General features: G+C 40.1%; 1 protein-coding gene across 1 annotated transcript; it reads right to left on the bottom strand.

Annotated features, from left to right (window-relative positions):
• Positions 1-46,639: 46,639 nt before the first annotated feature.
• Positions 46,640-116,920, bottom strand: LOC130679258 (uncharacterized). The gene is made up of 4 exons (XM_057487881.1): positions 116,709-116,920; positions 96,619-96,972; positions 64,995-65,099; positions 46,640-48,598 (listed from the first exon to the last, which is right to left on the bottom strand). The coding sequence occupies exons 1-4, from the start codon at positions 116,918-116,920 to the stop codon at positions 48,301-48,303; spliced, it is 969 nt and encodes a 322-aa protein (XP_057343864.1). The 3' UTR covers positions 46,640-48,300.
• Between the last annotated feature and the right edge of the window lie 27,259 nt (positions 116,921-144,179).

The raw sequence follows: 144,179 nt of genomic DNA, 5'->3' as shown, positions 1-144,179 counted from the left end.
TTGACTCTACCCTGCATCATGTATCCTCTCATCCTTCAGCACCTGAGTGAGCTTATTATCATCATAAGGCAGAATTCCAAAAGAGGGAGTGAAAGCATGGAGGGTCTCTGGAAGCCTAGGTTTGGAACTGGCACACTGTTACATTTACCACATTTTATTGGCCAAAACAAGTAGCAGGCCAGTCGGGATCCAAGGGTGGAGAAATAGACTTAACTTCTTGATCCAATGAGCTGTAAAGTTGTATTGCAAATGGCATGGATTCAAGGAGCTCATTAATTATACCCATCAGTGCAATTAGCCTACCATACCAGAAGTCAACTTATTATAAAGCTACAGATAGTAACTAATTCAGTATGCTCTTGGTGTAGATATAAACAGAATAATGATAAAGTATTATGATCCAAAAGGGACTTGTATAATACTAACATATCATGACAGAGGTAGCAGCAAAGATTATCTATGGGGGAAATGATAGACTATTCAACAAATGGTGCTATGACCATATGCTATCTAATGGGGTAAAATGGATCGTTACCTCACATCATATACAAAAATCGACTCCAAGTTTATTAAAGATATAAATGTAAGAAGCAAAACTTTAGAACTTTTAGAAGAAAAGAGGAGAGTATCTCTGCAACTTGAGTGTTGAGAAAGATTTCTTAAACAAACACAGAAAGTTCAAATCATAATAAAAATGTAGATAACTTTGCTTATATTATAATTTATAACTAATATGCAAAGAAACCTCCAAAAAGTGAAAAGTAAATCCCTAGCCTTCGGGAAGATATTTACAAAGCAAAAAGTTGAGTAAAGATTAGTATTGAGAACTAATAAAGAACTTACAAAGTCTGAGAAAAAGATAAACAAATCAGTAGAAAAAAATAAATGAAAATTAATATGCAAAGGAAGAGGCAATTCACAGAGGAGGTAACCTGAATGGCCAATCAGCGTGTAATAAAACCAGTGATCGCATTAGTAAATGGCCAAGTGCAAATTAAAACTATAATTAAATATTTCTAACCATTAATTTGGCATGGATGATGTAGTCTGAAAACAAGAGTTAATGTGGAGCCACTGGAACTCTCATACACAGTGAGTAGGAATTGAACTCAGCATAACTACTCTAGATACCAACTTAGCAATACATATTTTGTAAAACCAAACATGCATATACACAACAACCCAACTCTTCTACATATGTGCTAAAGAAAGCTTCTCATACTTTTCTCACTTCAGGCATGAGACTATTTATTGCAGGATTATTTGTAATAGTAAAATGGGAAAAAAATAAGAGGATGCACAAATATATATCGGCATATTCTTACAATGGAACACCATGTTATAGTAAAAGTGAATGAACTAGAGGTAATATATTAACATGGAAAAAGTTCACACACATAATGCTGAAGAAAAACGCAAGTTGCAGGAAGGTATATACAATGATACCAAGTTTAAAGACATGTTAAACCACGTCATATTGTTTAAGAATGCATACATATGTAATAAAAGCATAAAGCTGTGCATGTGAATAATATTTAAGAAATTCAGGATAGTAGTGGTAGCTACCTCTAGAGAGCAGGTGAGGTTATAAAGAAGAGAATTTCATGGGAAAGTTACACAGGAGGTCCCAACTGTATGCATACTGCTACATTTCTTAAGCTGGGTGATGTTAACATGAGTGTTTTTTATATTATTCTCCATATACTATTTGTATGCCCAGTATTTAACTTACAAAATTAGTAATATTTGAGAGTCTTGCTATGAAAGAGAGAAAGAGGTGATGGGATTGGACAAAGAACTTAACTAACATAAGGATGTTAACTGCTATGTAGACTCATCTATAGGCCTCTTTGCTCCAGCTGCTCTCTCTGGCCCACAGAACTTGTTCTGTAACATTAGAGATAAACAGCAGCAAAAAGATTCCATAATTAAATAAGTTTGAATAGTGCTGGGTTAAACCAAGTGAAATAGAGTTCTTTTCTGCAAAATTTGTCAGAGTATTTAAAATGCTGAGGGATGCCATGAATCTCTGAGTAGGAAATAGAGTAAGCAGCCTTTCTCCCAGTTGGGTAACCCTGGAACCATTTCTTCATGCAGCATGTCAGGCTGACAGGTTTCCATGAAATACATTTTTGGAAATGTACCCCTGAAAGTTTCATTTTCCTGCCCTCTGCTTCTATCCCCATGTCTCAGTCTGCCCAGAAATTCCAGTTCCTTTTCAATAATTGTGTCCTTGTCATTTCATTTCTGCTGCTCTGCAGCTCTCCCATGCCTTTGTCTCCCTTTCCTGGCATTGTGGAAACAACACTCAATTTGAAATCCTGGCCCCAGCGCTTTTTAGCTGGGGTACCCTGGTTTCGGTGCCTTAGTTTCTATCTACAAAACAGAGGGAATAATAAAATCCCTACCCTTAAGAGCTGTGAGAATTGAGTTCATGCATATAAGATGCTTGATCTTTTTTCGAACTTGTTAAGTGTTGACTGTTATTTGTATTATGGGGGAGAATAATCATTTAGTCTCTTAAGAGACTACTTGGGTAGAGACAATGTTAGTTACTAGGGCTGCCATAACAGCATCGCAAACTGAGTAGCTTAAACAACAAAAAACTATTGTCTCCCAGTTTTGGAGCCTCCCTCCTAGTTTCTGGGCACTGTCTTGGCACTCCTTGGATCTGCTGCATCACCCTGACCCCGTCTTCATCCTCATATGGTGTTCTCCACCTGGGCATGTCTCTGTATTTCCCCCTTTGAGAAGGACACCAGTCATAGGGGATCAGGGGCCCACCCTGCTCCAGGCTGACTTCATCTTAACTAATGCCATTTGCAAGGATCCTTTTTCCAAATGTGGTTACATTCAGAGACAGTGGAGGTTAGGAATTCGACATATGAATTTTTCGGGGGACACAATTCAACCCCCAACAAAGACCAATTAAAAACTTCTATGAAAGTGTGCTGCATTCTTGTTACAAAATGTACAATTCTGTGTTTATCACAAATTCTACATTGTACAGCACCTAGTAACCTACTTCACTGCACACACAGCCAGAACTTGGCATGGCATAGCTTAGACAGTTTTGGGGGACGATGTTAACAGAGCTCCTCCAGGGACTCTTTAAAGTGAATGCCCTGTTCACTTATAAATCTATGCCCAGTAATTGATTGCTTTATCTCTGCTGACAGAGAAGATTCTGTTAAGAGTTATTAGATACGTAGGGTTTGTGTATAACAGGAGCTATAGCACTATACAGAGAAATTAAATAATTCTTGGAGTCAGGGACTTGAGGAAATTTCCCACATTAGCTGGGCTGTTCCATGCTTAAACTGAACAGAGAATCCAGCTTTTCTTATGTGCAGGATTGCATTATGCCCACTGGTCCTAAATACATGTGCCTTCTTAATGGACTACTCAAAATATTTTTCCCCAAGAAGATTCAGGATGACATTGGTCACCTTGAAGCTAGAAAGGCTGTTCAAGTCAAAATGACCTTATTAAACTGAGGCAGCACAGCATGATGGCAAATAGCATGAATTCTGAAGTCTAACTATCTGGGTTTCTGTCTCAGATCTGACTGTAAGATCTTGGGCAAGAGCCTTCAACGTCCTTCATCAAATAAGCAAATAACCACACTCACCTGACAGGGCTGGTATGAAGATTAAATGAGATGATCCATGAAATAGAACAGGGTCTGGAACATAGACTGTGTTCAATAAATGTTAGTGGCCATTACTCTCAATGTTATCACATAACCTTAGAAAAATCCCCTTGAGATAACCTTTCCCTTTTAAAATGTGAAAAGTAAAAATAATACCAACCAACACAACCACTTTCATTTTGGTATATTAACTTACAGTTCCTAGACACTGGGAGTGTGAATATAATCTTGTATTGTTCTATATTAACGTAAGCAGTTTCTGTGTTCTTACACAGTTGCTCTAAATGGCTTTACGAGACTCAATTGCATTGATACACCAAATATTACCTAATAGTTCTCCTATGGTTTAATATTTAGAGTTTTTGTTTTGTTATTTTAGGTACCACTGACTAATATCACTTTATGCAAACCAATGAATTTTTTCTCATTAGGACAAATTAACCAGGACAGTCTCCCTGAAACCTCAGCCTAAAGGTCTTTGCTTCAGTTTAACCATCCATATCGTTTTGACTTAAATTACCATCCTCACAATCTATGCCTCTGCCTCTCTGTTCCCTAAGCTCTGGTTATGAAAAAGCCAAACCAGCATTCCTGTTTCTTATTCTTCCTCTGCAGTTTCTAGGCTTCCTGTACTGTTCCTTGCTGTGTCATGTCACCCCAGACCTGCTCATCCTTCTCCCACCCTCTTCAAGGAGCTCACATCCTCTTCCAGGGACATAGAACAGGAGGAACACAAACAAGATCAGGGTCATCTGGCAAACTCTGTGCTCGCTTTCTAGGACTGGGCATGTTCTCGGAGCCCAAAAGGGAAACAATATGATTCCTTCTAAAGCATTTTTCCTCCTGTTCTTTGCCAAAGTTCTACTCATCTTTCAACAACCAACTCAAATTCATCAAACTCTAGGCATAGCTCATTGCTCCATCTTTACTGCTCCCAGAGCACTTGCTACATATCTTGGTATTCTTGGTAATTTATAGTGATTGTACCTTGTAGATGCTCAAAAATGCTTCAAAACAGGGATTGCACATTGTAGATGAGAAGTCAGTTGTGGATGGATCTGTGTATGAGAAGTTAAAGAAAAGGCTTAAGTTGCCAATTTTGACAGGATTGGATAGGAGGACAGTGGTGGTGAAGAACAAGGACTTTGGAATAGACCTTGATTTGAATATTAATACAGTATGCTAACTGGGAAACTTGGGAAATGTAAGCCAACCTCTGAGTCTCAGTCTCCTCACCTGCAAAATAGGATGATTTCTGTCAGCAACTTTCCTGAAGGATTAAGAGGTGGATTAAATGGGTTAATAGATATAAAGCACATAAGCACATGGTTTAAGTGTAGCAAAAAAATTGGCCCAAAGTATTGCTCCCGCCAGTGGATTTTGTCCCTGGACCCCAGACTCCCACCTCTTAAAATATAAATAGAAGCAGCACCATTAGCTTACCAGGAGGACTGAGTAACGAGTGTTTTCAGTGAGTTTCTGGCATTAGTATCAGTGGGTATATTCTGCTCTGGTCTCACACTCACTCTTGTTTCTTGCTCCCTCTTAGGGGATGCTCATTTAACTAAGGCTGCTAACTGCATGCTTATCTGGCCCTGCTCCAACTCTGGTCCATCCCCAGGCCTTTAACACAGCTGCTTTGTTGCCTGAGATCCATCTCATTTTTTTTGTCTTTTCTTTGAGCTTAAGGTTTTTTCTGCACAGTCCCTTTCGGGGTGTGAATTCAATGTGCCATCTGGAAGGATCGACCTATCAAGTCACCAACAACCATAACTCATTGATCATAACCAATAACTTCAACTAATCTAATAAAACATTATTGGCCCCAAAGAAAGAGTCCTCACCAAGTAGAACTGTTATGAACAGAGGAGGAGGAAGCACAGGGGAGAAAATAGAGATGTGGACGGCCTTCCCTAAATGTAGTCCTGAACAGCAAGAGGGTGTAGACTATGGGCATCTCTCAGGAAAGGAAGGGTATGTACAAATGGGGGAAGGGAAGACAGAGGAAGAATGGTAATCACTTCAGGTTTTGCCAGGCATCAACCTTCCTGTGCCCAGCAACACTCATTTGCTAGGTTGGTGAATGGGCTGCAGGTTCGGAGGAAAGCCAAAGTCACAGGGTCAGATCAAGGTCGCAGGCCTTGGTAGCATGGGCCAGTGCCTGCTAGTGACATGCATTGTTATTACGGGCTATCTGACCATCCAAAGGCAAGTGAGGTATGCTCACTGGCCCTAGGGAAGGCTCTTTAAAAACTCAAAGCTTTGCATTTGATTAAGAACCATCAGATAAAGAGGGAGTATTAACGTGTAGAAGGCTGCTAAGGGATAAAACTGAAGCAATGCCAAAGAATTTAATCTAAAAGCAGACACAAAATAAAATCATAACTCTGCTTGGCCCAGATGCCTGAAGCATCTTGAAAGGCAGCATAATTCTGCACCTGAATAATGTTAATCTTGAGTTTGAAAAGAGAGTGAATATAGACAATTCTGAGACTGCTGAAAATCACTTCTTATTACACTTAGGTACTTTAGTAAATCAAACATTTATTAGGAAATTACAAAGTAGACAACATAGTACAAGAAAATAATGATGAAAACAACAGCTAATCTTTACAGCTGACACAAGGCTCTCATATGACAGAGGACACTCATGTTACATGTGTGCAACATGGTACATGGCACAATTTTCTCCTTTAAGGAGCTTACATTCCAGTAACAAAAGAAAGGCATGTACACAATACATTATATAATACACGTTGGATGATGGTAAGAACTATAAGAAAGGTAATAAATTATGATTGTCAGGGAGTAGGCTGCATAAAGGAAGTATAATTTAAAATATACTTTGAACTTTTGATAGGTGGAGGTGTGAGACAGGCACAAAGAAAACATCATGTACAAGGGCAGGAAGTGGAAATTTGCAGCATGTGTTCGAAGAACGGTAGGGAATTCAGGAAGAGTAGGTTGTGGCGGACATCTGTTACTTTTTCTTACTCAATCCCTTCTCTGCATTATGGAAACTCTTCCTTTTGGGGAAACCCATGTACTCTTAAAATCTGCAGACCAACCCGCTCTGCAGAGTCTGTGATCATCACTTGACCCATCATTACCTTCCATTTCCCTGGATGTAGTAATTGCTTCAAAATAGGTACATGACATAAGTTATCCAATGTCCCAAGACTAAATTCTAAGAATTTCTTGGAATTTTAAGAGTCTCTTTCCATGAGAGTGGTAGCTGTAAAGGAGGATGAAAACTTGAACTTTCTAATGGTCCCTCTGAGGAGAGTGCCTGCCCTAGAGAAAGGTCACCTCATTTACACACGTTGGATCCTGTCATGTCTAAAGAAATCTCTCATTTGACTTTTCAGATAGAGAAGACAGCACATTCCCTATTCGTTTACCCAGTTTACATGGTTTTTCACCTGTAACCACAAGAATCATAGTGCATAGCTGAGGACAGATCAGAGAGATCTTTGAGTGTCCTTGACTTCATTCTCTGGTCAACAATATGTCACAGGATGTTTCAGAAAGTGATGGATTTTTGCAATTCCATACCCAAAACAGTGTTTTGAGGAAGTGTTGTAGACAGGGAAACTAGGTAAGCCACTTTTACAAAGGCAGAAAGCCAGGAGTAAGAATTGTTGGCTTTTCTGAATTCTCTTTGTAAGTCCTACAGAATCATCATTGCCACCTTCTCCGAAACCTAGTTTCCTAAGCATTTTTGTAAGCACCTGCGTATGCATTACCTCACTTGATACTCATGCCAACCCTATGAGAAAGGTCCAGTTATTATGATTTAACATGACACCAACTCTACGAGGATGGTCTGGCTATTATTGCCACTCTGCGGAATATAAAATTGAGGCATGAGGAGGTTAACAAATCCCCACTGATCCAAAACTAACCACACGGCAAAACTAGGATTTGGACTTTGGAAGTCAGGTTCTAGAGCCTGTCCTCAAAGAAGACAACTGTCCACACCATGAAGTCTCGCCTGCCACAAATTCTCCTCTCTAGTGGCCTGTCCTCTCCTCCTGCTAGCCTCAAGGTCCATATTTAGAATCACTTCTTTGACCTAGAAAAGGAAGCTGCAGGTGTTGTTTCTAGAATGCCATCAAACTGTTACTTGAGTAGGAGAACAGGATGCTGGCCTTTACCCATTAAAACATCAACAGAGTCTTAAAGGGCACGGGTAAGTTTTGAAGAACAAAATGTGTGGATGAGTTCAGATATTGGGGCACTACCTGAGGAAATGTCAAGTTTCTCTGGTGTTAGCAGAAGGTCTTCTGGTGTGCAGGTGAAGAAAGAGGGGCCATGCAGAAAGTCTTTGCCTCCTCACAAAAATCCTCTCGCTAAAAATGCTGATTTCTGTGAAAATTCCCCAAAGCACATTCCTGCAAAGCCAGGCTCACATCCGTAACTGGCCCTGGCCTGCATTATTTCAATCCGTCCCTGGCTACAAGGAGATGAAGCTATGCCTCCCAAGTACTGCCACTGTCAAGTATTTCTCTCTGCCAGACTTTCCCACGGCCCCAGACGGTCTAGTTCTTCCTCCCTTGTCATTTCCTAAGGGGGTGGAAGAGAGGAAAGAGTTAGAAAAGAGGCAAGAAGCACAGAATTTGCCAATCCCAGCCCTGGTCCTCACACAACACGTCAAGCAGGGCTGGTCTCAAAGAGACCACAGGTTGGTGATTGGTTGAGACTCAGCCCCATGCCAGTGCCCCCATGCCTGCCCACCTTCCCTCCCACCTCAGGTTACCAGGTGCTCTCACTGCCTTGATCTATGTGATGGAGCACCCATGGAAGGCATGCCCTTCTGGGTCACCGGGGTGATGGCATTGAAGGGAGCACTGGGGGTAGAATTCAAAGGAGGAGGCAGCAAGCTTCTGGCATCATCCATTTATTCACTTGTTAAACAAACATTTATTCAGAACCTATAATACACTAGGGGCTTTTCTTGATGCTGGGGATAGATGGTGAACCACTGTCTTCGTGCAATTTTATTCTGGCGGGGAAGACAAGCGACAAACTAAGCCATGAATATACAAGCTAGTGTTAGATGGCAAAAGGTGCTATGAAGAAAAAAAGTCTGGATATAGGTAGTTAGAGAGTTTAGACTTATAATTTAGGAAGAGTTGTCAGGGAAGCCCACACTGATAAGGGGGCAAAAAACGTGACTGGGGGCCAAGTGAAAGTCAGAGGGAAGATCATAGCAGGCTGAAGCAAAGGGAGAGGCAGAACCGTTTTCCTGGTGAAGCAGACGCCTGCAGCCGGAGCCCGGTGACCAAGCAGTCACTGGGGATAAAGCTACAGAGGGAGCCAGGGGTACGTGAGAACTTGGTCGTGTATTCTCAGGGTGATAGGAAGCCCTTGAGGATTTTGCCTACAAGGGTGGTATGATGTGCTTCCAGGGGTGCTTGAGGTGCAAAGAATGTAGGAAGGCAAGTGAGGAGGCAGGAAGACCAGTTGGGAGGCTCTGCGGAGGTCCAGGTGAGAGATGAAGGTGGCCTCGGCCAGGGTGATGATGGTAGAGGTGGGGAGAAGTCAAGTTGGAGATACATTTTGAGTTAGAGCCTCAAATCTCATTCTGTGGTTGTGCAGTGGAAACCTCTGGTGGCTGTGTTATTTGCCTTGGCTCACCTCTGCCTTCAGCCATGGCTGCGATAGTTCCCAGGAGCTCCCTCTCACCTGCGGCTACTTCTCCAGGACCGGAGGAGCCCTTTTGGCCTGGAAGCGGCCCACACGGAGTGCAGCCTGGGGGCATTATTACACCAGAGCAACCTCAACTAACAGGGGACTGGAGTCATATAAATGCTCCAGCCACTTGTCTTTCAAGTGGAAGATTGTAGAACACATTCCATATACTTCTCAGAAGTCAAGCCTGCATTAGTGACATTGAACATGTCCCTCCACATTAAATTGTTCTCTATTCCTCGGTTTTCCTGCTCTCTCACTCCTGCATCCTAGGATCACCTCCAAAATAAGTTACTTTGACTCAGTTTCTTGCTTCCGTCTCTGCTTTGGGGAAACTCACACTAATATAGGGAACTTGCCCACTCCAACCATCACTCACCTGCTACTAAGCCCTGGTGCTCAGCAGTCCTAGTTTTCTCTCCAGGCCCTAGGCTCTTGAGGGAAACATCCAGGATATTCAATCTTGTAGACTGGTTTCTAATCTTCTTCCTTAGGGTCTCTGATGTTTACAACCAGAAACAGCTTTTTCTCAACTTCTCCAAAACATCTGTCATCCATCCCCATTCAAAGGTCAACATCTACAGTCCAGCTCATAGAAATTCAACTGAAAAAAACTGCACATTATAGGGAAAAACAATCAGGGACTTTTCCAGTTAAGAGAATACGGGATACTATAAAGAAGACACAGTCTCATATACATAAGTGACTTTGTAATGTTCCTGAATGGACACATTGCCAAGTTTATAAATGATAAAAGGACAAGGATATGGCTGAGTAATAATTCGACAGAGAGATAATATGCTTAAATGAGACTTGGCAAGAATCACTTAAAGTGCTTTGGCTGGTAGGTTCTGAATGTTCTTTATTAGAAATGACTATAGATTAAAGAGATATGAGACAAGTGAGTAATGCAAAGCAGAAGAAATCCTTAAATCAAAATAGCCATTTTAATAACTATGCTTTAAATAAATTCCCCCTCTGAAATCTTCTAATGTTTAACAGTTGCAAATAAATATGACACCAGGAGAAGCTAATGAAAAAGTTTAATAATGTAGGAAACAAAAGAGCAAAAAGGAAACTGAAACAACCCATTTTCAGTCCCCACAGGATTTCAAGTTCTCTCCTTTTGCCCTCCTGCTCATGTTGTAGCCTAACACCCTGTGGGCTGGGCAACCTCCTGGCTAAGAACTAGGGTGCCAGCCAGACTGGGTTAGAATCTCACCTCTGTCATGTTTCATCTTTGTGTGTCTAGGCAAGTAACTTAACCTTCTAAGCCTCAGTGTTCATGTCTGTACCGTGGTACTAAACCAACTGATAGTGTTGTTGCAAGAATTAATTGGGCTAATACGTTTCCAGGCAATGTGCCCAGGCAGGTTTACCAGCTGACGTCAGTTTAGATCAGTCACTACCAATGCTCCAATTAGTTGATAAACTTTGAAAATCATTCCTGACTTGGCTTGTGCATTATTCAGCCACAAAGAATCCACAGGATGTAAACGTTTACATAAGAAATCAGTATGGCAACACATATCAAAGGCCCTTAAACTGGTAATAATTTATCCCACTCCTGGGAATTTATTAAAAACACAACAAGCTGAAGACCCACCACTACTTGCAGAGGTGTGATCTATGAAGGCAAAACACTATGAGCAGTGTCAAAATCCAACAACAGGAAAAAGTTAAAGTTGTTGTCATTCTTTTCTTCAGTGAAAATTATATACTAGTAAAATTATAATTATGAAAAACAGAAACCCATAGAAATGTGGAGTGCTTATAATATAATGTTCAGTCAAAAATGGTAGCAGAGAAAATTATGAATACATTCTGATATAATCTGTACGTTACATGTGGACAGGAATGACAGAATTTGCAAGAATAACTGTGGCATTACTAATTTACTTTCTTTTTTCAAAACCATTTAGTATGTTTGTTACAATATTTTAACAATTAAGGCTGGGGGTGAGTGAAAAAAGTGGCCCTCCCTTCCTCAAACCACAAGCTCAGAGACAAGGAATAATACATATAAAGCATGGGCCAGAGTTCTCTTTGTCCCAGATACATCATTAATCATGGGGAGCTTTTATGCAAATTAGGAAAAGGATACCCTCTCCAAAAATTGCAGTCATTTTTGTATCAAGCTCTGTTCAGAGCTTTACCATCCTCCATTGAAGGCTGAGGAAACAAGGTTCTTCTAGGAATATGTTGGCAGGATTGCCAAAGGGAAAACTACTGTAGACCCTGAGAGTTATTATTTTAGGTAGTTCGCAGATGAGAATTAGAACAATGGCAGCTGAATAAAGAAATCTGAGTGGTATAGAAGCCGAATTGTATGTATAATAGGAACTAGAACTCTTTCCCCTTGATACCAGCAAGGTGTGTACTTTCTAAGCATTCCTCTTCTGCCTTCTGAAGATTATATTTAGACCAAGCCAAGAAAAATATTACATCCAAGTTCCCACAAAAAACTTGAGATGTGAGTCCCAGATGTAGAAGAAAGTGAGTTTGCCAAACCAAACATCTACACCTTTTTCAGAGGCAGCCCCATTCTGGGCCTCTGGTGAGGGACGAAGATGTGTTCCCACGGTGCTGTGGGAGGCAGAGATTGGGAGTTTGGGTCCATCACAGCTGAGGCCCTGGCTCATGCCTTTCATTTCCATATGCATCACAGGGGCAGAGGAGGGACCCCAGGCACCCCACAAGATGGGTTGTGTCCTTCAAAGGAGACTGAAAATGCATGAGAAGTTCAGGAGCACATAAAACAGTTCTATAAAAAGAGAGCTTTTACAATCAGCTCCTGCAGTCAGGACCGAGATTTTAGAGCCATGCTCCCCAAATGCTCCAACAGTAGGGCCATTCCTGTGTACTGACTCTTCAGTTGTTCCTGCCCCTGGTGAAGAATAAGGGAGAAAGTTCTTCCTCCCTGTCTTGCCAATGGGTTTCAGCCCCAGGCAAGTTCGCTATGGATTCAGTGTGACCAAAGAAAATGACAGCAAAACATTCTTGGGGTGAAAGGGTTATACCCAACTTTATTTCCAGGTGGCAGGTCAGTCCCTAGAATCCCATTCACTCAGAGTGAGTCTGCATGCAGCAAGTCGGTCTCTGCCTCTGGGCCCCTCTGTCCTCACAGCCGTCCTCTGGGCCACTCTGCCTGCACAGTGGTCCTGCGCAGCCATCCTCCAGGCCTCTCTGCACAGTCCTCCAGCACAGCCATCCTCTGGACCTCTGTCCTAGGCACTGCCACCCCTCCAGCCTCTCCTCTGCTCTCCTGCAGCCTTGCAGCCTTGCCGCCATGTCTCACCCAGAGCACTGGGTGGAGCTCTTTTTATAGAGTCAACAGCCATATAGTGCCCACAGGTGTGCAGTGAGCTAGTCAACCAGGGCCAGGTGAGAATCCTGGCCACAGGAACTCTCATTTTATCCACACTCCCTACCTTGGCTCCTTTACATCCTGGCCATGTCACACTTTGCTGGCAGGTTTGCCTGAACACATGCACCTGCATGAGAGGTTTGCATGAAGTTGCTGTGGGCCTGAGGCAAACATGCAATGTCCACGGGTTCAGCACAGATCCCTATGTCTCAAATGTCCTTCTTACATCTCCTGCTGGAGTGTATGACCCCTACTGAACCTGAAGGTGTGATTTCTCTTGGGTGACCCAGAGTTCATGCCTGGCAAAGCCCCTTGAGCCCCAAAGCAGGGCGCTGCAGCCCTGGGGAGTGGCTGCCTTCACCAGGGAGCAGCTTTCAGAAACCAGCAATTCCAGATCCTGCAGACTTCCCTCTGGCCTGCACACCTGCAGTGTGGTCCCTGGTGGCACAGTATGCACTAACAGGGAGGGCCTCTCCTGCCTGGACAGTCCTGCCAAACCTACCCAGTGCCCCAAACAGAGGGGATGGCATCAAGGGCTGGGCTGTGTGATAGGACAGCAGCTATAGGACACATCTCCCAAACCTGGTGAGTCCGTTGTCTTGGTAACACATACTTTACATTTTCTGGATTAATTCCACCTTCATGTTACAGTGTGGTAAACAGAAGGAAGTCATCAGGAAGATGTTAATATCAATGTCACTGTGCGCATCACTCTACCCCAGAGCAACAGCAGCCTGTTCAGATGCCTAAGGATATCGAGAAATTGGTGGGGAGGTGCCAGAGACAGAAGCCTAGCGGTTCCTTTTCCTGGTTGTGCAGCAGGCAGCTTACTGTCTTGGCAGCTCTCCAGCTCTGCTGCCTTTGTTGAGGGCTGTAGGTACACAGACTCTACGCTGCCTGCTCATTCAGAGCACGTTTGCACTCTGCTTTGAAGGGGACAGCCATAAACAAAGCACTCGTGGGGAGTCCAGGGCAGGTGCCATCATGATCACAGCGCTGTCTCTCAAGGAGGGAACCATATTCTGAGACGTGCTTGTGGCTGGTGGTTTGACTTTGAATCTGTCAGCTACCTGGCCAAAAGGTTTTATTCTGCATAACCCCCAACTATGGCAGAGCCAAATGAGCCTGTTTCAAAATGGAAAGGACTCCCTGCCCCTCTGATAAGCAGCTGGAGAAGGTACGCCAGTGATGGTTTGGGGAAGCTGTATTGTTCTATTCCTCTTGCCTTCTACTTCCTCTGCCTGGGAGAACATCCCCCATCCTCACAGCCAAGTCCAACTCTCCCCATAAGACTGAGATCATATCCCTTCACTTAATATATGTGGCTTAAGCACCCACTTTGTATGCTGTTACTGAACTACCAGTTTCCTAGGGAAGATGACAATTACAGGAGTGATGTGTGTACAGCTGGAGGATGTGACTGCTACAAGAGGAACTTCATTTGGGCGGGGGTGTGGGGTCACAGAAGGAGGTCACCTCTTCCCCAAATTCTTTCTGGCTTTCCCCAGGCTCCTTTACTGCTGCACTCTCAAGTCTCCTCGAGGGCACATACCCCATCAGCTCCCTGCACGGTATTTCTCCATGATGCCTCCCCCCAACGCCACCATCCCTGCCATTTCAGTAAGAGGTCTTTAAGTTCATGGATTGTCTATTAATCAGTTACCTGGGAAATGCTCAGTGATTGAAATAAATAAATCTCCATGAAAGCAACTGTTGTCTACCTGACCCCAAGTATGATCAATGAACCTTTTAAAATCTCTGGGCAATCTCAAAAGTGACAGCATAGTTTGTTATTTGGAATGGAAGCATGCAAATGAGCACGGCCAAGCAGAAGCTGAATGAGGCAGCTCGTGCAGGGGCCAGTGAGTGGAGGCAATGAGGTGAGTGAAAGAAAGTGGTGAGCAGCTGCTAAATCAGAGGGTAAGCCAGCTAGGATGGACACCAGCCTAAAGGCAAATTTCACCCAAGTATTCCTGGATCCTTGACATCTGATCTACTAGAAATGTATGGAAGTTATGCCAGACATGCCAGAAAGACATTTTAAATCTTATTAACCTCTTTGTACAGAACTCAAAATGCTACATCTTGATAGTAATTAGCCAACCTACTACAATAATAAAATGATCACTTGAGAATGCCCTAAAACAGGGCTTCTCAGATGTGAATGTGTGTTCGTTACCGGAGTATCTTGTTAAAACTCAGATTTTGACAGAGTAGTGGGGTGAGGCAGAGATTCTGTACTTCAAATAAGTTTTCAGGTTCTATTGGTCCACAGGCCTCACTTTGAGTAGCCAGTTCTAAAAGATCAGAAAGAGTAAGTTGTAATTTTGACAAAACATACTTCTATTCTTCTTTTTGCATTTTTAATCCTTACTGAAATGTTTCTAATTATAGAATGAATAGACAGTCATTATGGTGGGTTTGGAAACTATAAAATGTATATTGAAAAAATAAATCACCTTCAATCTCATCATCCAGAGATAACCTGCATAAACAGGATATTTTTTTATCAAAGAATAGTTCACATACATACACTGTATTTGTTTCAGATGTACAATATAGTGACTCTGCATTCGTATAATACATCATGAAATAATCACCACAATAAGTCATTGTCATCTGCCACCATATGAAGTTGTTACAATATTATTGACCATATTCCCTATGCTGTACATTACATCCCCATGTCTTATTTATTTTATAACTGGAAGACCATACCTCTTAGTCAGTGTCACATATTTCACCCATCCACCCCACCCCATCTTCCCTCTGGTAACCATCAGTTTGTTCTCTGTATCTCTGAGTCTGTTTCTGTTTTGTTTTATTTGTTCATTTGCTTTGTTTTTTAGATTCTGCAAAGAAATGAAGTCAAATACCATTTGTCTTTGTCTGGTTTATTTCACTTAGTATAATACCCTTTAGGTCCATCCATGTTGTCACAAATGGCAAGATTTCATTCTTTTTTATGGCTGAGTAATAGTTCATTGTATATATGTATGTACCACCTCTTCTTTATCCATTTGTCTATTGATGGACACTCCAGTTGCTTCCATATCTTGGCTATTGCAAAAAATGCTACAATTAACATAGGGGAGCATATGTCTTTTTTAATTCAAGCTTTCATTTTCTTTGGATAAATACCTATAAATGGGATTGCTGGATCATATGGCATCCTATTTTTAATTTTTGGAGGAATTTTCATACTGTTTCCATAGCGGCTGCAACATTTTACATCCCCATTAACAGTGCATGAGGGTTCCCTTTTCTCCACATCCTCACCAACACTTGTTATTTCTTGTCTTAGTGATGACAGCCATTCTAACAGGTGTGAGGTGCTATCTCACTGTGGCTTTGATTTGGGCATTTATTTCCCTGATGATCAGCGATGCGGAGCATCCTTTCATGTGTCCGTTGGCCATTTGTACATCTTTCGAAAAATGTCTGTCCAGGTCCAAATATACGTGAGTTCTTTTTGATGTTAACCCCTTATCAGATAAATCATCTGTGAATATCTTCTCTCATTCAGTAGGTTGCTTTTTTATGTTGTTGATGATTTTCTTCACTGTGCAAAACCTATTTGGTTTTATGTAGTCTCATTTTTTTTATGGATTCCTTCTAATCTTTTCTTGTTGTTTTTACATCATACCATAAATATTTTTATCTTGATTTTTTTTGTCTTTTTAAATTATGGACATTTCACATACTATGTTATTTGAAAACATATTTTATATCAGGAAGCCAATCAGTGAACATTTCACTAAGGGTACAGCAGTTGAAGAGTCTCTGCCCTTGTTTATTAGTGAGAGAAAACAATCTGGTATACAATCTGATAATAAATAAGATTGAATAGATAAAACTCTCATTTTTAAATGACTGCATTACGTTCCGTTGTATAGCTGATCTTAATATTGTTACCCAATCTTTCCTTAAGATATCTAGGTTATTTCCTTTCTTTTGCTATTTTTTACACATATGTATAATAATATATGTGTATAATATTTTGTTATATATAATGTGTGGACTATGTGGAAATCTTCGTGGCTCAATTTTCACACATACTCGTCATTTCCTTCAGATAAATTCCTGTAAGTGGAATTTCTGAGTCATTGAATGTGTACAATTTTTTAAGCTTTTGATACATGTTGCCAAGTGGAACCCCAGCAATGTTGTACAATACACACTCCTACCAGCAATTCAGAGGGTGTCTCAAATGCTGCACCACATCTTTTCCAGTATTAGTTGTGTTTATATTTTTCAAGATATTTTTGCATAACTTCCTTTTATATTTATGAGGTTAAGCATTTTCACATGTATATAAGCCATTTGATCTACTATTTTGTGAAGCGTCTTATTTCCTTTGCCCATTTTGCCTTTGAAGTTTTGTCTTTTTCCCCTTAGAGTAACTGCTCTCTATATATTGAAGATATTAACCCTTTGCTATACATTTTGCAAGTACTTTTCTGGTTTCTTGTTTGTCTTTTCATTTTGTTTCTGTTTTTTAAGCCCTGTGTTACTGAGAAGTATATTGTTTAATCTCCAGTTGTTAGAGGATCTTCCAGCTACTGATTTCTAGTTCAATTTCACTGTAGTCTGAGAGCAGGCATTGCATGATTTGTGTTCTTTTACATTTGTTAGGGTGTATTTTATGGCCCAGAATGTCATCTGTCCTGAATGTTCCATATGAGCTTGAGAGGAATGTGCATTCAGCAGACGTTGGATGAAGCAGTCTGTAGATGTCCTTTCTGTCCTGCCGATTGATGGTGGTGTTGAGTTCCATTAAGTCCCTACTGATTTTCTGTCCATTTCTGATAGAGGGGTGTTGAAGTCTTCAACTCTGATAGGGGCTTCATCAGTCTCTCCTTGCAGTTCCATCAGGATTTGCTTCACATAGTTTGACACTTGTGTTAAAAGGCACATACATATTAACGATGATTGTTTCTTGAAGAATTGACTCCTTTATCACTGTGTAATGTCCTTCTTGATTACTGATAACTTTCCTTGCTTTGAAATCTGCTCTTGGAAATCAACACAGCTACTCCTGCTTTCCTTTGATTAGTGTCCGCATGGTATGTTTTCCTCCATCCACATACTTTTAATATATACGTGACTTTATATTTAAAGTCTTTATATCTCTTATAGAAACATTTAGCTGACTTGTTTTTTGATCCACCCTGACAATCTCTGTCTTTTAATTGGTGCATTTAATTGGTGATGTTCAAAGTGATTATTGATACAGTTGGACTAGTATCTGCCATATTTGTTACAATTTTCTACTTGGTCCCTGTTCTTTGTTCCTATTTTTGTTTTTACTCTTTTTCTGCCTTTTGTGGTTTTAATTATTTTATTTGATTCCATTTTTTCTCCTTTCTTAGGATATCAATTGTTCTTACATTTCTACCTTTTTCAGTGGTTGTCTTAGAATTTGTAATATATACTTACAACTAATCCCAATCCACTTTCAAGTAACACTATATTACTTTATAGTGTTACTTGTAATACCGGTAGTGTACTGTCATAACAAAGCAATTCTGGTATTGTACTTGTAATAACAAAACAATCCTAATTCCTCGCTCCTGTCCTGCATATCTTTGTGGTCATTTGCTTCACTTATAAATATAAGTATGCAGAAGTATATATATATATATAATTAGACACACTGTTGCTATTATTATTTGGAACAGTTACGTTAGATCAATTAAGAATAAGAGAAACAACTGTTTTTGTTTTACCTTCACTTAGTCCTCCTTTGATGTTCTTCCTGTCTTTAGGTGGATCTGAGTTTCTGACCTTTATTATTTCCCTTCTCTGGACAACTTTTAACATTTATTGCAAAGCAGGTCTACTTGTGAGAAATTCCCTCAATTTTTCTTTGGGAAAGTATTTCTCCTTTATTTTTGAAGGATAATTGCACAGGATACAGAATTCTAAGTGACATTCTTTCTCTTAAAACTAAACATTTCCCTCCACTCTCTGCTTGCCTGAATGGTTTCTGAGCAGATGACAGATATAATTCTTACCTTTGTTCCTCTCACACATAAGGTGGTGCTTTTCTCTGGCTTCCTTCAAGGTGTTTTCTTCATGTTTGATTTTCTGTAGTTGGAAAAGGATATGCCTAAGGGCTGGGTGGTGTTGTTTTGGACATATTGTTTGGTGTTCTGTGGGCTTTTTGGGTGTGGTTTGGTGTCTGCCCTTAATTCAGAGTGATTGTCAGTCAGTGTTATTCTGAATGTTTCTGCTCCTCTCTCCTCGTTGAGGTATTTCCATTATGCATGTGTTACACCTTTTGTTGTTGTCCCACAGTCCTTGGACATTCTGTTGTGGTTTTTTTCCATCTTTATTCTCCTTGCTTTTCAGTTTTGAAGGTGTCTGTTGACAAACTCAAGCAGCGATTCCACAGATACATCCAGGCTAGTAACAAGCTCGTCAAAGGCACCTTCATTTCGGTCACAGTGTTTTCCATCTCTAGCATTTCTTCTCAGTTCTTTCTCAGGAGCTCCATTTCTCTGCTTACCTCACCCATCTGTGCTTGCATGCTGTCTGCGTTAGAGCTCCTAGCATATTAATCAGAGCTGTTTAAAGTTCCCTGTCTGATAATTCCCACATCCCTGCCATGTCTGGTTCTGAGGCTTGCTCTGTCTCTTCCAATGGTGTTTTTTGCCAGTGGTATGCCCTGTAATATTTCCCCTGGTAGCTGGACGTGATAGACTGGGTACATTGAGCTGCTGTATATAAGCCTTTGGCCATGTGGCTGTGAGGTGGGGTGGGGCGGGGAAGCATTCTGGAGTCCTAGGATTAGGTCTCGGTCTCTCAGCGAGCCTGTGCCTCTGGACTGTGACCTTCCAAAGCGCCTCTCAGCTTTTTTGCCCCTCAGGTGGGCAGGATGGTTAGATTGGGCTGGAGCTGGTATTTCCCTCCCCCCATGTCAGGTAGCTCCAGAAATACACTCAGCAGGTTAGGCTCTGGTTGATGAGTCTCCCCTGAGGGCAGGCCTTGTGAAGAAGAACAGAGCATGCTGACTTGTTTCAAAATGGCTCTGTGCATCTAGGCAAGTGCCTCCCCTTCCTCTCGCTCTGCTGGAGGCAAGTGAGGTTTTTCTCCCGTGTTTACTGTGAGAGCCTGGCCAAGTTTCTGGAGGTTAATCTCACAAAACTGTGGGGTCCTCCTGGAGTTTTTAACTGTCAGGGTTGTCCATGCTGAGCTGCCGGCAATTCATCAGCTGCAGTGTAGAAGTTCTTACTTCAGCACTAGTTTCCATGGCCCTTCTGCTCATGGTTCTTTGCTCGGTAAGTCGTGACTCCCTGAGTTAGTCTGTCTTGTTTCTTGAATCTTGGGGCACAAGTAAGTCAAAGCTATTAATCTTGTCCATTGTGAATTTTTTTGTTTTTATATTTCAAATAGCCTTGCCCACAAAAGATGAGAAAAATATGGGTATGTTTCTAGTTTTGTAAAACATCTTATATGTATGTGGGAAGGTTAGAAGGCAGTGTTGTAAGGATATTTCCCTCTTCTATGGTGCAGTAGGCTCCTCACCAGGAAACTGGGGACGGAAGCACTGAAGGCTAACATCTTCCAGGATAGTAATATGAGTTGAGAGGTCAGCTCCCTTTGTGCCATTAGCATGCACACTACGACTCAGGAAGGATTTGATAGGTCTTGGTATGTAGATCAGAACAATACACCCAAAGATGTCCACATCTTAATTCCTGAAATTGTAAATGTTACAGGGACTTCCATGGCAAAGGGACTTTGCAGATGTGATTAAAGATCTTGACAGAGGGAGATTATCCTAGTGGACTCAAAATATTCACACAGGTCTTTCTAAGAGGGAGACAGAAGGGCCAGAATCAGAGAAGGCAATGAACCATGTAAACACAGGTCAGAGAAAGAGAAATTTGAAAACACCATGCTGCTGACTTTCAAGACAGAGGAGGGGGTCATAAGCCAAGGAACACAGGTGGCCTCTGGGAGCTGGAGAAGTCTAGGAAATGAGTCCTCCCTGGAGCCCCCGAAGGAATGCAGCCCTGCTGACACCTTGATACTAGGACTCTGGCCTCCAGAGCTGTAAGATAAAATCTGTGTTGTTTAACCCACTGAGCCTGTACTAATTTGTTACAGCCACAGTAGGAAACCAATACAGGTTTGTCAGAATACAAATCAAGTACAAGCTGAGCCCCTGCAGCAGTTCCTGACTATTGATTCCCAGCCTGTGTCCAATCCCACTGGCTACTGCCAGGGCATAGGGTCACCATCAGGGCATGGTCTCAGACCACAGAGGTCAAACCCAGAAAGAGCTGGTTGGAGTGACTTGCCTAAAAGTAAAAATGTGGGAACTTGAGGATTTTGGTTCTTCTCTCTTGATTAGCCTAGAACATTCCTATTGAGTCATCAGAGTTTCTCATCTGATTAGTTTCTAATAGGGACAAAAATCACACTAACTTTTAGGCATATTGTGAGGATTCAATGACTTTACATACATGTGTGACCCTGAGGCATTGCCTCACATGTAAAAGCCTTCAGTAGACATTAGCTGTTATTTGTATCAGTGTTCTCCAGAGAAATAGAATCAGTAGGGTATGGGTGTGTATTGTATATAGAGAGATTTATTTTAAGGGATGGGCTGACACCATTGTGGGGCTAGCAAATCTGAAATCTTCAGGGAGGCCAACAGGCTGGAAACCCAAGGAAGAACTGAACTTGCAGTCTTGCGTTCAAAGGCAGAACTTCTCCCTGAGGGTCATCTGTCTTTTCCTCTTAAGGCCTTTCAGTGATTGTATGAGGCCCACCTACATTATGGGGAGTGACCTGCTTTACTCAAAGTCAGATGACTTAAGTATTAATCATATCTGTAAAGTGTCTTCATAGCAGCATTTTAACTCTGGTGGGGGGAAATCCTGGGGCAAAATACCTTTGAAACCAAACTCAGTCAAAGGGAGAAATAAAGTGGGAGAAACCTGTTTATTGTTTACCAACAGTCATCCACTTCTGCTCACTTGTGTCTCTCATGATCCGGCTGTAGAAAAAGGGACCCCAGCCAACGTCTCCAGTCCAGATATGCCCTGGCTTCTCCTTGTAATTGCCTATTGATATGGAGTTGGACTACTTCTCACGAGCCCTTGGAAAGACCTATTGATACAGAGATGCACTAAGGCCAGGTGAGAGATTCTGGAAATATTACAGTTTCACCCACAAGCATCTAAACTAGTGTTGGACCAAACATCTCAGAACTGTAGCCTAGCCAAGGTGATACACCAAAGTAACTGTCTCACTGTTATTTCCTATATTGTACTGGCTAAAACTTCCAAGAAAACAAAATAGTAACAGTGTGCAACTAAAAAGCCTGATGTGAACACGGGACTTCCTCCCCCTACCTTTGGTAAAGGAAAGAGCTTTATTGCAAGACAGCCAAGCAAGGAGATGGGAGGCTAGCTCAAATCTTCCTGCTCAGTAGCAAGAGAGGCTTTTTAAGGAGCATGAGGGTGTGGGATTGGATGAGGGCTGGGAAATTCCTACTCAGGTTTCTCCATCCCACAGTGATGGTCACATCCTCTGATAATCAGTTACATGCTGATTTGGGACATGTTTTCTGTTGTTGATGGCCAGTTCCCTTTTATGTCTGGGTTGCAACAACTAATGGCACCCTCTACTCCCAAGTCCTCTGTCCCCAAGTCCCTGAGGGGATATTTTTAGTTCCATTGTCTGGGGAATTTTTTTCTAGAACATCTAAAAGGTCAATGATTGGGCAAATGAATCTATCCTGAGCATGCTCTAGATGGCTCCATCAGTTTCACCAGTACCTAGTGGGTTTCTGTGGAAGATCTGAGGGAGGCTTGGAAGCACCTTGCTGTTCTCTGGAAAATAAGAACTGCCTGTGACTATTACCCTGTAAGGCCCAGCTTCAGCTGGACAGCCTTACTCTATTTCCAGTTCCAAAGGGAATGCTCGGTCTTAAGTATCTCTATTAAGGACTATCAAAGAATTATTCTCTAGCCCCACTTTGGTATATTTTTAGACATAAATGGGTGCCATCTGCTAAGATATTTTTCTCTTTTGACTTACTGAGATGTTTTATTTATAGACTTCCTATTAGAAAACAATTCCTTGCATTCCTTGCAAACTTGGTCAGATTATCATCATCTTTTCAAATGCTGCTGAATTTAATTTCTTTGTATTTCAGTTCAATTTTAATTGGTATTCCTAAGTCAGTGTCAGCTGTGTCTGAAGGGTGTCATTTGTAATTGGGGAATCGGGTCTGGTTTTGTGATGCTTAAATTTGGTTTTAGAGTTTTAGTATTGCTTATTCATAAGAGTGAATTAGTAAATATTCTGTGTTTGTACCATGTAGCAATTCTTGAAGCATGAGACTAAACATGTTCTTATTGGCAAGATATACAAACTGTCTCATCACAGAAGTAACTGGTGACTCCTTCCCTTAAATTTCCTTCCATCAGCTCAATGTTAACACTATATCAATTCAATATTATGCCACAAAAAATACATACATTTCCCTCACAGAAGTGGTCTTTCTGTTTACTCTGACTTTTGAGCCTCCTAACTACTTTCTCTAAGGCTCTGTAAACCTCTGCCTTCATTTTTTTATTTTTCCTTAGTAGAAATTGCCAACTGTTAAGAGGGGCCATTGTCTAAACCCAGGTCTCTGAGTCATCCTGCTTCAGGAATCAACCCTATATTCTTTGAGAAATCCTAGCTTTCCTCTTTAAAAGCATCATTGTCTGGGGCTTCTTCCATAGGGAGGCCAGCCAAGGCCAATTTGGTTTATACTTGCATGTGGTTTCCTACAAAACAAACTCAAACAAAAGTGCAAAATATGTGTGGCCACTCCTGGCTGAAGAAAAAAATGTCAAGGTTTGGCCTGGGGGGTCTTAGTGAGGACAGGGCAGAGCTCACAGTTTTGCTTCCAGGGCCTGAGCTGCCACTTTGAGCTCTGAGTGGCTTCTCCTTAGGAAAGAGGCCAGCACTGAGGGCAGTAAGCTCTGAAGCAGAGCTTGAAATCCTGCCCTACCACCCTGCGTGCTGCCCCTCTGCAGCAGATGGCCGATGATCTGGGCGGTCCCCAGAATCAAGGGAGGCTGAGAGCCAAGTGCAACATTGGTCCAATACTCACCGAAGCCACATTTAACTTTCATCATGCTTTCTGGTGATGGGATTTTTAAATTAGTTACACAACTGAAAATTATTTTCATAAGCCAGCATCATTCAGAGTTCTGGGTACGCTAGTGATCCACAGATGTCAATAGATGTTTCAAGAGGAGGGGAAAAAAAAACAAGTTTTTCAAATGAATCTGGGAAAGGCTTGGTTAAATAAAATTCAAAGGATTTCTTTACAATCCCACAGAGCCTTTGGTATATTGATGTCCTTCGTGACCTCAAACTTTTTTTCACAATATCCATATTAACAGTTACGAGTTACACTGTTGTTGAGTAGAATGTATTTTGTGGACCATTATCTGAAGTAATCCGTCATTATCACCTACACTTACTGAGTCCTTTCTAGGCACTGAGTACAGTGTTGAGGATTTTACATGCTGTATCTCAGTCCCTGCAACATCTCTAGGAGGTGTGCATTGTCTTCATTGCCAGGGACTATACCGTGTGTATTGCTGCATTTGCTCCCATTTCAGGATCCTATCTTGTGTACGCAGCCTTGTGCTGCCTCTATAGCTTCCACATTTCTCAGTCTAGTACCCAGCCATCCACCTGAACAGTTCTATACAGCCTTCTATACATAAAGATGAGAAGTTTACAATATGATTTTGCATATCAAAGGAGAATGGGCAAATAGCAGAACTAACCTAGAGTGACCATCTTACTCAGCGAGAAGCATGACAGCGTGTTTTATGGGAAGCATGCCCAGTTCAAAAATTTCCCATCTCAAGAAATCCCAGAATGAAAATCGCCAGACCTAGAAGATGTAGTTGGATGAACCCTACTCCTGTTACCTCCTCTCTTAAGGTGTCCCTTCATCCTCTCCATGCAAAAAGGTTAGGACTTTTCCACACCTATGAGTTAGCTATTTTACATAAAAACCACCCCCAATGCAAGGCTCAAAATAACCACTTGTTATATGTTAGGAGTCTCCAGGTTGGCTGGGGAACTCTGCTTTGGGCTCCACTGATTTGAGCTGGGCCAGTGCCAGCGTCTGCAGTCGTCAGGAGGCCGGCTGGTCTAGGATGGCCTGAGCTGGACGGCTCACCTCTGCGCCACGTGGCCTCTCATCCTCCAGCAGGCTGCTCTGGGTTTGTTCTCATGGTAATTGCAGGGGTTGAAGAGAGGAAAGAAAGTGACCCCCACCATGTAAGCACTTTAGAAGTCTCTGGCTGTGGCACATTTGCTACCATTCCATTGACTAAGGTAAATTTCATGATAAACTCAGGGTTAGAATTGGAGGGAACAGCACAATTATGGGGGAAAGATTATGTAGGTACTCTCAAGCATCAAAAACATCCCTTGACTTGAATTTGAATCATATGGTGAATAGAATTTAATACAGGCTAGGTTAGAGCTAAAAAGAACCATACTAAACCAGGCTCTTCAGTGACTCCCAATTCCAGATCTCACCCAAAACCCAGTTCAGAATATTGGAAGCCCTTTGTACAAATTTCATCAACTAAAAGAATGCAGTACTGAAAGAGACCAGGATATGCCTCTCCCAAAATATACCACTTTGGCATAAGAATTATTTTAAGCTGAAGACATTTAAAATTCAATAGATGCAGAAAGAAGGCTTCTTGGAGCTTTCCTTAATATGGCTAAAAGCAGACATTTCTGGGAAACCAGGCTACCATAAATTCCCTTTTTGGAGTGAGTCTGTTTCCAGAAGAGAAAACAAGAGCAAGCCTACCATAAATCCCCTCTCTAGGGCAGTTTTATGGCCCTGAAGGAGACGGAAAAGGCCACTCATACCTGTAAAAGCAAACATCACAAACTTTCTGATCTTACTTGTTTTCTTTCTTTCTTTCTTTTTTTTTTTTTAGGAGCAAGGTACAGGCTTTTATTTAGAGATACAGTAAAAGGACAGAGCTCCCAGCTCACACCAGGAGGGGACAAGAGAGTCCCACTTACTTGTTTTCTTAAAACTCATTTGTCTTTCCTTTAAAAAAACAAAAACACAAACAAAACCTGTTCAACCTTCCCAAAGGAGTCTTTTCTTCCCTCTCTCTTCCCTTACTGTTAGATAAATAAGCCCCAAATCCTAAACTCCTTTAACACACCAATGAGCACTCCTGAGCACGTCTGCCCTGTATGTGTAAATAAACTTTTTCTCCTGTTAATCTGTCTTTTGTCCATATAATTTTCAGAACTCAGTCAATATAAGAGAGTAGAAGAAATGCTTCCTCCTACCATACAGGAACCATCTCTAGGAACTACCCAGGTCAGGAGTCATGCTCTAAGAATACCCTTACTATATAAGCCGTTTGAGTTGGAGTCTTGTTCCTTACAGCCAATAGCATCCATCTGAGTTGCCTATTGAAAAAATAAAGAGATATCAAAGAAATAAGACAAAATGTACATTTGGGGGAAGAGGTCAGGGCAGGAGATAGAGATTTGGAGATCATTGGTATATAGATGTTATTTAAAACTGCCTGTCTGGATGAAGTCACATTGGAAGGAATGCAATAGGAGCAGAGAAGAGGTTCCCTGGGTGCAGTTTTAATATTTAGAGGCTGAGCAAGGGAAAAGAAGACATCAAAGGAGATTCAAAGTAACCAGTAAAGTAGGAGGAAAATAAGAGAATGTGGTATTATAGAAGCCCAAAGGGGAAAGAAAGGATGTCAAGAGAAGAAGAGTAGATTCTCTCGGATACTTCTAGAAGTTCCGCTCTAAAGCTCTTTCCCCTGAGGAGCTTCATCTGTTCCAGAACCAGCACCCTTGCCCTCTATGCTCCAAGTTTCTTGAACTTTCTTTTCCTGTGCTACATCTCCAGGCCATGCTCTCCTTGCTCTGTGGCTTCGCCTACATGGCACCCTCCGGCCTCCCTCCATCTCCCCTCTCTGTTTCCTGCTGCTCATCCTGGTCTCAGCTAAGACATGGCTTCTCCAGATCTGGCTGAGGGGACCTTCCCACATTATTCAAAGAACTCTGCACTTCTCCCATTGTATCTGTCTGTTTGGGCTGCCGTAACAGAATACTATAGACTGACGAGCTTAAACACATTTATTGTCTCACAGTTCCAGAGGATAGAAGCCCGACATCAAAGTGCTACCACAGCTGGTTTCCGGTGAGGATTCTCCCCTTACCTTACAGTCGGCTGCCTTCTCACTGCATCTTCCCCTGCCTCCTCTCTGTGTATGTGTGCAGAGAGAGTGTTCTGGTGTCCCTTCTTATAAGGACACCTGTCCTATGGGATTATGGCCCAACCCTAAATGACCTTCTTTAACGTTAATCACCTTTTTAAATGTCCTTTTTTGAATGCCCTGTCACACTGTGGGTGAGGGCTTCAATATGAACATCTTAGAGTGTGATTCTTGACCTGGGTAGCTTATAGCCATGGTAGTTTATCAGAGGAAAAAGCATTTCCTCTACCCTCTTGGACTGGGTAACTGAGTCCTATAATTATACTGACAAAAGACAGATTTAGGGAGAAAAAGTTTATTTACATGACCATTCCGTCCATAGCGTTCATCAGAGCACTTACTGGTTGATAACTTCTCTATTCCCTATGTGACTAAATTCTGTGAGGTCAACCCCAGCAGTGTATGTACTTTTATTTTTCATTCAGCACAGGGCAGAGTGCCTCGAGGTGCTGCAAAAACATTTATGGACTAGATAACTGAGACACTGAATGCTGGTCCACCTCTGCTCTGCCATCTGGCCAACCCACATAGTTAGCCAAGGCAGTACCCTAAATGGGATTTCTCCAGGATTGTCCCATTTTCAATGGTCAGTGAAATCTCGCCCATTTAAAATAAATGGAGGGAAGCTTAGAATAAGTTATTGAGAAATCACAGAATTTTAAAGGAAGCTTTGGTACTTTCAAGCAGCCCCTAAAAAGTATCTGCTGTACCTGAACCCCTGCCTTGGAATTTGCTCACTAATTGTTTGCCTTCACAGAAATGATGTTAAAGTTGTTTAAAATGTGATGAAAACCCTTTCTTTAGTAAATGAAGCAATCAACCTTCAGGGTGTATATTATCCCTTTGTTTAGTAAATTTTACTTGCTACATACAGATAGGGCAAAAGTCAATTTTATTCTGGCCTCCAGAAAAATATAAGCTCCTGTTCAGGATTCTGAAGACCCCCACATTCTATGAAAGATAAAAGTGGATGAGAAAAGGGAGCTATGGAGGGGCTCAGAGTTGCATTCTTTCAAAACTCTGTCTTTTGCTATATAATATCAAAGCAGTGAGTTTGATTAATACCTATTAGGACCCTATCTTTAGAAACAGGAAGTCAGCAGTGACATGTATATTCTTTTCCTTCCTCTCTTGAAGATTACACACACATTTTTTTAAAGATACAAAAATGATTTAGAAATATAGAGAGAAATCTCCTTTTTTTAGGCATTTCATTTCTGTTTTTTCCTAAACTCTAAAATGTGTTAAGGGGAAAAAAATCTATGTTAGCTTTCCAACTGTTCATTTGTGTCAACCCTTCAGGGGTGCCTAACCTGTTTTTCTTAAATAGAGGGTGATAGTTAAAGGCTGTCTCTGGGATATAAATGTCTGGTTGCTGCATTTCAAGCAATAGGATAAAGAGGAGGAGGTCAGCTCCCTGAGAATTCCAGCTTTCTCTCTGTGGGGCTGGATTAGGACTCTTACCCTGGGGTTGCCCCAGTGAGGCCTGTGACCCGGGACAAGCTGATGCAGCCTGTACTGACAGTAACACGTGAACAGATACACCCAGGCCTGGTCCTCCTCCCAAGCCCAGGCGGCATCAAGTGGAAAAATTATTTTAAGAGGCAGACAATACCTCTGGCTTCAAGAATCATTGCAAACAGCCAATTTCTTAAATAAGTGTATCATGTAACAGGGAAGGGTCAGATGCTGGGAAAGACCTATTAAACTTGGATAATTATTTAAGCACAGCCCCAAACCAACAATACTTTGACTCCTTTGGCCCTCGACATAAATGCAAATGTGTGGATATTTCTGTTATATCAGTGAGTTCTTGTGATGTTATACATAGGAAGAAGTATGGCCTAGAGATTGGCAGACATTGCCTTGAATCAGCAACACCCAAAAGGGAAGAGGACAGTGGGCATGTGTGCCAGGGGCTCATGTGGCCTCTTTCTTTGATAGATTGGTAATGGTCCCCAGAGGATAACTCCTGGCAAAGGTCACCTCATAACAAATTTGTCTCTTTGGCTACCAGGCAATTCTCTAAAGTAGCTGAAGCCTGCAGGCTCTGAGTTATAAAAAGAGGCTTTAATTTTATCACAATACAGGGTTTGAAGGTAGGCATGATGCCATGTGTGAAATGAGAGAAGGCTTTGGAGGATGCAGTGGGAAGGGTCATGTATACCGGTGAAGGCTGTATCTTAAATGCTTGTCCATTCTTGGCAAGGTCCACGCTGGCCACATAAAAGGATTATGGGCCTCTGTCCAACAGAGTCTGCAATGACAAGACGTACTCTCTGGTCCAGGCTACAACCCACTAACAAAATTGCCTTTCCTTGCCCTGCATAATGGGATAAGGAAGACCTCAGCCCTCCTCAGGCGCCCCGGGGCTGGCAGAAGAGCATCTATGCGCACATGTGCATGCACACACCAGCCTTCCGAGTGCGCCGCCCTGGTAAGAACAGCAATACTTGCTCTCCTCTAGCCCGGGACCTTCCCTTCCTTCTCACTGGGTCCACAGATGAGGAGCTTATTAAGTTTATTTTGATTTTGCTCAGAGTATTTTGATTTATCAGCTATGGAGAGGAGCCTGCTCAGTTAGCATCCCCTTCTGAACTAGGAGATTAGTGTTTAGCTAAAGTGTATTCATCAATGTCTCTCGGACTGACTTTCATATTTTCGCTGATTTTGGCCTCAATTTTTTCATCTGTAGAGTGGGATTACAATGATCTACTCACAGAATTATTAGGCTTGAAAGAGAGGATATGATAGTGCTATGTAAAGTAGACAGAAAAAAGGAACAGCCATTAAGAAGATCCATTGCTGGCTAAATTTATTCATATAGCTATAAAAATGGGATTCTAGGATCATGCATTCTTAGCCATTTTCTCACTGTGTGAACTTTAGCAAGTTAACTTCTTAGAGCCTTAATTTTCTTACCTATTAGATGAGGCAAACAATATCTATTCTCATGAAGCTGTTGCAAGAATTAAAAACATACTCTTACACTGAGCACAGTGCCTGATACATAGTGTGTGCCTTTAAAATAGTAGTTATGGCTGTTGTGTTAGCCTGGAAGACACTTAGAAAAATGAAACAGTTCTTTGTTCCCTGGCTAAAGTGCTCTTTCCCACTTCAGAATTGAATCCTGACCTCAGTTACAGTTGTGAGTGTGCAGGGGTGTGGCTAATGAGACCGATGTCAGGGGAGTGCAAATAAATATTTCATGGACTGTGCTTAGAACACTTTGCTTAATTTATCGAAGGGTTAGTATCCCTTCCTACACTGAAAAAGCAAAGGCACAAAGAAACTTAAAAAACAAAGAAAGCAAGCCAAAACAACTAATTAAGCTTCTTGGCACACAGTTTGCTAAGTTTTCTATCAATTTAGCCAGAGGTTGGGGTCTTTATTGAACTGATAGGAGAATGGAAAACATTATATCTTAGGCCTACCAAATAATAAACTGTAACTTTCAACCTTGAAATCTGGTACAGGAAAAAAATATTCTAAAGCCTGTCAATAAATAAGATAGCTTTCAGAGACATGGTATGGTCTGTTGAGAGAGCAAAAGAAAAAAAAATCAGAAAGAAGTGCCCAAGATAAAGGGGAATAGGCTTCCATAAGGTAAAAATTCCACCTGAACACCTGGGGAAGACAGGCATGCCATACATTCGCAACCATAAGCTCATGTGAGGGTACCTTTTCTTGTCACTCTCCTCACAGAAGGAACCTGAGACGGAGCACCCACACAGGTACCTCGATAAAAAGAGTGATGTCCATTTTTTCTGTCACTAAGTGCCCAAAAGAAACTCATGGGTCCTGAAAGGAGAGTCAGTTGCGGCTGGGCTGGCACTGGATTCAGTTATATCCTCCAGAGGGAAAAAGGGCCAGTTTTGAGGTGGAATAGCAGAAACCCAGGAGGCAGGAGTTAGAGTTGCAATAGACTAAAAAAAATCTCTGTGTGTCTTACCCATTCCCTATGGACAGAGTCTCTTTTTCTCTCATACCCACCACAAGGTGACATCCACTCACTCTTGCCAGGACAGTCCTACTTGCGTGACATTTTTGTGAGCACAGGTAGCATGACACTGAGGGACAAAACGTACTGATCAGTTGGTCATCAGCTGTAATTTGTCTAGGGCTGGGGTGCTGCAAAGCTTTGTCCAGGAACCCAGGGGATCTAACGGCCAGTTCAGGGGTTTCTACTTTAACAGTCCTGAACAGAGCTTTCTTACTTGTCACTTTGCAAGCAAGCACATGGAGAAGACCAGAAACACTGAGAGACGCAAACAGATCTCCCCTCCCACGCCAACCCGGGTTGCTCTGAATCCTGTGTACAGAATAGCTTGGAGACCACGTGCAAGTCTGAAAGTGGTGTGAGATCACATCACATACGGGATGCTCCCAGCGGGTTCTGAAAGTGGGAGCAGGGAGACAGATCATGTATTTGCCATCCTTGAGCCACAGTCCTATTAAATAGACACACAAAATAATCACAAATGTGTAACACAAGTACTGTCACCTAAGAACCAGTAACACCTGCACCATGTTGGTCTTTGTGTATCAGCTGCTCCTTGAAACATGTCCTTGCCCTGCCTCCAAAAAGATATTGCCTGTAGGACTTTCTCATGCTTCTGCATGAGTTTGAGTGTCTGCACGTACTGGCTTGGGTGGTGTAGCCGTTGCTGCTATAATTTTCCATCTTTCTCTGAGTATTTGTATTTGCATAAACTTGCCTGAATTATACTGCTGGGCTGAAGAAATATCTTTGGCTGGTTAGGAAAATTAGCAACTCTGTTTTAGTATCTCACACTTTGTGCTTAATATCTTTCATTTAGGTTCACGTGGCTCGACTTACTTGCTCAACCCTCACCCAGTGAGGTCTGCTAATGCAAGTCCCTACCTGTGCTCCTTTTTGCATCCATTTCTCAAGGTAGTAATTTTTCCTCAGCACTTGCTCCCTTGAAGTACGTCTACAGTCTTTCGGTCCTTAAGACCACGAGCTGCACAAACAACGGCTTGGTCAAAGACCTCACCGTTCAGAGAGCGTTGGCCCAGACGCCGTAAGCACGGCCGCCCCTCTACCCTCAGGACCTCTCTGTGCGTCATCGCTCCTGTGGAGCCTCCCAGCAGGGCTTCCCCGTGAACGTCCCAAAAGACTAGCGGCTAGGCAGACAACCAATAAGTCCTTAAGAAACTGACCCACTTCACAAACCCTTTCCTTCCTGATTATAACTGCTACCTCTGCAGAAAAGCCCCTTTGAGACTTCAAGTCCTTTGTCTCCCTCTGGGTAGATAGCAGAGAGCAGCTTCAATCACCTGTGAGGAGGCAAAGAGGAGACGAGGGATCTGACAGCGATGGAAATACTTCCTCTGGTGCCCAAACCGTGCCCTCTCCCCATCAGCTGTGCCTGTCCACGCTGTCAGGGGCCAACCCCAGGCTGCCCCTCGGGCACAGGAGGCCCAGAAGCAGCACAAACCCTTCTTCACGGCGGGGAGCTTGTTAGCTTGAAGGGGGACAAGTAAAAGTAAAGTCATTTTGTGACAATGACCTGTTCCAATTATAGGTCTGGCTGCTTAAATACATCCCTTCACACTTTCTGCATGTCTTGTTTTACTTATAAAAACTGACAGTAAACGTATGATGGTCCCATCACTGCCACCAAAATAAATAAATGATTTGTGGAAATTCATGAACACAGAATAGATTATCAGGTAAAAACTTAAGAGTACACTTGGAAGCTGTCAGGGAGGGGAGCTCCTAGTTACTCACGTAACATTCAGATTGATAAACCATTATAAGAACTGAAGAGAGAGATGGGTGACTAATCTGGCTCAGGGAAAAAGGAAGATGTATTTCTTACATTAAATGGATTTGCCTTCCGGTCTTCATGTGGGAAAAATAGTATTTTGCTTTTCTATCATTTTTCAGCCTCTTACGACAAGTACAGTCTCAAATTCCCATGATTGGATTAAACCACTATAAATAGACCTCAGAAAATCTACTCTTTTAGACCCTGGCATTTAGATTCAGGAATTTCCCCTCTCCTTACTGATATTTAAAAAAAAGAAAAAGTCTCTGCTATGCTTTTTTGGTCTGTGAGTTAGTTTCTCTTTCACTTGATTTCTATGCCAAGTGACGAAAAGTCTGCAGGAGGAGGAAGGAGGCAGGACTGTAAAGTTCATTAATGAGATCAGAAGCCCTGGGGTAAATGCCTGTGCGAGATCCTCAGAGCCAGTCAGTAATTTCAGGCACCAGCAGGCAGCAAACATAAATCTGATAATCTTGAGAAAATCCTATTCTAACAACGAGTCGATTTCAGTTCATTTACAGTGTGTTTAGTTGGAGCTCAATCCTATATCTTATTCAAACACAAATAAATATGTAATGCTTACCACACCTCTAAGAGATGGGCTCACGTAGCTCCTGCCCCCTCAGAGGAGGTGGCTGTGGACTTGTTGGAAAGACAACTTGCCTTAAATTATGCTGATGGCTGCTTGGACACATTGTTCATATGGGAAAGAATAAAATAAAAACACCAGCTCATCGTAACCTGGTTTTAATGGGCTTCAATCCGACTTGAAGGGGAGAGTGGGATCCACAAGAGCTACAGCTGTTAGACCACAATCCATACCCTGGAACTTGAATTTTAATAAAGGGGGCTTCGCCATTTCTCTAAATTGGCAGTGAACATTATTTTTCCTTTTTAGGGATTAAGTTTTTAACTGCTGCCATTTAGTCTAATGGCAATTTAGTCTGTGCTGCAATCTTAGCCTAAGAAACTCTGAAGTTGACATTCACACTATGTGCAGAGATAGAATCCCGTCCCATGATTCCTATATCCAAGATCTCAGTGAGAGCATTTAATACTTCTCATTGGCACTAATTTGTTGCTATTTAAAGCTTAAGCTAAATCAATAGTTGTCAGTAGTTGTATGCTGGATTGTAAACTCCCTGCAGGCAAAATATCATTCACAGTGTACAAGCTAGAGGTGTTTGTTTTTGATGAGGATGATGACTGGGATGTCTTCACTGGCTTACCAGTTACTCCTAGCAAAAGCTTTAAAAGAATTGCCATGATACGATTTTTAATTTCCAGAGGACTTAACTGTTTCTTAATTTCAACAAATAATAGCAGAAAAACCATCAAAGCCAGAGAATGGGACAAGCCCTGGATTCAGCAATAAAGACAGGAAGGTATTTCATGGGGACGATACAAGCGATTCCCACTAGAGCCAAAGATGGATATGAAGAATGCATTAAGTGGAGTTGTGTAATGAAGCTAAATGCCAGGCTAAGCTGTGGGGTGGAGTATAAAAATTCTCTTTTGTGTCTGAAATGAAGGTAAGTCTAGGGTGAGAATGTACATCAAGTTGTGTTCTTCTTTAGAGTACTCCAGGATTGGGAAAGAAGTGTGGATGCAGATGCAGAAGGCAGAAAACTAGACCCTCTGGCCCCAAACAGCCTCAGAAGTGTTGTTGGAACACTAGGGCTCTGTAAAGTCCATGGAACTTTAAGCATTGATGTCATTGCTTCCAAGGTCTACTCATGTCACAGCTGGGGCCACAAGGGACTGCGCATGCTCTAAATACAAAAGGGCTGCCCTCTGACTGGCATATTCAGATCAGGTCCACCCCAGGCCCACTGGTAGCATAGCAGGCAGTGGAAGTCGATAAGCCTCTGAATTTAGATCTTTTTATCTCCAGTCTGTCCTTTAATCCCAAGTGACTTGAAGAAACTGCGTAGTAGATTCTCTTGGCAAGTTTTGCTGAACAGAAAGCATAAGCCAAGCAAAATAAACAATGGCCTCCCTCTTAGGAACCTTTCTTTGTTTTTAAGTATTGACTTCAAAGACTCCAAAGTAACCTTTTCTCACTCCGAATCCTCCTCCAACCACAGTGGTTGCCTGTCTACAGAAATAACCCAGAAGCAGTGGTTGGGAAATGAATAAGATGCCTGCCATTATAGGGTGGTGCTCACTCACTCCCCATAGTTCGGGAAGCCTTGGTTACTCAAAAGTTCTTATGTATCTTGTGGATTGTATTTCTGTCCCCAGTAATAGCTTTCAAGACCCTCTACTTTGTCCCTAAGTAATGAAGAGTCATTATCCCACGCTCATGCCCATCACCATCACTGGGGTCTGCTTTGAAGTCTTGGTACCTCATCCCAGTGACAGCATTTTAGGGATTAAACATTCTCAAATTTACTTAGAAATGTCACTTTTACCAGGCACTCAAAAAGCTTGTCAAGGAGGTCTAACCTTTAACAAATGCAGTCACCTTTGCCTAGGAAACGAACAAGAAATAATACTCCTACAGCTAAAACATCAACTGGAAATTTTTTTTCTTAACTAGAAAAATCTTGTCTATAACACATAACATAAGGCATTTAACTACCTTAGAATATTTCTAAAAAGAATGTGTTAATGCTAGAATGGTTATAAATATTGTGCAATCCCTTCATTTCTTGGAGAAACTGAGGCACAAAGAGGCTAAGTGACTTGCTCAAGGAAATTATACTCCAAAATTCCTCTTATAATATTAATAAAAACAGAAACTCGAATCCCTACCTACACTTTATCAACAAGCCTGTTACTATTGTCTGACTCTTGTCACAGTGTGGAAACCACCCTGCAATCCAGACCTTTCTGCTGAGGATGCTGTTCCTCTCCTTAATTTAGGTCTGACGGTTGGTGGAGTGGGTAGAGACTGCCCATGCAGTGGTCACAATGGGGGGATTTTCCTGCTGTATAAAGAGAACTTGTAGACCTAAGAAGGATTCCTCCCAGATCAAGCTTTCCTGGAAAATTCCACTTTAATCCATAATCAGAAAGAAAAACTGGAGGCAGGCCCAGTCTGCAAGTATAGCAGTCTTCACCACTTCTCAGCTTGCTCACCCTGCATCTGGAAGGAGATAGCGTAGAGTCAGCTAACAGACTTAGTCTTGCTTAAAACAGCTCCTGTTTCAGCCATTGTGATTTCCTGATTCTTCCAGGACTTGGGGAGGGCGTCAGGGAGGAGAAAAGAGACTGAAGTGTCAGGCAAGAAATTATTCTGGGGACACTGACCACATGGAGAAGAAAGCAGGGGACCACCCCCACCACCCAACTCCCAGAGCCCCACAGGAGCTCTCTGGCTTCCTCATTTAATATCCTCCACCCAAAGAAATTCCCGCAGAGGCACCACACCCCCAATTATCTCTGTTTTCCTTGCATTTCCAACAACTACACAGAAGTAAGAAAAGGCTTTCATTGCAAGTGTGGAAGATAAGATCTTGAAATATTAATCGTTGTGTTTTCTTTCTTCCCAGCATTTTCTGACCTTCCCCCTAGTAGGCAGAAGTATGTACTCTGCTGGCAGAAGCATTAGCGTTGTTATGTCTGGAAGACTGAAAGAAAGGAAAGGTTATTGTTCAGAATTTTTATTTCCATTCAAGGCAGATCAGAGAGTTTATGTTAAAACAAATGCTTGCAGGTGGCTAATGGCAGGAGGCCTCCTGTCAAGAGCATGCATCCCTCCTCACCTCCCTGGTTATCCACTGGGTGGGACCCTGGGACCCTCCCATCTTCCTATGACATGTTCCCACACATCACCCCAGGTGATCCTCCTATGACCTGGGAAATTGCTGAGCCCGTCTGAACTGCCCAAGGTGGAAGGCCCTTTGTCCATAGGCCAACAACACTTAAAAAGCTGGAGTCTTTGACCTCCAGAAAGTGGTGGAATAAAGGAAAAGACCTAGCAGTAGTATGTGAGTGGACTTGGGGTTGGCATGGGTAATTTGCCCCATAACACAGCAAACAATGGTGTTTCTCAACAAGGTATTTTGAGACAAGAGAATAAGGATAATACATTTCCCCAAATACTCTATACTTTCTCAAATATATCTATTCTTTATGATAGATCCTATTTTAAGCAAATATAGGAAACTACATTTTCAACAGGAATTTGAAAGTTCCCCCAAGTAAAATAAAAACCTACCCAGATGGTTTAAGACCCAGCTCCTAAATAGGCTGATGTACAAGGAATGGTCTCCTGGGTCACCCAAATAAAAGCATAAGAACCAAAACTGATTCTTTAAGGAGTCCAGTCAAAGACCAGCAGCCCTGGGTCTTAACTTCCTCTTCAGGGCATGGAGGTCCTGCCAGCTTGTCTCCCACAGGGAGCTGGCGCTGTCACCCCTTCCCAGGTCCCCCTTTCAGGAACCCCAAGAGGCAGTATGCTTTTGGAAAGCTTTGCCAATGGCAAGAGAACAGCCTTCCTTCTACTCATCTTCCCTTTAAGTTTAGCTTATTAGACTGAGACTGAGTTTAAAGCATAATAATTTAATATTTGTTGAAGAATGAAATCCTCTTCTTTTTCTAATCTGTGACTATTTCTGAGTAATAAAAATTTCATGTTTCAGCTGGTAATAGCCATTTTTATCTTCAAAATAACAAGTAATCAGTGTAAAAAATAAAGGTGCAGGAAAGGGTAAAGAAAAAAAATCCCAAATCCCAGTAGTAGAGAAAAACTAATACTAATCACCATTAGTGTTTGAATGTATATGATTTTAGTTGTACTTTTTTTGTTTACAAAATTAAAAATTAGTAATCTGATTTTCTCTATATTTTGGATATTATCCTATGGGAATGAAATTAATCATCACTGTTCTTAAGAGGTACAGAGTACTGCAATGTATAAATTTGCTTTAATGGACATTACTAAACATTTTTGCTAACACAAATAATGCTATAATGAACTTCCTGTACATACATCCGTGCCCACTTGCCCAGTTATTTCATTATGATAAATTCCTGTAAGCAAACTTTGCTAGATCAAGTCATATACATTTTTTTCAAGGCCTTTGATGCACATTGCCAAAAGCCCCTCCCCTTGAACACTTCTCATTTACAACCTCACTAGTTCAGAAGAGTGCATTTCTTCCTCATACTCTCACAGATACCAAGTATAAGCCTTTTGAAAATTTTCGCCCATTTGAGAAAGATATTGGTGCCTCCCTATTGTTTTATTTTCTTTGATTTTTAACAAAGTTGAGTATATTTTCATATGCTAATAAATATTTGTATTTTTTCTTTTTTGAATGGACGGTTTCTGTGCCCATTTTCTCATTTTTTTAACTTTATACCTTTTTATTGAAGCATACTTGATATATACAATATATTAGTTTCAGGTGTACAGCAAAGGGATTCAACAATTATCTACATTATGAAAAGCTCACCATGATAAGTCTAGTTACCTTCTGTTGCTATAAAGTTCTTACAGCATTATTGACTATGCTGTATTTTTTATCACTTTGACTTATTTTATAACTAGAAATTTGTACCTCTACCTCCTTCACCTAATTCACCCATTCCCCTCAACCCCTCCCCTATGGCAACCACCAGGCTATTCTCTGTGTTTATGAATCTATTTGTTTTCCTTGTTCTTGTGTCTTAGATTCCACGTATAAGTGAAATCAATTGCTACTTGTCTTTCTCTGACTTATTTTACTTAGCATAATACCCACTAGGTCCATCCAGGCTGTTTCAAGTGGCAAGATTTCATTCTTTTGTGTGGCCAAGTAATATTCCACTGTATATATATCACATCATTATTCATCTATCAGTGACTTTTACATTGCTTCCATATCTTGGCTATTGTAAATAAGGCTGCAGTGAACATAGAATGCATATGCCTTTCTGAATTTGTGTTTTTGTTTTCTTCAGGTAAATATCCAGAAGTGGAATTGCTGAGTCATATGTAATTTCTATTTTTTAAATTATTGCAGAAACTCCATACTGTTTTCCATAGTGGCTGCACCAATTTACATTCCCATCAACAGTACATGAGGGTTCCCTTTTCTCCATGTTCTTGCCAGAACTAATATTTATTGTCTTTTTGATACTAGCCATTCTGACTGGAATGAAGTAATATCTCATTGTGGTTTTGATTTGTATTTCTCTAATGGTTAGTGTCGTTGAGCACCTTTTCATGTGCCTGTTGTCCATTTGTAAGTTGTCTTTGAAAAAATGTCTGTTCAGGTCCTCTGCCTACTTTTAATCAGATTCTTTTTTAGTGTTGAGTTGTATGAGTTCTTTACATATTTTGGACATGGATTCCTTGTCAGATATACCATTTGCAAATATATTCTCCCATTCAGTAGGTAGCCTTTTCATTTTGTTGATGGTTTCCTTTGCTGTGCAGAACTTTTTAGTTTGATGTAGTCCCACTTGTTTATTCTTGCTTTGTTTCCCTTGTCCAGGGAGACATAGCCAGAGAAAAAACTGCTAATGCCAATGTTCAAGAATTTGTTTACTGTCTATGTTTTCTTTTAGTTTCTATTCTTATATTTAGATCTTTAATCCATTTTGAGTTTATTTTTGTATATGTTGTAAGACAGTGGTCCAGTTTTGTTCTTTTGAAGGTAGCTATCCAATTTTCCCACACCATTTATTGAACAGACTGTCTTTTCCCTGTGTGTATTCTTGTCTCCTTTGTCATATTTTAATTGACCATATAAACATAAGCTTATTTATGGGCTCTCTACTCTTCTGTTCCATTGATTTCTATGCCCTTTTTTCAGTTGCCAGTACCATGCTGTTTTGATTACTATAGATTTGTAGTTTAGTTTGAAACCAGGGAGCAGGATACCTTGATCTTTGTTCTTCTTAAAATTGCCTTGGCTGTTCAGGGTCTTTTGTGATTCTATACAAATTTTAGGGTTATTTGCTCTAGTTTCTATGGAAAATGCCATTGATATTTTAATAGGGATTGCGTTCAGTCTGTAGATTTCTTTGGGCACTATGGAAATTTTAATAATATTGATTCTCCCAAACCACTAGCAAGGAATATCTTTCAATTCCTGTCTTCTTCAATTTCTTTCATTAATATCTTATAGTTTACAGAATACAGGTCTTTCACCTTCTTGGTTAAATTTATTCCTTGGTTCTTTATTCTTTTTGATGAAATTGTAAAGGAATTGTTTCCTGAACCTCTCTTTCTGCTAGCTCATTGTTGGTATACAGAAATGCAACAGATTTCTGTATATTGATTTTAAATCCTGCAACTTTACTGAATTCATTTATTAGTTCTAATAGTTTGTGTGATTTGGGTGTAGTCTTTGATGCTTTATATATATCATGTCATCTATAAATAGTGACAGTTTTACTTCTTTACCAATTTTGATGTCTTTTATTTCTTGTCTGATTGCTGTGGCTAGGACTTATGGTACTATGTTGAATAAAAGTGGTGAGAGTGGGCATCCTTGCCTTGTTTCTGTTCTTAGAGGAAAAGCTTTCAGCTTTTCACCATTGAGTATGATGTTAGTGTGGGTTTGTCACATATGACATTTTTATATTAAGCTATGTTCCTTCTGTAGCTACTTTGTTGAAAGTTTTTATCATGAATTGATAGTGAATTTTCACAAATGCTTTTTCTGTATCTATGGAGATGATCATATGGTTTTTATCCTTTGTTTTGTTAGTGTGGTATATCAAAATGATTTGCAAATATTGACCTATCCTTTCATTCCTGGAATAAATCCCCCTGATCATGGTGAATGATGCCTTTAATGTATTTTTTAATTCAGCTTACTAGTATTTTGTTCAGGAATTTTGCATTTGTGTTCATCAGGGATATTAGTCTGTAATTTCTTTCTCTTTTGTGATAGTGTCTTTGTCTGGTTTTAGAATCAAGGTAATGCTAAACTCATAGAATGAATTTGGAAATATTCCATCCTCTTCAGTTTTTTGGAATGATTTAAGGATAGATACTCATCTTTAAATGTTTGGTAAAATTCACCTGTAAAGCATCCTGGTCCTGAATTTTGTTGGGAGTGTTTGAATTACTACTTCAGTTTTGTTAGTAAGTAATCAGCCTTTTTAGAATTTCTATTTCCTCCTGGTTCAGTCTTGGAAGATTGCATGTTTCTAGAAATTATCCATTTCTTCTAGTTGTCCAGTTTGTTGGCATATAATTTTTCATTGTGCTCTCATAGTTCTTTTTATGTCTGTAGTGTCAGTAATAACTTCTCTTTTATTTATGAATCTGAGTTTTCCATTTTTTTTGAGAGTCTAACTAAAGGTTTATCAAATTTGTTTGTCTTCTCAAAGAACCATCTCTTAATTTCATGGATCTTTTCTATTGTTGTTGTTGTTGTTTTGTCTCTATTTCATTTATTTCCACTCTGAATTTTATTATTTCCTTCCTTCTATTTTGGCATTTGTTCCTCTTTTTCTAGTTCCTTTTTCTAGGGGTAAGGTTAGATTGTTTAATTGAGATCTTTGTTTCCCCAGGTAGGCCTGTATTTATAAACTTTCCCCTTAGAACTGATTTTGCTGCATCCCAAAGACTTTGAAACATTTTGAGTACATTTTCACTAGTCTCTTGGTATTCTCTTAAATTTCCTCTTTGATTTCTTCATTGACCCATTCATTGTTTAGTTGCATATTTTGCCTCCGTGCGTTGGTGTTTTTTCCAGTTTTTTCCTTGTGATCCAAGGTTTATACCATCATGATTGGAAAAGATGCTTGATATACTTTCAGTCTTCTTAAATTGAGACCTGTGTTTTGGCCTAAGTAATCTATCCTGAAGAATGTTTTATGTGCACTTGAAAGGAATGTGTATTCTGCTTCAGGGATGGAATAGTCTGTATATATCTGTTAAGTCCATATGGTCTAATCTGTCATTCAAAGCCACTGTTGCTTTATTGATTTTCTGTCTGGATGATCTGTCCATTGATGTAAGTGGTTTGTTAAAGGACCCTGCTGTTATTGTATTGCTCTCAATACCTCCCTTTATATGTTAGTATTTGCTTTATATATTTAGGTGCTCCTCTTTTGGGTGCATAGATACTTACAATTGTTATATTTTCTTGCTGGATTGGATGCTTTCTCATTGTGTAATGTGTTTCTTTGTCTCTTGTTATAGCCTTTGTTTTAAAGCCTACTTTGTATAATATAAAATACTACTACCCCAGCTTTATTATTTCATTTCTATTTATATGGAATATCTTTTTCTATCCCTTCACTTTCAGTCTGTGCGTGTCTTAGATTTAAAGTGAGTCACGTGTAGGCAGTATATAGACGGGTCTTATTTTTTTTTTTTAATCCACTTAGTCACCCTATGTCTTTTGATTGGAGCAGGTAGTCCATTTACATTTAGAGTAATTACTGATAGGTATATACTTATTGCCATTTTGTTAAGTGTTTTCTGATTGTTTTGTATTCTTTTCTGATCTTTGTTTCTTGTTCTCTTCCTTTGTATGAAATGACTTTATTGTTATGCATAGATTCCTTTCTCTTTAATTTTTGTGTATCATATTTTTGATTTGTGGTTACCATGAGGTTTACCTATGACTTCCTACATATATAATAGTCTATGTTAAGTTGATGGTTTCTTAAGTTCAAACATGTTCTAAAAACAGTACATCTTTATTTCCCCCCCTCTATGTCTTATATCTATTTGTGTTGTGTTATACCTTTTTGTTTAGTAATTCTCTTTATTAATTTTTAGATTAAGGTTAATTTTACTACTCTTATCTTTCCACCTTGTTATTAGCTTTTAAGTAATTAATCTACTACATTTACTATATGTTTGCTTTTACCAGTAAAATTTTTTCCTTTTGTAATTTTCTTGTTTCTATTTACGGCATCTCTTTTCCTCTTTAAGAAGTCCCTTTAACTTTTCTGGTAAGGCCAGTTTAATGGTGGTGAACTCCTTTAACTTATGCTTAATTGGAAAACTTTCATCTTTCTTTACATTCTAAATGAAAGAAAGCTTAGTAGAGTATTCTTGGCTATAGGGTTTTTTCCTTTCAGTCCTTTGAATATATCATGCCACTCCCTTCCACTTAAAATTTTCTGTTGAAAAATCAGCTGATAGTCTTACGAGGTTTCCCTTATACATAAATTGTTGCTTTTCTCTTGCTGTTTTAAGATTTTTCTCTTTCTCTTTAATCTTTGATATTGTAACTAGTACATGTCTTGCTGTGAACCTCCTTGAGTTCATCTTGTTTGGGACTCTGTGGTTTCTGCACCTGAATGTCTTTTTCCTTCCTCAGATTAGGAAACTCTTCAGCTATTATTTCTGCAAGTAAGTTTTCTGCCTCTTTTTCTCATTTCTCCTTTCCTGGGACTTCTATAATGCAAATGTTAGTACATGTGATGTTGCTGCAGAGGTCCCTTCACCTGTCTTCATTATTAAAATTCTTTTTTCTTTTTGCTCTGTAGCTTGAGTGCTCCCGTTACACTGCCTTTCCGATTGCTGCTCCACTCCTCCGCAGCCTCTGTTACTTCCGTCTAGTGTATTTTTCATTTCAGTTTTTGTTATTTCATATTCAGTTCTGATTGTTTTTCAAATTTTCTATCTCTTTGTTGAAGTCCTCCCTGAGGTCATCCACTCTGAAGTTGGGGGTATATCTTTGTAATCATTAATCTGAACTCTTTATCAGGTGAATTGCTTAACTCTGTTTTGTTTAGTTCATTTTATGCAGTTTTGTCTTGATATTTCATTTGGATCATATTCCTTATCACCTCATTTTTTTTTTTTTTTTTACTCTCTGTGTTTGTTGCTATGAGTTAGGTGAAACACCTCTTCTCCCAGTCTTGAAGGAGTGGACCTCCCCTGGGTAGACTGTGTGTGTCTGGTGGCCTTGGCTAGCTGGAAGCCAGGTGAGTATAGGGTGGGGGAGTCCCAGTGTGTGCCAGGCTGGGGGCACTTTGTAGGGCTGGGGGTTGGAGGGTTGTGGTACAGGTGTCTTCCACTGTGCATAGTGTGGGGCACTTTGATGGCACTGCCAGATCTCAGGTAGGTGCTTTGTGTTTGGGTGGAGAGTTGCCTCACGGGTTCTCTGAGCTGCTGTGGGCATCCGGACCTTGATTCCCTCTGTGCTGTCAATGTGTGGAATATAAACAATGGAACTCCCCATACCTCTGATCCCAGAAAGAGTTCCAGCAGCAGTTCCCCACCACTTGGCACATTCCAGAGTTACTAAGTTGAATTCCTTTACTTACAATCTAATTGACATTTAAACCATGTGTTTTTCTGTGTCCCAGTGCAGGCAAACCTGTGTGAAGATCCCTCAGTAATATCTATCCCTACTGCAGGTTGCCTTGTTAGGGAAGGGTTTTCCCACCATTACCATGTCTCCATCTCTTCTGCCATTTTTCAAGAGGTCTCTTCAGCCCTCACTGTGCAGACGGTGTTGTGCAATCAGTAGGTGTACATGTGATATGTATGTGGGAGGAAGTGGATTCAGGGTCTTTTTTATGCCACCATCTTGGACCTCTCTGACGCCTATTTTTCTATTCAAATATTCATATTTTCCTTCCTGATTTTAGCAACTCATTACATACAAAGATGACATTTTCTAGGCTGTATTTCAGGGAACTTCATTGCCCTGTGAGCTAATAATAGGTGTGCTGAGAAGTGTGAAAGACTTCTGTGGTCATATTTAACACATCATTTCCTAAACTTAATTGACCATCAAAACTTTGTTTTTCCACACAACACCCATTGGCATCATTCAGAACACTGGTGTTCTAGGCAATAACATTTGAGAAATTGTTTTCTTTAAATGATACTAATGGTTTAATCTGTTATGTATGTAGCATGGTTTTTCCCCATTCATCATTTGTCCTTTACATGATTTTTTTTCCATCTAGTTTTTAATTCACATACTCAGATCTCTCAGTGTTCTCCTTTGCAGTTTAGTGATTTAGAAATATGGACCCTAAAGTCACACTTGTTTGGTTCAAATCCCGGCACCACCACTTGTTGGGACCTTGGGAAAATTACTTAACCTTTCTGTGCTTCCATTTTATCATCTGGAAAATGAGAGAAACGAATAGTAAATACCTATCAAGTTGTGAGGGTTAAATTATTTAATATAGGTAAAACATAGAATTATGTTTGACACAGAGTGTCAGAGGATGACAACAATGGTGATGATGGGTTACTTTTTAGATGATATGGAAAGTCTTTTCCTATATCTATGTTGCAAAATAAAAATCCTCGTATTTTCTTCTAGGATTTTTACAGAAATTGATTTTGTTATTAATTACAGAGCAAAGAGTCTACTTTTTTCCTCACTGGTTAGCCAGATTTCTCCAACACCATTTAATGATCAATACTCCCTTTATCGTATACTATCACTTTCTTCTTCTGGATTTTTCTCTTCTGCTCAGCCTATTCTGATACCAAGACCCCTCCATCCTATTCCTTTTCAGAAAAGTTACAGCTGTGTTTGCCTGAATCAAGAGTATGTGTTGGATTTTCCCCAAGAGACACATGGTCAGGGTGAGGGACCTTGAAAATGGAAAATGGTTTCCTACAATGCAGATGGGAAATATAGATCCCACAGACTTTCGAATTAGACTGTTACTGTGCCTGTTGGTGCTCACATGCTGCTGAGGCCCAGTTGGGGTTACAGCCTGGGGATTCCTTAGGGAATGTTTGAACTCTAATAGTGTTCAATGTATCAGAGAAAAATGAATATCCTCAAGCACCATCTGATCCTTCTCCTTTCTGTTGCAGCAGCCAAATGACCTCAAAATCACTAGAAACGATGCAAGGGGGAAGGGATATCCACCTGACCCAGCCCAGGCCGTGGGAGGAGAGCCAAGCAGTCGCAGTTGAGAGGAAGCTGTGGTACTTCAAAGAGGCTTCACAGAGGTGGAACCAGAGCAGCTCTGAGGATATTTCACTCAAAGCTGAGGGAAAGCCAGAGTTCTCAGAATTGCCTATAGGGCCCAACACAGCCTTCATCTTCTCTGTACCCCATCACCTCTTATTCACCCTGTTCCTAACAGCCTCTTTGCTGTTCCTCAAACATGCTGCCATCTCAGGGCATTTTCATATGTTGATTCCCCTAGAATGTTCTCCCAGTACTCAGACTAATTGTTTCCAAGTCAGTTGAAGGACTTTGCTCACATGTCAACTTATAGGCAAGGCCATTCCTGCCCATTCTACTTAAGGCTGTGCCAGCCCTCCTTACCCCTCCCTAGCTTCACGTGTCTCTGGAGCATGGATCACTGCCTGACAAGCTATTTTACATACCTTTTGTTTATTGTGTCTCTTGTCACCTTAAAGTATGAGCCACTTAAGAGTTTGTACTCTATTTTGCACTGATATTTCTTAACATCTGGAACAGTGCCTGGCATACATAAAACTCTACAGTTGTTTGTAGATGAGCAAATGAGTGTAGCATTGTCACTTGCATTCTGCTTTGGGATGTGTCTAGGCCTGTGAACAATAAAATGTTCTCTCAGAACAGAGCTGCCTGATTGACTCCGGATTTTTAAGCCAGCCTCTGCAAACCAGGTATTTCTAAAGTAAGGGGAAAGCCTGCATCCCCTGAAAGTGATAGCAGGCATAGTCTTGCAGTGACTTCCCTCATTAGATGTCCTAACTTCATACCTGAGGCTGCCACAAAGCCAGGCTAATGAAATGCAAGCTAAAACCAGAGTAAGATACCACCGCACACCCACCAGGGTGGCTAAAATGAAAACACGGGAAGTTGTGAGTGTGGTGAGGATGGGGAGGAAGAAACCCTCATACAATTTGAAAAACCGGCAGCATATAGCAAAAGCACATCCCACGGCCCAGCGTTTCTACGCCTATGTAGACCCAACAGGAATGCCAAAACACAGGTAATACAGTGTTTATAGTCTGTTTGTAATGGCCAAATCTGAAGCAAGAACTGGAGCAAAATAGTAAAATGGATTTTTCATAAATATGGTATGTTCACATGGTAGAATACTCCACAGTACATGAAATTCATAATCTACAAGCCCAAGCATGATATGGATAAGCTGCACAAACATAAATGCTGAGCAAAAGTCAGACACAAAGAGTATATAGTGTGTATTTCTATCTAGATAAGATTATAACAAGGTAACATGACTCTACTTTGCTAGAAGTCTAGAGAGACTAGAAAGGAACATGAGAAGTGCTTTGGGCTTCTGATAATATGCTTTTTGATCTGGGTGCCTGTTACCTGGGAATATTCAGCTTTTGAAAATTCATCAAGCTGGATTATTTATGTTGACTTTATGTAAAATTTTCTAACTAGGTTTGTGCATTAGAACCACTAGTTGGAGATGCAGGGCACTCATTTGCCAAAGAGACTTGTTCCTCCAAGTTGGCACTATTTCAGAAGCCCTGCTCCAGCACCTGGGGTGGGTGGGGGGATGGGAGGGGGTCAGGCGAGTACCTTCCAGTCATGGCCAGAGCATACGTCTGTGATGCTACAACACTGAAAAAGGGCAGGGAGCAGATGTAGACAGAAGAAGGCTGGTAGAAAGCCTCAGGCAGCTGGTGTCTGAGATCACTTGGGGCTTCAAGGCAAACACTGCCTGCTGTCAGGGGCAGGAAGGTGAAGATTTTCCAGCCAGCCTCGGAGGGTGTCAGCAGCCATAGGACTGTGCAGGTCAAATTTCTAACCAGATATCCAGGGAAGGAGAATGACCTCTGCTTATAAACTGAATCTGGAAACCTTGTTATAGAAAGCAGTAGGGAAAAAAAAGACACAGAAAGATAGATAGGGCAGGTCTTAAGATACTTCTGAGGAGCAAGCTGCAGCAGGAGCTCCGGCTGACATGCCAGAGGCGGAACCCCTTATTTCCTTCAATTAACAAAACTAAACAGGAAATGAAGGACAAGAACATACAGGAACTACAAGGCCCCACGAGGGTGCCGGAGCCCATGTGGAAGGGGACTCCTCCCACATCAGACCTGCAGGTTTTGGTGTTCAAAGTGTGAAAGGCTCCGGCAAGGTTTTAAGGGTCCTGCTTCCAACATTGGGGTGTAGGGGTGGAAGGCAGTACCTAAAGAAAGAGAAAGGCCATCCCATAATATGCTATTGCTCTGGAAAGGAAGGAAACAGACAAAAGTCTATAGTTGAGAGAGAACCCCTCTTTAGTTCTCCAAGGACCGGGGCCACTTGAAGAAGGTCGGAAACAATGAATCGGCCAAGGATTTGCATTGTTTCCAGCCCTCCAGGAGCAGGCTCTTGCTCTGAAAAACTCCAGCCCTCACCTCCCAGGATAGGCAAAGGCCCGGCAGAAGCAGCTACCAGGAGAAAGGAGACTTGAAGTTCAGTGGTGCTAGTTAGGGAGTTTTAAGGATGACAGCTGAGAGCCGGCACCTGTGCCACCATCCTGGCTTTGGGTTCTGCAGCCCCCGTGTGGAAGCCCCCCCATCCATCCTGTGTGTAAGAGTCAGGGAGGAAGTGGGAGTGAGCGGTGGGAGTTGAAGAAGAGAGCACAGCAAACTCAGGAGACTTGCAGGCAGTGGCTGGATGCATCAGGCCAGCTCTAGCATGCTCGCTGTGCGTGTCCAGATGTGTAGGCAGCATATGGGGTGGTTAGTATGGCTATCCTTATGCAAGCGCTGTGGGCAGAAAGCTGCACTAACACAAAGAGAAAATATTCCAGCACTGGCTTGTCCCTTTTTCTCTCTTGAGAGTGTCCCAAACAGGTCCTCCAGAGGATGGAAAGTGTTGGTTTTGTCTCTGAGGAGATGCAGATGAGACTCAAGAGGACTTGCCAAGCCAGCAGTCTAGTGTGTGCCCTCCGCGAGTGCGATGGGCACTGTTCATGGGCTGAGGGCAACCTAGAATAGAGATGCAAACAAAAAGAAAGAAAAGATGAATTAGGTTTTATTAATATTATTCATATTTCAGCTAACAGAATCACTAACTTTCCTCTTGAAAAGAATCTATGATTCTATGAATCTGTCTCCTGTCATAGGTTACCTAGTATTATGGATGGAATGTTTGTGTCCCAGCAAAATTCATATGTTGAAACCCTACCGCACAATGTGGTATTAGAAGGTGAGGCCTCTGGAAAGTAATTAGCTGAGGTCGTGAGGACAGAGCCTCGTGAGTGGGGTCGGCGCCCTTAGAAGAGCCACAGGAGAGCTCACTGCTCTCTGCCACGTGAGGAGGCAGTGAAAGCTGGCAGTCTGCACCTCACAGAAGGACTCACCAGAGCCCAGCCGTGCTGGCACACCGATCTCAGACTCTGGCCGCCAGGATTGCGAGGAATAAATTTCTGTTGTTTATAAGCCACCCAGACTATTGTACTTGTTAGAGCGGCCCAGCTGGGCTAAGACACCCTAGTTGGCTTTGACCCAGAGAAATGCTCCTAAAGCTAAACATTGAGAAATTCCTTGCAAAAATTTTACTGTGAGAAATGGTCTTTTTGTTTTTAAATTTGTGAAAAACTGGAAACTAAATAACCCACATGGAGTGGTTTAATCAAACCTCTCTATATAATAAATTATGCATCCATTACAATGATATAGAAGAACATGTGATAATATTAAAAAGTCTATAATAAGGAACTAACAGAAAAAAATAAATTCTCAAACATGTACAGCAGACATTTAAAATGTGTGCAGACATGCACACATACAATGTATGTAGAGTGCATACTGAAGAGTCCAAAAAAATCAACAAGATGTTAACAATCTAAAGAGGTTGGATTTCTGATTAACTTCATACTTTTAACTTTAATTTTCTATTCAACAAGGAACATATATTATCTGGGTAATAAGAAAAAACCCCCCCAGGATTGGTTATATATAAAATAAACAATTCCAAGCTCTGGAATTGAGAGACCAGTGGGGGAGTTTTGAGGCCAAGGATTCTTTGAGGACACTGTCAGCACAGCTATGGAAGAAAAGCATGGGGCCCAGAACTGCCCCACTGAGGCCCTCATCTAAGATGACTCAGGCCCTTGTCTGAGATTCCTGTTCACCCAGCTCTATGGTGCTTGCTTATCGGATAAGGCCTGAGTCAGAGATGCAGAGGGTGTTTGCCTCTGATGTCTGTGTGGTGGAAGAAATAACACCGAAACCTTATAAATTCACAGTCTCAATCCAATGGGTACCCTAGCAAAGTAACAGTTCTGTTAAAGGAAGAGGGTCCCTAGAACAGAACAGAGCATTTGATGTGGGCTGGGTAAGAATCACACAGTGAGATCTGTGGTCATTGGCACAGAAATATATACAGTTCATCTTGAAAAATCTCACCCCCTCCCCAGAAGTATCTAATAGACTTTATGAATCCATTTTTTCTACTCAGTATAGTCAGCCAATGTGTAATAAATAAGTGCTGAAGGTCACACTTATTGGACTTGGAAGTGATGCACATCTCCTCATTTGAATAGTTGATTTAATATTGTTATTTCTACCCTGTATCATTGGGTTAGAGCTCAAGTCTAATGAAGCCTCAGGAGCTGGTTTTATTCCCATATATGGTTGTTATCTTAAGACAGAATTTTCTCCACTGCCACAAAACTCTTCTTCTAAGCCCTTAATCTGGATATGTCACAAGGTGCCTATATAACACAAGGACATCATAATTCCTGGGAAGTTATGGGAGCAAACGCTTCGCGTCCCGAGGAATGCTGCTTCGTGACAACCTTCTGGCTGAGATCAGCAGGCAAACGTTATGTCTGCAACATCACAGAAGCATCTTCAAACTGAGGGACATCAAGCAACATATTAAAAGTAAAAGGGAAACAACAAACAAATCCTTGTCCCACTGAGACAGTAGGCCTCCATTCCTATAAACAGGAAACCATTGGCCATTTGGTACAGGGGTAGCCAGAGGAGGCCAGGAGTGAAGCTTTGTTTGGCAAAAATGATGCAGAACAGGGGCTTGCCAGACAGAGCCAGAAGAAAGAAGACAGGCAATGGGCAGACCCAGAAGATGACACCAGCAGGAAAGGGGAAATTTTTTTGCCCTTCCTTAGAATAGTACTGTTGTCAGGCAGCTGCGTCTGAGGAGGTCGCTCGCTCTGCTCTAGGGGAAACCTCGACCTGGGTGGTGGAGGGTTCTTGACTCTGGGAAAAAATTCTCAAACAGGTCTGATGAGTGTAGGCAAGGAAGGAATTCATTAAAGCAAGAGCAGTAGTGCTTGGCTGCGACTATGCAGGCTGTACAGAGCCAGAAGAGCAGAGGGAGGAAAGGAAAGTTGATTAAACTCCTGCTTGGCACAGGGCAGATCTCTTCCTAATTCCTGAAGCCAGGGTCACCTGGCATCTGTGTCCACTTGAATCTGCCCAGCATGGGAACTAAACCCCTACCTACCACCCCAGGATTTGGAGGAGCCATAGAGCATTGGATGGAGTGAGTTTATATTTTGAGAATTTCCCAAAACAAAGAAAGGTTTTTTGGGAGGCTACTAAAGACATGATCTTACAGCTGCCGTCCTGTCCAAGTCACCCAGGTGACAGAAGCCTGAAGCCCAAATCAGAGACCTCAGTAGCCCTTCCCTATTTTTCTGAAGTAGGACAGCAAGTGAAAACTTCTGCTTAAATTCTAGAAAATGGAATGAAATAGCAAAGTCACAAAGATGCTTACCACTGGAAGAGCACAGAGACCAAACACAGTAAGTTGAGTAGTGAGAAGTCTTTATTTAAGGCAAAGTACACGCTTGAAGAAAGGGGAGTGCAGGCAGCCTTAGAGAGGAGGTGTGCTTAAGGGCTTAGGATTTTGTCTTTTAAGGTTTTCAAGAATGGGATAACGGGCTAGAGGCATAGGCTTGACGTGGTGTCTCATGATGTGTATCTCCAGTAAGAGACATTATGTCACTATCCACAGTCAGTCCTCTAGAAATTCTGTAAGATAAACAACACAAGAAATTCATTGATCCTGTTCTTCTCCAAGATAGTGGTTACCCTCAAGCAGTGGGGACATATCATTTAGAACTGCTTACCCTGCCTTAACATAGGGTCGATTATTGGTTGATTACCATAAAATATGGTATCTTTATAAATAGGAGGAATCTTACCTCCTAACTCCCTGGTTTTTAAAATGGAATCTTAGCCTTAAGATGGAGTCCCTCCTGTTCTTTCTATACTCTTTGTACCTTTGCATTTTTATCATAGGCAGGAAAAATTAATCACGATGCTTGTCCCATGTGCCTGCCCTACCTCAGTAGCATTCCTCTTTCTCTCCTCTGTGTTCCCCATACCTCTTGTTTTATTCTATCAAAGTACTTGTCACCCCATGTCATTCTGGCCTATTTGTCTACGTCCCTTTGTATCAAGCTTCATGTGGGCTGGAGCCATGTGTCCTTGTCCATAATGGTGAATAGGCTGGTATCCCCAAGCCTGACATACTGTAGGCTCCTAGTAGATGCTTAATAAACGTGTCATCAGTATGAGAAAATGAATGATGTATGCAAAGATTTACCATGAAGAAGAAATGAGCAGCATATCCTAATGAAGATGGGCATGGCACACAACATGGGGAAGATCAAAGTCAGCCCCTTGGATGGACTCAGGGGCAGGTTTTAAACAAGGAGGCAGGAAGACCTGTGCCATTACTTGTCAAAGAGACAAAAGAGCCTCTTGAGTTGGCCTAAAAATCTTGTATATTTGCAACACTCACCTTGTTTGATGTGAGTTGCAGAGTATTTTCTTCTGTTCCTTATACTGTATAATGGGGAAAAATGATTGCTGTGTGTTTCAAATACTCCCAGGGCTGATGGGCATGTAAACAGAGAAGAGAATGGAAAGGGGCCCTGTAAAACCATTTCCTTTACCCGTCTGGGGGAATTTACATAAAAATGTCCTCATGGGGTGTTCCATTGCCAGTTGACAGCTCTTAACATCTAGTAAATAATTTTCCTATCTGAAGCCTGCTTCTCTTTGTTATGTATCACTGGTTTGTATAGAGAGTTTTCCCAGTCTGCATTCTTGAGCAAGCCCATCAGGGCAAAACAAACCCATATACACCGGTATCCCTCCTTAAATGGACATTACATCAGGCCCATTGTAAGTTCCCAGATTGAGGTCCGTGTCTGAAGATAAATGGTCAAGATTTCTAATAGTAGTAGTAGTTAAGGGGAATAACTGTGTAATAATTTTGGCTTCAGTAAGCATTGTAGGCATAGATCTCAGCAAAGGTTTTAGAGGCTTAGCCAGAAATAGGGGTGACTGAGGAAAAGCAGGGCCTTGAGACCAGCTATACAATCTGTGTTATTGTCTTAACGGGAGAGAGCCCTGCAGGAGGGGGACAATCAGCAGGCAAGTCCATTGTCCCCCTTTTGCATGTTCTTAAATCTGTGGGCACCCATTAGTGACATGGTGTAGAGAGAAGAAAACTGGCTTGGGAATCTGGACATTTAGCTGTTCTCAATTTCAGCAAAGCGATCGTCGGCTTCTGAGCGAGTGAGACGGGAGCTTTTCGGACCGTCCTCGGTGTTTCCCTAAAGCGGAATGCGCTGCCCCCACCCACCTGCAGCAGAATCTTGTCCTCAGGTTTCAGCTGAAATGCACCTCCTCAGAGTCCTCCCCAGATACCCCCGTCCTCTATCATGTCACTCCTTCTATTTTGCTCAGTATATAAAGCCGTCTTACACATGTACTTGTTTTACTGACTGTGTCCTTTCCACACAAAAGCTGCATAAAAGCAGGGACCCTGTCTCTTGTGTTCAGTGCTTTAGTATAAGCACTTAGAACAGCACCTGGCACATCTTGGTCCTCAACCACTGTGTACTAAACTTAAGAAGGAAGGAGTGAGTAGCTGAATATGAGGTTAAAGATGGCAGTGGGAAAAACGCCTCCTGGTACTAATAGTGTAGGTCTCTTCTCTTGAAGAGGAAGTGTGTATTTCCTAAAGGCAAGGGAACAGGGGACAAAGTGGGTATTTCCATCACAGGAAAAGCCCTTTATTCCCAGCATTTCCTCCCCAGTGTGCATTTCTGCCTGTGGTAGACACACCAGAAGGCAGCAGTGAGGCTGTAGGGGGAGGGTAGGCAATACAGAATTAATAAACTAAGTTATCACTGGGATTTAAAGCCAGTGTTTACATACAGCTCCCAGAAGGCAGAAGATGGCTTTGTCTCACCATTTGCGTGCAGTGAGAAATGTAATGAAAGTAACCGAGAATCTCTGGGAGCGCCCTCAGTTCTCTTGAACAACTGCTGTCCATGGGAAAGTGCTCAGGGAGAGGACACCAGCAAGCATGGACAGCTTGCATCTGGCTGTTTTCTATCTCTCCCTGCAGCTCAGGATTCCAAGCAGCAATGGACCCTCATTCACAGTGCGCATCCCCCAGACGTGTCCCCCCAGCGGCGGTAGGTGTCTGCCTCTGTCTGGAGGCAGCCAGCCCCAGCCTGGTTCCATCTGGTACCCTTGTCCAGCAGAATGACTGAGGGTGTCGACCGTAGCTGTTGAACAGTATGAAGCTAAGGCCTTGTTTACATGATGACCTTTATTTATATAGGATGCAATGTTCTAACGAGAGGCAGGAAAGACATGCCAGGGACCATAACCCTCCCAGACTTTTGTTTAGTACATTATGCAGTTAACAACGCTTTCACATGAATCATCTCATTTTATTTTATCCCTCCCTCATCACTGTACTTTATGTAAAAAAAGAGCAGGTGTTTTCCTTTATCATTTTATGGAGGTTATAAGAGTTATTTTATAATGTTATAAGAAGTCAGTGACTTGCTCCAGGTAAGAGAACTGAGAACACCCAGGTCTCCTCATCTCCAAAGGCAGTATTAAAATGCACATTTCTAGGGAAAGAACCCAGGCAGACAGCCTCTTTTGTTACAACCAAATTGTCTCTCTGTAAAGCTTTATGCAGATACAAGAGGAACCTATTTTATAATTTTGTTGTGTTTGATCAGGATCAATGACTAGCCAGGCTCAGCACAGTCCCCGGCACCTGGCGATTATTGAATGGTGGAAGGAAAGAAGAAAAGAAGGAAGTTCTGTTTTAGGGGATGACATTGGCTACACAGCGCACCCAAATGCTCCTTAGGAGAATGATATTATAGCCGGGACCCCCTGCTGTTGATCATCTGAACATATGAACATAGAATTTTGGAACTGACGGGCCCTGGCGATCACACAAGCTGTGCAGTTCTGTGTGCCTAGTTGTTTATGCCCTACTGCAGCCAGGTGTCTGCCCCCATCATCAGCTGATCTGAATTCACATTCCTATGCATGAACATTTAAAGCAAATAACTTCCTGGACTAAATGTACACATAAAAGTGTGTTTAAATGAATCAGTCTTCTTTTGGAAGTTAAAAGGGGTGGGAGGGGAACAGCTGACATGCTATGGGACCAGTGGCAAAGCGGACCATCTCTCTGATCTTCTGAGAATTTCCAAGTTGAAACACCATGGGGAGGTGATTCCTTCCCTTGGGATACAGGCTGCCTCTGACCCTTAGGGGTGTTAGTTTTGAATCTCAATCTCCCTCTCCTTGTCTTCCTCTTTCCCTTCCTCCCCCATCCCTCTCCCCCCTTCTTTCTCTCCTTTCCTCCTTCTGTCCCTCGTTTCCTCCCACCCTTTCTGCCTGTAAATGACTTACTCAAAAATAAAATTGTGGCTGAGGAGATAGGAGAGGCTGGAATGTTTCCCAGCCTGCATTTCAAAAGAGACATCTTATTATTTTAACCTTAGGAGTTCACCATTAGGTCTATGGAATAACCTTCTTCCTTTTTTTTTGCCTTCCATTACATGTTAATTCCTTCATTCATGTAGGTTGGTAGTGCTGTCAAGGAGCTCTAGCCAAGTAAGAAGGAGCAGGCACAGGGCAAAAGTGCAGGAATGAGACTAAAGGGTGGAGAGAGAAAATGCAAAGGGCCTCATGTACTGGTCCAAGGAGTTTGCCCTCAGTCCTTGGATCATTATTTCCTGAACTTGGGTATGAAAAACTATGGATCAACTGAAAGGAAGAATTGATTAAATGTTCTTGGTATTGACAACTTCTTTTTATTGCAACATTACTTAAATATATTCCAACATAACCCAGGTATAACTTCCCAATGTTTACAGCCATTATAAACAATAAAACCAAAACAAACTTACAAAGTAAAATCCAATCTAATGTAATTTAACGAAATTCACTTAATGCAATGGATGTTCTTGTTCAACTGACACCAAATGGTTTCTGGCATGTGAACATGACACTTGCTAAAAGCATGTGCACTATTTTAAATTCAGCATGCCTATGACCGTGTGCTAAGTAATGACTCAACTTTCCCACTCCTTTCTAGTCAGACTTGCATGGAACTGCCATCAAAAGAAACTATGTGATGTCATATGACCACAACACCCCTATGTGTCGAGTTCATCCCTGTTCCTTTCTCCGTAGCTTGGGACAATAAAATAGGGCTACTTGGCCCCAGGTTACAAGTGGTCATCATATGACCTCGAAGATGCATATACTCAAATTACAAACTGTCCTTGAAGTTAAAAATGGGGTTTTTTTAATGCCCAAGAGGTCCCGTCATCCCCGAGAGTGCACTGCTGAAGACCATATGGCTAACAGGCACATGAAAAGATGCTCCCCATCACTAATTATCAGGGAAATGCAAATAAAAACCACAATGAGACATCACCTCACACCAGTAAGGATGGCCAGCATGGCAAATACTAAGAACAACAAATGCTGGCGAGGATGTGGAGAAAGGGGAACCCTCCTACACTGCTGGTGGGAATATCAGCTAGTTCAATTATTGTGGAAAACAATATGGGGGTTCCTCAAAAACTAAAAATAGAAATACCATTTGACCTGGGAATTCCACTCCAAGGAATTTACCCAAAGAATATAACTTCTCAAATTCAAAAAGACATATGTACCCCTATGTTTATTGCAGCACTATTTACAATAGGCAAGATATGGAAGCAACCTAAGTGTCCATCAGTAGATGAATGTATAAAGATGTCATACATATACACAATGGAATACTATTCAGCTAAAGGAAGAAAACAAATCCTACCATGTGCAACAACATGGATGGAGCTGGAGAGTATTATACTCAGTGAAATACGCCAGGCAGAGAAAGAAAAGCACCAAATCATCTCCCTCATTTGTGGAGTATAACAACGAAGCAAAACTGAAGGAACAAAACAGCAACAAAACTCACAGATTCCAAGAAGGGACTAACAGTTACCAAAGGGGAGGGGTTTGGGAGGGTGGGTGGGGAGCAAGCAAAAAGGGTTTTAGGGGTATTGTGATTGGCAAACATGGTGTGGGGAGGATCGTGGGGAAGACAGTGTAGCACAGAGAAGGCAAATAGTGACTCTGTGGCATCTTACTATACTGTTGGGCTGTGACTGCAATGGGGTATGCGGGGACCACGATAACATGGGTGAATGCAGTAACTACATTGTTTTTTCATGTGAAACCTTCATTAGAGTATAAATCAATAATACCATAATTTTTAAAAAACACTGTTAAAAAGAAAAAAAACAAAAAAGAACTCACACACCTCAACACCCAAAAATCAAATAACCATATTAAAAATTGGGCAAAGGATATGAACAGACACTTCTCCAAAAATTCAGATGGCCAACATACACATAAAGATGTTCCACATCACTTATTATCAGGGAAATGCATATTAAAACCATAATGAGGTATTGCCTCACACCAGTTGGGATGGCTAACACCCAAAAGACTAAGAACAACAAATGCTGGCAAGGATGGGGAGAAAGGGAAACCCTCCTACATTGCTTGTGGGAATGTCAGCTACTTCAACCATTGTGGAAAGCAATATGGAGGGTCCTCAGAAAACTAAAAACAGAAATACCATTTGAGCCAGGAATTTCACTCCTAGGAATTTACACAAAGAATACAAGTTCTCAGATTCAAAGAGACATATGCACCCCTATGTTTATTGCAGTACTATTTACTATAGCCAAGATATGGAAGCAACCTAAGTGTCCATCAGTAGATGAATGTATAAAGGAGATGTGGTACATATACACAATGGAATACTATTCAGCCATAAAAAAGAAACAAATCTTACCATTTGCAATACCATGGATGGAGCTGGGGGATAGTATGCTCAGTGAAATAAGCCAGGCAAAGAAAGACAAATACCAAATGATTTGCCTTATTTGTGGAATAAAACAACAAAGCAGAACTGAAGGAACAAAACAGCAGCAGACTCACAAACTCCAAGAAGGGACTAGCGGTTACCAAGAGGAGGGGTGGGAGAGGGTGCATGGGGAGGAAGGGAGAAGGGTTTGAGGTGTATTATGATTAGTACACATTGTTGGGGGTGGAGGGGGCGGTCACAGGGAAGACAGTGTAGAACAGAGAAGGCAAGTAGTGACTCTGTGGCATCTTACTACACTGATGGACACTAACCTCAATAGGCGATGGGCGGGACTTGATAATATGGGTGAATGCAGTAACCACTATGTTTTTCATATGAAACCTTCATAAGAGTGTATATCAATGATACCTTAATATAAAAAAATTAATTAAACCTTAGGATTTTTAGTGCTTTTTTTTTTCTTGACAACAAAATACTGTGTGCAGACTTATCCTTAAGATTAAATAAAGACAATGGATGGTCTGCTTTTGAAATTAATGTTTGGGGCATCATCAACGGCAATTACTATTTTGTTTTGTGTTTAACAAATGAGAGTGCGGAGCACAGAGTCTTTTTGTTTTTTAAAAACGATCATACACAGAATCTCCCTAAATTTTAGTAGTTTTTTCTCTCTCTGCCCTTTCTTCCTGTTGCATACACTCATACATAGCATGAATAACTGTTATTTTTTCAAGTAAATATTTTCCAGGGCTCTGGAGTTCAGAGTTCAGTTTCTTGTATATCTTCAACATTTTACATAATGGAGATACATACAAATCTAAATTATTACAGTGTCTGTGGCTTTATTGCTCTTCATGAATTGTAATACAACACACAATAAAATATTCACTACAGAGAGTGGCTTGGTATTAAAGCAGGTTTACCTTTGCTAGTATTCCAAGGAGCTGTTACTTGAGTAACAGAACTCCAGTATTTGATAGCCTCTTCTTGAAGATGCTGTCATCATATGTATGTGCCCTAGAGACTGTCACCCAATTCCATTAACTTCCTCAAGAATGGAAACAATTTTCATAAAACTCACTGAAGCCTCTTTGTTTTCTAGGGGATAATCCATAACTTCAAATATGCAAGCCAACCAAGAAGAGTTACAATTTTTTCCCTAAATTCCTTTTATCAGCTAGGGGGAGAACACTATTCCTTCTTTAGTGGTTATGGTAGGGTATAATTATTTTCAGCAAGTAATAGATGTTTCTTCCCACAACCAAACTCTAAGATAATTCCTCATGGTGGACACTATACAAAGAAAGAAGGAATGACCAATGTCTTCAACCAGTTTCCAGCAAGTTAAAAAGTAGAATTCATGTCTCATAAAAGGGTCTTCAATAAATGCATATCTCAAAGCACACAATGTAAGTTATACCTATTTTCTCTGACCCCTGGCTATGAAAAACTGTTTCTCCTAAAATCCACAAAACTTTTAAGTACAGCCGTCATGCAAATCAAAAGAATTCATGACCCTCTATAACTTACACTTCCTTCATGATACAAAAAGAGCTTGCTTAACATTCTATATTTAAGTGGCATTTAGGGTAAAAAAATGCTAGGAATGAGGGTGAGGAAGACAAACATCATAAATTGGCCATACCAGAAATAACAGAAAAGATTTTGAGAGTGGGGGGAGGGAGGAAACCTGTGCAATCATTTTACATTTTACAGGTGAAGAAAACTGAAGCAGCTTATGAGCAAGGAAAAAACTGAAGTTCATATTATAAATGGTGTTTTCCCCTAGAATCACCCATTCCAACAAATGTAGTTATTTTAGCTTAATACATATATAATACATGTAATCAGAACAGACTGCATGCTAACAAGTTTAAATGAATGCATGAATTCTGAATACTGTTACGGGAAATAAAAAATGGCCCGTGTGTCCTATAGGAATGACTGAATTCCAATAGTAACCTGTATCCTTGGAGCAGTTCTTTAGGACAGTCTGGGATGGATGGATCACTGCTCTGACCCAGGATGGCATTTCTTATATAGGAGACTAATTAAATTCACCATTAGCTAATGTCCCCAAAGATAAGAAACTGTGTATATGCCAACATCCTGTTTTCAACCTGGGAGCTTAATAAAAGGACTATTTCCCATTTGAGGACTGGTGGTCCACTGAAACAGTTCATAAAAAAAGGCACAAATCTCAAAGTAAGGTAGAACAGCAGAGTAAGTAACATCACTTGCACTTAGACAAAAATCCTTTGTATACAAGTCTGCATTGGGCCAAAAACAAAAAATTCACCGAGAAATCAGAGTTCTCAAATTAAAATTTATTTCCTAAGAAAGATCAGATGGGCTAAGGACAAAAAGCATAGTATACTCAATGTTAAAACTGTTAAACTCAGAGAGAACAAAAACATTTTTAATTTCACGGACATTTACCTTACATCAAGTTCTCCTAGCACCTAATCAACATTTAAACTGTCTACAAGAGTATGAGTGTTGAAGGTCACTTGATCTACCCACTTTCAGAAAGGAAGAAGTGAATAAAATAACATTAACGAAGTGTTATTTTGGTAGCACTGAAAAATTTGCGAGACAGACTTGTACTAAAGGAATAATTAACAAGAGTTGTGGTTTATGAAGAAATCCTCTAGCTTGGTTGACATCATGGTAACTATGGGAAGTGTCTTCATGATTTTTCCCCCAAACCAAGTTGGATACATCCCAAGTTAAATAACAGCTCCTATTTATTACTCTAAGATATCACATTTTTTAGCTTTCAAGTACCTAAGTCAATTTAAAATGCAAAACAATATAGAGTTTTAAGCCTCTATTTGCCTAATGAAAGCATTGAATCAAACAAAAAAACAAAAAAACCTCAATGACCTTCCTAAAGCAGAGGGGGGATTTCATTTCATTTCACCAATAACAAACAAAAATAAAGAATGCTACTTGTAGGATAACGTGTGTGTGTCACCCATTCCTTCTATATGTATTTGTCTGTCTCTGTCTCTCCCTATGCATGTTGCGTGTGTGTGAGTGAAAGAGAGAGAGACAGAGAGAGAGGGTGTATGTGAGAGATGAGCAATGTTTCTCCCTCCATGCCTGCCTGTCTTGGCCACCCTAGGTCTCCTCTCCTCTCCTTGTCAACCTGTCTCCCTTACATGTAAACTGGCTTTCAAGTACAGATACTCAGAAAGAAAATACCTATATGCAAGGAGTAACCATCACTGTGATAAGAGACATTATTCTAACATGCTGCAACCACCATCTATCTATTCCCAACAGCTTTCTTCCCAGCCAGAGCTGTTCATTTGAGGTTCTGTAAACAGGAGCTCCTTCCGCCTCCTAAGGGTCATTTTGAGGTCCAAAACTTTAAAAAGTATTATTAAAAGGCCTTAAATACTCTTTTAACAAATAACTCAGTAAAATATCTATAAAGTAAAACTATTTAATTCCAGTTAAAACAATACAGAGCATACCAGTGCCTGACTGACAGATTTTTCTGTATGTAAAAGACCTTCTCTTTCTCTAACAGATTTCTCTGCAGGACTACTTTATAGTTCAGCAATGCTTTTTTCCACTTTACAGAGTGTTAGAGCTTAATCCTGTTCATTTTATTACTTGTCAATATAAATATGATAGAAGGTTTGTGGGGTGAAACTGGGGGCCCGTTTTTTTTTTTTTAATCGCAGGAGCCAGTTACCATATAGAGTTGAAACTATGTTTTAATCAACAAAAGAACAATCTAAGCAAAATCAAATACAGTTTTTTTTTTAAGTGATAGTCTTTCAGATTTAATTTAGAAAAAAGAATCAAGCTTTGGAAATGTATGTGGGTTCCTAATATATAACTAACATTAAAAATTCAGTAGAGAAAAATCTGAACTTTGGCAAGATTTGTGTGTAGGGGTGGGAGGGCACAGAATTTTAAGGTTCATGACAATCATTCATTAGAGTTATGTTACAGGACAGAAGTAGTGGAGGCCTTTAGAGTTAAGCAATTTACCCTAGGAACCCATCTTCTGATTCCTAAATGAGAGATGTAATTAAAACATCTTCAGCTGCCCTTCAAACTGAGTCAAATAAAATTAATTGACATGTATTTGTTCTTTGATTTAAAATAACAAAAAAGTGCCAAATCCAAGCAAATTATTTCAAAACCCAACTGTTAAGATTTAATACAAATAAAGTTCTGATGTATGATAATTTATAAACACCTGGACTTACAAATGTCGAAAAAGTCATTAAGAAAAGTAAAAACTTTCGATAGTGTCCTTAAGTTCATTTCTATGGAAACTCCCAAGATGTGTTACAAATTAAGATCATTGTGGCCTATGTGCTAAGGGCTATTTCATTAATCACCAATTATAATTTATTGGTGATTTATAACTTATACCCAATCATTAATTAAAAAATTATTCCATTTAACACAAAAAAAAATTTTTTCTGGTCAAAATCCACATGCCCTAAAGGACACCAAAATCTCTATGGAAAAGTTCCTCTGCATTTGGTTACCTTATACTACATACAGCAGGAACTTTCTACTTCATGATTAAAGACAAAGTTCACAGAAAACCTAACTTCTTTAAATGAGGCATGACCAAGTCAGCCTTACAAACTGGCTGTTTGTGTTCCATGAGAGGCCCAGAAAATGCAGAAAAAGTACCTAAGACTAGGTCTGTATTATGTCCCTATTATGAGAAGTAATTTATGCTATGAAACAGCAACAGCCAAAACATTAAAAAAAAAAAAAAAAAAAAGAGCTAACAGACTCCTATCAAAATAAGGTGCAAGAACAAAAAGTACATGAAACCCAAAAGAGAACAGGGGGAGAATGTGTGTATGAAGACAGGTTTAGAGCAAGGATGGCAAACCCAAGGCATGCGCACTGCTATTTCTCCTCCCCCAGAACTGGCCAACACAGACAGGGAACAGGTGACGGTTTTGGGAGAGCTCTGGGGAAGGACTCAGAAACCTCTAGCTAGCTATTACCAGGTAGTGGGAGTTGTCAGACCAAGCAAAACATCACCATTCCTGGTTTAGACTGCCTGGAAGAAGGTTGTGGAGAAAAACCATTAAGGAAGGAATGAGTGTTAAGGAAGAACAGTAAGAGCCTTAAGTATTTACTGAGCTATTTCTCATTTTATTTTTTTTAGGTTGCCTACACTGTTTGATTTAATCCTCACAACAAACTTCTTAACTACTTCTAGTATGCCCATTTTATAGATATGAAAAAACTGAGCTGTCCAGAATTTTAAACAATGAACTTGCCTAAGTCATACTGCAGGTAAGTGGTGGAACTAGGGCTCAAACAAGGACCTAAGCACTTTCTCACTCCTTTAATGGATCATGGAATTCCACAACTGTGCTAACCCTCTATTCATCCTCCCATGTAAACCCACCAGAACATATTTTTTTAAATAAAATTTTAATTATTTAAGTAATAACATGTTTCTAATGGAAAGTCTGGAAAATATAAAGGATGTTTCAAAATTCATCATTTTTATTGCTTTTGTAATTAGTATTTTAATGGATACCTTGTATATGAATCTGCATATTTTTACTCTGTTTATAAAGTACCATAAATGGAATTCTGGTTCAAAGAGTGTGAATACATTCTGCCAGAACATATGATTTTAATATTACTGAAATAATAAAGAGATGATAATTTCCTTAAGAAAAACAACTATGCTTTATTCTCTCTTGTACCTACAATGCCAGGACATGAATGAACGAATGAAGGTTTGTCTTCCCTTAGTACATAGTCTCTGAAGAGAGATTTCAATAAAGCAGGCTCCTCAGTTAGAAGACAACAATTAACGCCTAGTAGCAAATTCATTAATGGGATGCATAAAACTCTTCTTAAGGAGAAAAAGACTTTCATCTATCTCCAAATGTTTAATATCTTACAGTATATTTAAAGGATGTTATATTTCAGTAGTTACAGAGCACACTGAAGACATTATTTCTCCCAGTTTGAATTATTATCTAAATGTCATAATCTGTTATTGTCCATAGAGATCATTTTCAGAACACGTTCACACACAGAATTCAAAAAGTTAAATATTTTAATAGTAGCTAGATTTGTCGTTTTACTTTGATTTTATATGAAAAATCATCATCTACTACCATCAGGGTCTAATGATATCATCATAACAGGCAATGTCCCCATAAAGATGAAAGAGAGAGTCACTACAAAACAACGTGCCAGGCATTGATCTAGCACTTTAGATGCACTAATTTAATTCTCGCAAAATTACATGGCTTGTAAGTAATTTATCTCTATTTTATAGGTAAAGAAACTGAAGCAGAGAGACTTTAAGACACTTGCTTGTTTCTTCAAACCCAGACATTATGGCCACAACTCTAATCACTGCATAGTAGTGACTCCCAGGGGTAAGCAAAAAACTTGTAAAAGTTTCTGGCATAACTTTCAGTGGACACTGGTGATGAAGGACATAATGAAACTGTGCTTGTCAGAAAAGAGGAAATTTTATCAATTCACGTGGATTATTTATCCATTTAATAAATTATTAGTTATTGTTTATTGTGGAACAAAAGCTCTCTCAGAATGTGGGGGTGTTCTCCAAACCTTGAGAAACACTAGGTTTAAGAAAGAAAGATGGATAGAGATCACATAATGTAGATATCTAATATAGATATATTGACCTAGCATAGTTAGGATAAAACAGTATTACTCACAGATGTCATGGCACAGAAGTAGTAATTAATTCTGCCTAGGGCACTCAGAGAAGTTGTACAGAGTAGGAAATACCTCAACTGCACCTTGAGTAAGACTTCTACAGAAATTTCTAGGTAACAGTCATCTCCCAAAATTGTCCCCACAGAAGGACCAGGTTCTCAGTGCATGAAAACTGCTGCAGTAGTACAAAGCATGTCTTAGCACAGCAGCACCATCTTAGGTTTGCTCAGGGTCTGAAAGCAGGGGGCGGGGGTATGGAACAGATCTTAGAAATAAAACCCCTGCCATACAATGGGAGCCAGCAATAAAGAGGAAGCCCATCTGTCAAGCCTGACTTTATAGCCAATATAAAGCTGCCTTTGCTGGCATACCTGTATTTACAATCCTAATTTTTAAAAACCCTAAATTAAAAATATAAATAAAGAATATAAGGGGAAGCAGGAAGGGACTTTTGTTCTCCCAGCTGACACATGCCCCACTCACCAGCAATCACTTCCAGCGCCATGAAAAGGCAGAAGAACCTTGTTCGGTCCAAAATCCCTCAAACACCACAGAGAGGGCCTGGTGAGAATGAAATTACCAATCTTCCTGAAAAAGAATTCAAAATAAAAGTCATTAGCATGCTGATGGACCTACAGAGAAATATGCAAGAGCTAAGGGATGAATTCCGGAGGGAGATAACAGAAATGAAAAAAACAATGGAAGGATTTAAGAGCAGACTGGATGAGGTGCACGAGACTGTAAACAGAATAGAAATCAGAGAACATGAACACAGAGAAGCTGAGGCAGAGAGAGATAAAAGGATCTCTAGGAATGAAAGAATTAAAGTAAGAGAACTGTGTGACCAATCCAATCCAAACAGAACAATATTTGCATTATAGGGGTACCAGAAGAAGAGAGAGAAAAGGGGACAAAAATGTCTCGGAAGAAATTATTGCTGAAAACTTCCCCAATCTGGGGAAGGAAATAGTCTCTCAGATCACAGAGGTCCACAGATCTCCCAACACAAGTGACCCAAGGAGGATAACACCAATACATAAAGTAATTAAAATGGCAAAGATCAAAGACAAGGACAACCTATTAAAAGCACCCTGAGAGAAAACAGATCAGCTACAAAGGAAAACCCATCAGGCTATATCATCAGACCTCTCAGCAGAAACCTTACAGGCCAGAAGAGAATGCCATGATGTATTCAATGCAATGAAACTGAAGGGCCTTGAACCATGAATACTGTGTCTAGCAAGATTATCATTTAAATTTGAAGGAGGGATTAAAAAATCCCCAGGTAAGCAAAACATGAGGGAATTTACCTCCTATAAACCATCTCCTACAGTGTATTTTAAAGAGATTGCTCTAGATGGAAGTGCTCCTAAGGGTAAACAGATGTCACCAGAGAAAATAAAACCACAGCAAAGAAAGTAGACCAACCAAACACTAACTAAATGCAAAATAAAATCAGCTATCCACAAAATCAGTTAAAGGAAACACAAAAGAATACAGAATAAAAACCCTAACATATAAAGAGTAGAGGAGGAAGAATAAGAAGGGAGAGAAATAATCATCAGACTGTGTTTATAATAGTATAACAAGTAAGTTAAGTTAAAGGGTTAGATAGTAAAGAAGCTACCCTTGAACCTTTGGTAACCATGAATCCAAAGCCTGCAATGGCAGTAAGTACATACCTATCAATAATCACCCTAAATGTAAATGAACTGAATGCACAAATCAAAAGACACAGAGTAACAGAATGGATAAAAAAGCAAGACCCATCCATATGCTGCCTACAAGAGACTCACCTCAAACTCAAAGACATACACAAACTAAAAGTGAAGGGATGGAAAAAGATATTTCATGCAAATAATAGGAAAAAAAAGCAGGTGTTGCAGTACTTGCATCAGACAAAATAGACTTCAAAACAAGGAAAGTAACAAGAGACAAAGAACAACATTACATAATGATAAAGGGGTCAAACAGAGGATATAACCATTATAAATACCCATGCACTCAACATATGAGCAACCACGTATGTGAAACAAATACTAACAGAATTAAAGGAGGAAATAGGATGCAATGCATTCATTTTAGGAGATTCAACACACCACTCACTCCAAAGGGAAGACTAACCAGATAGAAAATAAGTAAGGACACAGAGGTACTAAACAACACACTAGTACAGATGGACCTAACAGACATCTACAGAACTCTACACCCAAAAGCAGCAGGATGCACATTCTTCTCAAGTGCACATGGAACATTTTCCAGAATAGACCACATACTAGGACACAAAAAGAGCCTCACTAAACTCAAAAAGACTAAGAAACAGAATCTACACACATGAACAGAATCAGAAATGAGAAAGGAAAAATCACTACAGACACCACAGAAATACAAAGAATTATTTGAGAGTACTATAAAAACCTATATGCTAACAAGGTGGAAAACCTAGAAGAAATGGACAACTTTCTAGAAAAATACAACTTTTCAAGACTGACGAAGGAAGAAACAGAAAAACTAAACAGACCAAATACCAGCAACGAAATTGAATTGGTAAGCAAAAAACTAGCCAAGAACAAAATTCCCAGACAAGATGGCTTCACCACAGAACTGTATCAGACATTTAGAGAAGACATAATACCCATGATCCTTAAGTTTTCCAAAAAATAGAAGAGGTGGGAATACTCCCAAACTTATTCTATGAAGACAGCATCACTCTAATACCAAAACCAGGCAAAGACACCACAAAAAAAATAAAACTACAGACTAATATCCCTGATGAACATAGATGCAAAAATACTCAATAAAATCTTAGCAAACTCAATTCAAAAATACATCAGGAAGATCATACACCATGATCAAGTGGGATTCATCTCAGGGATGCAAGGATGGTACGACATTCGAAAATCCATCAACATCATCCACCACATAAACAAAAAGAAGGATAAAAACATGAACATCCCCATAGATGCTGAAAAAGCATTCAACAAAATTCAACATCCATTCATAAAAACTCTTAACAAAATGGGTATAGAGGGCAAGTACCTCAACAAAATAAAGGCTATATAAGACAAACCTACAGCCAACATCATACTTAACAGCAAGAAACTGAAAGCTTTTCCCCAATGATCAGGAAAAAGACAAGGATGCCCACTCTCCCCGCTTTTATTTAACAATAGTACTGGAAGTCCCAACCATGGCAATCAGACAAAACAAGGAAATAAAAAGCATCCAGATTGGTAAGGAAGAAGCCGAACTGTCACTGTTTGCTGATGACATGATATTGCACATAAAAAACCCTAAAGAATCTACTCCAAAACTACTAGATCTAATATATGAATTCAGCAAAGTTGCAGGATACAAAATTAATACACAGAAATCTGTTCCATTCCTATACACTAACAATGAACTAGCCAAAAGAGAAATCAGGAAAACAATTCCATTCACAATTGCATCAAAAAGAATAAAATACCTAGGAATAAACCTAATCAAGGAAGTGAAAGACCTGAAAGACCTATACCCTGAAAACTACAAGACACTCCTAAGAGAAATTAAAGATGTACTAATAAATGGAAATTCATCCTATCTTCTTGGCTAGGAAGAATTAATATTGTCAAAACGGCCATCCTGCCCAAAGCAATTGATAGATTCAATGCAATCCCTACCAAAATACCGACAGCATTCTTCAACAAACTGGAACAAATAGTTCTAAAATTCACATGGAACCACAAAAGACCCCAAATAGCCAAATAAATCCTGAGAAGGAAGAATAAAGCCAGGGGATCACACTTCCCAACTTGAAGCTCTACTACAAAGCCACAGTAATCAAGACAATTTGGTACTGGCACAAGAACAGACCCATAGACCAATGGAAGAGACTAAAGAGCCCTGACATAAACCCAAGCATATATGGTCAATAAATATATGATAAAGGAGCCATGGACATACAATGGGGAAATGACAGCCTCTTCAATAGCTGGTGTTGGCAAAACTGGGCAGCTACATGCAAGAGAATGAAACTGGATTATTGTTTAACCCCATACACAAAAGTAAACTCAAAATGGATCAAAGACCTGAATGTAAGTCATGAAACTATAAAACTCTTAGAAGGAAACATAGGCAAAAATCTCCTGAATATACACATGAGCAACTTCTTCCTGAACGCGTCTCCTCAGAGCAAGGGAAACAAAAGCAAAAATGAACTCATGGGACTCCATCAAACTAAATAGTTTCTGTATGGTAAAGGACACCATCCACAGAACAAAAAGGCATCCTACAGTATGGAAGAATATATTTTTAAATGACATACTCGACAAGGGGCTAACATCCAAAATATATAAAGAACTCACACGCTTCAACACCCAAAAAGCAAATAACCCAATAAAAAAACGGGCAGAGGATATGAAGAGACAGTTCTCCAAAGAAGAAATTCAGATCGGTAATACACACATGAAAAGATGCTCCACATCACTAAACATCAGGGAAATGTAAATTAAAACCACAATGAGATATCACCTCACACGAGTAAGGATGGCCAGCATCAAAAAGACTCTAAGAACAAAAAATGCCGGCGAGGATGCAGAGAAAGGGGAACCCTCCTACACTGCTGGTGGGAATGTAAGCTACTTCAACCATTGCAGAAAGCAATATGGAGGTTCCTCAAAAAACTAAAAATAGAAATACCATTTAACCCAGGAATCCCACTCCTTGAAACTTACACAAGAATTCAACATCTCAGATTCAAAAAGACATATGGGATGCCTGACTGGTTTTCTTGGTTTCACTGGAGATGGCTGGTAATTATAGATCTGCTTTGGTTATGTAACTGTATTCCTATTATGTTAATGTGTGTGCAAAATTTAATTAGTAGTTTAAAACCTATACATGCTGAAGTTACTCTACAAGAAGATATGTCAAAGAAATAATCTTCCCATGTTTTCTTCCACCTGCTACTTCTATAGCTTTTCTTCTTCCTTCCTAATTACAACCCTTAAATAGAATACGTGCCTCATATCGAATTTACCGAGTATCATAATTCCTCCAAGTGGTAAAGATACCTCAAGACAAATGCTGGGCATAGAAGCCACAGGGCATAAATCTACAAAGAAGTAAAAAGCTAACCTTTTCAAACAATATGGCCTCTCTCCCACTTACCAACTTTATATTTCCCTGTATGGCCCCGGAAAATGACTGGTTAGCCAGAGATGGGTAAGATTCCTCAAGGGAGGAACAACCTAAGACAGGCACAGTCACAGGGGGGCCATCAGGTGAGAAATTGGGGATCAACAGAGGTGAGGCTTAGAACCTCACCCCCCCCTGTTTTGAGAGAAATCTTCTGAATCCATGGATGTTTTATTGCCCTTGTCTAGCTTGGATTAACACACAGTCTACAGGCACACACCTGATCATCTACATTTGCTCTCTTACAACACTAAACTATGTTTTCTACCTTTATCTTGCATCCACCTACCACTTCAGCATTTTATTAAAAATAATAATAATAATAATAATAAAGGGAGAAATGTGGTATCCACATATAAATCAAGTATAAAAATCAAACGAATATTCATATTTGACCTGATTGTTTATAGTTCATAATGCGTGATCAAAACCGAAAGTTTCTGTGATGACTGCCCTTGTACTATTCACCATGTAAGAACTTATTCACTATGTAAGAATTTGTTCTCCATGTAAGAACTTGTTTGTTATGCCTCAGAAGATTGGAGACTGACAAAAATTAGGCCTGGGGTGGATTAATGATTGTGCATTGAGCATTGAGTCCCCTATACAGAATTTTATTGTTAACAACCATTTGATCAATAAATATGAGAGATGCCCTCTCAAAAAAAAAAAAGACATATGCACTCCTATGTTTATTGCAGTACTATTTACAATAGCCAAGATATGGAAGCAACCTAAGTGTCCATCAGTAGATGAATGGATAAAGAAGATATGGTACATATACACAATGGAATAGTATTCAGCCATAACAAAGAGACAAATCCTACCATTTCCTACAACACAGATGGAGCTGGTGGACATTCTGCTCAGTGAAATAAGCAAGGCAGAGAAAGACAAGTGCCAAATGATTTCCCTCATTTGTGGAGTATAACAACGAAGGAAAACTGAAGGAACAGGGAGCCAAGATGGCAGCATGTGTAGGGCAGCGGAAATCTCCAAAAACCATATATATTTTTGAAAATACAACAAATACAACTATTCCTAAAAGTGAGACGAGAAGATACAGGACAACAGCCAGGCTACATCTACATATGCGAGAACCCAGCACCTCATGAAGGGGATAAGATACAAGTCGAGGCCCGGCGGGAACTGAGCGTGCGCCTGACCCTAGCTCCACGGCGGGAGAAGAGGAGTCAGAGCGGGGAGGGAGAGGGAGCCCAGGACTGCTGCTAAACAGCCAGCCCTAGTCATACGCACTGGGAGTGCAGACACACAGTGTGTTGTGTGCTGGATACTAGGGAAACGGAACAGTAAAACCTGCAAACGGGTCCCCGCAGCCGGCTTCCCTGGGAAAAAAGAAAAGCGAGTGCTTTTTGAAGGTCTTAAAGGGACTCACAGCTGGACGGAAGTGGTCTGGCACACTCAGCCCATCAGCTGGGAATCCCGGGGAACTCCGGGCGCCCAACCCCCTGGATGGCAGCACAGCTATGAGGCCCCACACAGCGATAAACAGCCTTCCGCCTATTCCCACTCCGGCGCAGACCCACCATAGCGGAGCAGGAGCCTGAGACCAGACTCAGAGGAGAGCAGCTACCCAACACAAGCCACAAGGGGTCGCCGTTCTCACAGGAGAGGAAGGCGATGAGCAAGTGGAAACGGACTTTGTTCTCCCAGGTGACACACCCACCAACCGCCCACGGGTACCTCTATCGCCATGAAAAGGCAGAAGAATTTGATTCAGACCAGAATCACACAGACATTGCCTGAGAGGGAACCAGGGGACATAGATTTAACCAATTTACCTGAAAAAGAATTCAAAATAACCATGCGGATGGGGCTGCAGAAAAAATGCAAGAGCTAATGGATAAAGATGGGAGAGAGTACAGAAATAAAACAATCCGTGGAAGGACTTAAGAGCAGACTCGAGGAGATGCAAGAGGCCATTAATGGAATAGAAATCAGAGAACAGGGACGCACAGAAGCTGATGCAGAGAGAGATAAAAGGATCTCCAGGACTAAAACAATATTAAGAGAACTATGTGACCAATCCAAATGGAACAATATCAGCATTGTACAGGTACCAGAAGAAGAAAAGAGAGAAAAAGGAATAGAAAGTGTCTTTGAAGAAATAATTGCCCCCGTTCTGAGAGAAATCTTCTGCATCCGTGGATGTTTTATTGCCCTTGTCTAGCTTGGATTAACACATAGTCTACAGGCACACACCTGATCATCTACATTTGCTCTCTTACAACACTAAACTATGTTTTCTACCTTTATCTTGTATCTACCTACCACTTCAGCATTTTATTAAAAATAATAATAATAAAGAGAGAAATGTGGTATCCACATATAAATCAAGTATAAAAACCAAATGAGTATTCATATTTGAACTGACTGTTTATAGTTCATAACGCATGAGCAAAACCGAAAGTTTCTGTGATGACTGCCCTTGTACTGTTCACCATGTAACTTATTCATTATGTAAGAATTTGTTCTCCATGTAAGAACTTGTTTGTTATGCCTCAGAAGATTGGAGACTGACGAAAATTAGGCTTGGGGTGGATTAATGATTGTGCATTGAGCATTGACTCCCCTATACAGAATTTTATTGTTGTTAACAACCATTTGATCAATAAACATGAGAGATGCCCTCACAAAAAAAAAAAAAAAAAAAAAGGACAGACTTCCAATGGTAAAATAAATAAGTAACCAGGATGTAATGTATAGCATAAGGAATATAGTCAAGATATTGTAACAGCTTGGTAGGGTGATAGCTGGAACCTAGAATTATGTATATAAATGTTTTATCACTGTGTTGTACACTTGAAACTAATGTAATGTAATACTGTGCGTCAACTACCCTTCAATAAAAAATAATTATAAAAAAAAAAAAGAAATAATTGCTGAAAACTTCTCCAAACTGGGGAAGGAAATAGTCGCTCAGACCATGGAGGCCCACAGAATTCCCAACACAAGGGACCCAAGGAGGACACCACCAAGACATATAATAATTAAAATGGCAAAGATCAAGAACAAGGACAGAGTATTAAAGGCAGCCAGAGAGAGAAAGAAGGTCACCCACAAAGGAAAACCCATCAGGCTATCATCAGACTTCTCAACAGAAACCTTATAGGCCAGAAGAGAATGGCATGATATATTTAACACAATGAAACAGAAGGGCCTTGAACAAAGGATACTGTATCCAGAATGATTATCATTTAAATATGAAGGAGGGATTAAACAATTCTCAGACAAGCAAAAGTTGAGGGAATTTGCCTCCCACAAACCACCTCTACAGGGTATTTTAGAGGGACTGCTCAAGATGGAAGCACTCCTAAGGCTAAACAGATGACACCAGAGAAAATAAAATCACAACAAGGAAAGCAGAACAATCAAATACAAACTAAAGACAAAAAATAAAATCAACTACACACAAAAGCAGTTGAAGGAAACACAAAAAAGCAAACACACACACACACACACACACAAGAAAAAACACCTAACATACAAAGAATGGAGGAGGAGGAATAAGAAGAGAGAGAAATAAAGAATCATCAGACTGTGTTTATAATAGCTCAATAAGTGAGTTAAGTAAGATGGTAAGACAGTAAAGAAGCTAACCTTGAACCTTTGTCTTTCAATATTCACCATAAATATAAATGGACTGAATGCACCACTCAAAAGACACACAGTAATAGAATGGATAAAAAACCAAGACCCATCTATATGCCGCTTACAAGAGACTCACCTCAAACCCAAACACATACACAGACTAAAAGTCAAGGGATAGAAAAAGATATTTCATGCAACCAACAGGGAGAAAAAGCAGGTGTTGCAGTACTAGTATCAGACAAAATAGACTTCAAAACAAGGAAAGTAACAAGAGATAAAGAAGGACATTACATAATGATAAAGGGGTCAGTCCAACAAGAGGGTATAACCATTATAAATATATATGCACCCAATACAGGAGCACCAACATATGTGAAACAGATAGTAACAGAATTAAAGGAGGAAACAGAATTCAATGTACTCATTTTAGGAGACTTCAACACACCACTCACTCCAGAGGACAGATCCACCAGACAGAAAATAAATAAGGACACAGAGGCACTGAACAACACCCTAGAACAGATGGCAACTCACAGACATCTACAGAACTCTACACCTAAAAGCAGCAGGATACACAATTCTCAAGTGCACATGGAACATTCTCCAGAATAGACCGCATACTAGGCCACAAAAAGAGCCTCAGTAAATTCAAAGAGACTGAAATTCTACCAACCATTTTCTCAGACCACAAAGTCATGAACCTAGAAATAAATTGTACAAAGAAAACAAAAAGGCTCACAAACACATGGAGGCTTAACAACATGCTCCTAAATAATCAATGCATAAACGACCAAATTAAAATAGAGATCAAGCAATATATGGAAACAAATGACAACAACAAAACAAAGCCCCAAAATCTGTGGGACGCAGCAAAAAGTTTTAAGAGGCAAGTATATAGTAATCCAGGCATATTTAAAGAAGGAAGAACAATCGCAAATGAATAGTCTGAAGCACAATTTTCGAAATTGGATAAAGAAGAAAAAATGTGGCCATAAGTCAGCAGAAGGAGGGACACAGTAAAGAGCAGAGAAGAAATAAATAAAATTGAGGAGAATAAAATAGAAAATCAATCAATAAAACCAAAAGCTGGTTCTTCGAGAAAATAAACAAAATAGATAAGCCCGTAGCCAGACTTATTAAGACAGAAAGAGAATCAACACACATCAACAGAATCAGAAATAAGAAAAGAAAAATCACAACAGACCCCACAGAAATACAAAGATTTATTAGAGAATACTATGAAAACTTATATGCTAACAAGCTAGAAAACCTAGAAGAAACGGACAACTTCCTAGAAAAATACAACCTTCCAAGACAGACCAAGGAAGAAACACAAAATCTAAACAAACCAATTACCAGCAAAGAAATTGAAGAGATAATCAAAAAACTACCCAAGAACAAAACTTCCGGGCCAGATGGTTTCACTGCTGAATTTTATCAGACATATAGAGAAGACATAATACTGATTCTCCTTAAAGTTTTCCAAAAAATATTAGCGGAGGGAATACTTCCAAACTCATTCTGTAAAGCCAGTACCACTCTAATACCAAAACCAGGCAAAGACACCACAAATAAAGAAAATTACAGACCAAAATCCCTGATGAACACAGATGCAAAAATATTCAACAAAATATTAGCAAACCGAATTCAAAAATACATCAACATAATCATACACCATGATCAAGAGTGATTCATCTCAGGAATGCAAGCACGGTACAACATTAAAAAATCCATCAACATCATCCACCACGTAAACAAAAAGAAGGACGGAAACCACATGATCATTTCCAGAGATGGTGAAAAAGCATTCGACAAAATTCAACATCCATTCATGATAAAAACTCTCAACAAAATGGGTATAGAGGGCAAGTACTTCAACATAATAAATGCCATATACAAAAAACCCACAGCCAACATCATACTGAACAGTGAGAAGCTGAAAGCTGTCCCTCTAAGATCAGGAACAAGACAGGGATGCCCACTCTCCCCACTGTTACTAAATATAGCACTGGAGGTACTAGCCATGGCAATTAGACAAAACAAAGAAACACATAGCATCCAGATTGGTAAAGAAGAAGTCAAATTTTCACTATTTAAAGATGACATGATATTGTACATAAAAAACCCTAAAGACTCCATTCCAAAACTACTAGAACTCATACCTGAATTCAGCAAAGATGCAGGATACAAAATACACAGAAATCTGTTGCTTTCCTATACACTAATGATCAATTAACAGAAAGAGAAATCAGGAAATCAATTCCATTCACAATTGCATCAAAAAGAATCAAATACCTAGGAATAAACCTAACCAAGGAAGTAAAAGACTTATACCCTGAAAACTACAAGACACTCTTGAGATAAATTAAAGAGTACACTAACAAATGGAAACTCATTCCATGCTTTTGGCTAGGAAGAATTAATATTGTCAAAATGGCCATCCTGCCTAAAGCAATCTATAGATTCAATGCAATGCCTATTAAAATACCAACAACATTATACAATGAACTGGAACAAATAGTTTTAAAATTCATATGGAACCACCAAACACCCCGAATAGCCAAAGCAATCCTGACAAGGAAGAATAACGCTGGGGGCATCTCGCTTCCCAACTTCAAACTGTACTACAAAGCCACAGTAATTTAGACAATTTGGTACTGGCACAAGGACAGAGCCACAGACCAGTGGAACAGAACAGAGAGTCCAGATATTAACCCAAACATATACAATTAATATATGATAAAGGAACCATGGACCTACAATGGGGAAATGACAGCCTCTTCAACAGCTGGTATTGGCAAAACTGGACAGCTACATGTAAGAGAATGAAACTGGATCACTGTCTAACCCCATACACAAAAGTAAATTCAAAATGGATCAAAGACCTGAAGTAAGTCATGAAACCATAAAACTCTTGGAGGAAAACAGAGGCAAAAATCTCTTGGACATAAACATGAGTGACTTCTTCATGAACTTATCTCCCTGGGCAAGGGAAACAAAAGCAAAAATGAACAAGTGGGACTATATCAAGCTGAAAAGCTTCTGTATAGCAAAGGACACCACGAATAGAACAAAAAGGCATCCTACAGTATGGGAGAATATATTCATAAATGACAGATCCGATAAAGGGTTGACATCCAAAATATATAAAGAGCTCATGCACCTGAACAAACAAAAAGCAAAAAATCTGATTACAAAATGGTCAGAAGAGCTGAACAGACAGTTCTCCAAAGACGAAATTCAGATGGCCAACAGGCACATGAAAAGATGCCCCACATTTCTAATTATCAGGGAAATCCAAATTAAAACCACAAAGAGAAATCACATCACACAACTTAGGATGGCGAATCTCAAAAAGGCTAGCAACAACAAGTACCAGTGAGAATCCGGAGAAAGGGGAACCCTCCTACACTGCTGGTGGAAATGTAAATTAGTTCAACCATTGTGGAAAGCAGTATGGAGGTTCCTCAAAAAGCTCAAAATAGAAATACCATTTGACCCAGGAATTCCACTTCTAGGAATTTACCCTAAGAATGCAGCAGCCCAGTTTGAAAAAGAAATATGCACCCCTATGTTTATCGCAGCACTATTTACAACAGCCAAGAAATGGAAGCAACCTAAGTATCCAGCAGGAGATGAATGGATAAAGAAGATATGGTACATGTACACAATGGAATATTATTCAGCCATAGGAAGGAAACAAATCCTATCATTTGCAACAACATGGATGGAGCAAGAGTGTTATGCTCAGTGAAGTAAGACAGGCAGAGAAAGACAAATACCAAATGATTTCACTCATATGTGGAGTATAAGAACAAAGAAAAAAACTGAAGGAACAGAACAGCAGCAGAAATACAGAACCCAAGAATGGACTAACAGTTACCAAAGGGAAGGAACTGGGGAGGATGGGTGGGAAGGGAAGGATAAGGGGGGGGAAGAAAGGGGGCATTACGAATAGCATGTATAATGTGGGGGGCGGGGCACCTTGAGGACTGTGCAACACAGAGAAGACAAGTAGTGATTCTACAGCATCTTCCTACACTGATGGACAGTGACTGTAATAGGGGTTGTGGGGGAGACTTGGTGATGGGGGAGTCTAGTAATCATAATGTTCCTCATGTAATTGTAGATTAATTATACTAAAAAATAATAATAAATAATTTAAAAATTCAAAGGATATTTTTTGAAGTTTTATGGAATTATATATATATAAAACATATATAGATAAAATAATAGGGAAAATAGCATAGAAGTGTAGAAGGATTTTATATAATACACCACAAGTGCCTTTAAATTCTCCTTTTAGAATCAAGAGATACTATTAGGCTACTTAATCAGTAACATCGCATGGGTGTGGATTATGCTAAAAAGGCATTTCAGAACTATAATCAAAGGAACCAGCCACAGAGAAAAACCTTGATGTTCTACTGGAAAAAATGATGAAGGAATGCATATTTGAGTTAAAACAGAAAATACATATCTTTTGTAATGACTTTCTGCTAACCAACCTTTTCAGTTATTTATTCAACATCACATAAGATCTTCTTATATAGCTACCTCAAAAATTTATAGGAATATTGGGAAGACTAAATAAAAGTACTAAGGCACAGTGCCTGGCTCTTAATAACATTCAATTAAAAACATCTGTTTTAATTTCACGACTCTGTTATTACCCTAATGGTCTGCTGGTCTAAGAATATAGTACTACTATCTTCCAAAACACACAAAAAAGGAAAAGATGCACAATTTCCTTGTTACTGTTGTTTCTCCTTTTCGTGTACATTATTATACATACTCCATACAATATTAGCCATAGAACCTGTGCAGTGGACATTAAAAAGTGAAGCCACCCAATACTCCAGAGTGTTGCTAGTCTCCCAGGGTTATCCAGAGCCTTAAGGATGACTGTACGGTAACACACTGACATGACAGCACAACCTGGCACTTAAAGCTGACAAGAACTGATGTGCTGGTGTGGCACCTGTGGAGGGAGCAGCAGCTCTCTGAAGAGGGGACAGGGGAAAAGGTCGAGGATCCAATGGAGAAGAGTAACCATGAGATGAAGTCAGAGATCAGAAAGAAGCAGTGTACAAATTGGCAATCATTTTGCAAGTTTTAACAAACCTGGAAGCTAAAAAGTTACAGGAAAGGTAGAGAAGAATCTGGTGATTCAACCTCTTGCTAAGAACCACTGAACACTGGCACAGATATTAAAATGCTTTTCCAAATTACTTAAAAGCAAAATCATATTTTTAAAAGTCCATGTCATTTTGACATTATAATCAATTTTACTCTATATGGAAAAACTGTTACATAAAAAAGTGCACTCTAAAATTAGAACAATGAAGTACTTTTTTCACCCATTATGGAAGGAGGGGAAATAGCACTAATTTCTGATCTAATAAGGAAACAGTAAAAGAATACTGATAATACCATCCTTTGAGAAGCAATTTGACCTAATGTTTCAAGTCTAGTAAATCCTCTAAGGCATGACTTAATTGATGCAATGAAATCAAGCCACACTTTCTAGTTCCTGTAAGAATTCAGTGTTTTTGAGTATTAGCTTTGTTTTCTTAATGACATAAAGTTTGTTTTAACACTGCTATCAAGGATTCTGTTGTGAGAGGAGACGTAAATTAGCTCATATCCTCTGGCTCAATACCACACATCTGGAAATCTGCCCTGAGGAAATAGCTAAAAATATGAAGAAATCTATATGCCCAAAGGTGTTTCCTGCAACATTCCTGAAAATAGCAAAAATTAAGTATGACAGTGACACAGAAAATAGTACATTGTTCTAAAAAAGGCAGCAAACAACTAATTGGGGTAAGCATTTAATAATGTCAAATCATTATGTTGTATATTTGAAACCAATACTGAATATCAACTAGAATTCAATTAAAAAATGAAGAAGCAAATGAAACTGAGCATATACTATGATATAAAACATCACATGAAAAAGCTGTAAAAAACTCCAAAATGATGACTGTATTAGAGTGACGGATTCATGTTTTTTCTATTATTTAACCTTTTTGAAATGTGACTTATTAGAATGAAAACAAATTATATTTTTAAAACATGCATCTCAAGAGGTTAAGTACTCTAAGATTTCATTCACACAGCTCTCAAAATGACAAGACGGGCTGGGGGTTAATACATAGAGGCAGCACTAACGAGTTCTTTTGTGATGATGGAACAACTTTGTATCTTGACTGTGGTAGAGGCTGCACAAAACTAACATGGGACAAAACTGCAAAGAACTACACACACACGCACACACACAAATGCAGGTTTTAAAAAAATGGTGAAATCTGCACACAGTCTGTAGTTGAGGTAACAGTAATGTACCAACATCAATCAGCCTCCGAGTTTTCACACTGTATGGCAGCTATATAAGTTACCACCATTGGGGAAACTGAGTGGAGAGTTTATAGAACCCTACTATTTTTACAACTTCCTGAGTCTCTACCTCAGAATAAAAGTTGAAAGAAATATGCGCTTCTATCTCAAGATTGAGCTTTTTTTTGAGGGGCAGGCAGATAAGGGAATGTAAAATGAGGCAGGTTAATATATAACTTCCAAGGCACTACAGTGTACTATTTACCTACTGCACAAAACCTCATAGGAGACAAATAGCAGTTCTTAGACTGAACATAATTTTCTGGCGCCAGTCTTCAAAAAAAAAGCTTCAACTTAAATGAAAATATCAGTCAATTTTCAGAATATGCTTAACTGAATAGCTTTGAATCTCGAACCCTGTACTGACATAATCCATTATGAAATCACCTTCAGAATTTTCTCCCATGCCAGAAAAATTTCAACAAATATAAATAAGATTTACTTACGCATATTCAATTTAAATATATAAATGACTAATACAGAATTTCGGGGAAGGATTAAAGATGGCGGCGTGAGAGGAGAGAGACAGAGGCTTCCTCCTAAAACTGGATACAATTAGAAAATATAGTTGGCGCAACGAATCCTGAGAGAGCAACAGGAAAGAGGATGGCGCCAGACTGCACACACCTGGAGAAAAGAGCAGACCTCACCGAATGGGGTAACGTACCAGAGCCGTGGCTCGGCGGGACCCGATCCCCTCCCCCACCCCAGCTCACCGGTGGGAGGAAGAGAAACGGAGCAGGGAGGGAGTGGAAGGCCTGGGACTGCTGAATACCTAGCTCCGGAGATCTGCGCTCCAGGCACAAACCTACATTTCATGGTGCTTTCATCGTACTCTTCTGATTACGGAGTTGGAAAGCTGGGACAGGCGGAGTTACTGGGGAGACTGGGATTGCAGCCACTTGTGGAAAACAGGGATCCATACCCAGCTGCTCCGAGACAGAAGCTTGTATCTGTGTGCTTGGCCCACTGGTTCAGGCAGTGGAAACAGGCACAGGAGCCAGGAGGCAGGGAACAGCTCTTTCCTACCCCAAGTACCGCTCCACTGTGACCCCCGACATTGCTTCAGGGGCTGAGAAGCTCCAGAATAGAGCTTCTGGACACTAGAAGGTACCATATACAAATATGAAACGCCAAAGAAACGTGGTAAAGAGTTAAATTATTAACACAACTCCCGAGAAATATTTAAATGATTTGGATCTCGTGACTCTTTCCGAAAGGGAGTTCAAAATAAAAATCATCAACATGCTAATGGAGGTACAGAAAGACATCCAAGAACTCAGGAATGAATTCAGGTCAGAGATCCAATCGTTAAAGAACACGATGGAGGGTATTAAAAGCAGGTTGGATACAGTGGAGGAGACAATAAATGAAATAGAAACTAGAGAAGAGGAATAAAAAGAAGCTGAGGCACAGAGAGAAAAAAGAATCTCTAAGAATGAAAGAATATTGAGAGAACTGTGTGACCAATCCAAATGGAACAATATTCACTTTATAGGGATACCAGAAGAAGAAGAAGAGAGAGAAAGGGATAGAAAGTGTCTTGGAGGAGGTAGTTGCTGAAAACTTCCCCAATCTGGGGAAGGAGATAGTCTCTCAGGCCATGGAGATCCACAGATCTCCCAACACAAGGGACCCAAGGAAGACAACATCAAGACACATAGTAATTAAAATGGAAAAGATGAACGATAAGGACAGACTGTTAAAAGCAGCCAGAGGCAGAAATAAAATCACATACAAAGGAAAGTCCATCAGGCTAACATCAGACTTCTCAGCAGAAACCTTACAGGCAAGAAGGGAGTGGCATGATGTATTTAATACTATGAAGCAGAAGGGCCTGAAACCAAGATTACTTTATCCGGCAAGATTCTCATTTAAATTTGAAGGAGGGATTAAACAATTTCCAGATAAGCAAAAGCTGAGAGAATTTACCTCCCAGAAACCTACTCTACAGTCTATTTTGGAGGGACTGCTCTAGATGGAAGTGTTCCTAAGGTTGAATAGCTGTCACCAGAGGTAATAAAACCACAGTAAGGAAAACAGAAGAGCTAATTACTAAATAATGCAAAAGTAAATTAACTATCCCCAAAGTCAATCAAGGGGATAGACAAAAAGTACAGAATATGATATCTAATATATAAAGAATGGAGGAGGAAGAAAAAGGAGGAGAAACAGAAAAGAACCTTTAGACTGTGTTTGTAACAGCATACTAAGTGAGTTAAGTTAGATTCTTAGATAGTAAGGAAAGTAACCTGGAACCTTTGGTACCCACGAATCTAAAGCCTGAAATGGCAATAAGTACATACCTATCAATAATCACCCTAAATGTAAATGGACTGAATGCACCAATCAAAAGACATAGAGTCACTGAATGGATAAAAAAACAAGACCCATCTATATGCTGCTTACAAGAGACTCACCTCAAACCCAAAAACATGCATATACTAAAAGTCAAGGAATGAAAAAAGATATTTCATACAACCAACAGGGAGAAAAAACTAGGTGCTGCAGTACTAGTATCAGACAAAATAGACTTAAAAACAAAGAAAGTAACAAGAGATAAAGAAGGACATTACATAATGATAAAGGGCTCAGTCCAACAAGATGATATAACCATTATAAATATATATGCACCCAACACAGGAGCACCAGTATATGTGAAACAAATACTAACAGAACTAAAGGAGGAAATAGAATGCAATGCATTCATTTTAGGAGACTTCAGAAGGAGTGACATAATAAAGATCAGAGAATAAATAAATAAAATTGAGAAGAATAAAACAATAGCAAAAATCAATGAAACCAAGAGCTGGTTCTTTGAGAAAATAAACAAAATAGATAAGCCTCTAGCCAGACTTACTAAGAGAAAAAGAGAATCAGCACAAATCAACACAATAAGAAATGAGAAAGGAAACATCACGACGGATCCCACAGAAATACAAAGAATTATCAGAGACTACTGTGAAAACCTATATGCTAACAAGCTGGAAAACCTAGAAGAAATGGACAACTTCCTAGAAAAATATAACCTTCCAAGACAGACCAAGGAAGAAACACAAAATCTAAACAAACCAATTACCAGCAAAGAAATTGAAGTGGTAATCAAAAACCTACCCAAGAAGAAAATCCCCAGGCCAGATGGATTTACCTCAGAATTTTATCAGACATACAGAGAAGATATAATTCCCATTCTCCTTAAAGTTTTCCAAAAAATAGAAGCAGAGGGAATACTCCTAAACTCATTCTATGAAGACAACATCACCCTAATACCAAAACCAGGCAAACACCCAACCAAAAAAGAAAATTACAGACCAAAATCCCTGATGAACATAGATGCAAAGATACTCAACAAAATATTAGCAAACCAAATTCAAAAATATATCAAAAGGTTAGCATGTATAGTGTGGCAGGTGGGGGGACACGGGGAGGGCTGTGCAACACAGAGAAGACAAGTAGTGATTTTACACCATCTTACTATGCTGATGGACAGAGACTGTGAAGGGGTATGTGAAGGGGGGAGCCTAGTAAACATAATGTTCTTCATGTAATTGTAGATTAATGATAACAAAAAAAAGAATACATCAAAAGGATCATATGCCATGACCAAGTGGGATTCATCCCAGGGATGCAAGGATGGTACAACATTTGAAAATCCATCAACATTATCCACCACATCAACAAAAAGAAGGACAAAAACCACATGATCATCTCCATAGATGCTGAAAAAGCATTCGACAAAATTCAACATCCATTCATGATAAAAACTCTCAACAAAATGGGTATAGAGGGCAAGTACCTCAACATAATAAAGGCCATATATGATAAACCCACAGCCAACATCATACTGAACAGTGAGAAGCTAAAAGCTTTTCCTCTCAGATCGGGAACAAGACAGGGATGCCCACTCTCCCCACTGTTATTCAACATAGTACTGGAGGTCCTAGCCACGGCAAGTAGACAAAACAAAGAAATACAAGGAATCCAGATTGGTAAAGAAGAAGTCAAACTGTCACTATTTGCAGATGACATGATATTGTACATAAAAAACCCTGAAGACTCCACTCCAAAACTAGAACTGATATCGGAATACAGCAAAGTTGCAGGATACAAAATTAACACACAGAAATCTGTGACTTTCCTATACACTAACAATGAACTAATAGAAAGAGAAATCAGGAAAACAATTCCATTCACAATTGCATTAAAAAGAATAAAATACTTAGGAATAAACCTACCCAAGGAAGTGAAAGACCTATACCCTGAAAACTATAAGACACTCTTAAGAGAAATTAAAGAGGACACTAACAAATGGAAACTCATCCCATGCTCTTGGTTAGGAAGAATTAATAGCGTCAAAATGGCCATCCTGCCCAAAGCAATATACAGATTCGATGCAATCCCTATCATATTACCAACAGCATTCTTCAATGAACTGGAACAAATAGTTCTAAAATTCATACGGAACCACCAAAGACCCTGAATAGCCAAAGCAATCCTGAGAAGGAAGAATAAAGTGGGAGGGATCTTGCTCCCCAACTTCAAGCTCTACTACAAAGCCACAGTAATCAAGACAGTTTGGTACTGGCACAAGAACAGAGCCACAGACCAGAGGAACAGAATAGAGACTCCAGACATTAACCCAAACATATATGGTCAATTAATATATGACAAAGGAGCCATAGACATACAATGGGGAAATGACAGTCTCTTCAACAGATGGTGCTGGCAAAACTGGACAGCTACATGTAAGAGAATGAAACTGGATCACTGTCTAACCCCATACACAAAAGTAAATTCAAAATGGATCAAAGACCTGAATGTAAGTCATTAAACCATAAAACTCTTAGAAAAAAACAAAGGCAAAAATCTCTTGGACATAAACATGAGCAACTTCTTCATGAACATATATCCCTGGGCAAGGGAAACAAAAGCAAAATTGAACAAGTGGGACTACAAGGTGAAAAGCTTCTGTACAGCAAAGGACACAACCAATAGAACAAAAAGGTACCCTACAGTATGAGAGAATATATTCATAAATGACAGATCCGATAAAGGGTTGACACCCTAAATATATAAAGAGCTCACACACACCTCAACAAACAAAAAGCAAATAATCCAATTAAAAAATGGGCAGAGGAGCTGCATAGACAGTTCTCTAAAGAAGAAATTCAGATGGTCAACAGACACACAGAAAGATGTTCCACATCACTTGTCATCAAAGAAATGCAAATTAAAACCACAATGAGATATCACCTCACACCAGTAAGGATCGCCACCATCCAAAAGACAAACAACAACAAATGTTGACGAGGTTGTGGAAGAAGGGGAACCCTCCTACACTGTTTTTGGGAATGTAAATTAGTTCAACCATTGTGGAAAGCAGTATGGAGGTTCCTCAAAATGCTTAAAAGAGAAATACCATTTGACCCAGGATTTCCACTTCTAGGAATTTATCCTAAGAATGCAGCAGGCCAGTCTGAAAAGGACGGATACACCCCTATGTTTATCGCAGCACTATTTACAAAAGCCAAGAAATGGAAGCAACCTAAATGTCCATCAGTAGGTGAATGGATAAAGAAGATGTGGTATATATACACAATGGAATATTATTCAGCCATAAGAAGAAAACAAATCCTACCATTTGCAACAACATGGATGGAGCTAGAGGGTATTATGCTCAGTGAAATAAGCCAGGTGGAGAAAGACAAGTACCAAATGATTTCACTCATATGTGGAGTATAAGAACAAAGAAAAACTGAAGGAACAAAACAGTAGCAGAATCACAGAACCCAAGAATGGACTAACAGTTAACCAAAGGGAAAGGAACTGGGGAAGATGGGTGGGAAGGAAGGGACAAGGGTGGGGAAAAAGAAAGGGGGCCTTACGATTAGCATGTATATTGTGGGGGGGTATAGGGAGGGAGGTGCAACACAGGGAAAACAAGTAGTGATTCTACAGCACCTTACTACGTTGATGAACAGTGACTGTAATGGGGTTTGTGGAGGGGACTTGAAGGGAGGAGTCTAGTAAACATAATGTTCTTCATGTAATTGTAGATTAATGATAACAAAATGAATAAAACAAAATGACTCATACAGAGGGTGTAACAGTTGGTCATCTCTAGATTGTGCTTCAGGACAGCAACACCACATATCTTAATTCACCATTTTTACCTCAATGACAAGCATGGTTCTTGATACATAGTGGGCCCCCAATAACTATTTCCTGAATCAATCAGTCAATAGGTAAATTCATGTTCTGACCAAGATTCAACCGCCACGCCCTATTCTCAGCTTTAACTGAAACTAGGAGGTTGAAGGTACAAGTAGAAAGGGGTGAATTTGGATAGAGCCCAGCTTACACCAATTCACCAGTCACAAGATTACATTAACCAACACTACATCCTAGTAACCTAAGGAAAACCTTAAGTCATTTCATCTTGATCAGCCAAATCTTAAAGACTTGTTTAATAACTGGAAAAAGAACTGAATTAGTACCAGAAAATCTGTCTCACTAACCTTTATCACTTAATGCTTTCAGTTAAGCAAAGAAAGCCAAATTTTCTTTGCTACGTATAAATTCATCAACTTTCTGATCTGAAAAAATTTAGCTACAAGTATGCAAGGCATCAAAAATCCCTTCTGCACAAGCTTTATTCTCTCAGCAATTATATTTATATGTAATTATATGTATATACTTATTCATGTCTATATTCCTATGTAAATATAAAATGTATAAATGAATAATACAATTACAACGGAACTACTACCTTACAAGAACCTTACATTAGATAGCAACTCTATATTACTAATTCATTCCACAGTCCTAGGTACTCACTATTTAACAGTGAACAAGACACAGACCATGCCCTAAGTTTACAGTCTATCTAGTAACTTAGAAAGCACTGTACTTCGTAAAAAAATTCGTAAGTAAACCAGGATTTGAATTCCAATAACATGTCTCTGACTCTTAGTTTCCAGAACTGTAAAATAGACACTACCTGTCACGAATATTAAAATAAAATCATGAAATATAAAAAAGTTTGTCAAAGTAGAAAGCACTATACAAATGAAAGGTATCTTATTACTGTACTTAAGTTTTTCATTAAGAAAAAAACAAAACACTAGGATACCTTCCTGCAGAGTGATTATTAGTTGCAAGGGAAAATAAATAGTAACTATAAAGTGAATAAACCAGACAACACCTTCATCAAAATTTCATTAACAAGGGACAAATGAACATTATGTACATCCAGATGTGATACCCTGAGAGGGGCACACAGCTTTTCTAGAGGTCTAACTGGATAAATAAATAATCATGAGGCAATCAGATCAAAGCAGATAAACACAAATGGAAAAACTTCCTACATAATAACTGATGTCTATTCTTCAATTGCAGGAAAGACAAAGGCAGGCAAAGGAAATCTTCCAAACTAAACGAGACTAAAGAGAAATGGTAAGAAAATACGTTACCAACTACAATATGTGATCACGAGATGTGTGAATTGAAATATAAAATACTGATTGAACTATTTATCATTTTATATTTCTGAAATTTCATTATGGTACTGTGATTACATAAGGGAATATCCTTGTTCTTAGGAAAGACATCCTGAGGTATTAAGAGGCAAAAAAGGCATGCAACCTACTCTTTAATGACTCACAAAAATAAACATGAATGTGTGTGTATGCCAAAAGACAAATATGTCAAAATGTTAAGAATTGGTGGATATGGATAAAGGATATATATGAGTCTATGTGTCATTCTTGCAACTCTTTTGTTAAGTTTGAAATTATTTCAAAACAAAGTTTAATTGGATACTAACCTCAGAGTTTACTTAATAAGCTCTAAGCTATACAATTCAAGTAGTATTAAAAATCAACCTGCGAAATTAATACAGAAAAAGTCTTAAAGAACTTTACAAATTACAAAACAGACAAGAAAGCAGGGCAGCAAGAGTCACCAAACAAATAGCAGAAGCACATGTAAAGATGTCAGATATTGGAATTATCAGACACAAAGTATAATTGGTTAGCATCCTAATTTCTTAAATTTGTAATAGGTTTTTAAGAAATAAAAGATATCTTGAGAACATGACCAAAAGAATAAGACTACCTAAAAAACAAAGTCTTAAAAAGGAACTAAGTGAAACTTGTACAAATGAAAAAATGTAGTAAATGAAACTTTCAAAAAACTGAATGAACATGCTACAACATGGATGAACCTTGAAAACATTATGCTAAGTTAAATAAATCAGACAGCAAAGGACAAATATCATATGACCCACTCACATGAGGTGAATAGTTCAAGTCATAGACAAAAAAAGTAAAATAGTTGTTGCCAGGGGCTGGGTAGAGGAACAGGACTTACTGTTTAATGGGTACAGCTTTCAGTTTCTGGTGATGGACAATGGTGATGGTTCCACAATAGTGTGAATGCACTTAATGTACAACTTAGAATAGTTAAAATGGCAAATCATATTTATGTATATTTTACAACAAAAGTGGAAATAATACTTAAAATAAAGTGAAAATATCAAAAATAATTCAGCAAACTAGTTGAACACAGCTAAAACAAAAATTAACTAACTGGAAGAAAAGACACTAATTTTGCAGAACACAACACAGAAAGATAAAAAAATGGAAGATACGAAACAAGGGTTAAGAGGCACTGGTGGGGTGTGGGCAAAGTAAGAACATCAGACATACTTCAAATACAAATACAAGTTCAGGATAAACAATACAGAAGAGAAAATGGCCGGAAATTCTTCAAAACTGTTGAAAGACATCCATCTTCAGATTCCATGGCCTAGTGAATTCCAACGATGATAAATAAAATCAACTTGTCGACATATCAAAATGAAAGTGCAAAAGAACGCCAAGGACAAAGAAAACATTCTGAAACCAGCAAATAAATAATGAAACAACAGATACCTATAAAGGAATGACAATTACATGGATTACAAATTTTTCAACAGCATTTAAAGCCAGAAGAGAATGGAACAAAATCTATTAATAAAGAAAAAAAAAAACTGTTACCAAAGAATGCACACTCAGAAAAACCATCTTCAGGAATGAGACTAAGATAAAGATACTTTCAAACAAAAAGTTTTCCAACAACAGACCCTCACTACAGAAAACTCTAAACCATATTATTTCAGGCAGAGAAAAACTGATCTCAGATCCCTGACAGGAGGGCAAGAAGTACAAGGGAATGATGAGCAAAGGCCCTTTGAAAATAAACAGGCAAATCAAACAAGTATTTAAAACAATAATAATATCTAATTTGTTGGGAGTCAGGGAGAACTAAAATAAAGGAAAACTACATAGAGTTGAACTTCCAAACTTGAAGAGAGAAGGAAATAGACTTTTTTTAATAATACATTCATTAAGAGTAAAAGAAAAGTAAGGGAACAATTAACACAAAATTCAGATGGCGGTTTCTTAGGAAGTATGTCAGAGAACACAAATGGTGAAGAGTAAAAGGAGCTTCAAAGATGCAGGCAGTGTTCTATTTTTCAAGCCAGTTAGTGGTACATGGTAGTTCATTCTATAATTACATAAACTGTACATTTATTATGCCTTTATAATAAAAAAATTTTTTAATCAACACAGAAGAAAAAAAGTGACCACTCCCTAAAAATCTAGAATACGTCACAAACCTTAGTCTTTAAAATTGAAACAAAGAAAGATTCACTCTTTCATTCAACAAACACTTACCAAACCCTAATCTCTGCCTACAACTGAGCTGAGAGGTGGAATGAAGATTTCCAACCTCTCTTCTCCCTATTCCTTGCCCTGCAGAGCTGCAATCTAATACAGCAGCCAACAGCCAGAAGTGGCTATTCACATTTAACTAATTAAAATTAAATAAAATTTAAGATTTAGTTCCTCTGTAATACTAGACACATGTTAAGTGCTCAGTAGTCATATTAGGATCATTATATTGAATAGCAAATACAGACCATTTCCACCATTGCAGAAAGTTCTATCAGACAGTGCTGCCATTTTTCCTATAACACTAAAAAATATATTGATATTGAGTATCTTAAATATAAAACAGTATCTTAAAATTGATTCAATTTCCTTTTAAAGTCATTTTATTTCTATGAAATTAAAGCTCTTTCGTAGTATTTAAAACATTTTGCTGATTGTTAAAAATATACAGAAAGTAGTAGATGGATGGATAAAGAAGATGTGGTACATATACACAATGGAATATTATTCAGCCATAAGAAGAAAACAAATCCTACCATTTGCAACAACATGGATGGAGCTAGAGGGTATTATGCTCAGTGAAATAAGCCAGGTGGAGAAAGACAAGTATCAAATTATTTTACTCATATGTGGAGTATAAGAAAAAAGCAAAAACTGAAGGAACAAAACAGTAGCAGACTCACAGAACCCAAGAATGGACGAACAGTTACCAAAGGGAAAGGGATGGGGGGGTGGGAAAGGTGAAGGAATAAAGGGAAAAAGGGGCATTACGATTAGCACACATAATGTGGTGGGGGGCATGGGGAAGGCAGTACAGCACAGAGAAGACAAGTAGTGACTATAGCATCTCACTACGCTGATGGACAGTGACTAAAATGGGGTATGTGGGGGAGACTTGATAATGGCGGGACTCTAATAATCACAATGTTGCTCATGTAATTGTATATTAATGATACCAAAATAAAAAATATATAGAAAGTGTCAGGAATTGGTCACCATCCCTTATGTCCCACCAAAAACCATAATAACACAAGATTTTTTTTAATGAACGAAGATTAAATAGTTAAGCACAGTGTTACTAAACTGTAATACAAGCCATGTCGTTGGGATATAAAAACCCACAGGATGAATATACCACCCTTTCTAGGGAGCACCAATTTTAGCTGACACTGTTTAGAACACTGTTTACACAGATAGAGAATAGCAAACACATAATTCATATGAATTTTTAAAAATAAAATCTGTACGCTTTTTTTTTTCATGATGCCTGTAGGGCATCATCAAATTTTCTACTGATAGCAGGACGCTGGGCTGCATCTCCAGACTTCTGAGCATACCATTCATTTCTGTCATTAGAAGTACTTTGGAGGAAAAATTTAAGCTCTATTAAAATAAATTAATTCCATGTTTTTTTATTTACCAAAGAGAATAATACACAACTCTACAAAGCAATAACATCCTTAACATTGAAAGCAGCAAACCTCCAGTTTTCTTTAAAAGACAGAGGGCCTAAGCTATTTCAACTGAAGCTGAACATTTTGCTTTAGGCATTCTAACATATATTAAGTACTTCTACAGCACTTTCAATTTTTTAAATTATCTAACCAAAAACACTCAAAAGAACCCCAAATGTTAAGCCTTAATTTAACAGTCACTTAGGCTAGGTTTGCACCGTAAGTACCACCCCCACTGCCCACCACCACCTCTAAGTGAACCAAGGCGTCAAGCTTCTCATCCAGACAACTGAGGGCGTCAATAAGCATGTATGCTAATAATTGGTTCCTGTCCCCAGGAGGACTATTGTGGCTCCACTTACATAACTTATTATGCAAAGTACTGAACTCCTCTTTCTCTAGAAAGCATTTTGAATACTGATATTTGCACAAGGTTTACTTGCTATATTAAATAAAAAAGCTTTTCTCAATCTAGCTTCAAAGATCTTTCCTTCAGAAGAGGTGAAAAGGAAAGCCAATTGCTACTACTTCACTATGTCAAAGACAAATTATTTATCTTGTTGGCTAGTCAACAGAGTAATGACTTAAGCAGCACCCTGAGCAGGCCCCACAGATAGTCAGTTTCCTCCTGGGTCTCTGGTTGAGAAACAGAGCCTTAAATAACCTGGGGCAACTTATTTGAACTGAAAATAATCTCACTGTCCCTTGAAATGTGCTATAAGTATTAACATAAAACTTGGCAAAATTTAATTCAGTGATGGTAAGAATCATAATACAACCCCTGCAGTGTAACAGAAGAGTATAATGTACTCCAAGCCTAACCTGAATATGCATAAATAAGTGCTGTCCACCAATCCCCTGGTTCTGTTTAAACCAAGATTTTCAGATTTCACATAACCATATCTTAAAAAAATAAAAAGGGCCGATAAGCACAGAGTTGCCAACTTTAAATTTTTGCCAAGGACATTTAAAAAGAAAATAACTACCAGTTACCATCATCATTATTTCCTAAATGAACTAATATACTTATACTAAAAATGGTAAAAGATAATTTTAGAAAAAAAATTATTTTAAATTCAATACATTTAGTTTATGAAAAGCTAATTCATTGTCATTTCACTTCAGACAAGTGAAAAATCTGTCACAGATACCACTCCATAATCTGGCATTGGGGAACCACAGGTCTAAGCAGCTGACTCCTACTTGGAAAAAGAAAGCAACAGCAGGACATGCCCAAACCAAATATTAAGCTACTCAATATTGAGGAAACAGAGGCTTGGAGGGGTTTAGGGACTCTCCCAAGGTCACAGACCAAGAATTCTGACAGAACTGTCTAATTCCAGATCAGGGTTCCTAACCATTATGCTAAATTTCCTCTAATATTTAAAGATCCACACAAATCCAGTCACCTTTGTGACCAATGACAACCAAGGAATTTCCAAGACAGCTGGTGGGAGTGAGAGGTGTACTCACTGGCCATCGCTCAGACTGAAGCTAAATGGAACTCCTGACCTTTGCCTCATTAATACCAGGCTGACTGCAACTAAGTCAACCAGTCCAGACAAAGCACACCACTCCCTCCCTCCAGCAGCACTGACTCAGAACTCAGGACATTTACAAGTGCCTGTAATATAGTGAGAAACATATCCCTGAAAGACAAAAGCAATGTATTAGTTCTCAATAAGGAAATAAACACTTCCACAGTAACTTAGCCTAAAAACAGTAAACCTGTCCTCAGAAGTTAGAACTCTTAAGCCTCCTTCTGCAAACTACTACAATCTTTTACACATTAATACACCAACCAGTTCCCCCTATTAAATATCTAAACAGAAAAACCACATAGAAAATTAAAATACATAGTTTTTATGTATGTATCATTCTGTGATGCATAAAAGTATCTGATCATACTATCCTTCTCTGACAGTCAGAATAATAGAGACAAAACTACTCATGTGAACCAAAAGTACGTATAAAAGAGAGTTGGAAGAAAAATATGTAATTAAATGCTTTTTAATATGTGATTTAAAAATATGCAATACTTTCATAAATAAATTGTGAAAGGCACTATTAGCAGATAGTAGTAATAGGAGGCACAAAAATTATCTTTGAATATTTAAAGGTTCCTGATATTGATACCAAAGTTGAAAGTCATCCATACAACGAACAGAATACTGTATCAGAGATGTGCTTCCAAATCCTCACATTTCACTTGCCAGCAAATGTCTAAATGAAACAAGCAAACAGTCCTTAAGTAATCAGTCTGACACTCTGGACCAGAGTCTGAAATAGTCTGTCCTCCCTGAAACAGGGTAACAATAGCACAGTATTCATGCTAGCAATGGCAAGAAAACTGTATTTCCCCATTGGGTTTTCAAAGATCAGATTATTTGTACTCTATCTGAATCTGCAGTGTGAGGGAGCAGTACATAGACTATCAAATTTTTTACCCACTATATAGAGTTACCTATTTAATGTCTTTTCCTTCTGTTCAAACAGATGCCATCTAAAACAAATGGTTGTTTTTTCTTTCCCCTCTCAACTTTCCTTTGGTTCTTTTATCTCCTTAGATTCAACTGGTACATCTATTTATTTTATTCTCTAGATTCATGTTAAATGTATTTCTACCACTGACCTCTCTCATGAACTACAAACCCCCATTTCCAAATGCCTCTGGGCATTTCCAGTATTTAGGAAGTATATAAAAAGCTCAACATATTTCAAAATGAGACTATTTTGCACCTAGTACCACCAACTCCAACACCACACTCAAAATGATCCACCTTCCACTTCTTCCAAACCTTCCCCCACAACCTCGCAGCCCACCCGCCTACCCCACCCCAACACCATTACCCTTACGAAATATTTATACTACACTGAAAGTCAGCTTTCTGCAACAAATCATTCCATACACACTATTAGTTTCTCATTACCTACCAAATGTTGAACTCCTGAGTACAGCATTTAAATATGTCCTACAATCCAGCCCCAATTTACATTTCAAACCTCATCTCTTATTCCCAAAAAATGAACACTATATTCTAGGTAATCTGGTCCACTAACTTTTCTCTGAGTATACAATGAATTTACCCACCTCCACACTTGTGCTCACATCGTTCCCTTCATTTGAAAAGCCTCCTTCATCCGTCTACTCCCATCTCCTAAATTTTTGTCTGAGAAAAGTCTTCCCCTCTGCAATGCTGAACTCATGTTACCAATTTATTGGGAGGTAGCATAATATAGTGTAAATGGACAGGCTTCAGCAATAGGCAGATTCGGATTCAAATGGGGGCTCAGTTACCTGCTAGCTACATAGTCTAGGCAAGTTACTTATTTGGGCACCAGTGTCCTCACTAAGATGCTTACATATTATTGTGAAGCTTAGAAAATGCATGTAAAGTAACTAGCATAGGGCGTGGCGCTAGCAAAGTGTTCAGTAAGTAACAACTTCAGAGCTATCCTCGTAGTACTATACCTCCACCACTGTCCGTTATTCCAGCTAAAAATGAACCCATTTTCCTTTCTACAACTCCAAACTTTAGGTCAAACCACTCACGTAGTATTTACATATATTTATGTTGTAAATTTTTATGCAAATATCTTAATCCCCTTCTAGATTTCAAATTCTTACAGACCAAAGACTTACTCTTTGTATCCTATAATGCCTAAAGTGCTTTTCATAAAGCACACAATACTCCCCTCCAATTAGAAAAATATTTTCAATATGCCTAAACAATACAATTCATGTCTTCATGATGTGACTGACACACCGTAGAAAATTATTGTCAAAACACGAATCTTGGTTGTTATAGTGGACTCTTTATTTGTTCCTACATGGTTACTTAACATACCTTGATGCCTAACATAGCGCATGTTCAGTGTCTGTTTAACTGACTTGAATGATATAATACAATTTACAAATTTACGACAAAATACATTTTATAATAAAATTCACAAATTCACGATGCAAATATTCAGTATCTACTGAACTGATCTGAACAATAAAATTTGCAATGCCTAGGGGTATCTGATTTTCCCCAATAGCCTTTTTCTTCTCTGGAAATAATTCTTGAAATAATTCCCAACAAAACATATTACGTTGTACCTTGAGTACAGATCCTTAACCATTATCTACCCTGACTCCTTCTCCAGATTCTCTCAATTCCAATATTCCAACTGTATGCTCTAAACAAATAAGCACTTTCAATGACTAAGAATTTGCAGTTTCTATCTAAATCTAAAGGCCAGGCAACTAATCATCCCTCCAAAGTTTTTTCCAGGGACTTTAAAAATCATCCACCCTTTGCCTGTTTACAATTAACTGATACCTTGAAATTAATATCCTTGAAAGAAATTTTCTTTTACATAGGAGATCTCACTGAACTTGTCATTTCAGTCTATTTTCCCTAGTTCATGGTATTACCTCCCTTTCCAGTGATGGGAGGGGAGGGAATGAGGTAAGTACCCAAAACCTACAGTGTAAGTACTCATAAAAGCACAAGAGAAGTGCAGGAAGTATCACTGGTCTCACAAAGGTGATTTGTGTACACTTTACACTGCAAAAACACTGATCATCTACAGTCACAAGCTGCAGTAACTGCCTTCCCTTATGACAACTTTAAAATCACTATTCAATATGGAGAACCCGACAAACATTTCAGCATTTAATTACCTAAAATTTGCATACTAAAAAATAACTACCTGCATCACTTTTTCCTCTAGAAAATTCTCAATTTACCCGAGTAAACACCTCAAAATATAAGTTAAAAAAGACAACATAAAACATCTCTGCCCACCTGTGTGAACTTCTGCAGCCTCTTTGGAGTTACCAAGAACAATTCTTCTGTAAAAGTTAAGGAGAATGACAGTTCCAAATAGGAAAGTATATACAAACTTCGGGAAAAAGTGGTATTCTTCCAACCCTCTGCAATCAATTCGTGCAACAACCGCAGACTGAACTCATGATTCAACTGTGACTTCAGAGAACCACAAGAATTAAGAATGCAAATTAGAGAACAGTATTTTTTTAAATGTCTGCAGGAAAATAAAGGAACTTATCTTAACTACATATTTTCCTCAAGCAACTTGTTTTGTTAAGAAGTGACTTCAACAACAGCTTGAGCAAGTTCTCCAGTGAACAACGATCCTGAGAGTCTCGCTGGTACCACACGGACCTCCGTATCCAGAACCACTCCCAAGCGCACTCCCAAATTGATCGCAGGCAGTCCCTAATCGGGTCTGGATGAAAAGATTTGCAAGAGAACCTCTGTATCTACTCATATAGCCCCGCCCTCGGACTTCAGGAGACGACACCCCTGGAACCTGGACTAATTACTGAGGCCCGGGACAGACCTACAGGACGCAAAAGTCAGGAACTGGGACCCAAGACTGAGTCTGGTGTCCAACCCCAGGATGGACACAGGAAACCGAATCCGGGAAGCAGAGCTAAGATTCTGGGGGAGCAGAAATGAGGGGGACAGAGGAACCGAGGCCCAGCCCAGCCGCCCTCTTGAGTCCCAAGAGCAACAGCAGCTCCGAGCGAGAGCCCCCATCCCGGCTCCGCCCCGCCCACCCCATGGCCCCGCCGCCCGCTCCTCCCCGCCGGTCGGGCTCGGCGAACGGCTCCGCGGTCGACAACCCCTTTCCCCGAACCCCGACAGCCGAGCCCGCATCCCCGAGTGGGCAGCGGGGGCCCGAGAGCGCCAGCCCCGACGCGGCCCGCGGCCGTCCCGGTCCGCTCCCCCGGCTACTCACCGTCGGCCTGGGTGCTGGGAGGGGGCAGGGCGCGGACACCCAGCTCTGACCCGGGTGGGAGACCCTACTCGGCGCCGACGGCCTCGGCGGCTGCGCCTACAAGACCTCTCTCCGGCCCGAACCTTGGGAAAGCACTTCAGGGCGAACGGGGCAGGGAAGCGTTCCGGCAGCGGAACTGCTTGCGGGCGGCTGTGGCCAGGGCCTCCCCGGCGCGGCCAGGAAGGGGCGGGGCCTTTCGCGCGCTGCGCTCGCACTGCCGCCCCCGGTCTCGTCGCTAACCTTTCTTCCTCGCCGCCCCTTGGTCCCTGACGCCGAGCAATGCTATTGGTCTCCGACTTGTTCCGCTCCAGCCACCTAGGTTTACAGACGGGAAAACCGAGGCTCGAGATTTAGGTGCAAAGGCCCAGGGCTCACACCCGGCTTCCCGACTCTCCAGTGTTCTCTCCCCACCCCAGTAGTCCTCCTTTAAAAATTATGATTGTTAACATTTATTGAACTCTTACTACGTAATAAGCAGAGTTTTAAACGCTTCGGGTGTTTAACTCAGTTAATCATCCGCAAACCACTTGAGGTTGGTATTATGATCTACATCTTGTAGAGGAAACCAATCAAAGGTACCAAACCCAATACCACAAAGATTGGTTCTTGATTTTATTTTAACTCCTGTTGTGTATATAAATCCTGATCTACTACTAACAACATTTAAAGTTCTTTGAGGGCAGGAACCAAATTATATTCTTACATTCCATCATCAGTTGGGATTTCAACAGAGGCCAAGAGCTTGGGATTCTGGCAGCTTATCGCCTGGATCCGCTTATTTACTTTTACTTTCTAACTTTGGGTAAATTGCTTTACCTCTCTAAGCCTCAGCTTCCTCATTTGTGATATATTTGATATGTGTGTGTGTATATATACATATATAAAATCATCTCTGGATGGATATAGGGATTCAATGTAAATGCATGATAAACACTTCAGTGTACCTAGTACCAATGTAGCACTGGGTAAGAGTCAACAATTCTCATACCTCATCATAAGTAGGAACAATTTCTCTTCTAATGGAGTCACTCCAGTGGGGTAATTTGGAAACATGTGGATTAGCAAATGGTGACAGAAAATGTTAGTTAAGGAAATAAAGAGTAGAAGTTTTTGTAATGGGAAAAATGAGGGTAAATGAGACAAAGAATGTCCTGGGGCCAACATGGATATTTGTGACACTGTGAGCTGAGACAGTATGAGGACCCAGAGAGTCAGATGCTAGGCAGGAAAAGGGGGAAAAAAGGATTATTCCTCAGCCACTATATCAGGAAGGCATTTGTGGATAAAATGAGAGTTCCTGTGGCCAGGATTCTCACCTGGCCCTGGTTGACGAGCTCACTGCACACCTGTGGGCAATACATGGCTGTTGACTCTATAAAAAGAGCTCTGCCCAGTACTCTGGGCACGACATGGTGGCAAGGCTGCAAGGTTGGAATGGGCAGCACCAAGGACAGAGGCCCAGAGGACGGCCGTGCAGGACAACTGTGCATAGAGGCCCGGAGGATGGCTGTGCGGGACAGCTGTGCGGACAGAGGGGCCCAGAGGCAGAGACTGGCTTGCTGCATGCAGACTTGCTCTGAGTGAAAGGGATTTTAGTGACTGACCTGCCACCTGGAAATAAAGTTGGGTATAACCCTTTCACCCCAAGAACGTTTTGCTTTCATTTTCCTTGGTCACAACAAATCCATAGCGAACTTGCCCCGGAGCTGAAACCCTTTGACAAGACAGCATCCAACATCAAAAGCAGATTCTGTGTCTGAGGCCAGATACAGGAGATGAAAAGCCTCTTAACATGCATATTCTCTGCAAAACAAATTTACAAGCATCCCTTAAGACTGGAGGAAGATTTTTTTAAGTTTTCTACTAAGAAAGGCAAAGGAAATGGAAATGGTTCAGAATCCATTATTATGAATTTAAGACAAAACAATGCCTTTGCTATTGGCTTTACTTACAGCACTGTCTTGTTTATTTTTTGTGATCACAGAAGTGTTTGTAAATACTTCCCTAGTACCCAAATTTAAGCAGTCTTTCATGCCCCAAAGTGTGGAGTAGTAAAAATCCAAGCCTGGCTGGACAGGACTCACTAACTTCTCTTTCCACCAAAGAGCTTAGAGGATGGACAGTGAGACGCATCCTGAATCAAGGCATTCTCAGGCCTCCTTGGGGACACAGATGTGCTAGTGGTTTGTCATCGAATGTGATCATCTTAACTAGTAATCCATGCAGCTAGGACTTGACTCTGGTCTGTCTCAGATGCTTTTCACCAGTACGCCAGTGGATTTCAACTTGACAATGCATCACAGACACCTGGGTGTCTTACTAAAACACAGATTGCTGGGCCTCATCCCTAGAATTTTACTTACCATTACTAGGGCTTCTCTGAAGTGTATTCCCGGGCCTAGCAGCATCAACATCATTTGTGAATTTATTACAAGGGCAAGTTATTAGGCCCCACTCAAGACCTTGTGAATCAGAAACTCTGGGGTGGTGGGCCCAGCGATCTGTTTTAACAGGCCTTGCAGATGAATCTGATAGTCCCCAGTTTTAGAACCACTGTGCTCTTCTACCTTGTCTTCCTCATATTCTTCTTTTTTTTAATTATCCTCAGCAAAAATAATTCTACCAAAGCTAAATTTCTTCTAATTGAATTAAATGATGTATTAAAGCAATTTTATTCATGTTTTGCTCTCACTGGGACATGAGGCCTGAAAAATATTAGTATTCATAGAGGATTCTTTTATGATTACTTCAAGTTTGCACTGAAATTTAATCAGATAATACTGAGTTGGGGGGTGGAATTAATCCTATTCAAGAACCACTCTGCCAGGGCCTTACGAGCACTTTCTAAATTAATCTTCATTACACTACTATGAGGTTTTGTGATCTTAATTTTACAGAAGAGAAAAACTGAGACTTAGGTAACCTAATTGATTTAAGGCCACCTTCTTATTAAGAGGCAGAAATCAGGAATGTTCAAACAAAGATTCCTCTAATTCCAAAACTCATGAACTCTCTACTTCGTGGCAGGAGCTTGGAGAACAAAAATCCTGTGTGGGCTCCAACACCCAAACTATGCAACATTGAGTAAGCGATTTAATCTCTATTTCAATTTCTCCATCTATCAATAATGTTATCATAATCTGCCCCTCCCACACTGGAATGTTAGAACAAATGAGGAAAGAAAAAGGATAAGTGCTTTGAGTTTTAAAAAAGAAACATAAACAAGGCAAGTTATTACGGTATTGTATGTTTAGCCAAAGGTTGCTACATGAAGACTGAGCATTGACTCTTTCCTGATTATCTCCTGATTCACATATAACAGGTTCAAAGGCTATACTTGATGCCAAAGAAAAAGTTGTTTGACTTCATTTGTCAGAGTCTCATTAAGTTAAAGATTACAGAGGACTTGATGTGTCTCTTTCAAAAATTACAGGGAATCTCTCACCATGTTCATAGGCTCCAGGTTGTCGCCAAATTGCTGGCCAGTCCTCATCCTAGAGAACTTTACTCCAAACCCTTTCTTCTCCCCATTAGAGGCAACCCCTCCAACCTCATGGCTCCAACCACTAGGCAAACACTTAAAATTCCTCTTACTTTATTATGTGGAAGGATTTAGCTTTCAGTCCTCTCAGGCCTGGCTCCTGGCCTATCTTTGTTGAATTACCGGGTTACACAATTCCAGGGGGTATCATTCACAAAGAATACAACCTGAATGGTGCTCAAAGGGGTGCCAATTGCAAAGACCACAAGAGGAATGATCCCCCTGTAATTGTGCAAGGCTGCAGCCCTGTCTGTGCATAGGTCCCACCCTAAAAATCCATTAAGGGGTTTTGTTAGACAAAAGAGCCATCTACTTGGGTGTCCACCATTTGTCTTGCTTTTAAATAATGGGGTTCGTTTTTGTTCATTTTCATGTAGGCCTGATCGAATACTTAGCTTAAATCCTGGGCTCCACACTCTTCTGTGGCATTTTCCACTCTCTGCTATAACATTATTGCCAGTCTCTCCACAAGACTTGCGAGTTTCATGAAGAATTTGTCATATTCTGTCTTCCTCACCTTTCATCCCTGACTCCGCAAGTGCTTGAAAAGTGTTTGCTGAACTGAATAAAAGCGCAATGTATTAGTATATGTCCTAATATAATTGGCAGAGATTTGACAAATGGCTCTCAAGTATGTTGTTTGACCCACAGACTTTTGTACCAAGAAATAAATTGAGCCAAAATGTTTAAATTGGGAAACATCGTGTCAAATCAAACTCCCAGTAGCTGATGTCTCTTAAAACCATAGACACGTTGGCTGACTAGGGGTACATCCCACAAGCTGTCAGTGTCTTTAGCTCAGATGCAGCTGTATATTGAGGTAGTAAATGAGTTGGCCTCACTCACATGTGAAATCTTCATGGTAGGCACTGAGTCTGGAGCCACTGCTTGGGAGGTCATATGAATGTTTTGAAGAAACAAGTATAGAATTTTGCCTTATAGATTTTACGTGTGTTCATAATTGTTTATTCCCATATGTTATGTTTTAAGTCGTTTATACATTTTAAATTGTTTTTCTGGGGTAGAATATTGTGGGGTACTATGTTGTACCATTTCTAAACAACCCACGCAAGTGCAGACATCCAGTTACAAATACCATTAACACCAACACTTTAATGGCATTGTAGCTGATGTTTTGTCACCTGCCTTGAAAATAGAAAAGACAAATAACAGCAACTATTTGAATAATTTTCATTCATGACTAACTTTATGGAGTGGGATCCCCCAACACCACCCCAATGAAGAAACACAAGCCCAGCTAGTTCAGGTAGCTAGCAAGTAATGGAGCCAGGATTAGAACCCAGGCAGTCTGTCTCCACAGCCATGCTCTTAACCACTAAATTAATATTTATTGAGCCTTTCCCATGTGCTATGGCTATGACTGCCTCTCAACTCAAAGAGACTCCAGATTTATAGAAGAGTGTGTGTATCTCTATCAGGCCTTTTATAAGGTGCTGTAATAAACCCACACAGCTCCTTCTCATCCCCACCTTTGCTCTCCCCAACCCCAGGTCATATTGATAGGTTTATAATCTTCCATTTTGAAGTGTACAAACTTCCAGACATCCAAGACTTCCTTTAATTCCAAAATAATTCTTGCACAAAGTTTGTTTCCATGGTAAGTTATCATGACAAGTCCTATGTATGTGCTGAACAAAAGGCATCTTTTAAAGACAATGGAAGCTATCTGAGGCAATATAATATTGACAATGGAAACCGTATTTGTAGTAAATTGTGCTTGTATGGAGAAATGGGAGATAGCAAAGTTGAATTTAAGCAAAAATGTCACATTGGCACAAATGCAGTAAAAACTCAAAAACAGAGGACCTAAAAGGGAACAGTCATCAAATGTTAGCATATTTTACATTTAATTTTTAATTAAATATCAAGAAAAAGTATGGGAACTAACACTCTCCTTTCAAAGGGTAAAAAATTTAAACTTCTTTTGTCCAGATTGAGCCACTTAGCAAGTCTCAGGAATTTAAGAGGATGCATTCAATCCACCTTCACTTTTTCATTGAGGATGTAGACCATCTTACTCTACCTCGGTTTCTCTTTCTGTAAAATATTCATCATAAGTGCATCTTTATATCATAGAGATGTTGTGAGACATAACTAATAAATGATTATAAAGCACAGTTCTTTGAAGTATAAAGCACTACATAATTACTAAATACTATAATAATCATCCTCATAATAATAGTAATTTTCAACCAACACATCAACTGGACCCAGATGCCTTCGGTCACTTCCCAATTACAAGTGTATATGCCAACTATGAAATATAGTACAAATCTTAAACCACAACCAGACTAGCTCCACTCCCTTTCTCTTTCCTATACAGAGTCTGAAGTCAGTCTGCCAGAGACACATCTCAGGTCCATCACTTGCTGGCTGTGTGACCCAGCTCACGCAAGACATTTTATCCTCTCCAGCCTCTGATTCCTTACTCCAACCTCTATTTCTTTATCTATAAAATAACTGTAATAATAATACACAACTCACAAGACTGTTGTGAGAGTTCAACAAATTAAGACATATAGAGCTCTGTACCAGTGCCTGGCAGATTGTAAGAGGTCAATGAATGTTAACAGTGATGATGACCAGCAACAACATCTGAAAAAACCTAATAGCAGGCAGCTGTCTAACCATGTTATTGGACGAAAGAGAAAGAAAAATCAATACACTCAATTTGGACTGGATTGACAACACTGTCTGGATTATGTTAATGTTTATAAAATAAAAGCAATTTTAATGTTAAACTTCAATAGAAAAAAGAAAAGGTGAGGCATTTTACTTCTGCAGTGTGTTTGTCTGTCTTTAATGATTATGCATAACGTTAATGACTAACTACATTTTGGTAACAGATGATTAGGGGAAAATATGGGTGTAAAATGGAAAAGGGCAATGTTCTCCATTCCCCAGCCTGCTCCTCTGCACATGTGTAACCACTGTTAATGATCTGGATGCTCCTTTCCAGACCTTTATTGGTGTATTTACATCCATATAAACAAAACTGAATTACCCAAAAGGCAGATGAAGTATGTACTTAAAGCACCAGCAAAACAGAACCAAAAATAATTTTTTAAAGAATTTGACATTTTTATAAATGCAAAGATATAAAAATTCAGAATTTATTGAGACTTACTTAATTGTAACATGGTTTTAATCTTCATGTAAATAAAAGGCATTATTTCATATGCACTATAAACTCTTCAAGTGCTTAGGACCTTTTTAAAGATCTTAATCCAAGCCTGCATTATAAGTATATATATGTACCCATATTTTTTAGAAAATAATTATAATCATCTTGTCTTACAACTGCTTTATTTATGTAAGTGATTTTACACATTGTGATATTTACTCAATGACAATCCAAATAAGAAGGAACTTTCACCGTATCTGCCATTTTACTCCACTAAGAACTACTCATGTATAAAGGTACTACCAGAGGTCCAACTCGAGTACAATTTGAGTTTCAAAAGCTTCCTTTTCCAACACATTTTCCAAATTTCATTTTCCAACACAGTTTCAAGCCAGTGTAATACAGTTCTTTTCTAACCTCCACAGAGTATATGATAGAAAGAAATCCTGCCGACCAGGAGCAATCTAAATGGTGACTGTGGAAAGACGCCAAGGAAATCGAATTGCGCCAAAGGCAGAAACCTCAAGTTGCTTTCTGAACCAACAGAAATTCATTCGGGAGCTGACTTCCACTAAGACAAGAAGTATTTCACTTACAAAGATAGGACATATGTGGAGATTATATTCGGGACCAGGCAATAAAGAGGAAAAGGAAAGCTACATTGTCTTTCAGGAGACAGAAAGAAGAGAACATTCCCTGAAGAGAGATCAGTGATCTTTCCTGACCAAAGAAAGAATGCTTAAGCAATAGTTTATAATTACATGTATTTTAAATGTTTCCATTATAGGAAATTAACTGCTGAAATTTTATTATTCCTTCAATAAAGTCAAAGCATTTACAAGATACAAACATATACGTAAAGAGAGATCAAATATATATATATATATATATATATATATATATGTATATCTATTTGAAATAACCCTAGATCTGAACACTGCAAATATTTGCGACACACTGTGAATAAGGCAGGGGGGTCAGGATATCAAGAACTCTACTCACAGAAAGTGTCCTCTAAGAATCAAGATGCCAGTTGGAGTGACAAGTTATATATAGACTTATAGAAAAAGAGCCTAATAATGCAAAGCATCCTGGGGTAAATGCTGAATGAATAACACAGCTACTAATCCTTGGAGACCTTTTCCATCATCCATGGTCTGAGGACCAAATAAGAAGTAGAATTTAAATAGCGTCTTAAAGAATTTGTAGAAATTATAGGGAAAGGAGGGAAATAAAAAGGAACCCAGTTTTCAAAAGAGTATACAAGTACACAGCACAACCAAAAGACCGTGAGCAGATCCTTTTAGCTGAAACGAAGAGGTTGGGTAGGCAGATTGGGCCTCTAGTCTGAAGTGTCTTGACTACTCAATTAAGATATTTGTACATTATCTTTCTAGGCAATAAAGAATCAAAGCTGGTTTCCTGACTGTAAGACATCAGAATTAAAGTACATTTCTTACAAAAAACTTTACTTTTCATGAAGGAAATTTGCAAAACACAGAAAAACATAAAAAAAATAAAATAAAAGTCACCAAAACCCACTATCCATGTTACATTTCTGATGGATAAATTTGTAGCATCTTTTTCTGGTCACATATCTGTGTGTGTGTGCATTTGTGCACATATTAGGATTATGCCTTATTCACTCAACATCTTTTGCCAGTATCTTCTTATTAAAAATAATAACTGCACTACATTTCATCATATAAATATAATATATTGTACTTCCCCTGTTTTCCACTTTTCAACCAGGCACAAATAACTAAAATTAATCCAAGGTTAACCTAAGCAGAATGTAGAACAGATTGGAGTAAGGATAAACTGAGAGCAGAAGGAACAATTAAGAAGCTGTTTATGTAGAGGACTGTTTATGTAAATTAGGGCATATTTACACACCAGAATAGTTCATAGCTATTATATTACAATATAACTATTATTTCAAAAAATAATGCTGCTCCCATGTACTATTGCAAAGTGATCTCCCAAATATTCTCTCCTCCCCAATCTCTTATTTTTGGAGTACTCCAGAACTCAGTGTTTTCTCTTTTCTTCCATCTATATTCCCTCCCTTGATGATGATCTCTATGCAGAAGTTCATACAAGTTTTCTGTAACAGAACTCAAAATTATAAGCAAAAAATGCTACTCCACTCCCATGCTATCCAATAGGAGAAATTACAAATACAAAATGCTGCTGTCCTGCTCTAAAACGGAGCCTTGGAAGTGAGGCACCTTGAAGCTGGGGATATGCTACAGCCTGAGCAAGGGCTTGGAGACAGGAGCAGAATGATATGATGAAGGAATCAGTAAGGAGACATTGCTATTTCAAAGTCAGGGGATGGAATGCATGGGAACAAAATCACCCATCAGTTTGGGCAATTTGCTCTTTGACCTCTGTTCATTCTGTTTGTAGAATAACCACCTGAAACCATGTGATACGGGTTCCTAAAATGGTGCGTGACTCATTGTGAAGGGAGGAGAGGGAGAAAGTATCTGTGGGCTAATTACCAAAATAATGCTCCTGATATAGAAAGCAAATGTAGATGATTCTTTTTCATTTCCAATACTATCTCTGCATCAAAGTTTCTCTCATTGTTTCTATTATAAGCTCTGCTTTTCACCAACATCACCTAAAATTTGCAAAGAATTCTTTTTTCATACTGAAAAGGCCTGGCTTCTTTGACATGACTGCAGTTTGTCCCCCACTATATATGCCCCCCAAAGTATTTACATGTTTCTCCAATCTATAGAAAACCATTTTGGGGTCTTGAAAACAGTCTCTTTACAGATGGAGAGAATGTGAGAGCAATGCCCTCAGTGTGCTGGCTAAAAACTGCAATGCCTGCCCAGCACTGTGCCTCCTCTCATAACAGGGGATGCTCTACTGAATGAGCCCCTGTATGTCAAGATTCAAAAAGTTCTTGTTTGCTCCAGTCGAACAAAGCCCTCACAGACAGTGGGATCTGCAGGGTAGCCACCAAGTGTGTGAAACCAAGGTTCCCTCCACCACACTGCTGAATAGTTTATCGTAATGGCAGTTCTCACCTTCATGTATGGAGGCTGGTGTTCACGTGGCCATCCTGCACAGGGTTCCCACTGACTTCAAAGGAAATGACACAGAACAGAACCCCATGGTGTGAGGAGAAACAAGCAGCATCTGACCAAAACTAGGTCATTTTTTTTTTCATTCTCTCCATATAAATGGCTAAATTGATATACAGAATATGTAAAGGCCACCTTTCACATTAGCAGTGTATGAATTGTCAGAGGTACATACACTTCCTGGGAGCTTGACACTGAACTCCTTTTCATGTAGGAGGGAAAGAGAGGGGTTACCTTGTAGAGAAATCCATCCCAATCCCGTTTTTCTGGGTCTGCAAGACCCCCAGGAGACCAAAGTGATTCATTTTACTTAAAGCTGGCCTTAAGGCAAATCTTAAGGTAAAAAGAGAAGATGGAGGGGGAAAAAAGGAGGAGGAGAGAGATGGGGAGAGAAAAAAGAAAATATAAGTGTTACGTTTATTAAATATCTGGATAGGGGAGGTCTCTTTCTAAGCTTAAAAGCAAGGGGAGGAGTCACTAAAGATTAGTAAATTTAATTACAAAAAAATGGAAACTTCTACATGTCAAAAATCAAAATAAGATGATTTAAATGGAAAATAAAATGCTGAGGGAAATATTGGTGACAACTTTGAAAAGATTAATATTCTTAGTATTAGAATTTTCTACAGACTGAATAAAAATAAAACAAGTTCCAGATGGACAAAGAAATGTTTAACAACATTTCTTGGGATGGGTGGATGGGGAGGGTGAAGAGAATAAAGGGGCATAAAAAATTCTCAATCATAATATAAGTTGGCTACAGGGATAGTAGAATAGAATGGGGAATATGGCCAATGATTCTGTAACATCTTTCTGTGTTAACAGATAATAATGGCACTAGTGGGGGTGAAGAGCTAATAATATGGGTAACTGCTGAACCACTGTGTTGTATATTTGAAACCAATATAAGGCTGTACATCAATGACACTTCAATAAAAAAAACTTTCAATTAACATGGGGAAAAAAATATTTCTAAAGATGTTTAACATGATAGAAAAGTTTCTAAAATTTCTAAAAATGTAAAATTTTTTAAATCTTCAACAAAAATAAAAAGTATAGATGAGTATCTGACCTCTGGAGAGAGAAGGCAATCTGAAGCTCAAAAATAATTAGTAAAAGATCAACATATTTGTCCATGTAAAAATTTTAATTCTGTAAATTAAAAAAAAATTTTTAAACAACTAGTTAACTTGGGAAACACTTGCAACAAACAAGCAATTATTCTCCTGAATTTATAAACAACTCAAGAGGTTCCTTTTTTAAAAAAAGCACTAGGATTTCTGTAGAAAAACAAAGGATTCATACAATTTACAGAAATGTATGTAAAAGTGGCTAATAAACATTTGAAAAATGTTCTGTCACTAATAACCAATAAAAATAGTGAAATAACAATTCCTTTCAGATTGACAAATGTAAAAAAAAAAATGTAACCTTTTCAAATATGTTATGAGCAGAAAGTGTACTTATTTAAATAGCACTATTTCAAAAGAGCAACAAAGCAAAGTCCCAAAAATGTACATAATAAAACATGTACAGAACCTAAATAAAGAAAATGAACTACTCAGGAGGCCCAGGCCTTCCCAAGGAAGGTATTCTAGCATGGTGGCAGTTTAAGAGTATCAGGAGATGGGCTGTACATGGACAGATCAAGCAAATTAGTAGAATATTGAGGATGAAACAAGTCAAGTTTCTCATTGCGACAGAAGAGCAAGATAAATACAGATGGAGGAAAGCTAGAATGAGCCTTGTAGTAACATATTGGAATGGAACATGTCAATGTGAACTCTAGGTTTCCTTTATAGGTAGATAGACACAGAAATAAATATAGATGCAAATGTGTGTGTATATATACTTGTACATGAATGTATGTATTTTGATACATATTTATGTGTAAGCATACATATATTTCCTCGCTCAGTACAGGCAGAAGGACTGGGAGAAGGGACTCCTATAGTAACTGATCTAGGGCTTAGATCTTGGCTTCTAAATACCACCTTCTCTTCCCCACACAGACTGTTCTTTGAGGAGCTCATCCATTCCCTAAAGCTTCTTGCAAAGGACACCTACATTTGTATTTCAAGACCAGACCTTTCATCTAAGTCCCAGATTAATATATTCAAACTGCTAATGTGACATCTCTACTTTATTATCTCACAGACTGTTTTTTCCACACAGCAGTTAACTCCTTTTGGGTTCCTGGACCCGATTCCAAGATGTGGGGGGGGGAGGGGGAGGGTGTTCCCACACACACCACCAAGAAATTCCCCACCACCAGCAGGGTGTCCAAGAACTCAAGTCTGATGCTACCTGCCCAGAGACAGCACCAGATTCCCCAGGTTAAGGGCTCCTTCCTGAGAGACTGAGCTCCACCGGCACTCCAGTGGCAAGTCCCAGGCAGTTCCCTGGGCTTCTGACCAACCACCTACAGATAGGAGGTTCCATGTCCTCCCCCTTAGGTTCTATTAATTGGCTAGAGTGGCTCACAGAACTCAGGAAAACACTTAGTTTACCACTTTAACAAAGGATACAAGTTAACAGCCAGATGAAAAGATATATAGGGCAAGGTCCCAAATAAAGGATCTTCTGTCCTCATGGAGTTTGGGGCCTGGCTCAGTGGCATGTGGAAGCATTCTGGTTCTCTCCCCAACTGAGAAGCAGGATGCAAGAGGAAACTATGCTCTTCCCATGTTTTTGTGAGGGTTTCATTGCATAGTCAGGATTGACTAAATCATTGGCCATTGGCTGACTCAACCTCCAGCCCCCACCCTTGGGGTAGGCATCCAAAAGTCTCTCAGAAACATGACAAGACACCCATTTCACCTTTAAGGCTCTGAAGAGTTTCCGAAACTGTGAGTGAAGACCAAATACACCTGGGAAATATCTATTTCTTACAACTCATTATATCACACAAAGCCTTCAAACAACATAGTCAAAACAGAATGTTTTTTGTGTCCTCCCCAAGCCATTCCTCCCCACTGTCCCTGTCTCTAAAGATGGTAACACTCCTCACTGGGTCACTGAAGTCAGCAGCCTGGGAGTCACCCTATTCTCTTCCCTTTCCCTTATCCTTCATAGTCAATCCATCAGCAGGTCCAAATTGTTCTACCTTCAAAATGTAGCTTGAATTCATTCACTTATCCTCATCCCCATTTGTGACTATGCTAGTTGAAGCCATCATTCTCTTTTCTGGATTACTGCAATAGCTTTCAAAGTGTTCCCTCTACTTCCATGGTAACTGTACATTCTATTATCAACACAGCCAGAGTGGACTCTTAAAATGTGATTGGGGCATGACATTCTCCTGAAAACCCTTATAACCTTTCTGTGATTTTCCAGTCTGTTAGAACAAATCCAAGTGCCTGGCTATGGCCGAAAAGACACTGCATGACCTGGCTATCTGCCTGAGGCCTCCAACTTCATGCCGTGCACTTTATCCCACAGCTTACAACTCTGCAGTCCAAGTTCCTAGAACACGGCAGCCTCTTTCCTGTTTCAGAATTTTTGCACATGCTTTTCTTTCTGCTTGTAATGCTCTTTCACATTTTCATGTAATTGGCTCCTTCTTGTTCTTTAGTCCTTAGCTTAAATGTCAATTCTTCAAGGCAGAATTTCTTGGCCGTCTTTCCTAATTAGAACCCTCTATTCTTCCTAATCACAGCCAAATATTTTTATTCTTCCTATCACAAGTTGCAATTGCTTTATCTATCTATTTGGTTTACTGTCTGTCTTTCCCCTAACATAAAAGATGTAAGGGAGTGATCTTGTCTTTCTTATCTCTCTGTACCCAATAGCCCAGCACAGTGTATACCACATACCATACAGTTGATAATTTTTTTATGGCATTTAAAAAATATTTGTAGAAACCTATTACATGCTAGGTGCTGGGAATTCAGAGGCAGAATACATAATTCCCTCTACTGGCTTATAGTCAAGAAAGAAAGTAAAGAGGAAAGTAAATAAGAAATTGTGATTCTGTATAATTAATGTTGTAATGCAGAAAGTATCATATAGGAGAAGCACCCAATCTTGGCTCAAGGAAGATTCCAAAAGGCTTGCTGGAAGATTTGACCTCATAGTGAAACCTGCAGGACAGATGAGTTAGTCATCAAAGATCTATGGGGCAGAGCAGAGGCAAAGAACAGTATGTGCCCTGAAAATGAGGCAGAGTATGGCATTTTTAAGGAAGCTAAATGCCTTTGTGGAAGGAGAGTAGAGATGAGGCTGAGGAGGATAAATGGTAAGAGATGAAGCTATAGAAGCTGATATAATGGTAAACCTCATTAAACAGTTTGTATTTCATCTTGAGGGAAGACATACAGGGAGTAACATGATCAGTGCTGTCTTACACAAAGGCTATTTTGACTGCAGTTTGTCTAAGGGGTTTCATATATGCTCTCACGAAGAAAGAGATAAGAGGAAATGGCAGCAATCTAGCTGAAAGCTGGCAGGATGGCAGTGACCTAAACTAGGGCCATAGCAGTAGGAATACAAAGAATAAGATAGATTTGAAGGCTGTTTAAAAGGTAGGAGTGGCAGAAATGGGCTATCTAATAAATAATTTGACAAATGATGTGAGGACAAATGTTTAGGTATTTGGAGGAAAAGAGTTAGATCCTTACTTCAAAACTACTGCCCAGTTTATCAACAAATCTTCATAGCTCTACTTTCACAATAAATCTGGTATCTGAAAACTTCCCAACATCTTCACTGGTACCACCTTAGCCCAAGCCACTTTCTTTTTTCTTTTTTTGCCTATTTACTGTTTTGGCCATACCAATCACCACCAATAGGTCAGTCACCTTTGCTTTCTCCATCCAGTCTCAGCTCCTAAGCATTACTAGATAAAATTCTTCTAGAGTAGGAAAACAAAAATTCATCAATAACTACCCAATCTCAGCTGGGTCATAGTTACTCACAGGTTATCTTTTAATGTTCCCCAATCACTTTTGATAATCAGTATTACCTTAGTGCAAGCTGCCATTATCTTTCACCTGGATTATTTGGAAAACCACTCAGTTTATTTCTGCCCTTGTACCCCAGAGTGTGTCTTTTAAAACAGTAAGTCAGACTGTGTCCCTCTTTTGCTCAAATCTTTCCTTTCCTCAAATGGCTTCCCACCTCACTGAGAGTAAAAGTTGAATCCCTTACGTTCAGCACACACAAGCTTCCCCATCTTACTGCTCAAATCTCATCTCTTATGACTCATTTTTCTCACTCACCTTTAGCTGTACTTGCTTCCTTGATGCTGCTTGAACACACTGCACTGCTTACGCTCCAACTGCAAGGATTTGTCTGTGTTGTTCTCTCCACCTGAGATGCTTTTCCAACAAATACCCCTAAGGCCTGTGTCCTTACCCCCTTCAGGGTTTTACTCAGATGTCACCTTCTTAGCAAGACCTTCAAACACCACCCTACTTTAAATGACAAACTTTCCTTGCTTTATTTCTCTCTATAGCATTTATCACAGAGTATGTCAGTTTTAACATTCCACACACACTTTTCTTATTTATTGTATCTATTGTTTCTCTCCCTATACTAGAATGTGTGTTTCATTAATAAGAGCTTTTTTGGTCTGTCTTGTTCACTGCTGTATCTTCTGAGCATAGTAAGTGCTTACTAAATACTTTTTTAGGGAATCAGTGTAGCTAACAAAGTGTAATACCCAGAATATATAAAGTACTTCTACACATCAAAGGAAATATAAAAACAACCAACTGAAAAGTTAGCCAAGGATATGAATAATTACTTCACAGAATAAACACATAATCAATAAACCTAAGAAAAGGGATCCAGCTTTGCCAGTAATCAGTGAATTAAGCACAATGAGATATCTTTGTGTAACCATCAGATTAAACACATTTTAAAAGTCTGACAATACCAAGCTCTGGTAAGGATATAGAGCACCAGGAACGCTCATGCACTGCTGGTACAGCTTTGGAGATTTGAAATATCTAGTAAATACTAAAAATATGCATACCCTTTACCCAGCAATTCTAATCCTACATATAAACACAAGAAATAAGTTCTAACCTGTCTTTTTACAAAAGAAATACAAGAGAATGTTCATGTCAGCATTATTAGTAATAGCCCCAAACCAGAAACTCAAATACCCATTATTGATAGAATAAACACATAAATTTGGCACTTGCATACATGGGATAATTTACAGCAGTAAAAATGAGTGAACTTCAGCCAAACAACACATGAAAACTATCTAAAACTACCTAAAAGCCAAAGGGCAAAGGAGCCTGGAAGATGATCCTCCCTGTGATACCACACAGAGCAGGGACGGGGTGGGAGATGCATCTGAGAGCAAATAGGAAATTGACAGGCACATATGGGAAGCTGGATTTGAGTGCAGCTCCTCTGGCTGGTGAGATGGAAGGGCCATGGTCCAGTCAGCTCATTTCCAGACAACTCAGAATGAGTTTCTGGAATTATTTTTTGGATTATCCTGTTTGTCGTTCTGTAGCATATTTCCTTGCCCATTATTTACCCCCTCTACTCACCCATGTCACTGATCACTCTTTAATTTATCAGATAGTGTACGGGGCACTATAGAGGACAGAAGGACATATAAGACATGAACTCTGCCCCCTGGAGTTTGGAATCTAGTTTCAAAGAAAACACTTAATGATGATCGAGTGCCACATTCATTTGCTCAAGAAAAACAATATCAAAAGGTGGTACAGTAAGTCTCCTGGGAAATCAGGCCAGAAAGGGATTGCTTCTGACTGAGGTAGGCAGGGATATTTCTAGGAAAAAGGTGGAATTTCAAATATATTTTAGAAGATGACTGAAGTTTCTGTGGGCACACACAGGAAAAAGCTCACTAATAATAATATATGGTGGTAAAGAGCATAAGGAAGGTTCAGAAAGGGCATCCAGTAGAGGTGGACTGAAGCACAGAATAAACACAGGGAAGAACAGGGAGAGAAGGGTAAATAGGAAGGTTGAGCCTATATGCTGAAGAATCTTGAAAAGGGTGCTATGGAGTTTTAAATTCAATTAATAGGTTTTGATATGGGAATAATTTGACAAAAGTGGTATGGAGGAGTAAACTGGTAGTGATAATACAAATTGGTTTGGAAAGGGCATCTGGAGGCATATATATTTATTAAGAAAATGCAATTATGTTAACTGCTTCATATGCATTATTTCATTTCATCTTACAGTAACTCTATTAGGTAGGTCTTACAATCCTAATATTTTAGGATAGAAAACTGAACTTCAGAGAGAACATATCATTTCATGAAGTTGTATAGCAGAGAAATACTGGAGACATCCTTCAAATCCAGGTCTCTTTTTCTCCAAAAGCTGTACTTTAACTCTCTGCTATATTGCTTCTATTTTAACACCATCAGTTAAGATTCTATCTATCTCCGAGGAGGAGATGGTTTGCATCTGATCTAAGTTGGTAGAAGTAAGGAGTATTACTTCAGAAAGGTCAAAAGCAGACAAGCAGAAACAGAAAGTGATTTTTCAACTGGAGGGAAGTATTGATGCATTTGGATATGACAGGCAGCTTCTAAAGTGGTCCCCAATGATCCCAGTTCTTAATACTCATGTCTTTGTGTAATCTCCTCCCCTTGAGAGTGGACTGGATTTACTAACTCACTTCTAAAGAATAGAGAATAATGCAGAAGTGATGGACTTTCACCTCCAAGATTAAGTTATAAAAAGACTGTAGTTTCTGTCTTGGGGGCTCATTCATGCCTTCTCTCTCTTGAACCATTAGCTGCATGTCATGAGCACCCTTATTGAGAGGTCCATATGACAAGGAACTGACATCTGAGGCCCATAGCTAGTGAGGACTAAGGCTTGCAACAGCCATGGAAATGAGTTTGCAGGCAGATTCTCTCTCAGTAAACCCTTGAGAAGACAGTAGCCCTACCCAACAGCTTGATTTCATCCTTAAGAGAGACCCTGAGCCACAGACACCCAGCTAATCCCATTCCAGATTGCTGACCCACAGACATTGTGAGATATATTTGTTGTTTGTGAGACAATGTTTGTTGTTTTCAGCCATTAAGTTATAGAATAACATGGTATACAGCCATGGGTAACTGATACCAACTGGTGGTCTTGGTAGAGTTTAACAGAATTACCTAGGGAGTTTTAAAAATGATTAATTCCTGCACTTGGGTATTCTCATATATCTCAATGTCACCCTAATCCTCCACACAGGGACATGGGAGAATATCCTATCACTGAAGTGTGTCTGTGGAACAAACTTTGAGAATTATCTAGTGGATCTGAAAATATATTTATCTCTTCTTTCTCCCAAAACTCTAATAAAAATATGAATTAAGAAAATTACACACCAATAAGTCCAACAGAATGTAAAACAAGGTAACAGTAAATGAGATAGCTACACAATCTCAGGAAGTGAAAGCGTATGGAGGAGTAATTGTCAGGTTTCGCCTTGTCCATTCAGCAATGTGCATGTAACGTAGGAAGCCTAGGAGAAGCACCGTGATTTCTGCCACAGAACCCTAGAAGTCTTGGGTACAGGGAATAGTCAGAGCTCCAGTTCCACTTCACTGCCCTTGCCCTACTGTGGACTGCCTTGATCAACAACTATTCTAATCCTTCCAGTGTGCAGAGGCTACCTGGGAAGTAAAAAAAAAAAAAAAAATTCCACACTTCTTTACATTTGGTTTTCAGGATATGAATTAGATTCTCAAAATGAAATATATTTGCATTAGATCTGGAAGGTGGAAATTGGGGGTAGAGGCCATCTTCTTGATCCTCTGAGTCAGCATGGCCATGGTGGCTTCATGAGGCTTGGAACACAGGTACTGTAGCCTGTTTCATATCTGAGCCCCCTGGAAGCCTAGCCTTGTCTTCTTTTTAAGTCCTTCCCATAAATTTGGAAGCTCCTTAGCACTTGAATCAAATCTCTTTCTGATTAAAAAACATATATATCTACGTTGGCTGCTGTTTTCTTTAATGAACCATGACTGGATAAGGGATGTTTACTATCTGGAGAGGTTGACCAAACACATAAACACATAAAGAACATATAAACACATAAAGAAAATTCACAAGAATTAATTGACATAAAGTCCTAAAATATTCTAGAAGACTAAAACAGATCATGCAGGAAGGAGAAACAGAATGCCATTAGCTTTCTCACAGAGGTTAGGAGGTAATGAAACAGTAAATTCCAAATTGTTGGCAAAGTGGATTTTCAATCTAGATAGAATTCTATATAAACTCCCAAATGTGCAAAGGTAAAATTTAAAAATTTTAGATATGCAAGATCTCAAAAAACTTACGTTCACGCTAGGGAGCTATTGGAGGAAGTATTCCAACGAAACAATGGAAGAAACCAGGGAAGCGGCATGCATGGAGTCCAGGAAAAGGAGGATCCTGCACAGGAGAGAAGAAAAGGGAATTACCAGAAGTCACAGGTGGCCAGCTGTGCTACAGGCCTAGAGAGCAGCCAGTCACAGGAGGATGGGGCCTCCAGCAGGGCTTTTTAAAGGTGGGGGGTAAATCTCTGAAACTAATTGATTGATGACCTGATGTATTTAACTATACAGAGAGGAATTTTACAGCTCTGGGGAGAAGAAAAGGATTAATCATGATACATAGAAAACAAAATCAAACAACAAGGTAAGTAACAGAATTCTCCTATAAAAGTCTATGTGATCATAATACACTATATGTCTCAGCAGTGAACAATATTTACATGAGCATAACAGTGTGAACATGAACACTGAATTAATCAAAACTCCTATATTGGAAGGAAGGAGGTTCAAAGAAAGATGATTTCACTTTTATGCCGATTGAGTTTAAGTTATACAGGATGGGACCCTAGGTAGAAATGTCAACAAGTTATAGAATGTCAGGCTAAAGATGTAGATTTTTTTAGCAATCTGACTGAGCTGTGTTAGTAGAGAAGACTATTAAAGTGCAGTCTAGAGACAAAGTTGAAGACCAAGAATAGAATCCTGACCCTATTTAGGGCCAGATAAAGAAAAACATTCAATAAAGATGTAAATAATTAGAGGAAGAAGTGTTTGAGGTAGGACACTTCTTGAAAAATGGGGGGGAAACATCATAATCAGGAACCAGGAACATATGCCTTCTTCTGTCCACCAAGCCTGATGAGGATGTTGACCTTGGCCACATCAGTGTGACAGAGCCCCTTCACAGCCTGTTTGATCTGGTGCTTGCTGACTTGACATCCACAGTGAACAAATACTGTTGTCTTCTGTCTTCCCCCTGGCCAACTCAGTGGTCAGGTGACCCTCACGATGGCCTAGAGGTCAAGCTGGTTAATCGTAGGGGGGCTCCCCTGAGAATTGTGGGCTGCTTTCTGAGCTGCAGTGAATCCTGGGTCTTTGGAAAATGGATGACATTGAGATCTTCTCTGTCTTCATAGCTGTGGATGCCTTTCAGCACAGTCTTCTTGGCCTCCAAAACCTTTGCTTTGGCTTTTGGAGGGGAAGGAGCAGGGACTTCCATCTTCACTTTCAGTTCTATCTTCATTAAAAGCCAAAGCCTCTTGGTTTGAATGATAAGGAGGTCACTGCTGACTTCCCCCGATTTCATTCTAGTGGGGTAAGAAGAATTAGAGAATGGGATAAGAGAAAGAAATATCAGAGTCTTAAAAATTCTTAGCATTACATAGTGCCAAAGTATTTGCTAGTTGCAAGTGAGTAAAAGTAAGTTAGTGGGGAGATCTGGCTGTTGCCACCTTAACTCGGTAATTAATGTTAGCATCACTAAAAGTGGGACAATCAGAGGTAATGTGCCTAAAATGTGAGGCAATATAAAGCACTGACAAAAATGTTTAACTTGAAACTTTAATTGAAATCAGCCTTTATATATCATCTCCAGTTTACAGTAAATACAGGGGTAGGTGAATATGTTAAATGACACCAAAAAAAAATCAGGCAAATCTAGAAGGTAGGACATTAACTAGGGACTATGGGTCTAGTCTCTAAAACAGTTCAATGACATAAAAAAGAGGGAGGGGAGCACTGTTGAAATCAAAAGAGAATTAAGCCGCAGACAATCTAAGCAATGCATGGTCTTAAATTGAATCCTGGCTTTAAAAAAACAGTGGTAGAACTCATTTTTTGAGATCACTGGGAAAATCTGAATATGGTCTGTCACATGATATGAAGGCATTATTATTGTTTTGTTAATTGTAATAATGATATTATTTTTTAAGAGATGCATCCTAAACTAATTAGGGGCAAAGTGCATGATGTCTACAATTAATTAAGAAGACTCCAGGAAAAGAATGATGAAGCAAATATGAACAATTTCACCAATGACTAGGTGCAAATATTTTGGTATCTACTGTGGTATTCTACTTTTCTGTATATTTGAAAATTATAACAAAATTAAAAATAAGCTAAGCAGTAGAAAGAAAGTGATGAAGTAGTATCTTGAGGCACTGAGTCAAGGTTGCTTTTACTGCAGACAAATGTATGTAAGCTGAAGGGAAGAAGGCAGTAGAGAGAGAGGAAGTGATGGAGCAAAGTCAAAGTGGGATGGGATGGAATGACACATGAAGAGTTTAGGCCCAGAAAAGAAGATCACTGCCTATTCCTCTCAGACAAGAGGGACAAAAAATAGTGAGTGAAGAGAGCATTCTAAAGTAGAGACAGTCAGGCTGGGGAATGGGCCTTCCCCTGGAGAAGGCTAAGGGTATTCACCAAGAATAGTGAAGGTGGGTTTGGGCACTTGAGGAATATGAAAATGTTCTGGAAATGCTGCTGGGTAAATTCTGTTGAGATGCATTCTGAAAGAAGGGTGTTAAGCAGATGAACTTAGATAGCATCCATTTATAGCAAACTCAATCAGCACAATTTTATGATTCCCTTCGGGCATGTTCATCAACCTGGATATGGAAGAAAAAGCTAGAGAATGCTAGATTTCCCCTGAAGTAGAGGAAGGAAAGGTGACAATCCCACAAATCAAACAAGTGAGTGTGAGTGTTCCTAGGTTTTTTAGTAAGGCCATACCTAACTAGCCACTCATAAGAGGCCCCCTGCATGGGGCTTTGAGTATGACAGGAAGTGTGTTAATAATAGACTAAAACAAGAAGGGCTGAAAGGGATAGGAAGTCATGTTTGCTGTGAAAGATGGTGGAACGGAGGGAAGATGTAAGGCAAGTAGAGGGAATGACAAGTTGTAGTCAAAACAGGAAGCACACAGGGTGAAAGTTTGGAGAACATAAAGTTCCAAGTGGTATTGAGCTCCCAGGAATGGCCATACAGATCTTCAACTAAAGTAGAAACTGGTCTGCCCGTTATTACATGAAAATGAAGATGGAATTAGTAGGCAGCCTCTAAGATAACCCTCAAAGATCCCCACTTGCTGTTACACACCTTTGTATAAGCCCTTCCCCTGGAGTGTAGACTGGACCTTGTGACTTCCTTCTAATAAATGAAATAAGGCAAAAATAATAGGCTGTCACCTCTGAGATGAGTTTACAAAAAATCTCTGGCTTCCATCTTGCCTGTCTTCTCCTGCTTTTCCACTTGTTTGCTCTATGAAGCCAGCTGCCGTGCTGGGAGATGCCCCATAGAGACCAACAAGGCAAGGAACTGAGGGAGGGCCTAGTCAACGGCCCAGGAAGTCATGAGGCCTGTCAACAATCATATGAGTGAGATTGGAATGGCCCCTCCCCAGCCAAGCCTTAGATGATGCAACCCTGCTGACACCTTGATGGCAGCTTTGTGAAACTCTTGGCCAAAGGATCCAGATAAGTCTTGCCCAGAAACTGTGAGATAATAAATATTTGCTTTTATAACCCAATAAGTTGGGGTGATTTTTAACATAGACATAAATAACTAACACAATGGATGTTAATGTCTTGAGAATACCAGGAGACAAGATAGAAAGGAAACCCAGGAATCCAGGAGCAACGATCATCATAAAGCTGTAAGTCGGAGCTTATCCAACTTCATTGTGCATACAGCTCACTTGAGGGTCTTGTTAGAATTCAGATTCTGATTCAAAAGTTCTGAGGCCTGAGTTTTTGCATTTCTAACAAGTTCAGAGATGAAGTTGATGCTGCTGGTCCTCTAAGAAGTAAGGATCTAAAGTACCCTGGGGATTAGCAGAGAGACGAAGAGAGCAGAGAAGATGGGTGAAGGTGAATTAGGACAATCCAAATCAATAAGCTTGTGTAGCTGTCAAGTTGTTCACTAAAACAAAGAGGCAGGCTAAGGTATACATAAGCCATGGCCTTAGGTTAGGCCAGGAAATAATACAGAAGGATTGGATAAGCAGATGAAGCTGGATGAAAGCCTAAAACATTGAATATTGCCTAAGACTGGCTTTCACGAGTTCCCCATGGTGTAAGGTTTGGATTAGTCTCTTACAGTGAGGGAATAAGATTTTCTCTCCCTCAATCTCCCTCTCTCAATTATTCTTAGTATCTAGCCACATTCATTTAAAAGAACCCAGTTTAGAAAGGTCATCAGGATAGATGGAGAAAGAACTACTTTCATTCACTCACTCACTCATTCATTCAACAACCCTGCACTGAGCACTTATTATGTGCTAGGCATTGAGGAAACAAAAATGGATAAGGGAGTCCTTATTCCAGTTATTGAAACAGCAGGGGAGACAGGTACATCAAAGAGCTGCTAGAATACAAGGGACTGGTGCTATAACAGAGGTATAAAAGTTATAGTAGCCTGGTCAGGTGATTAATTTTTCCCTAAGCCCCTGGGCAGAAGGCTCAGAGAACCGGTAAGGCGTGAGTTGGGCCCTCAGAGAGTAGACATTGCAGGGGAATCACGGAATTCTAGGCAGATCAGTTTGTAAATACATCTCTCTCAGACACTCTCCTGGTCCCAATAACTTAAGCTCACACATGAACAGACTTCTCATCTTCTCTTGGTTTCCTTTGTGGGAAGAGAAACCTCAGAGAGCCCAACATAAGCATTGCGCCACTTGCTGCTGTGTTTCTCATTGTAAATGACTAAATCAATTTTCTGATACGAATCAGACTCACATGAGTTTGGGATGCATAAGCCAGTTTTTCTTAGGGCCTGACCAAGCCAAGCTAAACCAACATTGAGGATCCAAGTTTACAAACACAGAGAACCTAGGAGGGCAACATTTTTCCAGACCATCAGCTACTCCTCATCTGTACACAGTGAAACAATAAACCTACAGGACTCAATGAATGGTAATACTGCTTACTGAAAGGCACACAAAGCACTAGCGTTAAGGTTTAGGGTCCAGGGAAGAACCTTGAAAGAGAACTAGGAAGATACCTAATGAACACATGAAGAGAGACTGACGTTCAGGTATTTTGGCCATTTGCGTGCATTCACAACAAGCCTTCCGTGCGGTGCTCTCGTGCCTCAGAAAAGTCAACCACCAGGAAAGAGAACTCCAGGAACTGTTCCTGGAGCCTCTTTGAAACTGTACCCAAGAGTAGGTTGACATCACACTCTAATGTTCTGCTTGATCGAGTCCGACCAGTTTTTCTCTCAGTTAATAAGGGTGGTTCTTTCCCTGCTCTGTGGCTTCTCACCGGCCTTGAACCGCTGCCACCGCCGTGGCTGATGTAACCCCGAGCAGGTGTGTTGCGGGGTCGGACGCACTGTGTCAGGCCGCCCGCCGGAGGCTGCCGCGCTCCGCCCGCAGTCTGACGTGAACTGACTCAAACACAGACATCCCAACATGAGATTGTCACCGCGTCCTTAGACCTCCTGGTTGTACTGAGGTCTTAGGTTTTAAGTTCCATGTCTGGTTTTTCTCTTCACATTATAAAGCCCTGTATGAATGCCCACAGAAGAAAATTCCAAAGGCATTATTTTCTCCATTTAAATTTTTGTGTCGCACTTAAACAGAAGATCTGACTCACGTACGATACCAAACATTTTATTACTTTTTGTTAGCGGCTAGTCTTTGTCAGTATGCACATGTGTATTTTTACAGAGTTGAGACCAGGGTGTTTATTATCTGGTTTATTAAGTTTATTTCACATTTACCACCTTTAGACACACAGTCAGGCCTCAGTGCGGACCAGATGCTTATCATTTCCAGTAGGTACAGAGTGTACAGCAGTACACAGAAACACAGCAGTAGCCCACTCTGAAGCACGACAACTTCTGTGACCTGGTAAAGAGAAAGGAGACATTATCTAGTCTAGACACTGACTTCAGGGACAGCGCCTCACATTTCTCTTCTCCCTTTCCATTTTATCCATTGTAATCCTCTTATTATATTTAAGTCCCGTTTTTTGTTTCTGTCTCTGCTCTTCAGTGCTCACAGTGCCCTGGCTTCACCATCTCTGGGCTCTATTTCCTCATCTGGAAATGAGGAGGTGGTCCCGGTGGTCTCTTCTGGCCTTTGTAGCTCTGGCCTCAGGAGTTCTATGGTTCTGTCCACTCTCTCTGGATGGCAAGCCTCAGTCTGGCTCCACCCCAGTATCTTGTTGCTTCCATTTCCCCACACCACAACCAGTGGCTCTTTATGGAAACCTTTGTCAGTGTGTGGCATCCAATTCACCTTAAATCATGCTAAAATGCAGATTCTTGGGCTCCACGTCTACAGAAACAGAATCTCAGGGGGTGATGCCTGGGGAAGCTGCTTTTATATTGTAAAGAAATACGTATTCAAAACACATGGTTGCCGCGTTAGGAGCACAACCCTCACTCCTCTGCCCCCTCAAATCCTTCACTCCTCACTTTGCCAGTCATTACTTCTTACTCTTCAAGGATCTGCTTTCTCAAACAGGTCTAAACAATCACATCTGATAATAAATTCGAATGACAGGTTTGGCAGGCATTAAAGGGATGCACAAGGAAGACCTTTTCAAATCCCATTGATTGTCAATCCTACCTGGTTAGCGATTGCCTAATCTATTGCCATTAAGGCTGACACTCAATAAATGTGACATTAGAACCCTGTTATATTGTGTTCCCCACCCCCAATTCATATGTCAAAAATCTCAGAACGTGACCTTATTTGGAAATACGGTCTTTACAGATGTGATTAGTTAAGATCGGTCATCCTGTCATAGGGTGAGCCTCAAATCCAATTTGATTGGTGTCCTTGTAAAAATTAGGTACACGCAAGCACATAGAGAAAACACCAGGTGAAGGTGCAGGCAAGAGATCAGGGTGAGGCATCCACAAGTTAAGAAATGTCAAAGACGGGCAGCAAGCTGCAGGTGCTAGGAGAGAGGCATGGGACAGATGCTCTCTCAGCCTCCAAAAGGAACAAATAATGCCAACATCTTGATTTCCTTCTCGCTTCCAAAACTGTAAGACAATAAATTTCTAGCACTTGACATCCTTGCTTCACTTGGTTTCCAGAATTCACCATTTAGGTTTTCCCTACGTGATAACTCTGTCTTGATCTCCTTTGCTGAATCCTCTTTCTCCTCACTCCTTAATGTTGGAGTGCTTGAAGGTTCAATCCTTGGGCCTTGTTTCTATCCAAACTCCCGTCCTTGGTGATCTTATCTAGCCTTTGTCTTTAAATATCATCAGTATGCCAACAATCCCACATTTGCATCTCCAGACCAGATATTTTCTCTGACCTCCAGACTATATAACCAACAACTTGTCCCACCAGCAGCCTTCTCCATCTTGATGGTTACAGCCATCTGATTCATCTTTTTTTTCCCCTTTCTTACATTCTACCCAAAACCTGCCTACCTCTCACCCCCTCCACTGTTACAACCGGTCCATACCTACAACATCTCTCTTCTTGATAACTGAAATTGCATGCTATCTGGTTCCCTCACCTCCACTCTTGCTCTCATCCAGTCAACTTACAACACAGCAAGTGATCTGGTTATAACCTGAGAGAGAATATGTCACTCCTTTGCTCAAAACTCTCTAGTACAGTCCCCTCTCACTCAGGGGAGAAGTCCTACAGTGTAAATGTAGAAGTCTGTACAGTGGCTGACAAGCCTGCCCATGAGCGGGGCCGTGCTACCTCTTCCAATCTTCCGCTGCCCCCTCCCCCCAACCCTGACTGCTCTAGCCACCCTGGCTTCGTGCTATTCTTCAAGGATACTAGACACACTCCGGCCCTCTGTTTCCTTTGCCTGGTATGCTCTTTCCCCAGGTGCCCACTTGGCTGATTTTTTTCAACTACTTCAAGTCTTTACTCAAATGATACCTTCTCAATAAGGTGACTATTAACTATTCTATTTTAAATTGCAACCAGCCCCCAACCCTTTCAGTCCCTCTTATTCTGCTCTTCCTTCTTTTTCTATAACACTGATCGCCTTCTTGCACATATCATTTATTTATTATGCCTATTGTCAATCATCTATCTCCCCACACTAGAGGAAAAATTCCATGAGGGCCATGTATCTTTGTTTTGCTTACTGGTGTATTTCAATCAGGACAGTGCCTACCACATCATAGGCAATAAATAAATATTTGTTGAATGAGTGAATAAAAAATTAAGAAAACAGGAATTTATATTTCACTTTAAAAGGCATTAGTCTTATTTTTTGGTGCAAATTCTCAGCCTGAATTGAAAGCTAAATGACTCGTCTGTCAAGTTCCCTGCGGAGTGGTTTAGCCATTATATGGACTACAAGCAGGTCCTCTTAGGTCAACAGACATCTGAGGGTATTTATTTTATTGGGGAAAGCTTGGTGTGAGAGCATTTTTGTCCAGTTCACGAAAAGAGCAGTGTTCTAACTAGCAGCTCCAATAAATCTTACATACGCTTGAGCCCATAAGTCCTGGCCTCTTGCCTCTCTACACATCCATTCATCCAACTAAGAAGAAGCTCTTGTTGGAGCACACAGGGGCACTTGATTAGTCAGAGCCATGAGAAGGGGCACAATCTTTTTCCCTTTCTGCCCTGGGGACAAAACCTCAGAGCTACCAGCTCTCTTCGCAGGACACACGGAATGTAATGAGAAAGACTTCACATCTCTTCCCACACATTTCAGATGGCTTGCCCACTATCAGGCAACAGATAAAGTTAACACATGGATCCATACACTGAGACAGTTTTCTTCCAAGGCAAGTCGTCTTTACCTCTGGGACTGTCAGTCACTATATGGCCATCAAAGTCTACAGAGACTAGCAGTCAGAGAAATGTTTCACCCCAAAGAGTGTATTTCCCATAATAATTTTCTGATTCCAATCTTCCTATTTATGCCTCTTACTCATCCCTTGCTAACAGCACTAGCAGTTTCTCATAGATGGGACTACTGTCGTATGTTATACGGAAGTATAATAGTTCAGGGCACAAACTCTGAAGCCAGATTGTGTGGGTCACGCCTCAATGTTAACACTTCCTAGATATATGAGCTTGAGCTAGTGTTCTCTGTGCCTTGATTTTCTGGACTGTTAAATGAGCATAATAATATTACCTGGCTCATGAGATTGTTGCAAGGTTGAAATGAATTAATACATAGGTGAGTTAGAACAACATCTGACACAAAGGAAGTGTGAACACATAGTATAAATACATATTCACAAATGGTTATGTGTGTTTAGGCACATACATATGTGTGTGTGTGTTGTGTGCCCTCATTTATGTAGTCAGAAGCACTTTGTGTCTTGCCAGACAGAAATGATCCAATATTGTCTCTCAGTGTGACTCCTGCATTGGAATAATAGATGAGCCAGCTGTTTGGTGAAAAGAGTCTATCAAGATGCTAAGGAGAAAAATTAATGTGACCCTGTACTCATGCTCCCAGCATACATTTGGCCTTCCAGCATGGCTGAGCCAATCCCATGAAACAAGTTTCCCAGCAGACATTGTGGGAGACCTCAGAGAGCTGGGGACTTCATGTCACACCACCAGGTGTGAAGGAGGAAGAAGTGGTGGCAAAGTCTAGGACAAGTGTTTTATTTGCCTCCTCCACCAGCCCCAAAACGCATATTAAATCTCTGTGATCATCATATTCATACATGAGTACCGAGGGCGCAACATATATTAGGTTTTTTAAGGTTTGCTGTGAACTAAATTGTGTACACCCTCCACTCAGATGTTGAAACCCTAACCTTGGATGTGATTATATTTGGAGATAGGGATTTTAGGAGGTGATTAGGTTATATGAGGTCATAAGGGTGGGATCCTAACATCATAGGATTGGTGGCCTTATAAGAAGAGGAAGAGAGAGGGAGAGGGATTTCCCTCTATGCACCTACCAAGGAAAGGCCATGTGAAGACACAACTAGGTGGCCATCTGCAGGTCAGGAAGAGATCTCTCATCAGGAACTGAATTGGCTGGCATCTTGATTTTCATTTCCCAGCCTCCAGAATTGTGAGCAATAAATTTTTGTTGTTTAAAACACCTAGACTATAGTATGTTGTTATAACATCCTGAGCACACCAGGACAGGTTGAAACAAGAAGCATACCCAGATTATCCCTGATAATGGGGGTTTATTGCTAGAATTCACGGAGCAGTACAGGATGTCCTCTGTCTCCTGGCAGCCATTCTTGGTCACAGGCCTTCCCAGACGGGGATACCTATGGGCTCATGGAGAAATGAAACGAAGGCTTAGTAAGGATTGGGATATTGCCTATTATTTGTTTATATAGTATTTGTACTTCCTGACTGAGTTGACTTGTTACTATCCAATACAGTGTCCCCATTAGGCAGTTTGACACCAACCATTTTGGCCTCCATCTGAGTAGCCCATTCCCAGGGGACTTGGGCTCCAACCACGTGTGGCTGGAGGAATAGGGCTCTTTCACATGGCAAGAAATATAACAGCTTTCTGCAGAATAAATCACTATTTCTCAGAAGGGGGCGGTGGGCCTAGAAAGCACTCAAGAGCTTCAAGGGTTTCTCCTTGGAGTCTAACCCTTTCCATGACAACAAAGCTTGAAAACAGCAATTTTGAAGTAAATTGTCTTCTAATACTCCTTGTATTAGTTCTAGAGCTGCTGTAATGAAGTACCACAAACTGGATGGCTTAAAACAACATACATTTATTCTTTTACTGTTTTGGAGGTCAAAAGTCTAAAATCAAGGTGTCAGCAGGCCACGCTCCCTCTGAAGGCTTTGGGGAAGAATCCTTCCTTGTCTCTTCAAACTTCTGCTGGCCTCGGGCATTCCTTGGCCTGTGGGAACATAATTCCAATTTCTGCCTACTTTTATCTTCATGTGGCCTTTTTCTCTGTGTGTATTTCTTATGTCCTCTTCCGACTTTCTCAGAGCATCAGTCATTGGTTTAAAACCCACTCCAAGTGGGCATAACCTCATCTTATCTACTTATATCTGCAAAGATCCTATTTCCTAATAAAGTCATGATCTGAGTTCTGGGTAAACATGATTTTTTGGGGGGGGAACTAGTCAACCCACTACATTGCTTTAGTTAAGACTTTTTAGTTGAAAATTGCAGAAAAATACTTGAGCTGTAATATGTTAAAAGAAAAAGAAAAAAAAGAATTTAATTTACAGGACAGAGGAGTGTTTTAAGAATCCCAGGGCAGTAAAGCAGTCAGCCTCAGGGGGAACTTATCAGAAGTATCAGCCCTCCTCTCTTCCTCTCCTTGCAGTTTTCTCCTGCCTTTCAGTTTCATTCATTCTCTAGACTGGCCCTCTTTGCATCTCCATGTTCTTGGCAGGCAGCAGATGGCCAACCCACTGCTCTAGAGTTTACATTTCTGTTCAAATGACAGGTTCAAATTGAATAGTCATGGTCCCAGTTGTAAATTCTCAGGAGAGAGAATCTGGCTCATCTAGGATTAGGTGTTCAATCCTGGTCCCATCAGTTGTGCGTATGTGGGTGGGGTGTTAGAGTCAATACAACTGGGCATTGGGAAGGCAGCTCTCAGAGAGATGAATCATTGTGAGATGGGTAGATAACCGTCTAAAAAAGGTCTACACATATCTTGTGCTTTATAGCATTTAGCAGCATACAAAGTTTTCATGTATACTCTCATTTGATTTGTGCAAATCCATCCGGAAAAGGGATATTGGTATTTTGCCCACTTTACAGATCCAGAAACAGACTCAGAGAGATGAGATGACTAGCCTATCAAGATGGTCAGTGTCAGAGACCAGACACATGTCTTCTGACTTCCAGCCTGGCCATTTCATATCACCAAGCAACACACAAAAGTAACTGACTTTGTAGTTTTTATTACAAGCCAATGTCATTTATGCATAGGTTTATTTTCCAAGTTTACAAATGTACCTGCAAAATAAAAATTTAGTGGTCTGAAGATTATGGCCATTTTACTCTTGTCCAACTCATCCAAAGTTTTTCACATCTCTTGTTTTCCTTCTTTTTTCCCAGGTCATAGTTTCTTCACAACTCCAAGCCCCTAAAACACCGTTATCTCCCAGGGTTTAATATACTAAAATAAAAAAGGAAATCATTTTCCTCTTAACATTTAAACTCAAATCTCTCCTCATGTGCATTTTATGATTTCCTTTTTACTAATTCTGGCATCCAATAAATTCAGTGTTTGAGGAAATGGGGCATCTTTGCAATCCTTTTATTCATCTCTTACTTTTTCTCTGGGGCTTGTTTCTCACAGTCACAGATTTGGGATCCCTCTTCTTATTTCTTCACTCATTGGATTTCCTAATCCTGAAGCCATTCAGAAAATTATTTTGCCTCCTGTTTACTAAAACTTCATTAATTATCCTGGTCTTGTTTAATTTCCTTGAACTTTCTGTCTCTATTTTATATTTAACTTCTTTCCATTGTCTCAAGGAAAAAATCATTCCTTTTCTCTTTAGAGATCAAAGTTTTCTCTCTTAAAGCTTCCTAGGACAATTGACCTCACTAATTTCTTCTTTCTACTAATTACATCTTCTTTCTCAAATGCCTCCTTCTCCCTTGCTTTCACTGTTGGCTTCTCTCTTTTTTTTCTCTAGGATTAACAACAATCCCAGCCTTTGCTGGATTTTTCTGTCCCTTTCTGTCTTTGCAGCGATTCTTCTTGAAAAAACAGTCTTTGCCCACAACCTTCATTTTGTTCTCCTCATTCCTTCCCTTTTTTGTCTGGTCTACCTCTCCACTATTCTGTTGAAATTTTACTTTTTAAAAAATGTCTTCTATTTCTCTCCTCACTTTGTTCATGTTTTCATTTAAATAGTCAAACATAGTTATAATAACTGCTTTAACACTCTTGTCTACTATTCCATCCATCTCTATCATTTCTGGGTTGGTTTCCTTTGAGTAATCCTTTTTTCTGGTTATAGGTCACAAATTCCTGCCATCTGGCATGTTTAGTAATTTTTTATTGGATGCTGTACATTGTGGATTTTACATGTTTGAGTGTCTGGATTTTGTTGTCTTCCTTTAAAGACAGTTGTGTTTTTATTAGCACAGGAAAGTAAAGGTACTAGATCCTTTGGAGCTTGTTTTTAAGCCTTTTTAGAGGAGACATAAAGTAGCTTTTATTTCAACAATAGTTTAGTAACTATTAAATTATGGCCTTTCCAGGGTCTCTGTTGTATCAGTGGAGCTTCTACTGATCAATAATGACTCCTTTAAAGTGATAAACTTCAAATTTACTGATCAATGGTGACACTCCTCTTTGGCTAGTCAGAACCTGAGCAACCCCAGCTGTGTGTACACTCACAGCTCCCCAACATCTGTTTACCCAAAGTTTGGTGTTTTACTGTATTTAACTTAAAAGGAGCCCATACAGATTTCTGGAATTCTTCCTTTAGGTTGCTTTCTTCTCTGTGCAACTCTGCCCTACAACTTCTAGCAGCTTCAGCCCTCCTGAACTCTGCACTTCATCTTCTCACCCTAATGAGATCATTCTGTTTACCATGGGAACTTCTTCCCTGCTCCATGGCCAGGCATGTGTGCCAGGCAGAAAGCCAGGGTGATCTTAGGGCTACCTTCTCTCAGGCATCACAGCCCCACACTACCTGCAGTCCAAAGTCTGAAAACAGTAGTTTCATATATTTAGTCCAGTTTTCTAGTTGTTCAAGGTTTATTTCAGTTCCAATTATTCCATTATGGCCAGAAGTTGGAGTGTCTGAAACTGCTCTTTAGAAGAACAGTAACTGCTTCTAAGTAATTCCAAAGTTATGCCTCTTGTTCTTGGGGCATCATTTGAGTAGCTGTCTTCTTAAAATTCTCCTTGCTTATAACCATCTTACCTCATTTCCATTCCTTCCCTACTTGTTATTATTTTCTTCCCCAGAGGGCCTCATGATTAGGCAAACTCAACTATAAAGCAGTTCCTAGTGATGCTGATAATTTCCAGTTTGATCAGGGAACATAGTTGCAGGAACATGGCAGTGGTCTCTAGATAAAATTGTCACGGTTAGCATTTAACAAACATTTGCTGTTGATTTTGAGCCCACTATACCTCACCCAGTTATTAGTAGGATGGTTGAGAGTTGATTGTGTTTGACATGTAGGTATTTCAGCATGAATGTTATTATTTTCCATTCTCATTTTGGGAGAATTCTGAAGATTTTCCTATTCTCAAGAAAGTATGGTTAAATACTTTGAAATTCCAATGATCACAACATCTTTGCCAAGTTTTTTGTAATCCATTTTTTTCTTGATTTGTCCCTTTCAATTTGTATGACTTCCCTGCTGGCCTTCCCAGAGCAGACCCAATATTTATTCTTCATTCCTTTGCATAAGTGTTTCTGTTCTGTGTAGTTTAGCAATAAGCTAAAATTTTCAGACCTTGTTTCTTATTTCAGATAAGATTTTTATGTAGGCTAATATCTTTATTGTAAATTATGTTTTTCCTTCATCTTGGTTAATGATCCCAGGCAGAGGCATTCATAAATTCAAGATGATTATGCTGCCACTGAGACTGAAGCCTCATTTTTGCACCTGAACACATTTCTATTAATTATATGTAACTCCTACATATATTCAATTTAGAACAAATTTAACTATATTGAAAAGATGTCTGTGATAAACAGAATAAAAAATAATGTAGTGTTCCACATCTGTCAAATGAAAATGACTCAGAAACTCTGATCACTTGTTGTAGCTTTTATTGGTATTAGATGACAGTAAGATAACCAAGCATCAAGTGAAGAATAATTATGTATCTTTCAATTATTCTTCCAACTTTCTTTGAAGAAACTCGTCAACACAGGCTTGATGCCTTGAGAAATAATATCACTTTAAAGGAGTCATTATTAAATTCAAAATGAAAACTCAGTGTTTAAAATCCAGGACAATTAAATATTTGCTTATCCTAGGAGTTAATTTATTGTCCTTGAGACCTCATTTCACCTACTTTAAGAATGTTGAAAAACGGGCAGACTGATGTAAAGAAAATTCCCTCATGGTAATGGTTTACTTAAACAAAAAGTGTTTTTAAAAATCCTGTGTTGTTTTGGATGGCTGCCTATATTTGAAAGAGAATTTAAACTGAAGTGGCATCCACAAATATGCAATTAGAAAACTGATTACAAATAATAGAATCTTTGCCCTAGTTTGTAAAATGATGGTTGAGGCAAGGGTATATGCTAATGTAGTTGGAAAGAGGGGAATACAATTCCAGAGCCCCAGGAATGAGTAAAAAGCAAGTCAATCAGGGATGGAGAAATAGCAGGTACAAAGTGGTACATTAGGGAACTGACTGCAGCTTCATGAAAAAACATAGTGAATTGCTTGGTCAAACCCTAGGGAATCATGGTGCTCAGGGAGGCCCATCAAAGAGGAAGGGAAAAGAGTTTGTGCTGGCTCCTTTTCACCTACTGTCTTTCTTTGTTCAAAGTGGAGTTCCCAGGGTAATAATTTCCCTGCATTCCTGAAATGTGTAAACCAAGATCCCTCCAGGCAGCCTCTGGAGAAGCCCCGAATGAGGCACAGTGCTGCCTCTGAGTCTGGAAGTGGTGGGAGGAGTCCAAAACTCCCTGCAGCAAGTTGAGCTGGCTTGAGACTCATGGTCCCACTGCAGCTCTCACTGTGTGGGTGCAGTGGAGGCCATGCCTAAGATGGCCCTCACACCAGGGAGGTAAATACCACCAGGCTTCACCCTTTAATGAGCAACTTGGAGGCCAGTGAGGCAAATCTGGATAAACATATAAAATAGGTCAATATTATTTTTATTGTTATTCAGGCCCCCATCTCAAAATTCCATTCAGAACACACTTTTTGAGCATCTCTTATTTGTTCCAGGGGCACACAGATCAAGAAAATAAGACCCCTGGCCTCTTAATTAACTATAATTTAATATAATAAATACAAAGACAGTAGGACTTTAAATGAGAGAAATGAATTCTGTTTAGGAGAGATCAAGGAAAGCTACAAAGAAGAGAACATGGATGAGAAAGAAAGCTTTGTCTAATCTTGGTAAGACATGTGAAAGGGAAAGGTAAAGACTAGTGAAAGATGTAGAAGATAAGTAGGAATACAGAAATAGGACTATCTATGACTATTTGTAGCAGTTGAGGATGTCTTGCCCCTGAAACTTTCTACTATGGAAGCCACATATAGGTCAATGTGGCAATTAACAAAAAATCCAACTAATCACGATTTAAAGCATAAGGGCACTCATTATTGACTTGGTAACTTCAAGGCAGGCCATCCCAGAATAGTTCTGGAAACAAAACAGTGTCACCAACTATTGGTTTTAATAAGCAAGGGAACTTCCATAGGAGGCTGGTCTTGGGTGACAGAAAGTCTAGGAGATCTCTATACCTGACCACCCAAATCTTAAAAGTTTATATAAAGGCCTTAACTGGATTCAGTTGCATACACAGCCTAGATGGTCACAACAACAGATTGCTTTCTCCAGGTTGTATCATTGAAAAGGCTCCAACTATGAGAATGGTGAGCAGAATGTACATTCCAAGGACAGGAAGGGTGCTAAGAGCTTCTGATTTCCCCAGGGACAGTTTTAAGGTCAACTGGCAGTTATGTCCTCTTGATGACCTCATCTAACACCAAGTACCCATCTTTCTTCTGCTCTGCCATCTTCAACTTAATTGGCTTTCATTCTTAGACTTACTGCCTCCTAATCTCAAAATGATTGCTGTAGCTCCAAATATTACATGTTAATGAGCAAGTTCCATAAAGAGAGGAAGGAAAGGGACAAAAGAAGCTTTCTCCCCAAGCATTTCTGTGAAAATTAATTAAGGTAAACATCATGTACATGGCATCAGGAAGTCTGCAGGAGAAGTTCTCATGTCCCGTACTCCTCGCAAATCTCAGCTCCCACAAGAAGAGATGGGGGCCGTGTTGCTTCAGCTACTTCACCACCCAGCAGGAAGAAGGCAGCTACCTTCTGCCGAGCGATAGCTCAGCCCGTGAGAGACTGTACTACTCAGCCAATGAGAAGCTGTGGACTTTGTTTACTTCATGGCCTTTTTGCTTGAAAACAGGCATCCTAACTCAGCCATTTTCCTCTATAAAAGAGTTTCCTTCCCTCTGTTCTCCCAACACACCTATTGTTCTACTGTAGCTTGCATGTCCTAGATTGCAATTTTCTGCCATTCCCAAATAAACCCATTTTTGCTAGCAAAAATAACTTTTATTTTTAAGGTAAACACTTCCTTATCAAAGAACTATTTCCCAGAGGCCCTTTGCAGACATACTTTTATACCCTATTAATCTAAAGTGGTTTGCATGACCGTCTCCTAGATCAATCGGTGGGTAAATAAAGATGGCCATTAATTTAAATCAATCAAGATGTATCCTCTATGGCTGAGTACATTATTGCACATTAAAATTGGCTTCCTTCTTGGTCTTGCTTCTAGCCAGTGTGCTTTCCTAACAAACAAACTGATGACATCACTCTCATGTCTGGAATCCTTTCATGGCATTTCTTTGTGTATAGGGCAAGTCCAAGTTCCATGACCATTCCATTCCTCTTCGTATTAACTCTTCACTTTGATCTTCCACTCTGCAAAGAGCACTCCATTTTGGACACATGATATTACATGAAATTCTTTGAATGCACCATGTTTGGTTTTTCCTCTAAAGTGTTGCCTGTATTTTCCATTCTGGTTTTCCTCATTGTCTTCATAGCAACTATAATTTATCTTTCAAACTTAAATGCCCCCTCCTCAGCACAACTTCCAGAATGTATTTCTTCTTTCCCCAATAGCACCCTGTTTATACCCCTTTTATGATACTTACAGCCTTGTGGTAATTACTTATTTCTTCATCTATCTCCTTAACTTGACTGAAAATCCCCAGGCCATGCCCAGAACGCAGAAGCCACTTAAAAAGTACTGGTTAAATGGAAAATCCCTATGGATGTATGCTATCAATCTCAACTAGGTCTTTGATTTGTCATTTGCTGAATCCTGAATCCTGACTCTGGGAGTGTTAGAAACACTCCCCACCCTCCCATGGCCCACATACAGTCTTCACTTCCCTCCTCCTCAGCAGGCAATCTCAGCATCTATTTATTTTTTATTTTTTTCTCAGCATCTATTTCTTAGAGTTCATTTATTACATCAAGTTTAGACTTCTTAATCTTCCTTCATGTACCTCAACGACCATTCCCAGCATTTAACATTTCTGTTTCTCACTCTCTCCATCCCTCTCATCTGAAAGGAAAAAGTATCTTATCTCCCTAAGGATTTGTAGGGAAAATGGAAGTTCCTATGGCTAGCATCCTCACCTGACCCTAATCTACTCAATGATGTAATTGGCCTACTGCATTGCCAGTTTGCCTGTGTTTGGCAATGGACACACATGGTCCATTAGAGGAGTCCTTGACCAGGCAGGAATGGCCCTCTGCTACTATCCCCACCTCGATCACTGGCTGAGAGCTGTCTGGGAAGACCATAGCCTTGGTGCAAATGCCATGGGGTGGAACCAGAGGTGTGGCACCTGAAGCTGTCAGCTAACAGTGCTCCTCTCAGGAGGTTCTCCCTGGGAATGGAGTGGTGCACCTCCACCACCACCACAAATAGACCATGACTTTGTCTATGGTGTTAAGCAAGATTTATTAAAGGTATCCCTCTTCCTCCCAAAGAGATAGGCTGCACATCTGCACTGAATGAGGAGAATGTGCCACAGTAAATTTTGTTCCTAAAGCCTTAACATTTATAAGGCAGCTGGTTTAGTCTTTTGTTATGTGTGTCTATATAATACTGGAAAAGAGACTTGTCCCGTGTCTCAAATTAAATGAAGACAAGTTGTTATTATGCACCACAATAAGTCCACAGTTTCTGCCCCCAGAATGTTAATAATATGGACTATAACACACACACACATTTTTTATGACTACCTATTACCTCCACAGGGCATTGGCTACTGGTTAAGGGAACCACCTTCCTATGGAGCAGCTTCAACTCCAGAATCCAAGATCTTTCAGATGTTTGAAGAATCCTCTCTTGGCAAATAATGGAAGGGAAGAGAGGAAATGTCTGATATTTGGTGTCATTTCACCAAATAAAGAGCTCTGCCCAGTGCTTGCAGGAGAGCAGACACTGGAGTGAAGATGAGGCTGGAGCAGAAGCAGACACAGAGATAGACTTGCTGGATGCAGATGTGACTCTAGCACTTGACCTGCCACAGTGAGAATAAAGCTTGGTGTAAACCTTTCTGTGGGTAAAATTGCAATATTTCCAGAATCTTTCACCTGGCCTTAGTGCATCTCCATTTTTTGATAGGTTTTTCCAAGGGGTGGAGAGAAGTAGTCCATCTCCATATCAATAGCTGATTACAAGGGCTGGGACAGAGAGGGCATATCTGGACAAGAGAGGTTTGGTGGGGCCCCTTTTGCAGCTGGGTGCTGAGATACACAGAAGTGGACAACTGCTTGCAAATAATAAACAGGTTCTCCCACTTTATTTCTCCCTTTGACTGATTTTGGCTTCAAAGGTTATTTGCCCTGGGCTGGGAACATATTTTCCCCCAGAGTTACACTCCTTCAATGTTCCCCTCTTGTTATTTATTCTCATTGAATTCAGAGTGAACTTGCCCAGAGCTAGGAATCCCCTACAGCCTGGAGCTACAGGATATCATAGCTTCACCCCCTCCTTGGGCCTCCCTCTACAAAATCTTCAATCTTCCCCTTCATATCTGCTAGCACCCCAGTCTCTAAAACACTCCTCAGACTGCTTACTGTTGTACTGCCTTACATCTCAAAATATTCTTGTTCTATCATCAGTGCCTTCAGACCTAGTGGAGGTTGCTAGAACTGGTGGCTCAAATACCAGATACAGCCTATAGAAGTGTTTCACTTACTCTCACAATGTTTTTAAAATTGGGAAATATCACTTAAAAATAGGATTTTGGTCTTTGTAAAGGTCAGGCAGTTGGCTGCACTGGTCACTCTTTCCACATGGCAACAGTGGTCTGGGTGCAGCTGCTCCTTTTGAGTAGGCATGTGATCACCGGGTTATCACAGTCTCCTCTGACCCCTTTTGTTCACTTCTGCTACCTGTCAGGTCCTTGTAAGCATTTGAGTTTGTAACCCCTGGTGTAACTCCAGGGGACGGAAAGCCCAGGGTAAAATACCTCTAAAACTGAAATCAGTCAAAGGTAGAAATAAAGTTTAAACCATTTATTGCTTACAAACTGGAGTCTGGGGCCATCTCTCTTTCCTGCTCTGGCAGAAGCAAACCAGCCTTTCCCCTAACCTCTCAGATTCAGATAAGCCCTCGGTCACCCAGGTAATTATCCACTGATATGGAGATGGACTGCTGTCTCCACCCCTGAGGATCACCTGATGATATGCAGTGCACTAAAGCCATACTAGTCTCCACCCCTGAGGAACACCTGGTGATATGCATTTGCACTAAAGCCAGGTGAGATATTCTGGAAATATTACAATTTTACCCACAGGCAACCCCTCCAGAAATCTCACCTTAAAATTTACTCATTCCCTCTGGGTGAAATATCCCTGGTGAGAAAACTGGAGCATTGTGAGCAGACTAATGACATACGGTAGCAACAGCAATAAAATCATGGTAATCCTCAAGCCAGAGGATTCAGCTAGGTTCAAAGTCCTATGCAGATTAAGTCCAAAGCTCATCCATTTCAGCCATCATGCAGCAGCTGCAGCCAGGGGACACATCAAGGCCACAAGGACTGTAGAAGAAAATACGTACAATAGCAACAGCAATAAAATTATGATAATCCTTAAACTGGAACATTCAGATAGGTTCAAAGTCCTATGCAGATTAAGATCAAAGCTCGTCCATTCCAGCCATCATGTGGCAGCTACAGCCAGGGGGTGCATCCAGGCCACAAGGACTGTAGAAGAAAATAACTGTGATCTTTGGGGGCCATGCTGCTGTTAATTCGGGAATACACACGAGGCCAGCTGATAGGCCTTTTCCCCAAGGTGCCAGAAGGGCCAGCCATCATCAGTCCATGTGTCAAAATGTCCAGGGCCACGTCCATTCAACAGTATCTCCAGGGTTTAATGCAGTAGGGGCTGGCAGCAGGATGCTGCTCTGCTGGCCATATCCTGGCTTCAATAACTCTTCTTTGGTTTGTATATACAGTGTATAGGAGAGGCAGCAAGGTGTGTTAGCATACCCACAGGGCTCAAAGCTCCTTTACATGGTTTTTCATTCAAACACCATAGCACTGCCCATAGGTGAAGTGACCAGTCCATAAACTATTGGCATCTGACTTCAGGCCATATTTCAACAAACTGTTGTACCTCTCTATCATGCCTACCCCAGTAGGGTTATATGGTACATGAAATTTCTACTTTATTCCTAATTGTTGCACCCATCCTTGTAATGCATGTCCAGTAAAGTGGGTGCCTTGATCGCTCTCAATCACCTGCAGCTGGCCATAGGCTGCAACGAGACGTTTTAGGCCCTCTTGGTGGTTTGCTGATCTGCATGATGTGCAGGAAAAGCAACCAATAGTCCAGTAGCTGTATCCACACAAGTCATGGCATACTGATATCCTTCTGATATGGGCAGAGGCCCAGTAGAGTCTATTTGCCACCTGAGGAGGGCTATTGGCCCCCTTATCATTGTCCCATGTTGCTGAGGGACTTGGTGTAAGTCCCCCTGAGAGCACACACGACACTCCTCTCCACGGGCTCGGGGCCTCTCCTTGGCCTCCCTGACCTACAGAGCTCTGGCCAGCAGCAGGAGCAGCAGGAGCAGCAGCAGCAGCAGCCTTCAGCTCAGGCCACAGGCCAGCATCGTCTGGCCAGCAGCAGTGGTGGCACCTCCACAAACACAGGAGTGCAGATACACGTCCCTCAGGGCGATCACCACTTCTTCCCATCATCTCTAGGGGCAGCCCACCCAAAGATCACACCCATTATGACAGATTTCGGGTCCAGAGGTCCTGCTGAATACTGCCAGATGTAACTCCAGGGAAAGGAAATCCCAGGGCAAAATACCTCTACAACCAAAATCAGTCAAAGAGAGAAATAAAGTTTAAAACCTGTTTATTGCTTACGAATTGGAGTCTGGGGCCATCTCTCTTTCCTGCTCTGGCAGAAGTAAATGAGCCCTTCCCCTAACTTCTCAGGTTCAGATAAGCCCTCAGTCACCCACATAATTACCCACTGATAGTGAGATGGACTACTGTCTCCACCCCTGAGGAACGCCTGTTGATATGCAAATGTACTAAAGTCAGGCGAGATATTCTGGAAATATTACAATTTTATCCTCACCCTGCCAGAGTTTTGGTTCTATCCCTATCTTTCATCTGGAAGTGCCTTCTTAAAAGTCACTCATAAAAGATTTTCCAATTATTTATGTTAAAAGACAAAACTTGACCAAGTAAATTTGAAGATCTAAGTGGTTTTATTAAATGATTCGGAATCAGGCAGCATCCCATCTAGAAAGCAGAGAAATGCTCCAAGTAGTTGTACAAAATGGAGGGTTTTTACAGACAGGAGGCTGTGGCAAAGAAATATCAGCAAAAGAGAAGATTAGGGATTGTTTCAGGTAAGGACACCCTCCCTTAGAAGAAGCAGGGTGGTGGGTCGGGAGGGTCTTATGCAGATGACCTCATTAGTGATCAGGAAATTCCAGAATGACTGGCTTACAAATTCTACTCCTGGGAGAGGCTAAAAGTGCAAGTAAGCCCTGTTTGGTGACTTGGCCTTGGAGAAGTGACCCCATGTTGGATCTATGGTTTTCTTTTTAACATGAGATGCACAAGTGTTTGCTTCCTCCTTACTGTCCTTGAGATTTCTGCATCTTTTACCTCTCTAGCAACCACATCTAGCTTAGCTGCACATTATGTTCCTGGCTCTCTTAGGCCTCTAATGCTGATTTTGCTGGCTGTTTTCCTCCTGAACCCCAAACAAAAGCTTTTCCTAAGGTTGGTTCTGGAGTGTTCTATCTAGAACCCCACTCACTTCCATGGGGTCACTGAGTCATGTGACTCTTGCCATCTCCCTCACCATGTGAGGAGCGGCCAAACTTTCTTTTTCTAATGTCTCTTCCTCATGTTCTTTTCACAGATATCCAGTGATCTGGAAATATCCTCCTGGGTGTATTTTTAGTACCTTAGATTTGAGCCATCTGAAACATTACTCATCATCATGACTCCTGCCCTCTTTATCTGACCAGACCAGGTTCCTCCTGACTGGCTCACTGTTGACAGAGTTCTCACAGTGACCCTAACTGCAAAGCACTTTGCCTCTTTTCTTTGACCTCCAAAGTACTTCTTCAAGCCCTCAAAACTCCTGGCCTCCCAACTGGCCTCCCTGTCTTCTGCATCTCATCCCTTCCACCCTGGCAAAATCATTCTTCTGAAACACTGCTTTGATAATGTCTTCCTGCTGCTCTACATTCAGTAGCTGAAAAAATGAGACATATAATTATTCAAGATTCCCATCCCCATTCTTCTCAGTAATCCAGTTACATTTAAACTTGAAAGCAGTGGCAGTTCACCCTCCCTACACCATTCTTGGTGTGTCAGAAACTTTAGTTTTTTAAATCACTTGAAGAAGAAAATCCAAAACGTATGACCTTCAGCCATCTGGGTTCAACCAGGTTTCCAAGTTTATTTCCCACCGTTTCCTAACATCTACCTCATGTCACCTAGACAACCTGAAATTCACCAGGTAACTTGAAATATACCTCATGCTTTCTCCCTTTGCTGATGCAGGTCAATTGTTTGGAAGGTCCTCCCAGCATCCTTCAAGGCCCTTCTCAAACGTTTCATTGGTAATGCCACCAGTCACACACATTCTTACACTGTATTTATGGCCAGGTCTTCTCTGGCCCACTACATTGTAAACTCCTTGAGAGTAGGACTGAATCTTTCTCCACCATTTATCCCATCAGAGTGCCCAGCACCTGGCATCCTTTCCATCAACAAGCACTCAGACAAGCCTTCTACAGCAACAGACACTAAGCCTGGTGCTGGCGAACAAAGATGAATGAGGCACAGCCCGATGGGGTTCTCACTCAAACTGGTGAGAATGACATTTAAACACATGACTGAAGGATGATGAGCACAGGAGAAGTAGATACAAAGTAAGAAAGGATTAATTGGTGGAGGGGTAATTGAAAATGAGAAAATGAGGCCTCAGAAATTGTGACATATGAATCAGGCACTAAAGGAAGAATGGTCAGAGAGGCAGGCAGGAAAAATGATGGAAGTGAAACTTGAGTCAGCTCTATTTACAACCTGTTGGCAACTGTGATGGTGGTAAGGTAACAAGGCTGAAGAATTAGCCCAAGTGTATTCGGATTATGTAGGCTTACGTTGGTATGAAACAGATAAGCAGGAGTTAACTATCACATAGGGATGGACTCTACCAAGGGAAATAAGTGGTGAGGAAGCCAGCTGAAGTCACTCTCATTCTTGGCTGTCGGGCTCCCTCCAACACATGCATCACTTTGTTGACGGATGAATGTTTTAGACTAGCAGTTATTTATTAGTGATATTTTAAAAAGAGATATATAGAGGTGGCAATCAAAATTTGGTATAGATCAGAAAATAGTAAAAAGTGCCTTAGACAAATCACAAGCACAGTATCTGTGGTCTAAACCGACTTAGACTTTGGGTCTCTTCCAGCCTCTGAACATGACTTGAGCAGCATTATCACCTACCAAAGCTGAAGTCACTGCTCAATCAAGTTTCCTAATACATGGCAATTGCCAGAATCTTTGTCAGAAGACTGACCTTTGGTTTTTTTTTTTTACTATGATATGCAGCTTTATTTGACTAAGATAAACAAAAAAGCCAGAAACTTCAAATATAACTGGTTTCACTTGATCATGTTAACTGAAATCTCTTCCTACATGAGAAAAGATTCCCCATCAGCAGGTTGCTTTTGAGACATCTGGCTTCAAAAGCTTTTACTGCCTTTCTCCTATTGTAAAAATATTAAGTCAAGCATTTCTGGGGAGGCATGCAGCAAAAACGCCAACATCAAATTAAGTTGGGCTGATTTCCACTGGGACTGTTTCCACCAAAACAAGTATTTGCTATTGTTTTTACAGAAACACCAATAAATAAATAGTTCTAGCAAAACAGCCCATAGATAGTGACCAATAAAATTATTTCTTCGTTTTAAAGCCAGTCCTAAAACATCTAGTCCTAAAACACAGAACTACTAGTGGAGAACACTGATAATTAGACTTCAGAAGCAAAAGATTAATAGTCACAGGAGTTTGAGCCTCCTGTGTGCAGCCTTCGTGCCTTAGTAGTTTGTCATCCTTTCTCAGAAGCTGCAAAGGTATTCAACCATGATCTAGATGATTTAGCCCTGACCGGACTGGGTACTGCCCCTCCATCTCCCACCAAATGCATTCATACCATCAGAATTAAGCACTGGAGACCTGACCTGAAAGGGACGTGAACTGTCAAAAGATGCCTTGTAATTTCAAATCTAGACCCCCTGGTGAAATCAGCATCTGTCATCCAGTGGGAGGGCAGGGGGTCTGTTTACAGGGAGATGGGCAAGGAATGTGAGCCATTGTGTGTCTTAAGTTGCCCTTTGAACCAAATCAATGGAAATCTTTCCTTACCTGTGATAAGTGCCTCCACATGCTGATAAGCACCTTTAGGAAGTCTTCAGCATATTGATAGACCTCACTAGGACACTGTGTTACTGAGTTCTGGGCCCTACAATCACTCTACAATATGCCTCTCAGGCAAACTCCAGTTCCCTAGCTATAGGACCGTAAATAGAAAACTCAGGAGAATTTCTTTTTCTTTCTCTTGATTGCTAGATAACAAATTAGACACATCAGAGGATTGAAAAGACTCTAAGTTGTATGATTTTGTGGGCAGGGGAACAACTGATTAACCAGGTTGAATTCTTTGTACCTGTTTGCTTTTTGAAGCACACTGTACAGATGAGAGTTGGCAGGGCAGCAGAAACAGAAAGCAAGCTGGGTGCAATGACAGTTTCCACTCTTCTCCACAGAGATGGAACCACGGGCCTGAAGGATCCAGCTGTCTCTGGCTCCCAAGGCTGGTATAATGGCTCTGTTCTCACAGAAGTGCTGACAGAACATGACAAATAGAAAACACATATGAACTGACCTTCCAAAAATGTATTTCAGAGCTTCCTAATCTTCACAGGAATCCTTCAGAGTGAGCAATGCCACCTTCAGGCAGTGATGCAAATGGCATTGAAGGAAGGGCTGCTGTTCCTGCCTGGGATCCTCTGGGCATTCCCCCACTCTGTTCCCCTAACCCCTCCCTTCCTGCATTGCCCTTCCAGACACCTTTTCCCTCAGAATCCATTTCCATGTGGTCACCACCCTGCATACACTCTTTCCTCTAAACTGTCCCCATACACATACAGTCTCAGCTTTTAGATCTATCACCTTTTACCAAATATGGAGGCCACTTGTCTCCCATTTTTGGATCCATATATGCTTTGAAATTGTCACTGTCACTAGATGCATTACTAGCTGCAAATACTTTTGTGAGCCTAATGTTGGTTTGGAACCGAGTACACAGGACTCTTGCCCACTTAACATAAGTTAGAAATACTGGAATAGCAAGGTACAGAGGCTGACTGGAGAGACAAGTTCTCATTTTCCTCTCTTACTGCCCTCAGGGTCCCTGGCTCTGAGGGCAAAGTACTGCTCCTTAGGTGTGTGAACGTGGGCTTACACCAGGCATGATTCTATGGCTTCCGAGTCACTCTGCTCTTACTCTTTGTGGACTCCTGTCTGCATCCTGAAAGAATCTGGGTGGGATTTCCCAGAGTTTTGCCCTCCTGATGACGGCAATACTTTGCAGAAGACTATCTTCCTTGCCAAGTTGTTGCTAACTCACAAGTTATGGCAACATTTTCCCTGAGAAAGAAAGTCACACAAGTGCAAAATGGTGCATACAACTCCCAGTGCCACTGATGAGCAATCAACTACATCACCCCAGTTAATCCCGAATCAGTTTAGCTTCAAAGTCTGAGCACTTCTCAGTGGGCCAAGCCAGCTCTTGCCCTGGAAGTCCAGGCGAGTCCCTTCTGGAGAACTTACAGCATTCTCCTGCTTCCAGACACAGCAGGTCAAGAGACTTATTTTGAAGAAAATTAAATAGAAAATCTGAACAGAAGCGAATAGAGTTTTGGAACTCAAACATTTGAATCTTTTTCTGTTCCTTTGTCACTTGAGACTAAATCAATTGTCCAATTTGTGGGATAATAAAAAAAATGCCCTCTATCAGAACATGCAATTGCTTTGATATTTGAGTTTGGCAAGTGAATAGAAAGTGTCAAATATGCAGTTTGTATGCCTTAGCTTAGTTCAGAGTGATGCTGATTTTAAGAGATGGGTAATATGTCAATTTATGTAGAGTAGATCAATGAGGTTTATGGGTGTGAAATAATTCATGTTATTTCAAAGCTAGTAAATGGTAGAGCAGGATTCAGTCTGGCTTGTCTGTAATAGAGGCTTTGACATTTTTGCATTAAAGGAGTTAGGGGCAGCTGTTGGATGGAAATATGGGCAGAGCACTTTTCTGGAAGTTGTGTTAGCACAGCTCTCATTGTTTTACTCAGTGTATTTATTTGGATTAGATCAAGTGGGTAATGGAGAGCAGGAGGCCCTTGGCCTCCCCACTGTAAGCTAATTCTCAGGCTGCCATTGGTTTTCTGACTCCGAGATATACTCTTTGAATTAATATACTTGCAATGTGAAATCCCAGGAAGAAAATTTTAAAGACAAATGTGCAATTAGTAGATTATTAGTAGACCCATAGATTTATTAACCCAAAGTTCAATCCTCTGCCTGCTTTTCGAGTTCATTCCATATCACTACCCCTCGCACATTTAGGGTACCCTCGCAACATTATGGGTATATTTTTCGGTCTCTAAGGTCCTGCTTTTCACTTTTAGGTCTGTCTTTCTATGTGCCCATCCCTGTTCCTGGACACTCCCCTTCTCATCCTTGCTTTCTCCTCTCCCTTCACCTACGCTTCCCCCGGAAGAACACATGTTAAGTTTCAGCTTCAATGTCACCTCCTCCCTCCCATATCCTCCTTCCATAACACTCATCATGCCCACCAACTTCAAGAGAGGCACTCAGGAGACCCTGTGCACTGACATTCTGACTCTGGCTGACCATGCAAGTTCAGGTACTCACTAACCGTCTCCGTGTTTGACTTTTTCACCTTTAAATGTGGACGAGAGTGGCAGCTGAGCTCTGGAGGGAGATCCACCCACGTGCACTGAAAGAATACCTTTCCAGCACTTACAGCAAACCTGACTTCTGGCAAGCCCTCCATCCATACTATTACCATTGTTTACAGAAATAGGGGAGAGACTGTCACTAGGTTGGCCACCACAGCCTCCTGGCACATGGCACAGTGTCTTTGAATATTTACTGGATACATGAAACTCCAGTTGCACACACCAAGCATGTCCACTGCTTCTGATCCCACCACCATCATCTCATGTCTGGATTCTGAAGTCAGCTCCTGACCAATGCTCTTGTTTCTGTCCTTGCTCAC

This window comes from Manis pentadactyla, chromosome 10 (genome assembly GCF_030020395.1).
Source record: "Manis pentadactyla isolate mManPen7 chromosome 10, mManPen7.hap1, whole genome shotgun sequence".
Taxonomy (NCBI): domain Eukaryota; kingdom Metazoa; phylum Chordata; class Mammalia; order Pholidota; family Manidae; genus Manis; species Manis pentadactyla.
This window is presented reverse-complemented; position numbering and strand designations above follow the sequence as displayed.

What these genes read in the sequence shown, in the direction of transcription:
- LOC130679258 (XM_057487881.1), bottom strand. Translation starts at nt 116,920, where the DNA reads ATGGAAGTCCCTGCTCCTTCCCCTCCAAAAGCCAAAGCAAAGGTTTTG. An exon ending in TCCCAGCACCCAGGCCGACG is followed by an intron (nt 65,100 to 96,618) that starts GTGAGTAGCCGG and finishes ATTCTTTTTCAG; the next exon opens with GAAGATTGGTAATTTCATTC. An exon ending in GGCGCTGGAAGTGATTGCTG is followed by an intron (nt 48,599 to 64,994) that starts GTGAGTGGGGCA and finishes TCTCTATTCTAG; the next exon opens with GTTGCCCTCAGCCCATGAAC.